Source organism: Nerophis ophidion, linkage group LG22 (genome assembly GCF_033978795.1).
Source record: "Nerophis ophidion isolate RoL-2023_Sa linkage group LG22, RoL_Noph_v1.0, whole genome shotgun sequence".
NCBI lineage: Eukaryota > Metazoa > Chordata > Actinopteri > Syngnathiformes > Syngnathidae > Nerophis > Nerophis ophidion.
This window is the reverse complement of record NC_084632.1, coordinates 20,973,581-21,117,759: the sequence shown is the minus strand read 5'-3', so window position 1 is coordinate 21,117,759 and position 144,179 is coordinate 20,973,581. Positions and strand designations below refer to the sequence as shown.

Here is a 144,179-nt window from a genome sequence, read left to right as displayed (position 1 = left end):
GTACTTATTAGGGACCAAAAGTTGCGAACGTTATTGTCGATGTTCTCTACTATATCTTTCAGCAAAAATATGGCAATATCTCTAAATGATCAAGTATGACACATAGAATGGACCTGCTATCCCCGTTTGAATAAGAAAATCTCATTTCAGTAGGCCTTTAAAGTTAAAGTACCAATGATTGTCACACACACACAAGGTGTGGCGAAATTTGTCCTCTGCATTTGACCCATCCCCTTGATCGCCCCCTGGGAAGTGAGGGGAGCAGTGAGCAGCAGCGGTGCCACGCCGGGGAATCATTTATGGTGATTTAACTCCCAATTCCAACCCTGTGCAGGCTGGAGGTCATCTGTGTGTTCCATGCTGCTGACTGACGGGAAAAAAAAAGTGACAGCAATTGTGGAGCAGGAAGCCACTTTTTCATTTGCTTCTTTCAGCTTCCCTTTAGCCCTCAGCGAGGAGCTAATGGAGCAGCAGTGTGAAAATGTGTTGTTGTTCTTTTTCATGTTTTCCTCTTGCTCTGTCGGGCCCGGGGCTTGACTATATTTGACTGCCGCCAATCTTAAACATGCTTTTTGTTCTTTACATTGACACGCGGTTCATCGGAGTTCACGTGTCGGATAAATAGCATGCTCTTCAGGAACTCTTGGTAGAAAAGTGTGAAAAGCGAGTTGTTGGAAAGTGTCGAAACGGAACCGGGGGGGGGTCGACAGAGACAAATTGATGAGGGGCTCCCTGTGGAACTTCCTTTTTCGGACAGGCGGTGCCACGGCTGTTACCGAGATCATAGTGTTTTGTGGGTCATGTGACCTGCGTCTGCTCACCTTGCTTTAATAAACACCTCGCTGCACACAGAGAGGCCCTGCTTCCCCAAATCAACAGCCTGGTGTGTGTGTGTGTGTGTGTGTGTGTGCGTGCGTGTGTGCGTGTGTGCGTGCGTGCGTGCGTGCGTGCGTGCGTGCGTGCGTGCGTGCGTGCGTGCGTGCGTGCGTGCGTGCGTGCGTGCGTGCGTGCGTGCGTGCCCGCGCGTGCCGTTCACAGGTGCATCTCCGCTCTGTCGGCCCGCTGTGGTTGGCTGCCATGTTAGACCGGCCCCAGATTTACTGCCCCGACACAGGAATCCATTAAATGCTGTTTAGGGATCCCAGGCCTGAGCCCCTCTCAAATCTCTTTCATTATAGCTCCAAGCTACCATGGAAGGCCGGCAAGTTGGCCAATCAACTGTGCCCCCACATGTGTTCCTGCTTAGACCCAAGACTTAGAGGCTAAAGTGACTAATGCGCACATTTTAACGTGTGTGTGTTTGTGTGTGTGTGTGTGCCCCAAATGAGGCCATGCCAGGCACACGTTGCATTCCGCCTGTCTGGCTGGCACTCTTTACGCTCATGAAGACTTGATGCACGGATCTGATAGTGACCTTTGACACCCATTGGTTCCTCCCCTCCCCCATAATCCCTATGTAGGACCATTTCCTTATTCTGAATTACAGTTGGTGTTCATAATCTGTCCAAAAAAAATATGAATTGTACAAAAACCGAAGCAATAAATCATGTGAATTCAATCGCTCCGTGGTCGGTAGTAGTGGGTTTCAGTAGGCCTTTAAGGCTTCAAAATGTCTTTCTTTCCTGCGATGTTTCTTGCTTTGTGTGGTTTACAGAAGAGTACATGGGGGGCAAAAGGTGAAATAAAGATGAATATGTGCAGGAACACCCGCTGCATATGTTTTGTTGTGTGACGAACCAAAAGCACAGAGGGCCAGTTTCAACAACAGCAACAAAAAATATGACCGCCATGTGAGAAGAATGTCAATTAGAAGGTGAGACATGGTAGATGTGTAGTGGCGGTCAGAGAGGAGAGGAACATGTGCGTGGCGGTGGAGGCCATGTTAATAAGTGGCCCGCAGCAGATGGGAAGCGCCCCCGCGTTGCTTTGTAAAGCCGCTGTGTCTTCTTCAACCCGCACATGAAACATGTTACACAGGTGGCGTATTAAACCTGCCGTGTCACTAAACGCATACTGATCACTCAGCACTTTGCAGATTGTCAATGCACTTCCTGGCCTGCTCACTTTTAAACACTCGTAAAAGATTCTCATCCCCCAGACACCATTTGACTCATTTTCTTTGGGTCGAGGTTCAATAAAACAAGCTTCGTCCTTCCAGAACTGAGCATCTTTTTCTAATCACTTTATTTTTGTTGTTGTTGTGATTCTCGTTAATACAGCAGAACTTCAGAAAGTCTCCCATGAGCACGGGCCCTCAAGATCTCAGCTACGGGCTTGACGATGACGAGCTGGACAACGCAAGCAAGTGAGTGCTCGGCTTTTATTTCACACTGCCTGTGATAGATCACCAAAGACATGCACATTGTTGTCTAATGCAGTGGTTCTCAAATGGGGGTACTTGAAGGTATGCCAAGGGGTACATGAGATTTTTTTTACATATTCTAAAAATAGCAACGATTCGAAAATCCTTTATAAATATATTTATTGAATAATACTTCAACAAAATATGAATGTAAGTTCATAAACTGTGAAGAGAAATGCAACAATGCAATATTTAGTGTTGACAGCTAGATTTTTTGTGGACATGTTCCATAAATATTGATGTTAAAGATTAATTTTTTTGTGAAGAAATGTTTAGAATTAAGTTCATGAATCCAGATGGATCTCTATTACAATCCCCAAAGAGGGCACTTTAAGTTGATGATTACCATATTTTCCGGACTATAAGTCGCAGTATTATTTATAATTGAATCACTTGTTTATTTTTCAACAAGTTTTTAGTTATTTTTATATCTTTTTTTACCAAATACCGTATTTCCTTGAATTGCCGCCGGGGCGCTAATTAATTTAAAACCTCTTCTCACTCCTGCGCTTACCAAAGGCATGCAGTAAAAGTAAGCATGCGCTAATTATTTTAAAACCTCTTCTCACTCCGGCACTTACCAAAGGCATGCAGTAAAAATTGGAGTGTGATGTTAGCTTGGACCTTAAATCCTACTGAATAGCTCTTAATCCTCTTCCCTTTATGCGATTTCAAAATACCGGTATTGAAATCAGCCTCCTCCATTTTGAAAATGATGACAGGAGAAGTGTCACTCGTGACGTCACGAGTTTGACCAGGCGGTAATGCTAAGCATGCGCTAATTATTTTGCGAAGCGAGTTTGACCCGGCAGTAATTCAAGGCAGGCGCATCTATATGCCCTGCGGCAATTCAAGGAAATACGGTAGTTTAAGAAAGACCACTACAAATGAGCAATATTTTGCACTGTTATACAATTTAATAAATCAGAAACTGATGACATAGTGCTGTATTTTACTTCTTTATCTCTTTTTTTTCAACCAAAAATGCTTTGCTCTGATTAGGGGGTACTTGAATTAAAAAAATGTTCTCAGGGGATACATCACTGAAAAAAGGTTGAGAACCACTGGTCTAACGTATAGATTCATGTGATAGACAAAACATGTTAAAAGGGAAAATATACTTATTTTTAACTCATGGCAATACTGCCCCCAAGTGACCATTACTCATAAAAACACTTCTATTCTTTTATTTTATTTTTATTTTTTTTTTTACAAAAATTACACAGAATGTGAATCCATCCATACATTAATAAATAATAATAATAATGGATTAAAGTTTATATCGTGCTTTTTCTATTATTAAATACTCAAAGTGCTCACAGAGAAGTGGGAACACATCATTCATTCAGACCTGGTGGTGGTAAGCTACATCAGTAGCCACAGCTGCCCTTGAGTGGACTGACGGAAGCGAGGCTGCCAGTTTGCTTCTACGGCCCCTCCGACCAACACCTATCATTCATTCACCAGTGTGAGCGGCACCGGGGGAAAAGGTGAAGTGTCCTGCCCCAGGACACAACGGCAGCGATTTGAATGTCAAGAGACGGGGAGTGAACCTGCAACCTTCAGGTTTCTGGCACGGGCGCTCTAACCACTACGCCATACCATTTCCTACCGCTGGTCCCTTTTGGAGTCGCGGCGGGGGGCTGGATAAGGGTGTAACGGTATTTGTATTGAACCGTTTCGGTACGGGGGTTTCGGTTCAGTTTGGAGGTGTACTGAACGAGTACACATGCTAGCAGCGACCGGGATAGGACAACATGTAAAAGCCAGAGCTGGAAGACCCTCCAACCGAACGAGTTCCCACACGGGCATGTTAAGTAGCGTACGGCACGTTGTGTAAACATTATACACAGAGGCACAACACACAACATGCTAGCAGCATCCGGGCTATGATAGACTGACTACACCTCCTCTTTTCACCGGACATGTCCTCTTTTGCTGGGCTGTCCGGGTGGAGTTTCTTAAATGCCTCAAATGTCCGGCATTTTAAGTTAGGGTTGCGTGTATTTTCAGTGTACGTTCAGGGTTAAGAAGGGGTTAAAAACAAGAGAACTTGTGCACGCAGCAACATTCGTGAGGGAGGGGCAGAGACAGAGAGAGCGAGAGAGTTATAATAAACGCGCTTGCGTGTCCGGGCTCTGCTTTTTATCCATTGATTTATCAGATTTTATTTTTTATTGTCTATAGCAGGGGTGTCAAAAGTGTGCCCCGGAAGCCATTTGCGGCCCACAGCTAATGTTTTAAAGGCTAAAAATACTATTAAAATCAACAAAAACATAAACAAAAGTGAAATAAAAAAGCATAAAGGCTAAATATAATTTAGAAAAAGTTGCAATGCTGTCTAATAAAAAAAGGTTTTTTTTTTTCTTTCAAACTGTCATTGCTCAAAACATAATATTGAATCAAAATCAATGTTATTATGAATTATTCACCTATCCATGGTTCCGATTACTTCACATCAAATATTCCACTAAGAAAAATATTTTTGGTGGAAGAGTTTGCAAATTTGGTAAGTAAATAACCCAAAAAATTATATTTTGTTGTTTTCTTACTGTACCGAAAATCAACCGAAGGCGGTGTACACCCTGGACAAGTGGCCACCTCATCGCAGAGAATGTGAATCATATTGGTAAAAAATTAACTACACTGGGAAAAAAGGAGAAATATAATCTTAGAGGAAAATCTAATTTAAAACATGTGTATGCTTGCACAACACTTTACAAAACCTTTAACATACCTGTATGTGGAAATAAATTATGGAATGGATTAAGATTTAGACTTCCTTTTTATTGTCATTCAAATTTGAACTTTACAGTACAGATAAGAACAAAATTTCATTGCATTAGCTCGTTGTAGTGCAGGATAAATAAGCAATAAGGTGCAGATATAAATAAATAGATTACTGTACAGATAAATATATTTCACTTTTGCATATGCATCCACGTTTATGGATGTATATTATATTGTCTTTATATGTCAGGGAAATTGAGGGGATTATTATTATTATGATGAGAGAAGAAGCTGTTACAGAACCTGGAGGTTCTGCTACAGAGGCTGCGGAACCTCTTTCAAGGGTCCAGCAGTGAAAACAGTCCTTAACCAATGAAATCAAACAAAGCACCAATATGATTCAGTTTAAGAGACTGTTCAAAATACAAGTGTTCACAAAGTATACAGAACAAGAATGATGATGAACATCTTGAACCCTTTTTTTTTCTTGGTTTTTTATTGAGACAACAATTATTTATGTATTTAATGATTGTTTGCTTACTATGGTATATATTATTTATTCATTTGTTCACTGCTCTGTTACAGAGAACAAGGATATTGGATGAACTTGCTATGGTATGAAAAGTGGTTGGATTAAATAAGCTCTGCTTCTTCCTACTCCTATTCGGACCTGCTGTAATGAAACAACTGGAATTGTGTGATGCATTACATATGCATGTTCCAAATAAACTGAAACTGAACTGAACTGAAAAGGCCACTGTTGAAAAAATTATAAGTTATTTTTGACAAATCTGTCAATGGAACATTAAAAAATTGTCTTAAGATTTCTTGAAATAAGACATATTTAAGCTAAAAAAATGCAAAAGGGATCTTGAAATTAGCAATCAAAAATTATCATTAGCTATTTTCATGAATGTTGTGATGTTTTGTGTCTGAAAACTGTTACGACTTGGAGATAATGAGAGGACCCAGATGCAGAGAGGAAGTTCCAAAATTACAACTTTTTATTTTGAAATAACTTTTTTTTTTTACCTCCAGTGCAAAAAGTGTCTCACAATAATACAAACAACGTACTGAAAATAATTCCGAGAATAAACACGTAACTCAAAAATCACTCCAAAAAATGAGGAATACTACTTCGAAGAAAAAACTAACAAAAATAGAATCGCAATTAGAGTTAACCAAAAGTGCTCCAACAGGAGGAAAAAACTCTGATGATCTATACAAATACACTATCTATGAATAAACAAAAAATCACTCAAATCAATGAGGCAATCAAACGAAATTTGGAACAACAAAAACTCATCAATTAGGTCGACGAAGGAAAACTAAGGGCGCTCGAAGGAGGAAAAAGTAAACTCAAAATTACAGCAAAAAACTGCTCTGACAAAAAAAAGGAGAACCAGGAAAACAGGAGCAAGGCAAGGAGGGAATCAAGAACATGGACTTGGACTTGGACATGGACGCTAGAAGGCACGATAAACGAGACGATCTGGCAAAGGACAAACGGGGAAGTGAGCTTAAATAGGATGTGGGAATGATGGGACAGAGGTGGAAACAATCAGGAATCAGGGATGACGTCAGACTGGTGACACAAGAGGAAGGACCCGTGATCTGAAACAAGAGGGATGCTTTTCAAAATAAAACACGTACATCACAAGACAGAAAAACAAACAAGACTTCCCTCACCGCGGTGTGACAAAAACAAGTTCTTATGTCTCACGGAAAAAAATACTAGTTAGGGTATTGTGACTTGTTTTAAGTTTGTTGAGATATTTTAACCAGAAATTAGAAATATACTATATTGCCAGGGCTTCACGGTGGCAGAGGGGTTAGTGCGTCTGCCTCACATTACGAAGGTCCTGCAGTCCTGGGTTCAAATCCAGGCTCGGGATCTTTCTGTGTGGAGTTTGCATGTTCTCCCCGTGAATGCGTGGGTTCCCTCCGGGTACTCCGGCTTCCTCCCACTTCCAAAGACATGCACCTGGGGATAGGTTGATTGGCAACACTAAAAAATTGGCCGTAGTGTGTGAATGTGAGTGTGAATGTTGTCTATCTTTCTGTGTTGGCCCTGCGAGGAGGTGGCGACTTGTCCATGGTGTACCCCGCCTTCCGCCCGATTGTAACTGAGATAGGCACCAGCGTCCCCCGCGACCCCAAAAGGAAATAAGCGGTAGAAAATGGATGGATGGACTATATTGCCAAAAGTATTTGGCCATCCATCCAAATGATCAGAATCAGGTGTCCTAATCACTTGGCCCGGCCACAGGTGTATAAAATCAAGCACTTAGGCATGGAGACTGTTTCTACAAACATTTGTGAAAGAATCAACTTTATTTATAAACCACATTTAAAATTTACCACCGGGGTAGCCAAAGTGCTGTACAATGGACAGGTTAAAAGATAATACGAAGACCGAGCAAACAACACAACACAAACAGAACATGATAAAAAATAAATAAATAAAACATAAAAACAGCTTCACAGCAGGTGTATAATGGGGCGCCATTGCAGGATGGATATCACTTAGTGTTAAAATCCAAGGAATAAAAGTATGTTTTTAAGAGAGATTTAAAAACAGGGAGAGAGGAGGCTTGTCTAACACTCAGAGGTCGGTCGTTCCAGAACTTGGGAGCAGCAGCAGCGAAAGCTCTGTCACCTCTAAGCTTCAACCTTGTGTCAGGGACCGTCAGTAGCAGCTGATGGGCTGATCTTAGGGATCGAGTGGGGCAGTAAGGCTGAAGGAGGTCGGAGAGATATGGGCCGCTCTCAGTGATTTCCAGCGTGGAAATGTCATAGGATGCCACCTGTGCAACAAATCCAGTCGTGAAATTTCCTCGCTCCTTTATTATAAGAAAATGTAAGAGTTTGGGAACAACAGAAACTCAGCCACGAAGTGGTAGGCCTTATAAACTGACAGAGAGGGGTCAGCGGAGCAATTATGGTGTGGGGTTGTTTTTTATGAGTTGGCTTGGCCCCTTAGTTCCAGTGAAAGGAACTTTGAATGCTCCAGGATACCAAAACATTTTGGACAATTCCATGCTCCCAACTATGTGGGAACAGTTTGGAGCGGGCCCCTTCCTCTTCCTACATGATTGTTCACCAGTGCACAAAGTAAGGTCCATAAAGACATGGATGACAGAGTCTGGTGTGGATGAACTTGACCGGCCTGCACAGAATCCTGACCTGAACCCGATAGAACACCTTTGGGATGAATTAGAATGGAGACTGAGACCAACATCAGTGTGTGACCTCACCAATGCGCTTTTGGAAGAATTTTGTACGATTCCTATAAACACACTCCACAACCTTGTGGACAGCCTTCCCAGAAGATTTGAAGCTGAAATAGCTGCAAAAGGTGGATCGACATATTGAACCCTATGGGTTAGGAATGGGATGGCACTTCAAGTTCATATGTGAGTCAAGGCAGGTGGCCAAATACTTTTGGCAATATAGTGTATATACTTGGGGAGAGTGTGAGTTTTCCCAGTGTAGAAAAAACCCCAACTCCAATGCGATTTTAGCTTTACAGTTCTTAGGACAGGTATAATTAACTAAATTAATTGGGGGCCCCATACCCAAAAAGCTAAGGACCGGGGTGTTGGACTTCTCCCTTCACTTCACTCGTTTTACTTTGTATATTTTGAAGATGTTTGGTTGAGTTATTTTGTCAGAAATACAGGAGTGTTCTGCTCCTGTTAAAATGACCTTCCACACAAAAGATAGTCAAATGAAGATGAAAAGGAGAGGACTTAACATGGAACCTAGAGGAACACCACAACAGGTTGAACAAATGACTACTGACTGCATCTGAAGTAAACAAGCTACAGACTTAGACATCCTTTTATTGTCATTCAAATTTGAACCTTAAAGTACAGATAAGAACAAAATTATGAAAAAAATGTGGCTGCCTAAAAGGAGAGGACTTAAAGGGGGGCCTTGAGGAACACCACAGTTATGTAAATCACATGTTTGGACCCCAGTGTTTGATGTAATGTCAATGCAAGTCTCCTTTTTTTTGTGTTCCAAACAAAGGATCTCGTCAGAGGACAGCGGAGACGTCCCGTCATACACCGAGGACGTCCCGTCATACACCGAAGACAGCGATGACTCGTACTCTCTGGATCTGGATATGGACTCCTCCCACTCGGGCAAGATGAACCTGCTGGAGGAGATCCTGGACTCTCTGAGCACCACCACCTTGGAGCAAGGAAAGCTCAGTGCTGCCAAGAGCCTGGACTTCTTCAGGTCCATTGAGGATCTGGACTATCAGGCTTCGGTATGAAAGATCACTATAAATTATATGAGACACACAAGATCAATTTTGCTGACTACAGCAAAAATAAAGACTTTTCAGGTGGTGGCTCAAAAAAAACATACGATTATTGATAAATGATGTAAAACATTTATTTGATGAAAAACAATAAATTAAATACATACACATTCTCCAGGGCTGACGCGTATTCGAAACTATCCAGTAACAAACGTGTCCATTTAACCTGCTGCATCACTGCTTTAATTTAATGAATTATTGACCACTTGGTGTCGCCAAAGAAATCGCCATTTTTTTTTATAATAAGAGAAAAAGAGATTTGTTTTATTTTCACCTTTTAGAAAATACATATACAGTATGTTTGTTTATAATTTATTATGTTGTATTTTCCCTAATATATTTAATAACTTATTGATGTATGTTTATAAATGCTACATTTTTGAAATGTTACATTTTAAATGCAACTTTTCACATTTTAACTCAAAAAATTATTCTTATATGTTGAGATATTTTTCTAATTTTCAACTTAGTAACTAAAAATAAATAAATCATTAATCATGTACATGTGCGTTTATTCATGAAATAGTATCGCACTAAATCCATTTTCTTTAATGATAACCAATTATAACTCATCAAGGTTACTGTGTCAGTTAGGTTGATGTGGTTAAAATATTACATTTGAAATATTTGTAAGTTGCAAATATCAACCCCAGAATTTATAAAAAATAAAAGATGAATACAATATGATATATATTTCTATTTTCACGTTTAAAACACATGTTTACTGTTTGCTGATTTATAAAATACATTATTGTTTTTTCCCAAAGTAATTTAATAATAACTGATATCATTTATTACTTCACTGTATCTTAGATATTCATGATTTAAATATTACATTTAAAATGCAACATTTTACGTATTAACTCATGAAATTATTCTGGTACATTAGGATTTTTTTATTTATTTTGACCTTAGTAACTAAAGTAAAAGCTTTTTTTTTTTTTTTACAAATATGTTTATTTATTAGATAATATGGCTTCCCAATGTAATCCAAGTGTTGTAATTGGGGGTTAAATCACCAAAATTATTCCCGAGTGCAGCCATCGCTGCTGCTCACTGCTTCCCTCACTTCCCAGGGGGTGGAACAAGGGGATGAGTCAAATGCAGAGGGTGATTTCACCACACCTAGTGTGTAGAGGAGGGGTCTCAAACTTAATTTACCTGGGGACCACTGGATGCAGAAACTGGGTGACGCTGGGCCACAAGAAACGATTTCTTAAAAAAAATCTAACAAGCACTTTTTAGTGAATTCACCTTCTTTGAATGGCTTTCCCGCCCTAGCAACATACTTGCCAGCTCTCGTGATCTTTCCGGGAAACACCAGAATATCAGGGGGTGGGGTTGGGGGGATGGGGGGGGGGTGTATATTGTAGCCCGGGATTCTGGGATTGCATGGGATTCTGGGTATTTGTTCTGTTGTGTTACGGTGCGGATGTTCTCCCAAAATGTGTTTGTCACTCTTGTTGGGTGTGGGTTCACAGTGTGGCACATATTTGTAACAGTGTTAAAGTTGTTTATACGGCCACCCTCAGTTTGACCTGTGTGGCTGTTGATTAATTATGTCTTGCAGTCGCTGACTGCGTTTGTAGAATCCAAATACAACATGTGGCTGTGCTGGCCCACTGTTTATACACTTTGTAGAGGACACTAAAGGCAGTGCCTCCATGGTGTCCCCTTGATATTGTTGCGAGGGTGAAATTTGGGAGAATGTTTGCCCATGGAGGGGCTCTGAAAATTGGAAGTTTCCCGGAAAAGTTGAGAATGTACAAGTATGACGCTGTAGAGCGCCATTCACATAATACTCGCGGGCCGCACCAACATTAAATTTTCACATTGTGGTGTGGGCCGCAAAATAACGTCTCGCGGGCCGCGTGTTTGAGACCCCTGGTGTAGAGGGACTATCAGTGGTACGTTAACTTTAACTTTATTTAATTATAGCCAACTATCATTCACCACAATTTTACTGTGAAAAGTCCAAATTGTTTGATGTACTATATTTGAAATATTTATTTCGTACTTAAAGAAATTTGCTTTTACCTTGTTTTTTAGTAAAACTAATATTTATTTGTATATTTATGTTTATTTACAAAACAATACATGCATTTGATCTTAAAGGTTACCATGTATGGATATTATGCAACATTCATCAGCATGTGATGTGTATTTTAAGTTATCATAAGGGGTTCCTTGCGTAATGAAAGTATTAAATGGTATTTTATTTTTATGTAACTTGTTGAACCAACATGTTTTATCCTTTGTTCTGGTTCTTTCCCAGGGTAAACCAAAGTTGTCTGGCGCCTGTCAAGCCTCCAGCGATGCTGGTGGTGTTGTAGGCGGGGAGCAGGGGGGCTGGAACATGGGTCAGGACGACAGTGCAGTTCATGGGAAACACCTTCCACCATCGCCACGGAGACAAGCCAACAAGAGCAGTCTGAAGGTGTCCAAGAAGCCCCGCAAGGACGGAGCAGGCGAGCAGATCAGCCAGCATGCTCTACCTCCACAGAGACCACCAGGAGACCGCCTCTCCTATTTTCCCTCCACGTCTCCGAATCCCTCCGACTACTCTCCACGTGTGCGGACCGTTTCAGAGCCCCAAACCGTCAGCGAGCCTCTTCAGGCCCAGAACCCGCCGCCCTCCACCGGCATCCTGAGGAGGAAGGTGCTCTCCAAGGAGACGGTGAGGACCTACAAGCAGAAGTCTGTCCTGAGGCAGGCCAGCAAAGAGAGCCATGTCAGGAATTCTGTTCAGGTACCTTGGGAGAAGGACTACGTGCAGGGGGTTCAAGGTCACGGTAAAGCCCTAGGGGCCGCGACACAGGATCGAGGCCTCCTGGAGGAGATCGAATCCATGTGCTGCGTGGGGCCAGTCCTGCATGGCGGCCTGCAGCTGTCACAGGTTCACTGCAACAACCACAGCAAGGCCACAGAGCAGTCCTAAGCTGGTAGCACTAGGACCCTGCGTCTATTTGGACTAGTTCTATGTCACACCTGGACGAAACGTGATGCTTTCAAGGAAAACAGGAAAGACTTGTGGCGTTCAACAAAGTCATCCTCTTTTCCTGAAAGAAGGCAATGGGTGGACAAAAGTATTGGGACACACTTGCATCCACATTAAGTGTGCTCCATCTTTGTGCGAGTTCATCCCATGAGGTCGGGGTCAGGTCAGGACAGAGCAAACAAAATACAGATGCAGACCTGCCAACATGTGCGTGTTTTTACGCGCCGCACGCATTTTTTGCCTCGAATACGCTTCCCCGCTCTCCAGGTGCGCAATTTGCCAGTCTCAGTTTAAAACTGAGTGGTCTGATCACTCCTGTGGGGGGGGGGCACCAATGTAAGCTAAACCGGCTCGCTCCCCCTCCTTGAGTAGCGTGACATCCGCCTACCAAAAAAAAAATCTATTTTCTCCCCGAATACCTCCTACGATTTTGAATCATTTGTCCATAAAAATGACTGTTGTAACACGCTGATTAGTTCCAGCTGCAGGAACACCCACCTCCCTTTTCGCTTTAAACACCATTGGCTTGCATTGAAGGACATTTACACAGAAAGGTGTAAATATGCCCTAAAATCAGCATCAACGGTTGGAATTGGGAGTTAAATCACCAAAAAGTATTCCCGGGCGCGGCCACCGCTGCTGCTCACTGCTCCCCTCACATCCCAGTGGGTGATCAAGGGTGATGGGTCAAATGCAGAGAATCATTTTGCCACACCTAGTGTGTGTGTGACAATCTTTGGTACTTTTACTTTAATTTAACTGACTACTTTAAATGACTGTTACAATGCGCTGATTAGTTTCAGCTGCAATAAAACCCCCTTTTTCTCATTGTGTGTGCGCGACAAAGGATGCAAACAAGCTCAAAATGACTGTCGAACGCATTAATTCGTTCCAGCCACAATTGCACTCCACCTCTCTCTTTAATTACCATCACCTGCTCGGGATGAAGGATGCTGACAAGCTAAAGGCTGAAACAGGCTTTAAATGACGGTTGTAATGTGCAGATTAATTCCAACTGCAATAACACTCCCCTTCTTTCTTCCATTACCGCAGTTTGCTCGCTACGAAAAATTAAAACAGGTTAAAGGCGTAAATATGCTCTCGCGTCAAGTAGCTTGCATCCCCTTTGACGCCGTCTTGATTCATTTATATATTAATTTTATTGATTTAATTCATAGCTCTTTCCTTATACATATGTATGTATTTATAAATACATATATATATATATGTACACATATGTTTGTATATGTATGTACAGATATGTTTGTATATATATATATGTACACATATATATATATATATATATATATGTATATATATATATATATATATATATATAAATAAACACACACATATGCACACACACACACTGTGTATATATGTATATATATATATATATATGTACACATATGTTTGTATATATATATGTACACATATATATATATATATATATATAAACATACATATGCACACACACACACTGTTTATATATGTATATGTATATATATATATATATATATACACACGTGTATATATATATATATACACATGTGTATATATATATATACACATATATTTAGAATATACAGTGGGGCAAAAGAGTGTTTAGTCAGTAAACAATTGTGCAAGTTTGCCCACTTAAAAAGTTGAGAGGCCTGTAATTTTGATCATAGGTACACTTCAACTATGAGAGACAAAATGAGAAAAAAAATCCAGAAAATCAAATTTTTCAAGAATTTATTTGCAAATTATGGTGGAAAATACGTATTTAGTCAATAACAAAAGTTAATTTCAATACTTTTTTGTACCCTTTGTTTGGCAATGTCAGAGGTCAAACATTTTCTGTAAATCTTCACAAGGTTTTCACACACTGTTGCTGGTATTTTGGCCCATTCTTACACAGCAGGGATGTTTTGGGGCTGTCGCTGGACAACTAAGACTTTCAACTCCCTCCAATGATTTTCTAAAGGGTTGAGATCTGGAGACTGGCTCAGCCACTCCAGGACCTTGAAATGCTTTTTGCATAGCCACTCCGTTGCCCGGGCCGTGTGTTTTGGATCATTGTCATGCTCAAAGACCCAGTCATGTTTCATCTTCAATGTCCTTGTTGATAGGAGGTTTTCACTCAAAATCTCACAATACATGGCCTCATTCATTCTTTCCTTTACACAGATCAGTCGTCCTAGTCCCTTTCCAGAAAAACATGTTTCCGCCCCCATGCTTCACAGTAGGTATGGTGTTCTTTGGATGCAACTGAGCATTCCTTCTCTTCCAAACATGACAAGTTGAGTTTTGACCAAAAAGTTTGATTTTGGTTTCACTTGACCATATGACATTCTCCCAAAACTTTTCTAAATCATCCAAATGGTCTGTTAGCAAACTTCAGGCAGGCCTGGTCATAAACTGGCGTTGGCAGGGGGACACGTCTGCCACTGCAGGATTTGAGTCCCTGGTGGCGTAGTGTGTAAATTACTTACTTTGGTGCCAGCTCTCTGCAGGTCAGGTCCTCATGTGATTCTGGGATTTTTGCTCGCCGTTCTTGTGATCATTTGGACCCCACGGGGAGAGATCTTTCATGGAGCTCCAGATCGAAGGAGATTATCAGTGGTCTTGGATGTCTTCTATATTCTAATAATTGCTCCCACAGTTGATTTCTTCACACCAAGCTGCTTACCCATTGCAGATTCAGTTTTCCCAGCCTGCTGCAGGTCTACAATTTGATTTTTGGTGTCCTTTGACAGCTCTTTGGTCGTGGCCATAGTAGAGTTTGGAGTGTGACTGTTTTGAGGTTGTAGACGGGTGTCTTTTATACTGATAACGAGGTCAAACAGTTGCCATTATTACAGGTAATGAGTGGAGCCTCTTAAAGAAGAAGTTACAGTTCTGTGAAAGCCAGAAATCTAGCTTGTTTGTAGGTCACCAAAAACTTATTTTACAGAGTGTGCCAATTTATTAATTAGAAATCCTACAATGTGATTTCCTGTATTATTTTCCGTCTCTCCAAGTTGAAGTGTACCTATGAGGAAAATTACAGGCCTCTGTCATCTTTTTAAGTGGGAGAACTTGCGCAAATATATTCATCATTTATATATATTCATAATATATATATATATATATATATATATATATATATATATATATATATATATATATTTATTATATATGTCTTGATTGGATTATCCAGAGAATAGTGCTAGATACCGTGGTAGAGCGCAATATGTAGGTGTGGGAAAAATCACAAGACTACTTCATCTCTACAGAACTGTTTCATGAGGTGTTCCCTCAATCATCAGGAGATTTTCATCAGGAGATTTTCATCAGGAAAAACATTTATATACGCTTAATTCTTTAACTTTTCACAAAATCTAGGAAAAAACGGTATAAAATGATCAGGGTACTGATATTAAGAAGAATAAAAATAATAATTACGATAATGACAAATAATCCCAGAATATCCAAAGTTGGCATGTCTGCAAATGCCCCAAAAATCTGACTGGTTGTTAAGTTATTTTTTGCGAATGTGTGTCCCAAGACTTTTGTCCAAATACACTGCTGACTGGAAGATCTTTCACAGAGCAAACATTCCATTTCTCATCTCAGAAGCGTCGATTCCCTGGCAGGCAACGTTGTTGCGTCATCACGTCAAAGTCGTCACATTTCACTGGAGGAAATTTGCACTTTTAGATCAACAAAAAAATATTTCCCCTTTTGATCTGGACGATTGTTTCACTGTGTAAAAGAACTGGATGCCTTAACTGTCGGTACTCTCGCTCGCAGGTACTCGTGTCGTCCAATCAGAGGTACTTCCTGTTAAGCGCTTTAAGCTGCGTTCCAACCTCCCGTCGAAGATCCTCGATGATGTTTTACTCCTTTGTGTTTGTTTTCCAGCGACCAGTCCGCACACTGATGATAGCTTGTATGATTGTAACGCAGCTGTGTCATGTGACACGTACATAAGAGAAAGCGCAGCATGTGAAGGTTTGAAGTCCACCACAAAAGCTGTCTTTATGTTTTGGATGGGTGTTCTTCTTCCCCACACACACCTGAACAGCCGCCATGTCTCTGACTGCCGCTGCCCATTAACGCTTGTGCTCACACAGTGGCTGGCGAGCACGGAAAAGAACAGAACCAACCGGTCCGAAAATAGAACAACACCCGACCCGACCGTGCGAACCAGTCCGAAATAGAACAACTCCCGACCCGACTGTGCGGCGGTTACCACGCATGAGAACTGGTCACCTGACTATGCAAACCAGTCAGAAGGTAAAGTTTGTACTACTTGAAAAACCTTTGATGGGAATAAGCCAACATTCAGGTGTGCTGTTGTGTGTATTCGCCAGTGTGTGCCTTATAAGCTGAGTATCACCTGGTACAGTATTACTAAAAGTATTGCCCCTTTTCCACCAAATGCACAGGAACAATTCCCATCAGAACTGCAATCTATTTGTGTCTGGCTAATGTCTCATAATTTACCAAAAAAGTGAACAAAAAAACATGCAAAGCAAAACAAAAATATGTTTTAGAAGCTTTCTTCCGGCCTTTTTTTTTTTTTGGTGACGAGCATGACCAGGCCTGGGCAATTATTTTGACTTGGGGTCCACATTTAGAGAAGAAAATGTGTCTATTTCTATGAACAACTAATACAAAACCTCACAATAATGTCTGATTGAATGCTAAAAACGTTATGACAGATCACCTTAAAAAACATGATGGAATTTTACATTTTTCTATGAAGGATAAAACACTTAATATTAACAAAATAAGAACATCACACCCCCTTTCGATCGACACATTTTACAATCAAGTGAAAGGCGAAAAAAATGCAACAAACAGTGAAATATGAACACGAAGGGTACAAAATAAACCCACCTACAATCTGATATATCAGATACATCACTAAGCTTTAGAACAGTGGTTCTTAACCTTCGTGGAGGTACTGAACCCCGCCACTTTCATATGCGCATCCACCGAAACCTTCTTTAGTGAAAAATAAAATGTTTTTCAAATTCAAGACAAAGTCATATGATCTGTTACTGGTGCACAACCGTGCATGAACATCACCTGGTTCAAAGAACAAAACCAACACTGTGCATGAACTCGTAACAAATTACACACCTGCAAATCAGTTTGGGTTCTGCTGTTGCCGTATCCCTAATATGCCGATAGGGAGAAGTTTTTATGTACACGATGAGTCGGGTGTGGCTTGAGTGGAGACTCCACCGAACCCCTGAGGCCGACTCACCGAACCCCTAGGGTTCGATCAAACCCTGGTTAAGAACCACAGCTTTAGAACTTTGTTGTGAAAATCTCCTTCCGCGTCTGTGGAAACGCTACCCGCCCACACTGCTTGGTGCCTCGTCTGAGCTACTCTGACTTACATTACCATAGTAACGAATTAGATGACCATAGTAACTAAATAGGTTACCATAGTAACTAATTAGATTACCACAGTAACTGATATATCATCCAAAAGCGCAGATTCCAACCATTGAAAGACTTGGTATAGTTGAAGACTGACGGTCGTTAGAAAACATCACTGCACATCATAATGGCAGCTACACTTTCCATCTTAAAGATCGAAAAAAAATATTTGGGAATGTCCGGCGGGCCAGATGGAAAAGCAAGTGGCCCCCGGGCCTTAATTTGCCCAGGTCTGAGCAAGACGGTGCCAGCTGATCTACTATTTCTGCCAGTGGGTGCTCGGTGTGTGTGTGTATTTAAAAAAAAAACTAGACGTTTAGCGAAGTTAATATCCCATATGATTTGTGGCTTAATTATTTTGTAAAACGGACCAAACTGGCTAACCTGACTCTCGCCAGATCCTTGTAGTTCGCTGAGCTCCACACAAGGATCTGGGATCGAGGGCAATGCAATCTCCTTCAAGATAGCAAAAAATAATAATGAACCAATCAGAATCGCCGGGTGGGATTTCATAGATGTGACGTAGTGCCGAAGCAACTTTTTTGATTCAAACAACAACAACGGCGACTTGATTCTGCTATTGCAACTGTTTTGTCAAATCTATTGAATATGAATTCTTTAAAAAGATGAACTGAGAACGGTTTTGAAGGCATTTATTGGCGGCAAGGATATTTTGGCTCTTCTTCCGACTTGATTTACCAAATCGCTCCATTGGCGGTGAAGGAAAGGGGACGAGTGCAGAACCCAGTGGTTATAGAGCAGTGTTTTTCAACCACTGTGCCGCGGCACACTAGTGTGCCGTGATATACGATCTGGTGTGGCGTGGAAGATGATCTAATTTCACCTATTTGGGGTAAAAAATGTTTTTTGCAAACCAGTAATTATAGTCTGCAAATGATGTGTTGTTGTTCAGTGTCGGTGTTGTCTGGAGTAACCGTGTAATACTCTCCCATATCTGTAGGTGGCAGCCAGTAGCTAATTGCTTTGTAGATATTGGAAACAGCAGGAGGCAGGGTGCAGGTAAAAAAAGTATTTAATGCTTAAACAAGAAAATAAACAAAAGGTGAGTGCCCCTAAGAAAGGGCATTGAAGCTTAGGGAAGGCTATGCAGAACAAAACTACAACTGAACTACAAATTAAACAAAACCAGAATGCTGGACGACAGCAAAGACTTACTGCGGAGCAAAGACGGCGTCCACAAAGTACATCCGTACATGACAATCAACAATGTCCCCACAAAGATAATCCATCCATTTTCTACCGGGATCACAGGGGTCGCTGTAGCCTATCAGCTACAATCGGGTGGAAGGCGGGGTACAACCTGGACAAGTCGCCACCTCATCACAGGGTAAAAACAACTGAAATATTCTTGATTGCTAAAACAAAGTAGATGCGGGAAATATCGCTCAAAGGAAGACATGAAACTGCAACAGGAAATTACCCCCAAAAAAAGAAACGCAAGACAAGAAGTAAAACACTACACACAGGAAAACCGCAAAAAATACAAAATAAGTTAGTGCGTGATGTGACAGGTGGTGACAGTACACCTACTTTGAGACAAGAGCTATAGTTATGCATGCTTGGTTATGCTTTAAAGTCATATCCAACAATTGCGGCGACGACTTTTTACTGTCAACTGAGTTTAGTTTTTTAGTGACTTCTGCTGGTGGTGTGCCTCTGGGTTTTTCCAACGCAAAAAGTGTGCCTCGGCTCAAAAAAGGTTGAAAAACACTGTTATAGAGGATCAGATCTGTGAGGCTGGATTATTGGGGCTAACCAAATCCTCCGAGGACTTTGCCTTCTCGTATTCGGTAGTCTCGAGTCGTAGCTCAGCGACAAAAGGCGAACCGTGCTTACATCCGTGGCGTACCAGAACAACCTGGTGGGAATCATTGTCGAGGAGGTTCACGTCACGGATAAATGCTAAGCTAAAAAGCCTACAGTTATTTTCTTTGTACAAACCACATCGATGGTCTCCTGACATTGCTGTCTAGTTTCAGGAAAAATTATCTCACTTTTCGCTCTGTTGTTATCTAATATGACACGACCCGCTCATCGGCAGTGCACCTTATAATCCGTTGGTCCGTAAAATACGGCATGCTTGGTAGAAAACTCTCAAACGTGAAGTAAGGCTCCACTCCTCCTAAATGTGTTAGCTTAATGCTATATTACGTTCGATTTGCCACAGACAGGCTACCACACGATTTAGCCATTTTACATTGCGATTTTAACACTTTAGAGTTTGGTAGTTAAAACCGCAACTGAAATGGATGTGACAATTAAACAGGTTGTATGCGATAAGCACAATACTTACAGTATAAACACTTTGTTGGCCGCAACATAACACATGCAGCTTCCCGGGAAAAGCGACATCATGGATATCCTGTGTTGCATGCGAATGGGAGTCAAATAAAACAAGATAAAACAACTTAACGCTACCAGGCATCACGGTGTAAGAGGGGTTAGTGTATGTGCCTCACAATACAAAGGTCCTGAGTTCATTTCCGGGCTCAGGATTGCGTGGGTTCCCTCCGGGTCCTCCGGTTTCTTCCAACCTCCAAAGACATGCACCTGGGGATAGGTTGATTGGCAACACTAAATTGGCCCTAGTGTGTGAATGTGAGTGTGAATGTTGTCTGTCTATCTGTGTTGGCCCTGTGATGAGGTGGCGACTTGTCTAGGGTGTACACCGCCTTCCGCCCGAATGCAGCTGAGATAGGCTTCAGCACCCCTTTTGCCCCCCAAAAGGGACAAGCGTTAGAAAAGATGGATGGATGGGTTTTGGAAATCACGTGAAGCCCCAATTTTTTTACAATGCCCCGCCTTCTGAAATACATCTCCTATTGAGAAGTCCCAGATCCTTGAGTGGAGCTCAGCGAACTGCAAGGATCTGGATAGAGTCAGGTTACAAACTTGCCACAAAATAAACAACAAGATTGAGACGAGCAACACGTGGGTTTTTACAATCTCAAATAGTAGATCTGTGACGAGATAGCAGGGCTGCAGAGAAACTGTATTCTATACCCGATTCTAAACCTACATACATAAAAAAAATATTATTTTAAGAATCAATTTTAATATGTTTTTTTAGGGCTTACTCACTGAACAGTTTTTAGTATAATTTTTTATACCCAAAAATATATTGTGGGCATTGGTTGGAATCAAGAATCAATGTTGAATGGAACTAAATCGTAACTTGTTGTAAGATTCCCATAGACTATGAAGAGTCTCGCTAAGTGGGCAACACTGACTCCTCCTGCTTGTCTTCTTATTCTCTGGAAGATCAGGTGAATACGATGTCATCAGGGTTATAACGACAAGCTGCATTTACAGACAGTCCCATCATAATTTGTATTCATATGTCAGAGTAAAACGGGTAGCTTATTGTGACGGTCCGCCACAAATAAATGCGTGTATGGGAAACATGAGTACCGGGAACTACAACGTTCCTTCCTGTGAGCTTTTGTTTTTTTGGGGTGTGTACACAACTCAGAGTAGTCCTGAAGTAGAATATAACTGTTAACTTAACAAGTACTACCAATATGATCCAAATTTACACCGTTCCTGCAGGTGGAAAAGGGGCGAAAGAGTATGCAATATTAAAACCCAACAGTCCTGGGAATGTTTGTATGTCTGTGACCAAATGACCTGAAATTAACTCAGGCATTTTTTTATTATTATTTTTTTCTCCCAGACAGAAGCCACTTTCTGTCGCTTATTTTCCGTTCGGTAGTCGCTTGTCTTATTTCATGACGTTATTACTTCCTTTCATTTCCTTTTTTTTTTATATATCACTTAAGTCAAAAGGCATTTCAAAAAGTGTCCTCAGAGGACTTCCTCAAATTAATTTCATTATTTAAATTTAATATTTTCAATGTTTTTTGTCTTGACTATATTTGACATAATATATAATTGGTGTTGTATGTTGTAAAGGACACCTCATTTGAATGTTTTAGACGTTATTTTTGAAAGACTATATATAAATATATATATAAAAAGAATTAATGCCCGTATGTTCCTCCCACTTCCAAAGACATGCACCTGGGGATAGGTTGATTGGCAACACTAAATTGGCCCTAGTGTGTGAATGTGAGTGTGAATGTTGTCTGTCTGTCTGTGTTGGCCCTGCGATGAGGTGGCGACTTGTCCAGGGTGTACCCCGCCTTCCGCCCGATTGTAGCTGAGATAGGCGCCAGCGCCCCCCGCGACCCCGAAAGGGAATAAGCGGTAGAAAATGGATGGATGGATGGATGTTCAGCGCTTTATTCCGCTTCTACTCACCATTCATGAATAAAAAGCATGAATTTCAGTATTTAACAACAGAAAATCATTATTCTGCCTTGTATTGTATTGACATCATATGCCTTGTTTTTACATTTAGTAGCATCTTGCTGTAAATAAGTAAACCATAGAAAAGAAATATACGAGCGGAGAACTACTGCTGTGAGTGAAATATACAAATAAAGAAATCTTGGTTTCTGTTTACATGAATAAAACTATTAAACGGTCACATTTCAAAATGGCAGAAGAAGGTGTAGCCAACAGTGCTAATGTAGCGTTGATGTTCATCAAAACATTCTAAATAATATTGTCACAAAGTTATTTTGCTACCTTCTGAGTCTGTGCACACTTTGCATGTTGAGGCTGCGGCCAAAACAACAGTTGAAAGGTACAAGTGCACGAGTTGTACGCACTGTGAAGTGGAAATAAAAAATACTCTTTCTTGCAACAAGCCGACTCAATTTTATCCACAATTGTGTGTCTTATGAAAAAAATGCACATTTATCCTGGTTAGTCTTTGGTGAGCTGGAGCCTATCCCAGCTGTCGTAGTTTACTCAGTCTTTGTAAAGTGAACAACATTTTTGCAGCTCAGTCTTCCCATTTTAAAAAAAATAATAGTTTTTTTTCATAAGTCTGTGCCAAAATGTTCTGTTTTCTTTGACCTTTGTTGTACATGTCCATTGATTCTGACTTTTTTTTTTTTTACTATAATCCTGCCAACTAACCCACTTCATTGCTGAACTACTGCAGTCCTGCATGGCACAAATAACACATTTCTTCTTACAGCAGGTTAAATTATAAAGTTAAAGTGCCGATTGTCACACACACACTAGGTGTGGCAAAATTATTCTCTGAATTTGACCCATCACCCTTGATCAACCCCTGGAAGGTGAGGGGAGCAGTGAGCAGCAGCGGTGGCAGGGAATCATTTTGGTGATTCAATTATGAGCAATATTTAATTGTTTTCTTAAATTTTTTCCGCCTTTTCCCTCTTCCTCTTCCTTTTCCGGACTGTTCCTTCCCCCCCAAAAAAATAAAAGTAAGATTAACTATCCAAAGTCAATATAAAAAATGCCTATTTTATACATATTTTTCCTCACTGTTTTACTAACTGAAGTGCTATTTTTTTAGGGAACATTTCATTCAAACCAGATATTTGTACTTACAAAAAGTGAAAACATTTTTTTTTTTTAAGATTAACTATTTAAAATCATTATTAAAAAAATGCCTTTCTTTTTATTGACATATTTTTTCTTACTATGTTTTTATCGATTGACTTATCTGAAGTAACATTTTCTCAAACTTTCATTTTATTACGGAAAATTTCATCTGAACAATAATTTTTATATATAATAATAATAATATATATTTTATTTTTTTATTTTTACCCCTGGGAACATGCTTTATCAGTATCATGCAGTATCATACTTCAAACCCTGGTCAAAAAGCTGCACACTAAAAACTCTTGGCTTCCTCATTTAAATTTTAAAAAATCATCACAAATTGTTTTATTGTGTTTTTTTGTATATGTTGTGCTTCTGAATTTTTGTTGCTGATCAATTTGAATTTATTATTGATTGAGTTTATTTCATTGTATTTCTCAGTATCAAATTGTTCAACTCCGTCAAAAAAATGTTATAGCTTTAATAAGGATTACATTTTAATTTTAATTTTAGACAAAGTTATGTAATTTAAATATTTTCTGTTACAGACTTGAAAGAATGTTTTCCCGACTTTTTTTATTTAAAAAAAAAAAGAAAGTAAGATTAACTATCCAAAGACAATATCAAAAATGCTTATATTACACATGTTTTAATATTTTTTTCTCACTATTGTTCTAACTGAAGTGCTATTTTCTTTCTTTCTACCAACATGTGTTTTCTTACCATGTTTTTATCGATTGACTTATATGAAGTAATATTTTCTCAAACTTTATTTTATTAGAGAAAATTTAATCCAAACCAGATATTTTTACTTACAAAAACTGCAAAAAAAAAAAAAAAGTTTCAAATTAAAAATTAAAAACTAAAGTCTGTATTTAAAAAAATGCCTTTCTTTTAACCAACATATTTTTTCTTACTGTTTTTATCCATTGACTTATCTGAAGTAATATTTTCTCAAACTTGAATTTTATTACGGAAAATTTAATCTGAACAATAAATGTTATATAATAACAATAAAAATGTACAGTTTTTTATTTTTACTCCTGGGAACATGCTTTATCAGTATCACGCAGTATCATACTTCAAACCTTGGTCAAAAAGCTGCACACTAAAAACTCTTGGCTTCCTCATTTTAATTGAAAAAAAAATCATCACAAATTGTTTTGTTTTTTTGTATATGTTGTGCTCCTGAATTCATGTTGCTGATCAACTTGAATGTATTATTGATTGAAATTATTTAATTGTAATGCTCAGTATCAAATGGTTCAAGTCGGTCAAAAAATGTTTATAGTTTTAATAAGGATTACATATTTTTAAATTTTAGACAAAGTTATGCAATTTAAACATTTTCGGTTTCAGACTAAAAACAATGTTTTCCTGATTTTTTTTTTTTTTAAAGAAAGTAAGATTAACTATCTAAAGACAATATCAAAAATGCTTATTTTATACATATTTCAATATTTTTTCTCATTATTGTTCTAACCGAAGTGCTATTTTCTTTCTTTCTACCAACATGTGTTTTCTTACTGTTTTAATCGATTGGCTTATATGAAGTAATATTTTCTCAAACTTTACTTTATTAGGGAAAATTTCATCCAAACCATCCATCTTCTTCCGCTTATCCGAGGTCGGGTCGCGGGGGCAACAACCTAAGCAGGGAAACCCAGACTTCCCTCTCCCCAGCCACTTCGTCCAGCTCTTCCCGGGGGATCCCGAGGCGTTCCCAGGCCAGCCGGGAGACATAGTCTTCCCAACGTGTCCTGGGTCTTCCCCGTGGCCTCCTACCGGTTGGACGTGCCGTAAACACCTCCCTAGGGAGGTGTTAGGGTGGCATCCTGACCAGATACCCGAAACCACCTCATCTGGCTCCTCTCGATGTGAAGGAGCAGCGGCTTTACTTTGATTTCCTCCCGGATGGCAGAGCTTCTCACCCTATCTCTAAGGGAGAGCCCCGCCACACGGCGGAGGAAACTCCTCCAAACTAGATATTTTTATTTACCAAAAGTGCAACAACAACAAAATTCAAGATTAACAACTACAGTCAATATAAAAAAAATGCCTTTCTTTTTACCAACATATTTTTTCTTGCTGTGTTTTTATCAAATGACTTATCTGAAGTACTATTTTTCTCAATTTTTAATTTTTATTAGGGAACATTTTTCATCTGAAAAATAATTTGTATATATAATAACAATAATAATGCATAGTTTTTTTATTTTTACTCCTGGGAACTTGCTTTATCAGTATCATGCAGTATCATACTTCAAACCCTGGTTAAAAAACTGCAGACTAAAAACTCTCATTTTAATTGAAAAAAATCATCACAAATTGTTTTATTGTTTTACATATATATATATATATATATATATATATATATATATATATATATAATGTATATATATGTATATGTGTATATATGTATATATAATATATGTATGTATATATGTATATATAATATATGTATGTATATATGTATATATATATATATAAATATGTATATATATATATATATATATATATATTGTGCTCCTGAATTAATGTTGTGGATCAATTTAAATGTATTATTGATTGAGTTTATTTCATTGTGTTTTTCAGTATCAAATAGTTCAAGTCCGTCAAAAATATTTTATTATTTTAATAAGGATACTTTTTTTATTATTTCAGACGAAGTTATGCTATTTAAATATTTTCTGTTACGGACTAAAAACAATGTTTTTCCGACTTTTTTTGTATTAAAAAAAAAAATCGTAGTCATCCAAAGTCAATATCAAAAGTGCTTATTTTATACATATTCTAATATTTTCCTCACAATTTTTCAAACTGAAGTACAATTTTTTTCCAATTTTAATTTTATTAGGGAACATTTCATCCAAAAGTGCAAAAATATTTTTGTTAAAGATTAACTATTTAAAAGTATTAAAAAAAAACAGTTTTTCTTACTATTTTTTTTATCGATTGACTTATCTGAAGTAATATTTTCTCAAACTTTAAGTTTAGTTGGGAAAATTTCATCTGAACAATAATTTTTATATATGATAATAATAACAATATATGTTTTTTTATTTTTACCCCTGGGAACATGCTTTATCAGTATCATGCACTAAAAACTCTTGGCTTCATTTTAATTGAAAAAAATCATCACAAATTGTTTTTATTTTTTTATTTTGTTGTGCTCCTGAAGTCATGTTGCTGATCAATTTGAATTTATTTTTGATTGAGTTTATTTAATTGTATTACTCAGTATCAAATGGTTCAAGTCAGTCAAAAAATGTTTATAGTTTTAAGAAGGATTACTTTTCTTTTTTTTTTCCAGACAAATTAATGCTATTTAAATATTTTCTGTTACGGACTTAGTTATTTTTGGTAGTAAGTTATTTCTATTTTTCTTTCTTGTTGTTTCCTTTAATGCTGCTAAGGATTAAATATCAAGCAGAGGTGTACTTATAACAAATCCATGGATAAATGATACCATTTATAGTTGAGGTGAGAGTGGGGGGTAATGCAGAAAATAATTGAGAAGCGTAGAGAGAGAAAGAGAGAACATTGTAGAGGGTTTTAGCTCGTGGGCGAGGGACAAGATTACCGTATTTCCTTGAATTGCAGACGGTGCGCTAATTAATTTAAAACCTCTTTTCACTCTTGCGCTTACCAAAGGCATGCGGTAAAAGTAAGCATGCGCTAATTATTTTAAAACCTCTTCTCACTCCGGCACTTACCAAAGGCATGCAGTAAACATTTGAGTGCGATGGACCTTAAATCCTACTGAATAGCTCTTAATCTTCTTCCCTTTATGCGATTTCAAATTATCGGTATTGAAATCAGCTTCCTCCATTTTGAAAATGATGACTATATGCCCTGCGGAAATTCAAGGAAATACGGTATGTGCTGAAATAACATCAGAAAAGCTTAAATGTGTGCAGTTTGCTTTCTGTAAATGAAAATGTTTTATTCTCAAGATACAAATCAAGTCTATGTTTGGACTAATAAGAAATAAAAGAACTGGTACTAATTGAATGTATGTAGGACAGCCAGTACAAATACAAAGAGTACACACAAGAACAGTAGACTACACATCTTTCTGAAGACACACTAAAAGTCACAGATGTCGTGGAACCAGACCACGTTCTTGATAGCAAAACCAATATTTCAATATTTTGCAAGCTGGGACCTTTTTGTCCATTAGTAACTTTACAACATACTTGCCAACCTTGAGACCCCCGATTTCGGAAGGTGGGGGGTGGGGCGGGGGGCGTGGTTAAGGGGGGAGGAGTATATTTGCAGCCTAGAATAATGCAGATTGGATTTCAACCTATTTAAAACATGACGTCAAAAATATATATTTATTGTGAGAAATTGAGATGATCAGTGTTTCCACAAAGATAAATATAATTTATTATGAATAACATACAGTTAAAGGTAAATTGAGCATATTGGCTATTTCTGGCAATTTATTGAAGTATGTATCAAACTGGTAGCCCTTCGCATTAATCAGTACCCAAGAAGTAGCTCTTGCTTTCAAAAAGGTTGGTGACCCCTGCCGTAGATGTTATTGTCACATATGGATGTACAGTAGATGGCAGTATTGTCCTGTTTAAGAGTGTCGAAACATTGCTGTTTACAGCAGACGAACTGCTTTACGGTAGACAAAAACGTGACAGACAGCTGTTGTTGTGTGTTGTTTAACCGCGCTGGGAGGACGTTAATGAGACTGCCTAACAATAAACCCACATAAGAAACCAAGAACTCGCCCTCGATCATTCAACAGTTATAACGTCATTGGACAGGCACGCTGTTTATATTGTGGGAAAGCGGACTTGAAAACAGGCTGTCGACACGTCACTCAGGTCCGCATGGAGCTGGAGGGGGCGTGGCCTCCAGCTATGCCTGAGATTTTGTGAGAAAATTTGTCCCGGGAGGTTTTCGGGAGAGGCGCTGAATTTCGGGAGTAAAATCTGGGAGGGTTGGTAGGTATGGTTTACAAACAAAAAAGGTATGTCGTAGTTCTTACTCATTTTATGATCTTCGTGTAGAAGGCAGCATGAATATCCGAATCATTCTAAGGCAAACTGTTGAAAAATGGACTGTAGTACCTGGCCGTGACCTGTAGAGGCGCTGTCAACTTTGGGCAATATTAAAACTTTCCTGATACACTACTGATATTGGAGCCTTGTGTATCAGCCGATACAATTTTATTATGATACGATATCACCACGAATCATACGTACATGTATTATTTTGTAGTGTGGAATGATCGAAAGGTTTGATGAAGTGAAATGAGCCAGACTACCATTCTATGAAAACACTAACCTTGTGACGGATTTTGTAGAGGAGGGTAATTGGACTATTGGTCACAATAATTGATTAAACTCATGACACAGTAAATTGAATGATGCGGATACGTTTGTTACTGGATACTTTTGATGCACTTCTGCCTTGGAGACTTCGTAAATGTTGTAACATGCAACTATAATTATTTGATACTTGTTTATGTTGACAAATAACATGTTTTACAACACTTGTTTATGTCTAGCTAGTGTGCTTTGCTGTTGTGTAGTTGCCGCTTGTGTGCTTATTAGAGACCATTTACATGTTGATTGTCCGATATCATCTAGTATTTATTTTCTTTTTTCCTGATATCGAAGTGATATTAATGTCTGATGGGTACACTCCTAATTATTACTTTAAAGCTGTTACTTATGACTGCTGAATAGAGATGTCCGATAATGGCTTTTTTGCCGATATTCCATTATAGTCCAACTCCAAATTACCGATACCGATATCAACCGATACTGATACATACAGTAGTGGAATTAACACATTATTATGCCTAAATTTGTTTTGATGCCCCACTGGATGCATTGAACAATGTAACAAGGTTTTCCAAAATAAATCAACTCAAGTTATGGAAAAAAAATGCCAACATGACACTGCCATATTTATTATTGAAGTCACAAAGTGCATTATTTGTTTTTAACATGCCTCAAAACAGCAGCTTGGAATTTGGGACATGCTCTCTCATGAGAGCATGTCAGTTTGGGGGGGGGGTTTGTAGCATCCCGGAATAGTTATTGCTGCAAGGGATTCTGGGTATTTGTTCTGTTGTGTTTATGTTGTGTTACAGTGCGGATGTTCTCCCGCAATGTGTTTGTCATTCTTGTTTGGTGTGGGTTCACAGTGTGGCGCATATTTGTAACAGTGTTAAAGTTGTTTATATGGCCACCCTCAGTGTGACCTGTATGGCTGTTGACCAAGTATGTCTTGTATTCTCTTGTGTGTGTAAAAAGCCATATATATGTGATTGGGCCGGCATGCAAAGACAGTGCCTTTAAGGTTTATGGCGCTCTGTACTTCTCCCTATGTCCGTGTACCACTCCGTACAGTCATAAATTTTACTTTTTGAAACCAATTTAGATAATTTCCGATATTACATTTTAAAGCATTTATTGGCCGATAATATCCGCAGTCCGATATCATCTGACATCTTTACTGCTAAAGTATATACGGTAGATCCCTGCTCGTTGTTACCTTTCGGTCAGTGGAATTAGCAAAAAGACGGACTAATAAAAAAAAACCTTAAACTACTTTTGATGCTCTTATGCAGCAGCGTCAAACTCATTTTCATCGCAGTTACATAAGCTTCATGATATTTTTGTTGTGATCGCACCAATTCATGTACATTATACTAACCATCATAATTATGCAACTTTACTAATTACCCGCACATTTTGGCCAATCATCGAAATTTTCCTCCATTTCAATTTGTTATAGCAGCAATCAAATGTCTCCCTGCATCACCATTGGGTAGATTTTGTGGTAACTCTTTGAAAATGTTGCAAGTAAATTAGACTTTTTAGGACATATCTAACGCAGAAAAAGCTTACAAAATTTTGGAGGGACTTGTTAATATTATTATTATTATTATTAGGGCTGGCAAAAATAGAGTTAACTCAGAGTTGTCCTAAGTGCGGCCTGGGAGAACATTTCAAAATAACTATTTAAAAAAACACCACAGAAAAGTAAAATAAAAGCCATGCAGGCTGTTTTCTCTTCTTTCTTTTTGTTTTACTCAAAAAGTAATAATGAATGAAAATCAATGTTATGAATTATTGACCTATTTACGACTCCAAATAAATCACATCAAATATTTCCCTTACAAATGTTTTGGGGGGGGGGGGGGAAATATTGCATAACGAAGGGGTTGCCATATTAAAACTAAGTTTTTTCCTTTGAAAAAGAAGGACATAAAATAAAGAAACAAAACATTTTTTATAAAAAATAATGAACTGATAAACCTTAAATTGATCCAGAAACTTAAGCGTTAAAATTGTTTAAAATATGAGATCCCACGAGGGACAAGCAGTAGGAAAATGGATGGATGGATACAAATATATGTGTATTTATATTTATACAGTATATATGTATACACACACTCATATATATATATATATATATATATATATATGTATATGTGTGTGTGTATACATATATATGTATACACATATAATAAGACATGTATTTATTTGTTTACAATATATTGACAGATAGACCTGAAGTTGATCCCGACAATTATTGTGATATTTCAATGATAAAAAGAAAATGCAAATAATATATCAAATGTTTATGACTGAGACAATTTTTGGTCCCCGGGACAAAAGAAGAGGGGAGCCCTAAATTAAAAAAAATTTAAAAAAATCTATATTATTGTATTGGTTTAGAAAAGGTAAAATATCAAAAGGGCTCCCACATGCTTTATTTTTTTCAGTGTGCGGCCCTCGGTGGAAAAAATTTGGACACCCCCGAGTTAACTCATGTGATTAACTCGGGCGTGTAATAATCTCACAAGCGGGGATGGTTTCTTGAAAAGTAGGAGTTGTTTTACGCTGGATGAACGACTCGCTCGCTCGAATTGCACTCCAAAATAAACCCAGATGGGACTTTACATAAAACTGTTTGAGCAAATAAAATGACATAACACATTTAAAAAATGTTCCTGTGTGACATCCTGGTGGTAAAATTGCATTTTTGTCCAAATATTGTTAGTTTAAATCATGCACATGAGTAATAACTTGTGATTAATCCAATTTTAAAAGTGTGATTAATCTTATTAAAAGGTTAATAATTTGGCAGAATTTTCAGTATTATTACACAATTGCACCTCAATTTGATTATTATCAATGTTCAATAATACATTTGCTTTGGAATATTTGACTTCAGTTAGTGTAAAATTTTCTTTTAAAAGGAAAAAAAACAACAACAATGAATTGTCGGTTGTTTCAAATAATATAAAGTAAATAACTGCTTATAACTACATCATTAAAACTATATTTTCTCTCAAACTTGAAATACATTAATCAAGAAAGAGGACATGCTTTATTGACGGGCTTTTGCAGGCCACAATAAATGAGGTGGCCCCCGCAGCTTGAGTTTCAAACTCTGTAATATTCGTATTTTCACTTATCGAGTTTTACACCTTAAGAAATAATATTTACACGTGGTCACGTCTTTCGGTGCTGGAAAATGAGGAGTGAACTGTTTTGTGTCACGACGCCACCTACTGGTGTCACAGCTGCAGCACACTTGTTTCCCCTGCAGATAGCGCCATCCAACCACTAACTGCTCAAGTTACCAGGAGAACGATGTTTACCATTTAAGGCAAAGAAAATACATCTACAAAGTTTGAATGGCGCTCCGTGCAAGACCCCCTCTTGGTTTAGTCTTTCAAAATAAAATAAACGTAGAAGGCGAGCACAACGAAGCGTGCAAACAAGTTCAGCATCATGTGCATTTAGTGAGCGATCGAGCATACGTGCACCATCAGATGAGTCTCTCCACAGGCGGCGTCTGCGTGATGCTCCACATCTCCACCCGGGATCCGTCCTTCTCCTGCCGGCTCGGACTGTAAGTGCCGCGTGTGGCCCGCCGGTTCAACGTGATCACCAGTGCGGCCGAAGTCAGGATGAGAACCAGGAGAAGGACCACGGACACCAGAGTGACGGCCAGGAGCAGCTCAGAGGGGGCGTCTTCAGCGGTCAGCTGGAAAAAGATGCGCGCTAGTTAGCATGTTGCTTCGTCGTGAAAGCTAAGTGCTATCTTTCCATTTGTGTGCTTCTAAAGGCTTCATTGCCTAAGTTAGCCGCAATCCGAGGCACCCCGCTCTAAAGACATCAAGAACTGGACTGGGTGAAGGGAAAAAAATGTTAGTATGGATTCATGTTCTTCAAAAATTGAGCAGGGGAAAGCTTTGTAACTTTAGATGATGTGGACACGATTGCTAGCGTTAGCTTTAGTCTGCTAACTAGAACAGTCTGTAGCTTTCAAACTAGGGTGAGCCAGTTATGACGCATAACAGGTATAGCCTGTTAGCTAGTCCCACACTGCAGTTTACCGGACACCACACCTTAATTATAGGGGACACCATCACCCGGAACATACAGCTTCGTAAACCCACCATAATTAAGTGTATTCCCGGGGCTCAAGCACCCGACATTGAAGTTAGTCTGACTCGCAAGAGACCTAAACATGTACGACAGGCTAATAGCTCCACTAGAGGCTCAAACATAGTTGTACACCACGGCTCCAATGACACTAGGATGAGACAATCGGAGATTACAAAGAGGAACATAGCTAGGATTTGTAATCTCGCCAGAAAGATGGCTCGGCATCAAGTACTTGTCTCAGGCCCCCTGTCTGCGAGAGGCAATGATGAGAGGTATAGCGGATTAGTCTCGTTTGAAGTTAAAAAGTAAAATACCACTGATAGTCACACACAAACTAGGTGTGGTGAAATTACTCTCTGCGTTTGACCCATGTTCCACCCCCTGGGAGGTGAGGGGAGCAGTGAGCGAAAGTGTGATTTAACCCCCAAGTCCAACCCTTGATGCTGCGTGCCAAGCAGGGAGGTAATAGGTCCCATTTTTATAGTCTTCGGTATGACTCGGCCGGGGTTTGAACTCGCAACCTACCGATCTCAGGACGGACGCTCTAACCACAAGGCCACTGAGCAGGTGGTTGGCCTACTTTTGCAAAGAAGGAGGATATAATTTTAGCAATAATTGGACCTCCTTCTGGGGCAATGCGTGCCTGCTGAGGATGGACGGTCTTCACCTTAACCGGGACGGCGCCATCCCTTTTTACTAGAAACATAGATCACTGTTTGAGCCGCACTTGACTAACTATACTAGAGCAGGCTCGGACACAGGTGACGAGAGTGCCTGTTAGCACGGGTGAGAAGTCAGTTAAGTTAAAACTAAGCAGCACCAGGCTGGAAAATTCCTGCACCCATGGCATTTCTGATAGAATAATAAATAATCAACAACAATGTTTTTTTTTTCTCTAGTGGCTGTGTCAGAGGTGGACGTGCATTGTACTGAGGTGGCAATTTATAAAATGACAAATCAATCGCAGCACCGAGCAAGCCATCTCCAGATTCCCACCATATCAATTCCTAGAAGTAATTTTGAGACACGCTGCTCAAGAGAAGTCTTCTCATTAATATTACTACTTCGGACACCATTTATGAAAATGCCTCCAAACAGCCTATTCTCTATAAAGTTGGTGTTTTAAACGAGGTCATTGTGACCTAAAGCGTTGTTCATTAATAAGGTCGTTAGACACAACAATCTTAATGCCATTGGTCTCAGTTAGTACGTTTTCATGCACTGAATTAGTCCGACTTCTCGAATAGTTCGGCTCTAAATAAGTCTCCTACAACCCACAGAAACACCTTAATTAGATTGTATTTAGTTTTTGATTGTGCAATTGGAAACCAGATCTCTCGAGGGGGTGTGTGCAGCCATTCAATAAAAACTGAGGCAAAAATTGTACTGAAGAGGACACAAATTAAAAGAACAGAATATTTTTAAGTGCATCGATGGTAGAAATAAAGAAAGACTGCCAAGGGTGTCGTTGTGGCTTGTGCAGCCCTTTGAGACACTTGTGATTAGGGGCTAAATAAATAAACTTTGATTGATTCATTGATTGATTGAGATGTATTTAAGAAGGTAGTGAAGGAAATGGAAAATGTCGTCTTAGTTCAGACTCCCGAATGAAATAGGAATGAAATAGAAAAGAATGAAGTAGGTGTATTAAAGGCGAATAATAATATGTAATATAATAAGAAAGCGTAAACAAACCTCTGCACGCTGCATTTGTGCACTCCAAGTGGAAAAATTTTCCACACAACTGGCAAGAAAGTCCTGAACAATAGCAAACTTCATCTGGAACAGTACCAGTCTGGGATGAACAGTCTTTTCCTTCAGATTTAAAACTCGGGACGTTCAAAAATTTTGTTTCCATGATTTTTGTCTGAAAATTCCTTCCAAAAATCTCTCCTGCTAGTGTTCTAGGGATCTCGGTCTTTCTTTGTATCAGACCTGCATCCGCTCCAATACATTCTTGGTAGAAGCACAATGTTTGTAGCGCAATCTAATTTCTTGATGCTATCTGCTATTATCAACCGAGATAGCCATTACAGATGTAAAACTTCTAATTTGTGCCAAAGACATCACTTAAAACAAATTGTAAGGAACCGCAGATGGCTACTGTGACGTCATTGGTCAACCAGAAAAGGAATTTGTATAACCGCGCTAAAATGAAATAAGCGTCCCCCAGTGTACAGGAGGCACATGGCGTTTGACCAATAGTTGCATTAGAAAAAAGGGCATGGACACTTGAACTTCACACGTGTGAAAATACAAAAACGCAAAATGTTTGAGAAATCTGACTAATTTTGTGCATGGAAATGTAGTAATTGTAGTGAACCAGATGATTTTTTTCTGCTTAATGAAGGATCTCCCAACTATACAAGCTCACATGTAGCTCGTCCCCTTTAAAGAGATGGAGGGTCGCACTAACCTTAGCCCCAGCATCCATCCATCCATCCATTTTCTACCGCTTATTCCCTTTTGGGGTCGCGGGGGGCGCTGGCGCCTATCTCAGCTACAATCGGGCGGAAGGCGGGGTACACCCTGGACAAGTCGCCACCTCCTCACAGGGCCAACACAGATAGACAGACAACATTCACACTCACATTCACACACTAAGGCCAATTTAGTGTTTCCAATCAACCTATCCCCAGGTGCATGTCTTTGGAAGTGGGAGGAAGCCGGAGTACCCGGAGAGAACCCACGCATTCAGCATAAGAAATAAATTTAAATCATTTGAGATTTTTACTGTAACAGTTGCACCTTTACCGCTCCACCTGGCTGTTATCTCTGGTTTCACTGGGCCTAATTCAGACTTAATCAGCAAATTCTCAGAGTTTGTTGCTGACCAAACAATCTAACAATCTTTGTGAACTCTTTCATTCGAGTTTTAGGGCAAATCACTCCACGGAGACAGCCCTCACAAGAGCGACTACTGATCTATTGCTAACTTTGGTCATTCTTGTTGCTGCTACTTGATCTCAGCGCTGCTTTCGATACCGTCGATAATAACATTTTATTACCACGTATCAAAACATGTATTGGTATGTCAGACTTACCCTTTTCTTAGTTTAACTCCTATTTTATTGACAGGATGCAGTGTGTCTCCCATAACAACGTCACCTCGGAGTATGTTTAGGTAACGTGCAGAGTTCCACAGGGTTCGGTTCTTGGCCCTGCACTTTTCAGCATCTACATGCTGCCTCTAGGTGACATCTTACGTAAATACGATGTCAGCTTTCACTGTTATGCTGATGACACACAACACTACATGCCCCTAAAATTGACCAACACACCGGACTGTAGTCAGCTGGAGGCGTGTGTACATAAAATTAAACTACGGCAGTCCAATAACTTTTTGCAGCTTAACGCTAAGAAAACGGAAATGTTGATTATTGGTCCTGCTAGACACCAACACCTATTTAATAAAACCACCTTAACATTTGACAACAAAACAATTACACAAAGTGACCCGGTAAGGAATCTGGGTATTATCTTTGACCCAACTCTCTCATTTGAGTCACACATCAAGAATGTTACTAAAACGGCCTTCTTTCATCTCTGTAATATTGCTAAAATGCGTCCAATTTTGTCAACCACAGACGCTAAGATCATTATTTATGTATTCGTAACGTCTTGTCTCAACTGTAACATATTTTTTTCGGGCCTCCCTATGTCTAGCATTAAAATATTACAGTTGGTACAAAATGCTAGGTCTAGCATTAAAAGATTACAGTTGGTACAAAATACGGCTGCTAGACTTTTGACCAGAACAAGAAAGTTTGATCATATTACGCCTATACTGGCTCACCTGCACTGGCTTCCTGTGCACCTAAAAAGCAACTTCAAGGTTTTACTACGTACGTACAAAATACTAAACGCTCTAGCTGATGGATTGTACTATTTGTTACGTCCAGAAATCTGCGTTCCAAGAACCCAAACTTATTAGCTATTCCCACAGCCCAAAACAAGTCTGCGGGCTATTAAGCATTTTTCTATTCGGGCTCCAGTATTCTGGAATGACCTACCGGTAGTAGTTAGAGATGCGACCTCAGAAGGAGCATTTAAGTCCCACCTTAAAATTCATTCAGAACTCCCAGGCGCACCCCACTTCTGACTACCAGGCACAAGAAAAATAGTCTCCAGTATGCCAAAAATCATCTGGACAAACCCCAAAGGTTTTGGGAAACTGTTCTATGGAGTGATTAGACATTTATACACCCCAGCCTTTAAATAGACCCCTGTTTAGACCAGTTGACCTGCCACTTCTCTTTTCTGCTGTGCCGCCTCTCCGACATGGAGAGGTTACCAGGTGGCCACGGATAATCTCTAGAGAGGTACCATTCTCGAGGAGGTCCTCGCTGTTCAAAGTCAAGACCCGGGGGGCGATGGAGGGATGGGACATGGGAGAAGACCTCCTAGGACCCTCTGCCAGCTTCCCGATGGACTGGATTGTCACATTATCATGAATGTAATAATTGAATACCTGTACCCACTTGGTCTCCACTGCAGGGGGTTACCCAGGAGGGGAGTTCCCACATTCTTTACAAGGTTTCTTCTTTGTCCCATTTTGGGCTTTTGGAGTTTTTCCTTGCCCGGATGTGGGTTCAGGTCAGAGGATGTTGTTGTGGATTGTGAAGCCTTTTGAGGCACCAGTGATTAAGGGCTACACACATACACTTTGATATATTGATTGATTGATTGATTGATGAGCAGGATTGCAAATCAATGTGTTGTGTATTGTTTTCCACTCACTAGCTATAGGACACACACACACACACACACCTCCACCCTCCTTTTGGCTACACCAGGCGCTCCACACGTGCCGCCAAAGTGCTGATGGACAACTCGACGGGTGGGCTGCAACCCACAGAAGCCTCGAGTCGCCTTGGACTCAAACTTCCCCCCGTCTGCCGCCTCTCTCGCAGTCTGGCCAACGTCGCAGCCCCAGCGAGCGTCAACGCTATCGCCAGGCCAACCAGACATGGCACCAGCACGGCCGCCACACGTGAGCCGTATGGAGCACGCGTTATCTGTGAGGAATCACACACACGCACACAGACACACAAACGCAGTCATGAAGCTACCAGATGAATCAATCAGTGTTCGATCTTCAAATTAAAAAAACAAAGAATCAGTACAATTAGCCTAAACTAAGTGGTGTTGTACATTTTTGATTGCATTTATATTTATTTTTGTTTTATTTATTTGTATTTTTAATCTTTATGTTATTCATTTGTATTTTTGCTTTTTGTATTTTCCTTTTTTGTATTTTATTTGGAGTTTAACTTTATGAATTTATTTTAATTCAGCATTTTTTACATTACCTATTGGAAGTGTCATTGTTACTTAATGTATTTGCGTTTTTATTTTATTCATCTGTATTTCTATTCAATTAATTTGTTGTCTGTTTTATTTTTTAGATGTATTTTTATTTTCATTTAATTTTTTTTATACAATCTATCTACTTTCATTGTTATTTATTTGTCATTTTAATTTCAATTTAATTTATTTGTATTTAATTTTATTTTTGGTTTTTGTTTTATGTGTTTGTATTTTCATGTGTATATATATCTTTTTTATAAATGTATTTACTGTACATTTTTTTTTTTATGTAATTATTTGGATTTTTATTTAGAATGCGGAATACAATTGGATTTGTTGAAACTGGTGTAAAATTGCAAACTATTTTACAACTTTTATTTTTAATTTTTATGTTATTTGTTTGCATTTAGTATTTTTTTCATCGGCATTTTAATTTGTATATAATTGTTTTTCTCATTTGTATTTGAATTTTTTTGAACTGAATTGTATTTTTATTTTTATTCATTTCTATGTATTTTATTTGTTTGCATTGTAATTTTTTGTTTTTTTTTACTTTGTATTTGTATTAATTGATTAATTTGTATTTTTATTTTTTTTTATTTTTTTTATTTTGGATTTGTATTTATTTGAGAATTTGTTACATTTTTTAAAATAATATTTAGGTTTTGAAATGAAGTGTTCGTAAGTGCAGGTATTATTAGTATTAGAAATGAAGAAGAATAAATAAATAAACAATGCAAACATGCAGTAACCTTCAAACACTCCAAATTTAGAAAAGATCCCAAAGCAAAAGCACACACACACCGAAAAGTTGACAGAAATGACAAATTAAACAGGACAAAACAAAACTCAGTTAGTTAAAAAAATTGACGGAAGGAACATTTTTCATTTTTGTTAAACATTTGTTGCTCTATAACTATTTATTACTGTAATGCTGCTCTCGAATACTGTAAAATATAACCATTTAAGTCTTTAAAGACATATTACATCCCTCAGGAAGCCTGGTTAACTTTCACATTGCTCTGTGAACTTGCAGAATATCATTCAAGCATTTGTTTCTGATCTTTTTTACTGTCATTTTCAGCATTTTCCTGTTGTTTGTTCTATGGTGTTTGTGTGTTACGGATCATTTCTGCCTTTGGACTTTGCTGCGATTGTCCCTGCTGGCCATCGCTGGTACTTCACTCATAGCAGGTTGGGAACGCCTGCTTGACTGTACCGAAGCATGACCATTAAACACAGAGATGTGATTTTGGCGTACCATTCCAGTCCAAGTTCAAATTATATTAATGTTTTTGATTTTTTTTAAACTGCTCTTCATCAAGTAGGGATGGGTACCAGAGTTGGTACTTTAATAATGTGCACAGTAGTGAAATTACTGCCAAAACCCTACATACACACAAAAATGTTTTTACTCATGCCCAACAAAAAATACTTTCTTCAATTAAAAAAACAATTAAAAAGTTACGATTAATTTCTGCAAGTAGAAAAATATTGTGTAACAAGCTCAACCTGAATGTTAACTTTCTGTCCACCATTTTACTCGCCACACTGCCTCTTCTTTTTTATTTTTGGCGGATGGCACCATGCGGAAATACCAGTAGCTTTGACAGCCTGAAATTGACTGAGCAGCACCACCTGTCATTGTATAGTGCCAGTGTCTGGATCACGCAGCGTGGAATAATAATGCCAAAAGGAAAATTGTTTTTGTACCTGGAGTAACTTGTTTTTATACTTCATATCGTTTTTAATAGCAGAAATGTGTTTTTATATTTGCAAATAGTTTTACTTAAAAAAAAATTATATATATATATATATATGTATATTCTCCAAATCTTTGTTTTACTTGCAGAAACTTGTTTTTATAGTTGCAAATCTTTTTTTACTTGCAAAAAATAGTTTTTATATTTGCAAATCTTTTTTTTTACTTGAAGAAAGTTGTTTTTATACTTGCAAAAACATTTTTACTTTCAGATAATTGTTTTTATACTTTTTTTTTACTTCAAAATAGTTTTTATACATCAAATCTTTGTTTTACTTGCAGAAAATTGTTTTTATACTTGCAAAAACATTTTTACTTTCAGATAATTGTTTTTATACTTTTTTTTTTACTTCAAAATAGTTTTTATACATCAAATCTTTGTTTTACTTGCAGAAAATTGTTTTTATACTTGCAAAAACATTTTTACTTTCAGATAATTGTTTTTATACTTTTTTTTTAACTTCAAAATAGTTTTTATACATCAAATCTTTGTTTTACTTGCAGAAAATTGTTTTTATACTTGCGAATATTTTTTTATCTGCAGAAAATAGTTTTCATGGTTGCAAAACGTTTTTTTACTTGCAGGGGGAAAAAAATCGTTTCTTCACTTGCAGAAATTATTTTTATACCTGCAAATCTTTTTTTTACTTGCAGAAAATGGTTTTAATACTTGCAAGTCGTTTTTTTGCTTGCAGAAATAAATGTTATGCTTGCAAATCATTTTTTAATTAAAGAAAATTGTTTTGTTTTTTACTTCAGAATTGTTTGTTTTTTTACTTGCACAAAAGTGTTGTTATATTTGCAAATCGTTTTTTTTTTTCATTCAAGAAATGTGTTTTTTTTACATACTTATGAATAGTTTTTATACCTGCGGAATATTATTTTTACCTGTGAATAATTTTTTTTATTTGCAGAAAAAAAAAGTTAGTTAAAAATGATGTTTTTTTTAAAATTTGTGAATCATTGGGTGTGGGTAGAAATATTTCTGTGTGTTTATGGAGTTTTAGCAGTCATTTTACTCGTCGGTACTACTGGATACTGATTCACGTTAAAGCAAACTGCCATATTTCGATACCTTCGTTGCGTGTGACGTCACGTTGCAGACTTGTATTCATAGCGGACTGCTTCTAGTTAATGTGATCATTTTCCATGCCAACAAAACAAGAATGCTTTACTGAAAGAGCTCAAAAGTAAAGCTCCACTTTACAGAATGCGCTAGCTGGAGGATATGGATATGGATATGCCATATACAGTGGGGCAAAAAAGTATTTAGTCAGCCACCGATTGTGCAAGTTCTCCCACTTAAAATGATGACAGAGGTCTGTAATTTTCATCATAGGTACACTTCAACTGTGAGAGACAGAATGTGAAAAAAAATCCAGGAATTCACATTGTAGGAATTTTAAAGAATTTATTTGTAAATTATGGTGGAAAATAAGTATTTGGTTAACCATTCAAAGCTCTCACTGATGGAAGGAGTTTTTGGCTCAAAATCTCACGATACATGGGCCCATTCATTCTTTCCTTAACACGGATCAGTCGTCCTGTCCCCTTAGCAGAAAAACAGCCCCAAAGCATGATGTTTCCACCCCCATGCTTCACAATAGGTATGGTGTTCTTGGGATGCAACTCAGTATTCTTCTTCCTCCAAACACGACGAGTTGAGTTTATACCAAAATGGTTACATGGATGATACAGCAGAGGATTGGGAGAATGTCATGTGGTCAGATGAAACCAAAATAGAACTTTTTGGTATAAACTCAACTCATCATGTTTGGAGGAAGAAGAATACTGAGTTGCATCTCAAGAACACCAGACAGACTGTGAAGCATGGGGGTGGAAACATCATGCTTTGGGGCTGTTTTTCTTTTAAGGGGACAGGACGATTGATCCGTGTTAAGGAAAGAATGAATGGGGCCATGTATCGTGAGATTTTGAGCCAAAACCTCCTTCCATCAGTGAGAGCTTTGAATGGTTGACCAAATACTTATTTTCCATCATAATTTACAAATAAATTCTTTAAAATTCCTACAATGTGAATTCCTGGATGTTTTTTTCACATTCTGTCTCTCACAGTTAAAGTGTATCTATGATGAAAATTACAGACATCTGTCATCATTTTAAGTGGGAGAACTTACACAATCGGTGGCTGACTAAATACTTTTTTGCCCCACTGTACATGTTACTGATTATTAGCATGAGCAAGTTTATATTCTGATTTCAACACCTTCAAATTTGGTATTGAAAACTACAACTAAGATGCACGTTACAATCAAAACAGCTGGTGTGTAATAAGTACAATACCTACAGCGTAAACACTTTGTAGGGTTCAACAAAAGACAAGACATTCATCGTAATGGCAAAGACTACTTTCTGAAAAAGTTAAAGTTCCAATTATTGTCACACACACACTAATTGTGGTGATGCTGGCACACTTAAATGAAAGCATACTTGCAAATGAGACTCGGAAGTGTAAGAAAAAAAGATGTAACAACTGGACAACAGTTATCATCTCAGCTCACGGTTAAGAACAACAATTGCTACGATATCAATTTCCAAGCACCGGCAATTGATACGGTATCGGTCCAAATCTGAAAGGTACCCATCCCAAATATTAAGTGTCAAATTTGAGTAATCCATTTTGCATTCAGCACACATCAACACCCGAACAGCGTAAAACGCTTCCCTTGCATGCAAACGGCAATCAAGTTGGAACCCCAGCATGCAGTTCAGCAGGAGTGTGATTGTTGACCTTCGTCACAGGACATGAAGAACACTCACATTGCTCGTCACAGTCGGTGCGATAGTTGTAACGCTCTGAGCCGCAGCTGTGACATTCTCTTAAGAACCAAAGCGACTTAGTCAACAGTCCTCGTTGCCATTGGAAAAAGTGTACGTAACGAGGCGATATTTATCTGGTGCACTCTGCAGCCATGACACTCCTTCCTCCTCGCCACAGCCTCTCTGGGAAAGTGCTTACCTGTCACTGCAGTACAGTTTGCTGTCAGGGCGAGTGTGAAACAAGCAAGCAGCAGCCGGCATCCAGGACCCGCCATCAGTCACCCACTGCCACACACACACACACACACACACACACACACACACACACACACACACACACACACACACACACACACACACACACACACACACACACACACACACACACCACAGAGATGTCTAACTAACCAGTCTCTGAGGTACGCAGTAAGGCCACCCTGAAGCTTCCAAGCAGCGACAGCAGCAATGCTTCCCCGCTGTCAGCACTATAAACCTGCTGTGTGTGTGCGTGTGTGTGTGTGTGTGTGCGTGTGTGTGTGTGTGTGCCAGATAAGCTGCCCTCATATGTTTCCGTGCAGCAGACCAAACTTCTGTGAAAGCCACCAGCTCTCTGCTGAAGCTGCATTTCAGCACCAGATGCTGCTTTTTCGCAGGCAAAGCACATTTCTCCTTCCTCTCAAAGGATGGCCACATCAGTGCACACACACTTCTTCTCCCCTCCCTATTACCTGTCTGCAGAAGACACACACACACACACACACTAACACACTAACACACACACACACACACACTCACACACACACACACACCAGACAAGAAGGCACGATGAAAGAGATGAGGTAAAAGTGCAAAACCGACTTGGCCACCAGAATGTTATATAGTCTTCCTTTTTGTTTTCTCTAGTGTTGTCCTCATTAGTCTCTGCCGGAGCCGACCCCAGCTCTCCCTGTTCTGGTTGCCACACCCATACAGTTGTTTGTGGCGCCTCACCACAACTACATATGGACCACCATGAAAAGATTTGGCGCTACCTGTTCGCCCTAAACTCATGATGATGGGACTGTCATGAAGAGGACTTTGCACTACGGGAAAACAAATCACGCCAAAGTTAGCTTATTGGCTAACGCGAATATACAAACATTATCAACTTTCCCATTACAAACATACCCCAATAAACATTTAAACTTAAACTTTAAAAGTAAGTTTTCTTTGTTCATGCCATAGTTTGCGAGTTTTCTTTTATGTCCATAGTTTTGCCTTTGTGGTAGTTTTGTTTTCTTAGCCAAATCTTGAACCTCTGCTGAGAGCGCCTTTTGTTTGTTCCTTTTTTTTCGAGTTAAGATTAAAATCATGTTTTTTACCTTCACGCCATGTCCGATCCAGTCGCTTTGCACTACGGGAAAACAAATCACGCCAAAGTGACTGGATCGGACATGGCGTGAAGGTAAAAACATGATTTTAATCTTAACTCGGAAAAAAAAGCAACAAACGAAAGGCGCTCTCATCAGAGGTTCAAAATTTGGCTAAGAAAACAAAACTACCACAAAGGGAAAACTATGGACATAAAACAAAACTCGCAAACTATGGCATGAATAAAGAAAACTTACTTGGAATGAGAAAAGAGCAGCATGGATCATCAGCATGAATAACAAGGGTGTGTAGAGGGTGATGTTGCCAGGCTGACTGCCTGGCAACTACAGGCTTAAGATGGAGGTGACGTGATTAACAACAGGTGCGCGAGTCCAAATGAATCAGGTGCGTGACATGAGGACAGGTGAAAACTAATTGGTTGTCATGGAAACAAAGCAGGGAGTGAAAAAAAACAAGAACTGACAGAGTGCAAAAACCAAACAGAACATAGCCAAAATAAACATGATTAGCAGAACATCACAGGGACTGCCTGCGAATGTAGCTTGTTGTCACAACTCCAAACTGGAAGTGGCGGTATGGATCGCCATGCTGCTTTTTAACACATCCCTTGGGTCTGCCAGAGAATAAGAAGGCGTAGAAGGAGGGATCAGTGTTGCTACAATAGCACAAGCATACACACAAAATAGCAGCTTTGGGATGTCTTCAGCTTGGAGTCAAATCTGATTCGTTAGATTTTGCCCATAGTCGACAATCGGTGGAATATATTGCGTCTTTTTTTTTTTGGAATGAGGATGAATCGCCACAGATACTGTTGGTTGTGATTAGGGATATCAATTATTAAATTATTCAAATTCATGATAAACCCCAGTAAAACTCCTGAGAGTTAGTGCAGTATTGGATTCATATTAAAATGATCGTAAAACCGTGATTGATAACTACAATTCGATACACTCACGGACTGGTAGCACTGCTTTTTTTAGGAAACAAAGCTAGTGTGTTAACTTGCCGCCAGCAGCGAGCACAGCTAATTACTAGCTACCAGCTGGCACCGTTAATTGCTAACTAATAGCTTGTGACGCTAATCACTAGCTAGCAGCTAGCACCGTTAATCGATAAGTAGCGCTGTTAGCTGATAGCTAACAGCTAGCAGTGCTAATTGTTAGCTGCTAATGGTCGCTAAACACTAGCTAGCTTATTGGCTAACTCGAATATACAAACATTAACAACTTTCCCATTACAAACATCATACCCCAATAAACATTTAAACTGTGGGAGCCACTAAGCGAAACAATTGTGCACAATGGGCCCCATTCAGTAATAAGTTTCCAACTTTTCCTCTAAGAGGAGTCCATTCAAATTCATGACGTGTTCTTAAATGGCCACATTGTTCTCACCTGCTGTTCTTAAGATGCTTAATGCCAAATGGTTAGTGCGTGCGTGTCTTTTATATTTTGCATATAAACACGCCCTTCTTTTCATCATATAAATATGTAAACACCCTTAATTCCATAATTTGCATAAGTAAATGCCCTTAATTCCCCATATAAGGGCACAATTACGGCGGAAAAAGCCGACCATAAACCACACGGAGAAAACACAAACAGATTCCAGAAGAGAAATTCCTATTATCCCGCGGGGGAAATACATAATGTCAAGACGGAAGTTTAGGAAAGGGGGGACTGCTGAGGATAATCCAAAGCCTTCAAATAAATATTCGTCACTTCGGGCAAATAGGTCTATATGGTTGTGGAATATCTGCTCCGTCCCAAGGCACGATCTGCGGCATCTTGCAATAGCAGCAAGATGTTGGTCTTTTAAAGAGTCACCAATCACTAAATCAATGCCCCGGTATTGTGTGTGTGTGTGTGAATGTGTGTGTGTTTGTGTGTTTGTGTGCATGCGTGCATGCACACAAACACACAAACACACACACAATACGGGTCGCCACCTTGTCGTGGTGGAGAGCCTTGTGTGTTCCAATGAACCTAAGAGCGATGCCGTCGGGAGCCTCGGCTCCTGGTAGGTTCAACCATGGCGGTAAGGTCGAGGGGGAGGTTCCAGACGAAGCGCGATCCAAAAACCTCAACGGCGGAACTGGCGGATAATGACGCGCCGCCTCCGGCAGTAAAGGCGGATGAAGGTTAAGGGTGCCTCACTGCCTACTGAGTGCACCGTGTGTGTTTGGCTACGGGAGTAAACCCCTAACGACAAATCTGTTGGGAAGACCCGCATCAGGCAGCCATCAACAGACCGGTGTGCTGGCAGTCTTCTGCAACTCCTTCCTGTAGAAGGTCGTCATGAGCTTTTTATGCCACTGGAAGACGTAGGGGGGAGCCAAGGTAGTGAGGGTAGTGACTGCGCACCACTTCCTTCACTCTAATCTACTCCTTGCGCAGGCCTGCTCCAAACACCCTCACCCCCTTTTCCACCCCATCCCCTCCCCTTCAAGTCCTGCGGCGATGGAGAAGGGTGGCAGATACAGGTCTGGATGTGACTGGGAGTATCTAGCCCAACTCTGCACGCAGGCGGTGTGGGATAGACGGTCGCTGAGGAACGGGATGGAACAGCGTGTCTCTTCGGCAGCTCCCCACGTGACTGAGCAGCCCCACCCTGCTCACCCTGAGATGGGAAGGGCCTAGAAAATGTGGCCTAAAAATGGTCTGTTCCTCCACTCCCGGGCAGCCTACCGCAGCTGCCGGGTCATCCCCCCATGCGGTCGAAAACACAAGAATAAAACCCGACTGACACTCACACTAGCGACTTGGAACGTCCGTACGCTTTTGGATGTGCGTGATGATTCATCTCGTGCCCGCAGAAGAACAGCGTTGGTGGCGCACGAACTGAAGAGGTATAACATCGACATTGCGGCCCTCGGCGAGACCCGCTTCCATGGGGAGGACTCCATAGCCGAGGTGGGAGAAGGATACACTTTCTTCTGGAAAGGGCTTCCGGAAGGCTTCCGTCGCCTCCATGGTGTAGGCTTCGCTGTGCGGACCTCCCTACTTCAGAAGCTTCCCGAATCTCCAGTTGGCATTAGTGAAAGGTTGATGACCTGGAGGATTCCCCTCACAAATAACCGTTACTGCACCCTCATCAGCGCCTATGCCCCAACACTGATTGCCGACCCTCAATGTAAGGAAGAGTTCTATGCCTCCCTGCACTCCGTCATCAGCAAAACAACACTCACTGACAAGCTCATCCTTCTAGGGGATTTTAACGCAAGAGTGGGCTCGGACAGTGTACTGTGGAGGGAAGTGATGGGTCGGCACGGTGTTGGCAAGCTCAACAGCAATGGTCTCCGTCTTCTCACTCTATGTTCTGAGCATCAACTGGTCATCACAAACACCTTGTTCCAACTGAAAAACAAGTACAAAACATCCTGGCAACACCCTCGCTCTAAACACTGGCATCTCCTAGATTACATCATCACCCGCCACGCGGACAGGAAAGAGGTGCGCATCACTAGGGCCATGCGTAGAGCTGACTGTTGGACTGACCACCGCCTGATCAGAACAAAGATTGACTTAGAAATACGTCCTCAACAGAGAAAAACACCACCTTCCAAGAGGCTCAACTGCGATGCACTGAAGTCCACGCACTGCGTCAACCAGCTCAGGAAAAATGTAGCAGATCAGCTGTTCAAGATTCCTGAAGTGCCACCAGAGCTGGACACTGGAACTACCTGGAGCACCCTACGCGCTGCCCTCCACCAGGCGGCCGTGGAGTCTATAGGGTACACCACAAGGCGACATCAAGACTGGTTTGACAATAGTGCGCCAGGAATCTATGACCTGCTTCAGGCAAAGCACAAGGCCCTTGCAGCTCACATATCAAACCCTCAATCCACCGTCCTGAAGGCTCAGCTCATCCGCCTCAGAAGTGAAACCCAGCGCACCCTCAGAGCCATGGAGAATGACTGGTGGACACAGAAGGCCCGCGAAATACAACATCACGCAGACACCAACAACTCTCATGCCTTCTACAACTCCATCAAGTCCATCTATGGCCCACAGAGGAAGAACATCACCCCAGTTAGATCAGCTGACGGAACCACTCTCTATAAGGACAAACAACAGATCCTGGACAGATGGGCTGAGCACTTCAGGGTACTGCTGAACACCACAAACCCTGTACAGACAGACATACTCTCTGACCTCCCATGCCTGCCCGCTGTAGACTCGCTAGACTCCTCTCCAAGCTTCTCAGAGGTACTCAAGGCCATCAAGGGTCTAAAAAACAACAAGAGCCCAGGCCTTGACAAGATCCCGGGAGAAATCTTGAAGCACGGTGGATATCTCCTGCACCGCAGAATGCACCAGCTGATCACTGCCATCTGGTCGTCTGAAGTCATCCCGCAAGATTGGAAGGATGCTAACATCATAACAATCTATAAGCGCAAAGGCGACAAAGCAGACTGCGGCAACAGCAGAGGTATCTCCCTACTATCCGCAGCCGGGAAGGTGCTAGCAAGGATCATGTTACATCGAGTAGCAACTCATGTAACCGAAAACATCCTGCCCGAATCTCAATGCGGCTTTAGACGTGATCGGAGCACCGCAGACATGATCTTTGTGGCCAGACAGGTACAGGAAAAATGCAGAGAACACCGCAAAGACTTGTACATGGCATTCATTGACCTGTCAAAGGCCTTCGATACAGTAAACCGGGACTTGCTGTGGGAAGTACTTGGAAAATTAGGTGTACCAGCAAAGTTCTGCAACCTACTGCGACAGCTACATGATGGCATGCAGGCCTGTGTGAGCAACGGCGGCCAACAATCCCCATTTTTCAGTGTGGATGTGGGGGTCAAGCAAGGGTGTGTCCTTGCCCCAACCATATTCAACATGTTTATTTCCACTGTCACCCTCCTGTCCCATAAACACCTGGACCCCACAGATGGGATTCAGATACAATACCGGCTGGATGGTAACCTTTTTAACATCCGTCGCCTCCAAGCCAGCACTAAACTCACCTCCCAGCATATTCTGGAACTACAGTATGCAGATGACTGCGCTGTACTTGCAGACTCACCAGAGTCTCTCCAGCGCGCACTGAATGTGGTAGCCTCCATCTACAGTGCCATTGGTCTTCAGATAAACACCAAGAAAACACAAATACTGGTGCAGGAGTTTACTCCCCAGCCAAACACGCCAATCTTCACCCTTGACAGGCACCCATTAGCCACCGTGCCCCACTTCACCTACCTCGGAAGCACCCTGTCGCCAACCTGCACCATTGACGATGACGTCCAGGCCCGTATTGGCCTGGCCTCTGCTGCCTTTGGAAGGCTACGGTCCAGGGTTTTCCTGAACAGGAATCTAACCATCTCCACCAAGACAGTCGTGTATAAGGCAGTCTGCCTCTCCACGCTGCTCTATAGTTCCGAAACCTGGACACCCTACCAGAGGCACATCCAGAGTCTCAAGGCCTTCCACATCCGCTGCCTCCAAAGGATCCTGGGTCTGACCTGGGAAGACAGGGTGCCCTACACTGAAATTTATGACCGGACCAACACACCCAGCATCACAGCACTCCTTGGCCAAAAACACCTAAGATGGGTCGGACATGTGATTCGAATGCCAGCCCACCGCCTACCCCGTCAAATATTGTATGGCCAGCTTTCAGTCGGTCAAAGGTCTGCCGGGGGCCAGAAAAAACGGTACAAGGACCACATTAAAGCTCTCCTGAAAAAGTGTGACATCAAACCACCAGCACTGGAGTCCCTGGCTGCTGACCGCCAGACTTGGAGCTCTACTTGCCACCAGGGAATCACTCATCTTCAGGAGAAGTTCACAGAGCGGAGAGCACAGCGGCGTGCACAAAGACACCAACGTGCCACAGCACCAGCGACCATCATTGCTGCCTTCCCCTGCCCCTCCTGTGACAAAGTCTGTGGATCACGCATAGGCCTGAGCAGCCACCTGGCTATGCACAGGCGAAAAGCACAACAATAACCAATCCAATACTTCGTTTGGAGCAACGTCATCATCGACATCGATGGACTGCCATAAGCGTAAGTAAGCATGCAGACATGGTATTTTGAAATGTCTATATATTGCTCATTTTGGTATGTGTCTGTCTGTCTGTTTTATCTATCAATCTATCCATCTATGATATTAATTTAACATAAGACAATAGAAGTAAGGGAACTTGTCGCACTTAAGAACAAATAGGCCACCCTAGAGTGCTCTGGAGCTCTCTTAGATTTTGTTCTTACCTACGAACATATCCCAGCTAAGAAAACATTGGTGAATACAAAAATATCCTACAAATTTTGTAAGTGGGCCTTAGAACACAATTTGTTCTTAAGGACGGTTGCTGAATGGGGCAGCACGGTGGAACAGGGGTTAGTGCGTGTGTCTCACAATACAAAGGTCTTGTGTTCGATCCTGGGCTCGAGATCTTTCTGTGTGGATTTCGCATGTTCTCCCCCGTAACTGCGTGGGTTCCCTCCGGGTACTCCGGCTTCCTCCCACCTCCAAAAACATGCACCTGGGGATAAGTTGATTGGTAACCCTAAGTTGGTGAATTTGAATGTGAATGTTGTCTGTCTGTGTTGGCCCTGTGATGAGGTGGTGAGTTGTCCAGGGTGTACCCCGCCATCCACCCGAATGCAGCTGGGATAGGCCCCAGCACCCCTTGCCACCCTGAACGGGACAAGCGGTAAGAATTGGATGGATGGATGGATAGATGGATGGATGGAACCTACAATAGGGAAGGGAAGGGAAGGGTGGACCTCATGTGAGAAGAAGAGGGGGGGTAATCATTTTGCAATGCAGTCTGCTGTAAATGATGGAAAGTGCCACTCTCTATAGCAACTGACATTGTGGTCAAAGTTGGAGTTACCATAAAACACATTTTAAGATAGTCAACGGTCTACTGGCGTTTGTTGGCTAAAGTGGATAGTGCACCCCCACAATTTGTCACGTTTCATGTGTCAGGTACACCACAATGAATGGTGCCATATAATGTCTATTGTACATCGAATACATCACCACAGTGCGTTGATGAAAGTGTGACATGTCATGGTTGCTGTTTCTGGCTTAGACAAAATGTGCACAGCAGTTGATGAATACCTTTTTATGTAAACATACATTTGTTTAAATAACACCTGGTAAATACGGTGTTAGCTTTCACTGTTATGCTGATGACACCCAACTCTACATGCCCCTAAAGCTGACCAACACGCCGGATTGTAGTCAGCTGGAGGCGTGTCTTAATGAAATTAAACAATGGATGTCCGCTAACTTTTTGCAACTCAACGCCAAAAAAACGGAAATGCTGATTATCGGTCCTGCTAGACACCGAACTCTATTTCATAATACAACTCTAACATTTGACAACCAAACAATTAAACAAGGCGACACGGTAAAGAATCTGGGTATTATCTTCGACCCAACTCTCTCCTTTGAGGCACACATTAAAAGCGTTACTAAAACGGCCTTCTTTCATCTCCGTAACATCGCTAAAATTCGCTCCATTCTGTCCACTAAAGACGCTGAGATCATTATCCATGCATTTGTTACGTCTCGCCTCGACTACTGTAACGTATTATTTTCGGGTCTCCCCATGTCTAGCATTAAAAGATTACAGTTGGTACAAAATGCGGCTGCTAGACTTTTGACAAGAACAAGAAAGTTTGATCACATTACGCCTGTACTGGCTCACCTGCACTGGCTTCCTGTGCACTTAAGATGTGACTTTAAGGTTTTACTACTTACGTATAAAATACTACACGGTCTAGCTCCATCCTATCTTGCCGATTGTATTGTACCATATGTCCCGGCAAGAAATCTGCGTTCAAAGGACTCCCGCTTGTTAGTGATTCCCAAAGCCCAAAAAAAGTCTGCGGGCTATAGAGCGTTTTCCGTTCGGGCTCCAATACTCTGGAATGCCCTCCCGGTAACAGTTCGAGATGCCACCTCAGTAGAAGCATTTAAGTCTCACCTTAAAACTCATTTGTATACTCTAGCCTTTAAATAGACTCCCTTTTTAGACCAGTTGATCTGCCGTTTCTTTTCTTTTTCTTCTATGTCCCACTCTCCCTTGTGGAGGGGGTCCGGTCCGATCCGGTGGCCATGTACTGCTCGCCTGTGTATCGGCTGGGGACATCTCTGCGCTGCTGATCCGCCTCCGCTTGGGATGGTTTCCTGCTGGCTCCGCTGTGAACGGGACTCTCGCTGCTGTGTTGGATCCGCTTTGGACTGGACTCTCGCGACTGTGTTGGATCCATTGTGGATTGAACTTTCACAGTATCATGTTAGACCCGCCCGACATCCATTGCTTTCCTCCTCTCTAAGGTTCTCATAGTCATTATTGTCACCGACGTCCCACTGGGTGTGAGTTTTCCTTGCCCTTATGTGGGCCTACCGAGGATGTCGTGGTGGTTTGTGCAGCCCTTTGAGACACTAGTGATTTAGGGCTATATAAGTAAACATTGATTGATTGATTGATTGATACTTCAACTTCTTTTTTTTTTTACACTTGGTGTGGAAGAAATGTTAATTTTTGGAAATGTACCCGTTTCTCTCTTTTTGATGAAATAACGTCAAAAGAACTGATCCCAGGTCAGATGTGGACATGCCCACAAGAACTGATCCCAGGTCATATGTGCACTTGCTCAAAAGAACTGATCTTAGGTCAGATGTGGACATGCCCACAAGAACTGATTTCAGGTCAGATGTGGACATGCCCACAAAAACTGATCCCAGGTCATATGTGCACCTGCCCACAATAACTGATCCCAGGTCAGATGTGCACCTGCCCATAATAACTGATCCCAGGTCATATGTGGACTTTGCCTACAAGAACTGATCCCAGTTCAGATGTGCACCTGCCCACAAGAACTGATCCCAGGTCAGATGTGCACCTGCCCACAAGAACTGGTCTCAGGTCAGCTGTTCTCCTGCCAACAAGAACTGATCCCAGGTCAGTGCAACTGCCCATAATAACTTATTCCAGGTCAGCTGTTCTCCTGCCCACAAGAACTAATCCCGGGTCAGCCGTGCACCTGCCCATAATAACTGATCCCAGGTCATATGTGGACATGGGCCACAAGAACTGATCCCAGGTGAGCTGTTCTCCTGTCCAAAATAACTGATCCCAGGTCAGATGTGCAACTGCCCATAATAACTGATCCCAGGTCAGCTGTTCTCCTGCCCACAACAACTAATCCCGGGTCAGATGTGCACCTGCCCATAATAACTGATCCCAGGTCATATGTGGACATGGGCCACACGAACTGATCCCAGGACAGCTGTTCTCCTGCCCAAAAGAACTGATCCCAGGTCAGATGTGCACATGCCCATAATAACTGATCCCAGGTCATACGTGGACATGGGCCACAAGAACTGATCCCAAGTCAGCTGTTCTCCTGCCTCAAAATAACTGATCCCAGGTCAGATGTGTAACTGCCCATGATAACTGATCCCAGGACAGCTGTTCTCCTGCCCACAAGAACTGATCCCAGGTTAGATGTGCACCTGCCTATACTAACTGATCTCAGGTCAGATGTACACCTGCCAATAATAACTGATCCCAGTTCAGATATATATAGAGTATATTTAAACTGTGTATCTACAGGAGGAACTGCTCCACTTCCCCGAACTTCTGGAACTGACCAGAGGAGAGGGAGATCATCAGTGCCATTTGGAATTCTTGGAAAAACTCATTGCAAATTTCAAGACTCGCTTTGATGGCTTCATTTTGGGAAAACAAGTTCATTGAAAACCCATTCCTGATCAGAAATGTGAGTGCGTTCTCTGCAGAAGCAAAACAAGTCTTCCCATGGGTCAGATCTGCTTCACTGCAGACTGAACTCATTGACCTCCAAGAAAGTGTCGCACTGAAATAGGCTCAGTGTGACGTCATCCCCTTCTGGTCAAAACTGGTCATTCCTTCCAAGTTCCTTCTGCTGCATAAGATGGCCTGTCACATCCTCACAATGTTTGGCTCAACATAAAGCTGTGAGTCTGCCTTCTCTACAATAAACATTGTGAAGAACAAGTACCGCAGCAGACTGACCAATGAACACCTGGATCAGTGTCTCCGCCTGGCCATCACACCTTTTGTGCCAAAGTTCAAAGTCTTGGCTTCAACCCCAAGAGCCCAATTCTCCCATTGAGCAGCTGTTTTACACAATGAGGATGTACTGTACCATAGTTATATTTGCACATGAATGAGATCTGTTGAGGTCATTTGTTTACCAGGGATAGGAGGGTTGTGTTTGAAAGTATTTATTTTTTGTTATAACTGAAAGTTGTATTTAAGTTTTTATTTATTATTGTTTCAATGAAAATCTTTCATATATTTTATTGGATATTTATTTTATTTTTGTTAATTTTAAGAAAATGTTAAAGTACTACCTACCTCCTGCTACTATATAAGCTTGACCAATAACAAACGGACCCAGCCTCTTTCAAAATAACATTTGTGGACCTTCAAGATTTGTACTTGAGGACCCCTGCTCTAGCCTTTAAATAGACCCCCTTTTTAGACTAGTTGATCTGCCGTTTCATTTCTTTTTCTCCTCTGCCCCCCTCTCCCTTTTGGAGGGGGTGCGGGGGGACACAGGTCCAATGGCCATGGATGAAGTGCTGGCTGTCCAGAGTCGAGACCCGAGATGGACCGCTCGCCTGTGCATCGGTTGGGGACATCTCTGCGCTGCTGGTCCGCCTCCGCTTGGGATGGTTTCCTGCTGGCTCCACTATGGACGGGACTCTCGCTACTATATTGGATCCACTTTGGACTGGACTCTCACCGTTATGTTGGATCCACTGTGGATTGGACTTTCACAATATCATGTTAGACCCGCTCGACATCCATTGCTTTCGGTCCCCTTGGGGGGGGGGGGGGGGGTGGTTTACACACATGTGCGGTCCTCTCCAAGGTTTCTCATAGTCATCATTGTCACTGTCACCGACGTCCCACTGGGTGTGAGTTTTTCCTTGCTCTTATGTGGGCTCTGTACCGAGGATGTTGTTGTGGTTTGTGCAGCCCTTTGAGACACTTGTGATTTAGGGCTATATAAATAAACATTGATTGATTGATTGATTGATTGATTATGTTCGTTCGTACCTGCTTGAAACGTTCAATTTCCCGACAAGTGTGAGAGTCCGTAAATGTGTCCTGACTGCTGATTGGACAAGTGCGGGGAAGACAAAGGAAAGGGAAAATGAGCGTAAGCTGTGTCGTCGTTGATTCGGCCTGTTTGTTGATTTTCTTAGGGGGATTGTTGATGGACAACATCCTCGTCAACTTTATAATATGTCATGTACACAACAAAAACATCAGACTCCGGTAGATTTGTGACTGAAGTGGAGGCGGGAGGAGGGCGTTCAATGTCCGATGTGTCGCCTGCCAGGCTGATTGTCCAACCAGACTCCTCTGAATGAAATTGTTGATTTATCTAAAACACAGAGCAAGGCATGCTGGGTAACCCGTGGTACTTCCTAACAAGCTACAATATATTTAGCAAGCATTCAGACTAAAACAGGGCGATACATCCGAGAACAGTTTAATATCAATAGTTATTGGTATTTTTTACGATCAACCGAAAGTAGGGACCAGGGGAAAAATATATTAATTGTAATCCATCCATCCATCCATCTTCCTCCGCGTAGCTGAGGTCGGGTTGCGGGGGCAGCAACCTAAGCAGAGAATCCCAGACTTCCCTCTCCCCAGCCACTTTGTCCAGCTCTTCCCAAGGAATCCCGAGGCGTCCCCAGGCCAGCCAGGAGACATAGTCTTCCCAATGTGTCCTGGGTCTTCCCCGTGGCCTCCTGCCGGTCGATTGTGCCCTATACACCTCCCTAGGGAGGCGTTCGGGCTGCATCCTGACCAGATGCCCGAACCACCTCATCTGGCTCCTCTCCATGTGAAAAAGCAGCAGCTTTACTTTGAGCTCCCCCCGGATGGCAGAGCTTCTCACCCTCTCTCTAAGGGAGAACCCCGCCACCTTGCGGAGGAAATTTCTCCATTTCAGCCGCTTGTACCCGTGATCTTGTCCTTTCAGTCATAACCCAAAGCTCATGACCATAGGTGAGGATGGGAACGTAGATCAACCGGTAAATTGAGAGCTTTGCCTTCCGGCTCAGCTCCTTCTTCACCACAACGGATCGATACAGCGTCCACCTTACTGAAGACGCCGCACCGATCCGATTCTTGTAAAACTTTTTATATAAAATTTAACCTTCCTCTAAAGCAGGGGTGTCAAACTCAAATACAGAGTGGGCCAACATTTTAAATTTAAAAAAAAACCGCGGGCCTAGGTTGAACAAATTAACCTTTTAATATGGACCCAAACAAGTTTTGCATTGAAAATTTAACAAGCAAGGCTTATATAACTTTATAGTGACATGCAAAATTGTGTTTCAAATAATAATTAAAAAATATCAAATTAAATTTAAATACAAATTTAATGCCTCTTTTTTATTTGTATATTGTAGCGTCCCAGAAGAGTTAGTGCTGCAAGGGGTTCTGGGTATTTGTTCTGTTGTGTTTATGTTGAGTTACGGTGCAGATATTCTCCCGAAATGTGTTTGTCATTCTTGTTTGGTGTGGGTTCACAGTGTGGCACATATTAGTAACAGTGCAAAGTTGTTTATACAGTAAGGCCACCCTCAGTGTGACCTGTATAGCTGTTGACCAAGTATGCCTTGCATTCACTTATGTGCGTGTGTGTAAAAGCTGCATATATTATGTGACTTGACCGGTACGCTGTTTGTATGGCGGAAAAGCGGACGTGACGACAGATTGTAGGGGACGCTAAAGGCAGTGCCTTCAAGAAGCGCCCCAAATATTGTTGGCCGGGTGGAAATCGGGAGAAATTCGGAAGAATGGCTTCGCCGGGAGATTTTCGGGAGGGGCACTGAATTTCGGGAGTCTCCCGGGAAAATCGGGATGATTGGCAAGAATGAGTATTAGCGGTGATTGCGGTGTTACATAATACCAGCGGGCCAGCTATAATCCTAATTTGATATTGCCTCAAGGGCCAAATGAAATTCCACGGCGGCCCAGAGTTTGACACCCATGCTCTAAAGGCAGAAAGGAAATAACATCAGCGTCAAATCTTTTTGAATACGTTGTCACAAACTTAGCACACCTGTCTTTGGGCAGTTTCGCCCATTCCTGTTTGCAGCACCTCTCAACCTCCATCAGGTTGGATGGCAAGCTGTCACATTTCTGTTTTTCTTCTTTGAGCTTTTCCAGGCCACACTACTCCTGCTCTGTTCTCTCTCTCTCTCCGGTTGTCATGGCAACCCGGGAAGACTTGAGCACACCTGGCTCTAGTCACCACACCTTACTTATAGTTATTGCACACACCTGTCCTATGATGCCTTCCTTCAGTTCCTCCAGTATTTGCTGTTTCATTTGTTACTTTGTTTTTGTACGCAGCCTTTTTGCCTGCCTTCCTACGGCCACTTTTATTTTGTACATTTTTTACCTTAGTTTTTTCGTGGCACTGGTTCCTCCACCCAGTGCGCTTGGTTTTGTTCCTGCCCTTACTTAGAAGCGGTATGGCGTAGAGCAGGGGTCACCAACACGGTGCCCGCGGGCACCAGGTATAACGTAAGGAGTAGATGAGTAGCCCGCTGGCCTGTTCTAAAAATACCTCAAATAGCACCACTTACCAGTGAGCTGCCTCTATTTTTTAAATTTTATTTATTTTCTAGCAAGCTAGTCTCGCTTTGCTCGAGATTTTTGATTCTAAGAGAGACAAAACTCAAATAGAATTGGAAAATCCAAGAAAATATTTTAAAGATTTGGTTTTCACTTGTTTAAATAAATTTGTTTATTTTTTTTTTTACTTTGCTTCTTATAACTTTCAGAAAGTAACATTTTAGAGAAAAAATACAACCTTAAAAATGATTCTAGGATTTTTAAACACATATACCTTTTTAGCTTTTAAATTCCTTCCTCCTTTTTCTTGACAATTTAAATCAATGTTCTAGTAATTTTTTTTTATTATTATTGTAAAGAATAATAAATTCATTTTAATTTAATTCTTCATTTTAGCTTCTGTTTTTTTGACAAAGAATATTTGTGAAATATTTGTTCAAACGTATTATCATTAAAATTCCCCAAAAATATTCTGGCAAATCTAGAAAAACTTTAGAACCAAATTTAAATCTTATTTCAAAGTCTTTTGAATTTCTTTTAAAATTTTTGTTCTGGAAAATCTAGAAGACGTAATTATCTGTATTTGTTAGAAATATAGCTTGGTCCAATTTGTTATATATTCTAATAAAGTGCAGATTGGATTTTAATCTATTTAAAACATGTCATCAAAATTCCAAAATTAATCTTAATCAGGAAAAATTACTAATGATGTTCCATAAATTATTTTTTTTATTTGTTCAAAAAAATCAAATTAGCTAGTTTTTCTCTTCTTTTTTGCGGTTGAATTTTGAATTTTAAAGAGTCGAAATCGAAGATTAACTATGTTTCAAAATTTAATTTTCTTTTTTTTTTCCTGTTTTCTCCTCTTGTGAACCGTTCAATTAAGTGTTTTTTTTTCATCATTTATTCTCTAAAAAAACCTTCCGTAAAAGAAAAAAAATGTACAACTGAATGACGGACAGAAATACAAATTTTTTAAATATATATATATATATATATATATAAATATATATATATATATGTGTGTGTATTTATTGAAGGTAAATTGAGCAAATTGGCTATTTCTGGCAATTTTTTAAAGTGTGTATCAAACTGGTAGCCCTTTGCATTAATCAGTACCCAAGAAGTAGCTCTTGCTTTCAAAAAGGTTGGTGACCCCTGGCGTAGTGGGTAGAGCGGCTGTGCTATAGAAACCTGAAGGTTGCAGGTTTGCTCCCCGCCTCTTGACATCCAAATCGCTGCCGTTGTGTCCTTGGGCAGGACACTTCACCCTTGCCCCCGGTGCCGCTCACAGTGATGAATGAATGATGAATGAATGATTGGTGGTGGTCGGAGGGGCCATAGGCGCAAACTGGCAGCCTCGCTTCCGTCTACTCCAGGGCAGCTGTGGCTACAAATGTAGCTTACCACCACCAGGTGTGAATGAATGATGGGTTCCCACTTCTCTGTGAGCGCTTTGAGTATCTAATGATAGAAAAGCGTGACTCCGGCTTATTAGTTATTCCCAGAGCCAAAAAACGGTCTGCGGGCTATAGAGCGTTTTCCGTTCGGGCTCCAGTACTCTGGAATGCCCTCCTGGTAACAGTTTGAGATGCTACCTCAGTAGAAGCATTTAAGTCTCATCTTAAAACTCATTTGCATACTCTAGCCTTGAAATAAACCCCCTTTTTAGACCAGTTGATCTGTCGTTCCTTTTCTTTTTCTCCTATGCCCCCCCTCCCTTGTGGAGGGGGGTCCGATCCCGTGGCCATGGATGAAGTACTGGCTGTCCAGAGTCGGGACCCGGGATGGACCGCTTGCCTGTGCAACGGTTAGGGACATCTCTGAGCTGCTGATCCGCCTCCGCTTGGGATGGTTTCCTGCTGGCTCCACTTTGGACGGGACTCTCACTACTATATTGGATCCACTTTGGTCTGGATTCTCACGGTTTTGTTAGATCCTCTATGGATTGGACTTTCACAATATCATGTTAGATCCGCTCGACATCCATTGCTTTCGGACCCCTGGGGGGGTGGGGGGGGGGGGGGTTACACACATGTGCGGTCCTCTCCAAGGTTTCTCATAGTCGTCATTGTCGACGTCCCACTGGGGTGAGTTTTTCCTTCCCCTTATGTGGGCTATACCGAGGATGTTGTTGTGGTTTGTGCAGCCCTTTGAGACACTTGTGATTTTGGGCAATATAAGTAAACATTGATTGATATAAAATCTAATTCATTATTATTATTATTATTATTATTATTATTATTAATTGGATGATTAAATATGTTTTTGAACTGTTACGTCTTCCTGTCTGTCTGGGATCTAAACTTTGCTGAGCGTGACAGCAAGCGTTGGTTGTCATCCAGGATGTCTCTGTACAACGCTGCATTCATCTTTCCTTCTATCCTGTGTCATAAATCATTCTATTATTTTGTCAAAATTATGAGCAGTAGTTGTTCATTTACTGCTAATATCTGGTTATTTTGTTCCATCTACACTTCTTGTTAAAATGTAAGACGCCCTTTTTTCTTCTACTGTTTGGATACTTTACATTAGTTTTGGATAATACCATAAATTTTGGTATCTATCCGATACCAAGTAGTTAGAGGGTCATGAATTAGTCAGAGTTAAAGGAGTCATGTGTCCAGGAACATATTTCCTGAGTTTATAAACATAATATAAATAAAATGGTGTAAAAATTTTACGTACAAATATCTTTTTTGCCATTTTGAAATAAGGCTGTACCACAACACAGTGTGGGGGGAAAGTGAAGCGCTGTGAATACTTTCCGGATACACTGTTTGAGTTTGACTGTACCTACAGTAATGATGTGCTCGATAAGGGAAGTGTCTACATGTGTGATTGCAAACCTGAATTATTTTGGGAAACATTCGCACCGCATCTTGTTAAAAGAGATTAGGGGGGAATTTATGTTGTCTCTCTGATTACAACACACACACACACACACACACACACACACACACACACACACACACACACACACACACACACACACACAGACACACACACACACACACACACACACTCACTCACACACTAACAGCTGATCTTGAGGTGAGAATGGAAAATAGAATGATTAAAAGAGGACAGACAACAAATCAAAATAATAAGAAAGATGTTGTTGTTGTTTTATTAGACAAGACAAACAGATGAAAGGACAGTTTGTGATGGAAGTGACAGACAAAGAAAACACAAGCTTGATGGCTAGTGATGATGATGTATTTATATTCTCAAATTAACCACAACGACCCAGTCAGTGTTAAGTGTATTCCCTCTGAGCAAAGATGTGAATTGTACATACTGTACATAAAAACCAAACACATGCAGCTGTCTGTCAATCACTCACTGATGCGACACTTGATGACAAAGTGAGACATTGCGTCGTCTTCTCACCCCTCGCACTATCTTTGCAACTAAAACACGGTCTTAACACATGCATCGGCTCCCACCTCCCCCAAATGCAAGTGACAGCACAAAACATTTTAAGAGGTTATGATGTCATCATGGTGGATCATAACCAGGGACATTTTGGAAATATTCAAAGTTGGAAAAGGTTTGGAATTTATGACAATTTATGAGAATTACATGTATTTTTTTTCTTCATAAAAAAATATCAATGAACTAATATCAAACATGTTTACTAATTATGGATGTTTTTATGTTAATATTAATCAATTGAATGATCTTTAGTTAAATACTATAGGTCAGGGATCCCCAAACTACGGCCCGTGTGCAGGATTCGGCCCGCCAGCGTCCCGCGGGAAGTCCCAAGTTAAAAAGAAAAAAAATACATTTTTAATTCTAATTATTATATTTGAAATCTGTCCTTTCTAATCCATTTACCACCACCTTGTTACTCTCGGTGTCTCCTAGCCGCTCAGGCATACCATATTGTCTAAAAATGCATTTTCTCATCGATAATGTAACATCATTGCGCTCACGCCGCAGTGTCGGGCGAGCAGCATGTATGCACTCTTTCAGTCAATTAGTGCGCGAGGAATATATATATATATATATATATATATATATATGTATATATATATATATATATATATATATATAAACTGCGGCGTGAGCGCAATGATGTTACATTATCGATGAGAAAATGCAATTTTAGACAATATGATATGCCTGAGCGGATATATATATATATATATATATATATACAGTATATATCCATCATCCATCCATTTTCTACCGCTTATTCCTCTTTGGGGTCGCGGTGGGCGCTGGTGCCTATCTCAGCTACAATCGTGCGGAAGCCGGCGTACACCCTGGACAAGTCGCCACCTCATCACAGGGCCAACACAGATAGACAACATTCACAGTCACGTTCACACACTAGGGCCAATTTAGTGTTGCCAATCAACCTATCCCCAGGTGCATGTCTTTGGAAGTGGGAGGAGGCCGGAGTACCCGCAGGGAACCCACGCAGTCACAGGGAGAACAAGCAAACTCCACACAGACAGATCCCGAGCCTGGGATTGAACCCTGACTACTCAGTACCTTGGTATGTTTATCACTGTCAATTGGTTCTGGACATGAATTATTTTCCACAAAGTAGGAAACATTAATTTTAAATTGAATAATTACAACCTTCTAAATCAGAGGTGTCCAAACGTTTTCCACAAAGGGCCACATAACAAAAGGTCAAAGTGTGCGGGGGCGATTTTGATTTTTTTTTTTCATTTTGTTGACAGAAATTGCTGAAAACAGACATTAAATAGGTTTAAAAACAAAATGTAGTGTCAGCTTTGCAAAATTGGCGACAAAGTGTACAATCATTAGTTTTTCATGGGTGTCCAAAGTAAAGCCAGGGGGACAAAAAAACAACAGTAAAAATGTAAGAAAAAAGACATAATTTAACGAGAAAAAGACGAAATGTTGATACTAATAATAATAATACCAGTTGTCATTTACAAAGTTTAAATGTACAACGTCTGTTTACTTTAGACCTTTCAAATTTTTTATCAAATTTTCATCTTTTTTCTCATTACATTGTCTTTTTGCCTTTTTATCTTATATTTTTACCGTTTTGTTTTTTTTCCCCCAACAAATGGCCCCCGGGCCTCACCTGTTCTAAATCCATTTTTAAAAATGATGAAAGTCATAAGCATAAAATAACACCCTAATCGAATATAGTAATGCTGCCTCAGGCTGACCCAATCAGTGCTCACAATACTGAACAGTGTGTTCTGATTGGCTTGGCCTCCTATAGTGGCCAATACTAGTTTAGTATTGATATTTTTAGTTAACTAATCCATATTTATGCTTGAAAATGCTTATTTTGGGACAAACATTTCCTGAAATATGCTTTAAAAAATTAAAAATCTGCGACGTGGTGAATCCTGCAATTTTTGCAGTGCGAAGTCATAAAAATGTACTTGACTGGATGTAGTACACTTCATCAAATAAAGTAGTGGAGCCTCAACAATACTACTTTTTGTGTGCAACATAGTGTGAATGTGAGTGTGAATGTTGTCTGTCTATCTGTGTTGGCCCTGCGATGAGGTGGCGACTTGTCCAGGGTGTACACCGCCTTCTGCCCGAATGCAGCTGAGATAGGCTCTGGCACAGTGGTTCTTAACCTTGTTGGAGGTACCGAACCCCACCAATTTCATATGCATATTCACTGAACCCTTCTTTAGTAAAAAATAAAATGTTAATTTTTTTTCAAATTCAAGACAAAGTTATATGTTTTTGTTAACACTTTAGTATGGAGAACATATTTTAAGTAACACAGACTTAATTTAGAGTTATTTGGACACTAGGGGAACATATTCTAAGTAATAAAGACTTAATTTAGAGTTATTTGTTTAGGGTCATTGTTAGAGGGTTCAGGGTTATAAAAGGGCCATGCCGAATAAGGCATTAATAATTACTTAATAATGACTAGTTAAGAGCCAATATGTTACTAATTTGCATTTTAATAAGCAACTAATTAATGGTGAATATATTCCCCATACTAAAGTGTTGCCATGTTTTTTTTCACTGGTGCACAAAATCACTGTGCATGAACATCATCTTGTTCAAAGGAGAAAGCCAACACAGTGTCTAAACTCACAGCAAATTACACACCTGCAAATCAGTGTGACTTCTTCTGTTGCCGTATCCGTAGTACGCTGATAGGGAGGAGTTTTTATTTACACGGTTAATCGGGTGTGTTTTGACCTCCACCGAACCCCTAGGGTTCCATCGAACCCAGGTTAAGAACCACTGCTCTAGCACCCTTGGACCCCGAAAGGGACAAGCGGTAGAAAATCAATGGATGGATGGTGTGCAACGTTGTGCAAAAAAGTAATATTGTTTGTGCAGTAATCGGAACCTTGAATTGGTATCTTTGTCTAACTTAAACTCTGAAAATCCAATACCATTTTAAATCATTCATATTTGATTTAGCTGCTTTAAACACATTTTGGAACAATTTTGCAGTCTTCTGGTTCTTTCATGTCAGTTGTGTCAAAACATAGATTTGCTGATTAATTGCAATTCTTATTTGTAACACATATTATTCGACAATAAAATCGATTTAAATTTTTCTTTTTTAATCTGTCCTGTCCAGCCACTCAGGCAAATCATATAGTTGATGTAGATGCACATATCTGCTGCACAGATTTACTTTAGAAAAGAGAAATATTGGACATTTCTCTTGTGGCCTTATTTGTATTTAACTTTATTAAATGTTTGGCTAGATTTTTATTAAACAAAACCAGTTTTCTTTTAAGTAATAGAGAAATGTATCAGAGCTGCTTATTTATTGTATGGCAGAATGTAGTTACCGTATTTCCTTGAATTGCCGCCGGTGCGCTAATTAATTCAAAACCTCTTCTCACTCCTGCGCTTACCAAAGGCATGCGGTAAAAATAAGCATGCGCTAATTATTTTAAAACCTCTTCTCACTCCGGCACTTACCAAAGGCATGCAGTAAAAATTTGAGTGTGATGTAAGCTTGGACCTTAAATCCTACTGAATAGCTCTTAATCTTCTTCCCTTTATGCAATTTCAAATTACCGGTATTGAAATCAGCCTCCTCCAATCTGAAAATGATGACATCACAAGTTTGACTAGGCGGTAATACTAAGCATGCGCTAATTATTTTGTGAAGCGAGTTAGACCCGACAGTATTTCAAGGCAGGCGCATACTATATGCCACCAATTTTATTTGATTTTGAATCGAGAGTCATTTTAAATCTAGAATAGATTCTGAATCAAATCAGTATCCCCAAGAATCAAATTAAATCATAATCAACAAGTGCCCAAAGACTGTTTTTTTTTTTTACTTTTACCATCATATTTGTACATATCGCATTTGCTGATGTTGCTCTATTGTTGTTGTTGTTGATGTTATTGTTGTGTTTTCTGTTGTTGTTTTTGTCTCTCTGTCTAATCCTCCTCTTATCCCCACAATTTCCCCCTCTGTCTTCTTTTTTCCCCTCTTTCTATCCCCTCCTGCTCCGGCCCGGCTGCACCAAATGATAATATAAATACAGTTAATAAAGTCAAATACAAATAAGGCAACAAGAGAAGTATTCCACACTTCTCTTTTGTAAAGTAAACTTGTACAGGTGATATGTGCATCTATGTGGGGCGGCATAGCTCGGTTGGCAGAGCGGCCGTGCCAGCGATTTGAGGGTTGCAAGTTCGATTCCCGCTTCCGCCATCCTAGCCACTGCCGTTGTGTCCTTGGGCAAGACACTTTACCCACCTGCTCCCAGTGCCACCCACACTGGTCTAAATGGAACTTAGATACTGGGTTTCACTATGTAAAGCGCTTTGAGTCACTAGAGAAAAGCGCTATATAAATAATTCACTTCACTACATCAACTATATGATTTGCCTGAGAAGCTGGACAGGACAAAAATATATATATAAATAAAAATTAAAAAAACAGGTGCTCAAAGATTCATAACCCAAGTAAATAATGGATTATTGTTCATTAACAAGGTAACATTTCCACTTTTGAATATTTCCAGAATGTTGCAACCCCAATAGCTCATCAGTTCTGGTTGTGCACAATCTTGTAAATAGCGAGCCGGATCAAAAACGGGGTGGCCTTACCGTATGTTAAGATCAGTGCTTTCAAACTGCATTATGACATTTTGGCAGTGTCCCCATTAAGAACACACCCACTTACAATCACCGGGGCTCTGGCAGCATGTTAGGGTTCACTGTATCTATTTTGTGGACTAAACCTTAGTTTATTTCAAGAAATACCGCAGACTTGTGGAACTGTGGCGGTTCTAGCTTAAATGGCACCCAGTGGGAGACCCCGACTGTGTGTTTGTGGTGATAGCACTGTGAGTGAGATAGAGATAGTGGTTGGAGTTGATGACCCTCTGTTCTTTTGTGTTTGTGTGGGTGCATTGGCCATATTGCTATTTGCAAAAAAAAAAAAATAAAATAAAAAAGAGGCCTTACAGCAAGCAAGTTCGCCTCTAAACAGTTCCGGTGTGATTACCGTATTTTCCAGGCTATAAAGCGCATACTTAGACCGCACCCACCACATTTTTTAATTTTTTAAATTTTTTACATACAGTATTATAAGCTGAACCAAACCATAAGATACAGATATATACCGGTGCGAAATAATCTGTAAATTAAAGTTAAAAAAATTAAAGTACTAATGATTGTCACACACGCACTAGGTGTGGTGAAATTTGTCCTCTGCATTAGACCCATCCCCTTGATCACACCCTGGGAAGTGAGGGGAGCAGTGGGCAGCAGCGGTGCCGCGCCCGGGAATCATTTATGGTGATTTAACCCCCAATTCCAACCCTTGATGCTGAGTGCCAAGCAGGGAGGCAATGGCTCCCATTTTTTTATAGTCTTTGGTATGACTCGGTTTGAACTCCCGACCTACCGATCTCATACTTTAATTGTTTCCGAAAAGTGTATGTGACACGGCTGATCAATTAAAACAGATGTCATCGTCATTGATACACTCGCTGCGGAAGCCTGCTCTCCAATCGGTTAAACAGACGTGACGTTTTGTTGGATTTACGAAGCTGAAACAATACTAAAAAAGGCCATTGTAAGTTAATAATACTAACACAGACCCTTCTATATGTTAGCATATTCACTAATTGTAATGACGCTACCTTTCATTGCATTAGGATAGCGCGTGCAAATATACATGAAAGACATGGGACCGTTAATTAGGTATTAATTATTCTATTAATATTGTTTAAATAATATGAATAAAATACATATTAAATATTTGAATATATATTATGAAAATAAATACGTTTTAATTTATTTAATTTATTTGTTTTAGTTATATTGTAAAACTTACAAACATTGCTCGGAGTGATGAATGAAGAATCCTTTCAAGCAGAAACCCTATGGACGGTAATACTTCCAGTTCAAGGCACAAAACAGGAAGTACGTTTTCAACCCGCAGCACCTGCTGCACTGAGCAAACACGTCCGAAAGATTTCAACATAGCACACGCATTAGCACACCTTTTCAGTGTCTCTGTCGGTGTTCAATGAGAACTAGTTATGTTATACAGAACACTAGGCTGTAAGTGAAGAAAATTCCATTAATTAGCCCCAAAGTTAGTTTTATAGATGGCAGGTTTAAAAAAAAAGAAAAAAAAAGTAGTGGCTTATAGCCCGGGAAATACGGTAATCATTTTTCCCCCTCATCCTTAAGGCGCTCCCTACCAATCGAATGCCCCTGTGGCCAATATAGCTAAATGTTGCACTGTTCTGTTACATTACCTTGGTAATAAATAGCGACAGTAATTGCTACAATAAATAAGGTGCTTGATGTGAAGGCACAGAAACATATGCAAGAGAAAGAAGCAGACATTATTAATATTATGTCGCCCACGCCCACCCTCAATAGTTGTCCCCCCATTCCACCTCTGGCTCGTCATCCAGCCTGAGGATGAGGTATGAGAGCAGCTGAAAGAGGTTCTGCCACAGCAGCACGGCCACATAAAAGTAAATGTCGCTTACATCCGTCTGGCATATGTCGCCGGCGTAGCTCATGTCGCACACGCACAGGAACTTGTTGACCAGGTTGCGGCAGTAGCCTCCGTTCAGACAAGGGTTGGACTTGCACTCGTCCACCTCCTGTTCACACCTGCACACACACACACACACGCCCACACACACACACACACATTGGTTATCATTTGCAATGGGGACCACCCTTTCTGCAGGTAGTGGAGCATACTTGCCAACCCTCCCTGATTTTCCGGGAGACTCCCGAAATTCAGCGCCTCTCCCGAAAACCTCCCAGAAGAAATTTTCTACCGAAAATCTCCTGAAATTCAGCGGCCCTGGAGGCCACGCCCCCTCGAGCTCCATGCGGACCTGAGTGGGGACAGCCTGTTTTCACGCCCCCTTTCCAACTATATAAACCGCTTGCCTGCCCAATCACGTTACAACATCAACGGATTTTAATAAAAAACTGCACACACAAGGAGATGAAGCAGAAGAACGAGGAAGTTACAGTCATGGCGACGCCGTCTGTAATAGAGTGATTCTATGTTGTCTGTTGCCATCTCCTGGTGAATGTTGGCTATAGCGTTATGGGGTTGGTTTTTGATTGGCCAACGATTTATGTGGTGTTGCGCACCTGAAGGCAAGTGACTCTCGCCAGTACGCAAATGGCAGAACAAAGGTTACTCAAATAGTGAAAGGTAAGTGTTGTTGGTTTTATTTTTAGTAACCAGCAAGCACGGTACGGTTAGTAGAACAACTGTGTTTTTATTACTGTGTATTTGATAGGTGCCGTCTGAAATTCAACTATTTCTTTATTATATATATATATATATATATATATATATATATATATATATATATATATATATATATATATATATATATATATATATATATATAATAAAATAAATATATAGCTAGAATTCACTGAGAGTCAAGTATTTCATATATATATATATATATATATATATATATATATATATATATATATATATATATATACATATATATATATATGTATGAAATACTCGAGTTGGTGAATTATACTTCCCTCTTAACGACGCCCCCGCCCCAACCACGCCCCCAACCACGCCTCCGCCCCAACACCGATCACGCCCCCCACCTCCCGAAATCCGAGGTCTCAAGGTTGGCAAGTATGTTGTGGAGGCATAAAAAAATTTGGTAAAATGGCCACTGCCCAGTTAGCTCATTTACGTCTTTAAATCTCTGGATTGATGAAGTAATGTGCTGATCATACTTACTGGGGACCCTGGGGAAAAAGAGTTAATATGGTTGATGGGGACCAAATTTAAATAATTTTGCATAATTCACACAAATTTGTACGTGACTACTGAGGACCATTAAAATAAAATAAAAAGTTCAAATTTGCTCCACAGTAAGTCTTTGCTGTCGTCCAGCATTCTGTTTTTGTTTACTTTGCTACCAGTTCAGTTTTAGGTTTGATCTGCATAGCCTTCCCTAAGTCTCAATGCCTTTTCATAGCGGCACTCGCCTTTTTTTTTTTAAGCATTAGATACCTTTTTACCTTCCCACTGCCTCCCACCGAAAGGGACAGGCGGTAGAAAAATGGATGGATAGATGGATTAAATATGACATGATCCTCAGAATACAGCACTACAGCTGTCCTCTTATAGGAAGTTACAGTTACCAGCTACAGCCCGATGAGGGGGCTGCTGTGCAAATGTCTCACACTCAAACTAACCAGTAAACATGTTTTATGGGCCAAAGCATAAAAATCACTTAGGCATTTCCAGAATGGATCAGACTATCATTTAAAAAGGTTTCCCTTCAGGGGACCTGTTTTTTTTGTCCCCATACCGTCTGAGGTCCCCTAAAGGTGACTGTGTAAACAGAGCGATGTTCCCATTAAGTTAGCATTGTCCGAACACACACACGCACACACACAGACCGAATACAAATGTAATGCTTTAAAACCCTTTGAATACTATTTTTGGCATTTTAGGATTTGTCTGTGTCAGGCTTGTCCCAGATAGTTTGGTTATGTTTTAGTTTTTCCTCCGTGTTTGTCTTTATTTCCTGTCAGCGCTTTTATTTTGGTTGTTTCCTGCTTGTCTCCCTGAGCACTGTTTCCCCTCAACTGCGGCTGATTGGCACCTGGCCACACCTGGTGTCAATTAGCACGCTGCTATTTAAACCTGCCTTGCCATCCAGTCTGTGCTGGAGAATTGTCATTACGACTTGTCATTGTCAGTACTACCTGTCGTTACTACCTGTCGTTACTACTTGTCCTTGTCGCTGTCGTCATAGCGGTAAGCTGTTCCTGACTGCTATTTGTAGTTTGCTGTCTCCTAGCTTTGTCTTTTCCTGTTAGCCAGATCCTTTTAGCCGTTAGCTATTTCCAGTTTTTCTGTTTGCTGGTTCCTGTTTTCAGTTTGGCTATTACAAGTTCCTGGTTTGTGTTTTACATTTATTTTGAACATTAAATCAAGTTTTCCTGGACAAAGCCTGCCATCTTTATAGTCTTTGGTATGACTTGCCCGGGGTTTGAACTCACAACCTACCGACCATGTTTGTTTCCGTCATACCTGTGTCCAGTAAAGCCAGGCGGGCAGTCACATGACAGCTCACGCTCCGTGCAGTTCCCTCCGTTGAAGCAGGTGTAGTTCTTCACATCATCTCCACATATAGACACAGGAAGCTTGGGCCGCCTGGGCGAGAACAAGCAGATCAACTGTGAACTGAAGTGAATTATATTTATTTAGCGATTTTCTCTAGTCACTCAAAGCGCTTTACATGGTCAAACCCAATATCTAAGTTACATTTAAAGGCCTACTGAAATGAGATTTTCTAATTTAAACGGGGATAGCAGGTCCATTCTATGTGTCATACTTGATCATTTCGATATATTGCCATATTTTTGCTGAAAGGATTTAGTAGAGAATATCCACGATAAAGTTTGCAGCTTTTGGTCGCTAATAAAAAAGCCTTGCAGATGTAGCAGAAGGACGTAGCAGACAATGTGCGCGTGACATCACTGGTTGTAGGGCTCCTCACATCCTCACACTGTTTATAATCTGAGCCTCCAGCAGCAAGAGCTATTCGGACCGAGAAAGCAACAATTTCCCCATTAATTTGAGCGAGGATGAAAGATTTGTGGATGAGGAAATTTAGAGTGACGGACTAGAAAAAAAAAAAGCCGATTGCAGTGGGAGCAATTCAGATTTTTTAGACACATTTACTAGGATAATTCTGGGAAATCCCTTATCTTTCTATTGTGTTGCTAGTGTTTTAGTGAGGGAAATAGTAACTGATAGTCGGAGGGGTGTGGCCACGGGTGTGTTGACGCCAGTCTCTGAGGGAAGTCACGGCAGCTGCAGCACGACAGAAGCTCCACTGATCTCCGGTAATAGGCGACTTATTTCCACAATTTTCTCACCGAAAACTGCCGGTCGACCATGTTCGCTTGAACAAGGAAACACCGTGTGTTTGTGTGGCTAAAGGCTAAAAGCTTTCCACCTCCACCTTTCTATTTTGACTTCTCCATTAATAACTGAACAGAACAAATTGCAAAAGATTCAGAAACACAGATGTCCAAAATACTGTGTAATTATGCGATGAAAGAGACGACTTTTAGCTGTGTGTGGTGCTGGGCTAATATGTCCTCTCCAACCAATAATGTCACAAACACGCGTCATTATACGCGTCATCATTCCGTGACGTTTTCAACAGGAAACTCTGCGGGAAATTTAAAATTGTAATTTAGTAAACTAAAAAGGCCGTATTGACATGTGTTGCAATGTTAAGATTTCATCATTGATTTATAAACTATCAGACTGCGTGGTGGGTAGTAGTTGGTTTCAGTAGGCCTTTAAACCAGTGTGGGTGGCACTGGGAGCAAGTGGGTAAAGTGTCTTGCCCAAGGACACACCGGCAGTGACTAGGATGGCTGAAGCGGGGATCGTACCTGGATCCCTCAAGTTGCTGGCACGGCCGCTCTACCAACTGAGCTATACCGCCCCAAAACTGCGTGTTTTGTTTTATTCCATGAAAGAAGCTTACAAGTAATCAGATTACTTGATAACTAGCAGGCAACTTATTCACCTGCTGGGCATAAGTCCCATGGCTTTCATTATTTTGCTTAGAGCAGTGTTGCAAAATATCTGTTTGTCACCGGGAATTCATCCCTAAATAGTTACAAAATACAAGCTTTTTTCCCCCCTTCCTTCTTTTGACAAATGTACAACTTTGGGACAACAAAGAATATTTTTTGAAGCACAGCTGTCACTCATGTTGACTTTGGGGGTGTGTTTTTTAAACAAACACCCGCACATGCAGCAGTAATATTAGCTTTGCTTGGCATTTTGTCGCAAACTAAAAAACAACAACAACAACAAAAACATTGTGCATGACATTTTTGAGACAAAGCAGGAAACAAACAGGAAGCACCTGAGAAAATGTGGAATGAAAAAAAAAAAAGACTTACACTTTTCTGACAACAATGTACCAAGGAATTTCTTCAACCCGTTCACTGGAGAGGAAGACAGGGAGAGACGGGGGAAGGAGGTAGAAAGAGACACAAACAAAACAAAGTCAGTTTGATGAAAACTTTACAGCGTGCATGTTCCCAGTGAAGGGAGATGTGCGGCTTGTCTGCAAAGGTGCGAGTGCACGCAAAAAAAAAAAAAAAAGTCCAAATGCAAGGAGCTGCGTGTTTATGGGATAAATGGTTGGCGGCGTTCCCCTGCCTCTTCTCCGAGGCAAACAGGAGATGAGAGGGAAAGAAAGTGCCGCTGAACCAGCGAGACACCGCAGCAGACGGAGGCCTTTTCTGGATGACACTAGAATAGAAATTCATCTTCAGACGAGCCTGCTGCAGGCGTAGACAGATATGGAGGAACATAGGCGTGTAGCGTAGCATTTTGTCTGTCATTGAGTGGTCCCTCGTCTCAGCAATTTAGCATCATTTATTTGTCTTTACTAACTAATATGGGTGTGGGGGAAAATTGATTTGAATACGAATCGAATCGAATACGCTGTGCGATTCAGAATCGAGTCTCCTTTTTAGAAAAATCTATTTTTATTTATTTATTTTTTTAATGTATTAATTTTTTTAATGAATGCAACAAACCACTACACAGCAATACCATAACAATGCAATCCAATTCCAAAACCAAACCTGACCCAGCAACACTCAGAACTGCAATAAACAGAGCAATTGAGAGAAGACACAAACACGACACAGAACAAACCAAAAGTACTGAAACAAAAATGAATATTATCAACAACAGTATCAATCCATCCATCATCTTCCGCTTATCCGAGGTCGGGTCGCGGGGGCAGCAGCCTAAGCAGGGAAGCCCAGACTTCCCTCTCCCCAGCCACTTCGTCTAGCTCTTCCCGGGGGATCCCGAGGCGTTCCCAGGCCAGCCGGGAGACATAATCTTCCCAACGTGTCCTGGGTCTTCCCCGTGGCCTCCTACCGGTTGGACGTGCCCTAAACATATCCCTAGGGAGGCGTTCGGGTGGCATCCTGACCAGATGCCCAAGCCACCTAATCTAGCTCCTTTCGGTGTGGAGGAGCAGCGGCTTTACTTTGAGTTCCTCCCGGATGGCAGGGCTTCTCACCCTATCACTAAGGGAGAGCCCCGCCACCCGGCGGAGGAAACTCATTTCGGCCGCTTGTACCCGTGATCTTATCCTTTCGGTCATGACCCAAAGCTCATGACCATAGGTGAGGATGGGAACGTAGATCGACCGGTAAATTGAGAGCTTTGCCTTCCGGTTTAGCTCCTTCTTCACCACAACGGATCGAAACAACATCCGCATTACTGAAGACGCAGCACCGATCCGCCTGTCGACCTCACAATCCACTCTTCCCTCACTCGTGAACAAGACTCCTAGCTACTTGAACTCCTCCACTTGGGGCAGGGTCTCCTCCCCAACCCGGAAATGGCACGCCATCCTTTTGGGGGCGAGAACCATGGACTCGGACTTGGAGGTGCTGATTCTCATTCCGGTCGCTTCACACTCGGCTGCGAGCCGATACAGTGAGAGCTGAAGATCCCGGCCAGATGAAGCCATCAGGACCACATTGTCTGCAAAAAGCAGAGACCTAATCCCGCGGCCACCAAACCGGAACCCCTCAACGCCTTGACTGCGCCTAGAAATTCTGTCCATAAAAGTTATGAACAGAATCGGTGACAGTATCAATATTAGTTATAATTTCAGCATAGCAGTGTTTATAAAAAAAAAATAAAAAAAAAATAACAATAGTGTCACAGTGGCTTACACTTGCATCTCATAAGCTTGACAACACACTGTGTCCAATGTTTTCACAAAGATAAAATAAGTCATATTTTTGGATCGTTTAATAGTTAAAACAAATTTACATTATTGCAATCAGTCGATAAAACATTGTCCTTTACAATTATAAAAGCTTTTTTTTTTTTAAATCTACTACTCTGCTTGCATGTCAGCAGACTGGGGTAGATCCTGCTGAAATCCTATGTATTGAATGAATACAGAATCGTTTTGAATCGGAAAAATATCGTTTTTGAATCGAGAATCCAAACGAATTGAAAAAATCGATATATTATTGAATAGTGACCCTAAGAATCGATATTGAATCGAATCGTGGGACACCCAAAGATTCGCAGCCCTACTAACTAGCATGCAGTTGCTCCTAAAACTGTTTAGCAGCGACAAAAGTCATCATAACAGTATTACATATTTCCTCTCCTATTACACAATGTATTGACATTTCATAGGCCTCTCATGATGTAGTAATCAAAATATTACATATACACATCTCCGTGTAATCTGGTTTTACATGAGTGTACATTGTAATCACAATAATAAACAATTGTAAGTATCAGTGTTTCTTAAAATAACACATCTGTTTCTCAACTATTGGTCACTTGGGTACTTGGTTGTAATACACATTTCCACCACTTGTGGCAGTAATGACTATGTCAAACAAACAGAAAAAGTCCTAAACTAAAGTCATAGAGAAGCTTCACAAGCGCAAAAAGTATGACTGAAGTGGTGAAGCTGTATTTTCCCTTGCACTTTAATTTTATTGAGAGTGTATTTAGGAAACATATCCATCCATCCATCCATTTTCTACCCTTTTGGGGTCGTGGCTGTCGCTGGCGCCTATCTCAGCTACAATCTGGCGGAAGGCGGAGTACACCCTGGACAAGTCGCCACCTCATCGCAGGGCCAACACAGATAGACAGACAACATTCACACTCACATTCACAGACTAGGGCCAATTTAGTGTTGCCAATCAACCTATCCCTTAGGAAACATAATCATTACTTATTTATTTTAGTACAACATAATTGCATGTTAATTTTATTGTTTGTCAGTTATTTTAGTCCCTTTTTATGCAGTATTTTTGTTTTGTACTAGAGATGTCGATAAATGCTTTAAAATGTAAAATCGGAAGTTACCGGAATCGGTTTCAAAAAGTACAGAGCAAAAATAAACCTTCAAGGCACTGCCTTTGCGTGCCGGCCCAGTCACATAATATATGCGGCTTTTACAAACACACAAGGTAATGGAAGGTATACTTGGTCAACAGCGATACAGGTCACACTGGGGGTGTGACCTGTATCGTTTGTAACAGTTTAACACTGTTACAAATATGCGCCACACTGTGAACCCACACCAAACAAGAATGACAAACACATTTCTTGAGAACCACACCGTAACACAACATAAACCCAACAGACAATGACCCAGAATCCCTTGCAGCACTAACTCTTCCAGGACGCTACAATATACACCCCCGCTATCACCAAACCCCGCCCACCTCAACCCCATTACCACCTCAAGCCCCCACCCTTTTCCTGAATTCTGAGCTCTCAAGGTTGGCAAGTATGCCGTATAAACAACTTTAACACTGTTACAAATATGCACCACACTGTGAACCCACACCAAACAAGTACGTCCGCAACATAAACACAAAAGAACAAACACCCAGTAACCCTTGCAGCACTAACTCTTCCGGGACGCTACAATAAACACCCCCGCTACCACCAAACCGCGCACCTCCCCCCCAACCCCGCCCACCTCAACACCGCCCCCCATCTCCAGAATTCGAAGGTCTCAAGGTTGTAATGGGTATCAGGATTATCTCAGGGATTGCATGTCCCAAATTCCAAGCTGTTTTGAGGCATGTCAAAAAAAAAAAGCACTTTGTGACTTCAATAGGGCAGCACGGTGACAGAGGGGTTAGTGCGTCTGCCTCACAATACGAAGGTCCTGAGTAGTCCTGGGTTCAATCCCGGGCTCAGGATTTTTCTGTGTGGAGTTTGCATGTTCTCCCTGTGACTGCGTGGGTTCCCTCCGGATACTCCAGCTTCCTCCCACTTCCAAAGACATGCACCTGGGGATAGGTTGATTGGCAGCACTAAATTGGCCTTAGTGTGTGAATGTGAGTGTGAATGTTGTCTGTCTGTGTTGGCCCTATGATGAGGTGGCGACTTGTCCAGGGTGTACCCCGCCTTCCGCCCGATTGTAGCTGAGATAGGCTCCAGCACCCCCCGCGAGCCCAAAAAAGGGACAAGCGATAGAAAATGGATGGATGGATGGATGGATGGAATATTCACCTCTAAGTGTTAAAGCACATCCCTGTGACGTTACGGCTACTACATACATACTACTTTTCATTTTCCTGAGGGAACTCTCCTGAAGGAATCAATAAAGTACTATCCATCCATCTATATCATCACTTATATATTCCTAAAAAAAAACAACTGTCATGTCTGATCAGGACTTTGCATGGCCATACTACACTGAGCATCCCCGATCTCGTTAGTTCTCGAAGCTAAGTAGTGTCTGGCCTTGTTAGTACTTGGATGGGAGACTGCCTAGGAATACCAGGTGCTGTTTGACCTTTGGACTCTTTAAGTTCCTGTTTTTTTTCACTCCCTTGTTTTGTTTCCATGGTTACCCATTGGTTTCACCTGTTGCTCATTTGGACACACGCACCTGTGTAATCATGTCACTGCTACTTAAGCGTGTCTTTTTCTGTTGGTCAGCCTGGCATCATTGTGACCTTTTCTTGCTCTGTGCTGACTTTATTCCTGCCTTGCCATAGTTTCCTGCTGCATGCCATGCCAAGTAAATTTTGTTTGATTTATGTTCATAGTCTGTTTATGCCTTAGTTTTGTTCCTTAGCCCAAGTTGTGCCTCCGCTTTGAGCGCTTTTTGTTTGTATCTTTTTGTAGTTAAAATTAAATCATGTTTTTACAAAGACGCCATGTCCCGAGTAGTCCGTCTGCCTTCCTGGGAGAACGACCCCGCAGTAATCCCAATCCTCTGCTGTATCATCCATGTATCCATTTTGGTATAGACTCAACTCGTTGTGTTTACTGAGTTGCATCCCAAGAACACCTTAACTACTGTGAAGCATGGGGGTAGAAACATCATGCTTTGGGGCTGTTTTTCTGCTAACGGGACAGGTCGATTGATTTGTGTTAAGGAAAGAATGATTTGGGCCATGTATCGTGAGATTTTGAGCCACAACCTCCTTCCATCAGTGAGAGCTTTGAATGGTTGACCAAATACTTATTTTCTCCCATAATTTACAAAAAAAAATCATTAAAATTCCTACAATGTGAATTCCTGGATTTTTTTTTTCACATTCTGTCTCTCACAGTTGAAGTGTACCTATGATGAAAATTACAGACCTCTGTCATCATTTTAAGTAGGAGAACTTGCACAATCGTTGGTGACTAAATACTTTTTTGCCCCACTGTAAATTGGCCCTAGTGTGTGAATGTCAGTGTGAATGTTGTCCGCCTATCTGTGTTGGCCCTGTGATGAGGTGGCGACTTGTCCAGGGTGTACCTCGCCTTCCGCCCGAATGCAGCAGAGATAGGCTCCAGCGCTCCCCGCGACTCCAAAAAAGGGACAAGCGGTAGAACATGGATGGATGGCATTTCTATTCCCTTTTGCTATGATTTTTGTTTTTGGAACGGATTAGAATGTGCAAACACATTGTCTTCTTTATTTTGCCTGTACTTACTTGCAGAGAGGTCCGGTGTAGTTCTCCGGGCACAGACAGGCATACCCGTCAGGTCCGTGCAGGCAGGTCCCCCCGTTTTCACACAAGTGGTTTTCACAGATGTCGACCTCCTGCTCGCAGTCCACTCCTGTGTACCCCAGCTCGCAGGTGCACTGGTAGGTATGCCCATTGACGCTGCAGTTGCCGTGCACACAAGGACCGGAGGCGCACGTGTCAGTGAAGAAGCCGCAGTGCCTCCCTGCCCAGCCCTCAGCACAGCTGCAGTTGAACATGTTGAACAAGTCCTGGCACTGCCCTTCGTTAAGACACGGGTTGGGAGTACACACGGGCGCCCCGCTGCAGCCCACCAGCGCAGGCCTGAGTGATGTCTGGATGAACTGGTGCTCCTGCAAGCGTGGTAGGTTCACCTGAGAGGAGCTGTAATAAGGCAGGGCAATGCCGCCCAGCTCCACTGTCCCCAGGCACCCAGCTAGTGACCACCCTGTGTCAGGAGCCAAACCTCCCAGGAAGATGTCCACTCCGTGCCTGAGGAAGTCCAGGTTACCCCCTAGACCTGTGGAGGTGCTGGCTTCATCTACTTCATCATCCAGCACCAAGGACCACTGAGACACGTGAGCCCACGGTGCTGTCATGAACAAGTGGACACTGTGCCATTCGCCATCACTGACAGTCCTCACGCTGCTGAGACTCACTGTGGTCGCTCCGGTCTTGTCATCATCCTCCTCTTCTTTGCTATCTCTGGTGGCGCTCTGAAGCTCCATGAGGAGGAAACCGTCCTGCACGGAGAGGGTGACAAAGGCAGAGTCCTTCTCCGCATGGAGGATCGCGGCGTTGCGTTTCCGCGTGCGCAGGTTCACAGAGAGGTTAGAAATGTTCCGGGAAATGTCACCATTTCCTCGATAGACCAGGATTGTGCTGTCATTCAGGAAAGAGGCATTGGAGTAACCTAGGACAGGAAACAGAAACATGTTAGCTCCTTTTTAAAACTTTGAATTTACACCGAAGAACTATATTTGGTAACGCAAGTCGTGTTCAAAATGGACCCCAATTGACACATTATCGTTGACGCAAGACAACCGTTAAACTCTAGCCTTCAAATAGACTCCCTTTTTGGACCAGTTGATCTGCCGTTTCTTTTCTTTTTCTCCTATGTCCCACTCTCCCTTTTGGAGGGGGTCCGGTCCGATGTCCATGGATGAAGTTCTGGCTGTCCAGAGTCGGGACCTAGGATGGACCACTCGTCTGGAGTCGGGACCCAGGATGGACCGCTCGCCTGTGTATCGGCTGGGGACATCTCTGCGCTGCTGATCCGCCTCTGCTTGGGATGGTTTCCTGCTGGCTCCGCTGTGGACGGGACTCTCGCTGCTGTGTTGGATCCACTATGGACTGAACTTTTCACAATATCATGTTAGACACGCTCGAAATCCATTGCTTTCGGTCCACTGGAGGGGGGATCCTCTCCAAGGTTCTCATAGTCCTCATTGTCACCGACGTCCCACTGGGTGTGAGTTTTCCTTGCCCTTATGTGGGTCTACCGAGGATGTCGTAGTGGTGTGTGTTGTGGTTTGTGCAACCCTTTGAGACACTAGTGATTTAGGGCTGTATAAATGAACATTGATTGATTGATTGATAAACTAATAACGATATATCAAATGCAAGATACATAACATGCAATGTACAAACCCCGTTTCCATATTTGTTGGTAAATTGTGTTAGATGTAAATATAAACGGAATACAATGATTTGCAAATCATTCACAACCCATATTTAGGTGAATGTGCTACAAAGACAACATATTTGATGTTCAAACTGATAAAGGATAGGGATAGGTCTTTATTGTCATTGCACAAGTACAACAAAACTTCGTTTTCAGCACAAACCTGTTCAAGATTAGACAAACAGTGTAAACATTTTTTCTTTTTTGGCAAATAACCTTTAATTTAGAATTTGATGCCAGCAACACGTGACAAAGAAGTTGGGAGAGGTGGCAATAAATACTGATAAAGTTGAGGAATGCTCATCAAACACTTATTTGGAACATCGCACAGGTGTGCAGGCTAATTGGGAACTGGTGGGTGCCATGATTGGGTATAAAAACAGCTTTCCAAAAAATGCTCAGTCTTTCACAAGAAAGGATGGGGCGAGGTACACCCCTTTGTCCACAACTGCGTGAGCAAATAGTCAAACAGTTTAAGAACAACGTTTCTCAAAGTGCAATTGCAAGAAATTTAGGGATTTCAACATCTACGGCCCATAACATCATCAAAAGGTTCAGAGAATCTGGAGAAATCACTCCACGTAAGCGGCACTTTGGCACGTGTTGGAGCCATGAAATTCTAAGTTAATTATCATTCTTAAAAAAACATCAAATATCTTGTTTTTGTAGTGCATTCAACTGAATATGGGTTGAAAAGGATTTGCAAATCATTGTATTCCGTTTATGTTTACATCTAACACAATTTCCCAACTCATATGGAAACTGGGTTTGTACCTTAACTGCACCAATATTGCACCACCTTTAGATGTGCTGCTCTAGCCATGCCATAATGACCGTGACAACTACCACAATGTCAATAGAGCAAACCTCACAAAAGTAAAATACAGTCAAAAGTTTACATACACTTGTGAAGAACATAATGTCATGGCTGTCTTGATTTTCCAATCATTTGTACAACTCTTATTTTTTTGTGAGAGTGATTGGAGCACATACCTGTTTGTCACAAAGACATTCATGAAGTTTGGTTCTTTTATGAATTTATTATGGGTCGACTGAAAATGTGACCAAATCTGCTGGGTCAAAAGTATACATACAGCAATGTTAATATTAAGGTTACATGTCCCTTGGCAAGTTTCACTGCAATAAGGCACTTTTGGTAGCCATCCACAAGCTTTTGGTGTCATGATTTGTGGTCCGGATCATGTTTTCTGTTTGTGTTGGACTCCTTTAGTTCCTGTTTGTGCACCTCCTGAGTTTAGTCACCATGGTTACTTATGATTTTCACCTACCTTTGTTGTTCGATTTTGTCGAGACAAGATTTGTTCGAGACAAGTTTTGCTTGTCTCCTAGCCCAGTGGTTCTCAAATGGGGGTACGCGTACCCCTGGGGGTACTTGAAGGTATGCCAAGGGGTACCCGAGATTTTTTTTTAATTTTCTAAAAATAACAACAATTCAAAAATCCTTCATAAATATATTTATTGAATAATACTTCAACAAAATATGAATGTAACTTCATAAACTGTGAAAAAAATACAAGAATGCAATATTCAGTGTTGACAGCTAGATTTTTTTTATGGACATGTTCCATAAGTATTGATATTAAATATTATTTTTTTGTGAAGAAATGTTTGGAATTCAGTTCATGAATCCAGATGGATCTCTATTACAATCCCCAAAGAGAGCACTTTAAGTTGATGATTACTTCTATGTGTAGAAATCTTTATTTATAATTGAATCACTTGTTTATTTTTCAACAAGTTTTGAGTTATTTTTATGTCTTTTTTTACAAATATTTCAAGAATGGCCACTACAAATGAGCAATTTTTCGCACTGTTATACAATTTAATAAATCAAAAACTGATGACATAGTGCTGTATTTTACTTCGTTATCTCTTTTTTTCAACCAAAAATGCTTTGCTCTGATTAGGGGGTACTGGAATTTAAAAAATGCTCACAGGGGGTACATCACTGAAAAAAGTTTGAGAACCACTGTCCTAGCCTGTGCTACGTCTTAGCTTCCCGTGTGTTAGGCACGGTTGCCTTTTTGTTGTTTTGCCTGTATTTTGGTGGTGAAATAAATCAAGTCCTACCTTTACGCTTTCGTCCGGAGTTGTCCGTTTTGCATCCCGGGTGAACGAAACACGCAGTAAGCCGCAACCAAACCGTGACATCTGGCAAGCTTTTGTTGAATTCTTGACCACTCCTCTTGACAAAATTGGTGCAGTTCAGCTAAATGTGTTGGTTTTGAGGTAATCCTCCTTTTTCATTGTCCCGTTTACTCTCTGTAGAGCACCAGTTTCATTGGCAGCAAAAGAGGCCCAGAGCACGGTAGCTATGGTGTTCCTGGGATTAAAGGCTTCACCTTTTCTCTTCCAAACATATTGCTGGGTATTGTGGCCTAACAGCTCAATTTTTGTTTCATGTGACTGCAGAACTTTCCTCCAGAAGGTCTTATCTTTGTCCATGTGATCAGCAGCAAACTTTAGACAAGCCTTAAGGTGTTGCTTCTGGAGCAAGGGCTTCCTTCTTGCATGGTAGCCTCTCAGTCCAGGGCGATGCAAAACACACACGACTGTGGACACTGACACCTGTATTCCAGCAGCTTCCAATTCATTGCAGACCTGCTTTTTGGTCGTTCTTGGTTGAATCTTGATCATCCTGACCAATTTTCTCATCAGCAGGTGATGGCTTGCATTTTCTTCCTGATCGTGGCAGTGACAAAAGCAGTTGTCTGCACAGTTGCACTTGGGTCCTTAAACTGCTTTTGAAATGGCTCCAAGCAAATTTACTGACTTGTTTAAGTCAATGATTCGTTTTTTCAGATCTGTGCCGAGTTACTTTTGACTTTCCCATTGTCGCATTTGTAACCGAGTCTAATAACTGCATCACCATCCATCCATCCATTTTCTACCGCTTATTCCCTTTCGGGGTCACGGGGGGCGCTGGCGCCTATCTCAGCTACAATCGGGCGGAACTGCATCACATGAGCCCTATTTAAATGGGCTCAGAGAAGTCAACAGGTGTCGTCAATCATGATCACAAGGTGCTTCTACAGTCCAGTTTTTTTTTCTATATGTCGAGGTTGGTGGGGGTCGGTAGAGGGTGTATCCAGACTCTTTCTAAACTTGAGCTGGTAGAGGCTGGGATACTGTCAAACAAGTATGAGCGGATTGACCATCGGGAGTACCAGGAGTTTTCCCAGTTGCCGATTTCTTGGTGGGCATTTTTGTTTTTTTCCAAAACATGTGTCAATATAAATTCAGTTCAGGAAAAAATCTGAGCTTTCTCGGGATGCAGTGGGCCAGTCTACAAAAAAATTTCCAGAACCACATTTTGATCCCCATCCGCCCCTGGTGATACTTTAACAACATTATTAATATTAGCCGTGTCGTTTGTAGTGGTGTGGAACTAGACTGCATCACATGGATAGGTGGTTCTAATCCATGCATGTCAAGGCACATGTTTTCCCCTGAAAACTCCTGTATTTCAACCTTTTTCCCCCAGCATCATCCCTTTTTATTGTTTGAAGTACCAGTTGAGTGGAAAAACAAGTTGACTTTATACGCTTATTTGTTTTTCATTGTATCCATTAAACCAGGCCTGGGCAAATATTTTGACTCGGGGGCCACATTTAGAGAAAAAATGTGTCTGGGGGCCGGTATAACTATCTATGTATGTATGTATGTATGTATGTATGTATGTATGTATGTATATATTTATTTATTTATTTATTTATTTATTTATTTATTTATTCATTTTTATGTATGTATGTATAATCTGCTGTACAATACAGTATGTGTGTTTGGGTCCTATTTTTAGGAACACTAATACAAAACCTCACAATGTCTGATTGAATGCTAAAAACGATATGTCAGACCACCTTAGGAATATTCAGTAAAACATTATTTCAGTAGAATGAGACACCCAGAATGTACATGAATATAAATAATGTGGGATTTACAATATTAACTATGAAGGATATAACACCGAATATTGACAACATATGAACGTCACACCTCCTCTCCATCCACATTATTTACAGACAAGCGAAACACAACAAAAATGCAACAAACACGCTGAAATATGAATGTGAAGGGGGAAAAAAAAAAAACACCTACAATCTGATATAATATCACCTTTTTGTAGAACTTTCTTGTAAAAAATCTACTTCCGCGTCTGTCCCTGACACCCACATTTCAGGCCGCTCTGGAAACACTGTGGAAAAGCTCCCCACCCACACCGCTTGGTCCCTCGTCTGAGCTGCAGTGACTTACATTACCATAGTAACTCATCAAATTACCATAGTAACTAATTAGTTTACCATAGTAACTAGTATATCATTCAAAAGAGCAGATTCCAACCATTAAAATACTTTGTATGGTTCAAGACTTACGGTCATGATAAAACATCACTGCACATCATAATGGCAGCAACAATTTGCATCTTAAAGATCTAAAAAAATGATTTGGGAATGTCCGACGGGCCGCATGTGGCCCCCGGGCCTTAATTTGCCCAGGTCTGCATTAAACCATATCCAATTGTATTTATAATCCGCAAGGTATGTGAAAACACCGTCCAAACATCACAAAATGCCACAAATTCAGTCAGTCATTTTGAATATTGCGCTCTGAAAACCTTCGCCTTTTTTCGGAGATTAACAGTAATGCTTCTGCACTCTGACCATGTTGTCAGATCAGTCATACTGGAAATACGCAAACATTATAAATAAATAAATGGGTTGTACTTGTATAGCACTTTTCTACCTTCAAGGTACGCAAAGCGCTTTGACACTACTTCCACATTTACCCATTCACACACTGATGGAGGGAGCTGCCATGCAAGGCGCTAACCAGCACCCATCAGGAGCCAGGGTGAAGTGTCTTGCTCAGGACACAACGGACGTGACGAGGTTGGTACAAGGTGGGGATTGAACCATGGACCCTCGGGTTGCGCACAGCCACTCTACCAATTTATCATTCACAATCTTTATGTAAGACAAGAATACTTATGGTTGGCTTTTTTTATGCATTCTAAATCCTAAATTAATAGCCAACAATTGAGTCAACCATCGTATGTGTCATGCCTGTAAGATTATGTTTTTTTTTTTTGCCATGTTTGGTCAGGTTATGTTTAGTTTTTTGGACATTTAGTTCTGTCTTTGCATTTTGGTTTGTCTTCATCTCCATGCCAACCCATTAGTTTCACCTGGTCTCCTAGTCACGTCCCTGTCCTCAGCCTCACACCTGTTTACACTAATCATCACAGCTGCTGTTTAAGTCATTCTTTTTCTGTCTTCATCCTGGCATCTTCACTTACCCATGCTGTTCCTACCTTCATATCCTCGTTCACAGTTCCATGTCATGGAAGTTTTTGTTTATAGCTCATAGTTAATTGCCTTTGTGCTAAGTCTTTTGTTTATGCCATAGTGCAAGTGTTTGTTTCCATAGCCAAGTTTTGTACCTCCACTGTGGGTGCTTTTTGTTTGTCTTTTGTTAGTCATAGTGTTAAAATAAAAAGATATACTCACATTCACGTCATGCTCCTGCCAAATTCCCTCTGCGTCGAGGAAACAACCTTAATCCAAATACCAGACTGACAGTATGTTGCGCTCATTATACTCTCTCTAAAAACATTCAGAAACCGCCAACAATACTCCATTTACATGAAGTAACCTGAAAATGAACCAAATATGAGTGATATTGTTATCATAAGCGCCAATGAAGACAGACTATTTTATTGCCGCATTGATAGCAGTGAGCTAATGCTAGTTTACGCTGCTAATGTTGACATACTAAGCCGACGGCTGCTTCTGCTTCGTCTCAAACTTGCTAAAAGTAAATTCTAGATTATAATTCATGCATCTCTCACCTGGCAGTAGACAAATGTGGCCTTGGACCGACAGGCTGGTCGACTTTGACATCCCCGCAAGATGAAGAAAAAGACCCCAAAACAGACCAGGGCAATTATTTTGGCTTGGGGGGCCACGTTCATTGAAAAAAATGTGTCTGGGGGGCCGGGATATCTATTTTTATGAACACTAATACAAAACCTCACAATAATGTCGGATTGAACGCTAAAAACATTATGACAGATCACCTTAAAAAACATAATGGAATTTTAAATTTTTCTATGAAGGGTAAAATACTGAATATTGACAAAATATGAACGTCACGCCCCCTTTCGATCGACATATTTTACAATAAAGTGAAACGCAACAAAAATGCAACAAACTATGAAATATGAACGTGAAGGGTACAAAATAAACCCACTTACAATCTGATATATCTGATACATCACCAAGCTCTAGACCTTTGTTGTGAAAATCTACTTCCGTGTCTGTGGAAACGCTCTCCACCCACATTGTTTGGTGCCTCGTCTCAACTGCTGTGACTTATATTACTATAGTAACTAATTAGATGACCATAGTAACTAATTAGGTTACCATAGTAACTAATTAGATTACCATAGTAACTGGTATATCATACATAAACGCAGATTCCAACCATTGAAATACTTTGTATAGTTCAAGACTTACGGTCGTTAGAAAACATCTCTGCACATCATAATGGCAGCAACACTTTCCATCTTAAAGATCTAAAAAAATATTTTGGGAATTTCAGGCGGGCCAGATTGAAAAGCTCAACGGGCCGCATGTGGCCCCCGGGCCTAAATTTGCCCAGGTCTGCCCCAAAAGATGATTTCTGTGGGATTTTTTTTTAACCCTTTTGTGAGGATTGTGATTTAATGTTCATCTAAACAGGATTATGTGAGTGTCCCGTCGGTCGGCATCCCAGCGAGAGTGGTAATATTACAGTGTTTGTTTTATAATGTTTAGTTTGTATGTTTAACACCAAGCAATGCTGCGGATGATAGTGTTTCAATAAAGCTGTATCTGCTGGGTAATAGTCGGCTTCTAAAACTTATTGTTCATCTTCTTTGTGTTCGGGCTCAAAAATGTAAGGATCTGGATTATGATTTTTCCCAAAGTGATCGTTGTTGGCTCTCACAAAGTCTGCTTGATTAGCACTGTTGTAGATGGGGAAGGGATCTGTGGTTCCGAACGCTACGTCATGGTTTGCGTGACTGGTTTGCTCATTGTCTCTCAAAATGACTCGGGAATCTTTGTGAGTTTAATACTATTTTGATCATGTCTATTAATTTGCAAACTTTAGAAGTCTTTTGGCGTCATAAATCAAATATATATAATAATAGCTTCAATATAGTGGCAACTTGTTTTTCCACTCCATTGGTACTTTAATGTATTTTCACCCTCATTAAAAAGAAATCTGCACAGCCTCTGGTATGCTTGACAATGTTGGGTTAACACATCCTTTCCAGGGGCCCCCCACCTTTTTTGCACCAGGAACACATTTAATGTAGATATTATTTTCACGGACTGGCCCTCGGTGTGTGGCAGCAAAATACAGCAAAAATAAGTGCAATAAAAAATACAACTCACCATTAAGATGAATTAGTGGGAACCCTGGGCAGTTAAGTTTGTATCTTTGCAATGAGGTTGATGGTGAATAAACCTTTTATTTATTTATATATATATATATATATATATATATATATATATATATATATATATATATATATATATATATATATATATATATATATGATGACCCCAAAAGGGACAAGCGGTAGAAAATGGGTGGATGGATGGGTCTATACTATATACTATCAACCTGCCGGGGACTACGGATGAGAATTATCCGTTGGCATGTGCAGTACAGCGTACAATAGCGTGTGCAATATAGCGTCTAATAGCATGTGCAATAGAGCGTCTAATAGCGTGTGCAATAAAGCGTATTCAGCATGTGCAAAAGACCGTCCAATAGCGTGTGCAAAATAACGTCCAATAGCGTGTGCAAAATAACGTCCAATAGCGTGTGAAAAATAGCGTCCAATAGTGTGTGTAATATAGCGCCCAATAGCGTGAGCAAAATAACCTCCAATAGCATGTACAATACAGCATCTAATAGCGTGTGCAAAGTAGTGTCTAACAGCGTGTGCAATATAGTGTCCAACAGTACGTGCAATACAATATAGCGTCAAATACCATGTGCAATATAGCGTCAAATAGCATGTGCAATATAACGTCTAATAGTGTGTGCAATAAAGCGTCAAACAGTGTGTGCAAAAGATTGTCCAATAGCGTGTGCAAAAGACCGTCCAATAGCGCGTGTAATATAGTGTCCAATATCGTGTGCAAAATAGCATCCAAAGGCATGTGCAATATAGCATCTAATAGTGTGTGCAAAGCAGTGTCTAACAGCGTGTGCAATATAGCGTCTAATGGAGTGTGCAATGTAGCGTCTAACAGCATGTGCAATACAGCGTGTGCAGTATAGCATCAAACAGCGTGTGCAACATAGCTTCAAATAGCTTGTGCAATATAGCGTCTAAAAGGTGTCACCAAAAATTATGATTTATTCAGCTCATCTTTTTCCTCTCGTCACCCCAAATTCAAGCAATAATGCCATTTTTTCTAGTGCCCGCCTCTGTCATGTGACACATACTACCGTTCTGTAAAGACACACCCACAAACACACTGCATGACCTTATAGGCACATTTGTGCCTTCTACAGCTACGATGTGGCACATTCCCATTTTATATCGTCATTAATGTGCATTGTCCAATTTAACAAAGATGTAACACATGGCGACTTCCTGTCAGGAGTTTTCTTATACATCTACGGACTAGACATTGATGTGTCTCTACTGGGAACTGGCAAAAATTGATTTGAAAAAAAGTGGTTGTTCCTGGCAGCAAATGTGTCATGGGTAGCGCCCAGTAGCGTGTGCAAAATAGCGTGTGGAAAATAGCATCTAATGGCGTGTGCAAAGCAGTGTCTAACAGCGTGTGCAATACATGTCTAACAGTATGTGCAATATAGCATCTAACAGCGTGTGCAATACAGCATGTGCAATATAGCATCAAATAGCATGTGCAATATAGCATCAAATAGCATCTGCAATATAGCGTCTAACAGCGTGTGCAGTATAGCGTCAAATAGCATGTGCAATATAGCGTCTAACAGCGTGTGTAGTGTAACATCTAACAGCATGTGCAAAATAGCGTCAAATAGCTTGTGCAATATAGCGTCTAACAGCATGTGCAGTGTAACATCTAACAGCGTGTGCAATATAGCATCAAATAGCATGTGCAATATAGCGTCTAACAGCGTGTGTAGTGTAACATCTAACAGCATGTGCAATATAGCGTCAAATAGCTTGTGCAATATAATGTCTAACAGCGTGTGCAGTGTAACATCTAAGCGTGTGCAATATATGTCTAACAGTATGTGCAATATAGCGTCTAATGGAGTGTGCAATGTATCGTCTAACAGCGTGTGCAATACAGCATGTGCAATATAGCGTCTAACAGCGTGTGCAGTGTAAGATCTAACAGCGTGTGCAATATAGCAACAAATAGCATGTGTAATATAGCGTCTAACAGCGTGTGTAGTGTAACATCTAACAGCATGTGCAATATAGCGTCAAATAGCTTGTGCAATATAATGTCTAACAGCGTGTGCAATATATGTCTAACAGTATGTGCAATATAGCGTCTAATGGAGTGTGCAATGTATCGTCTAACAGCGTGTGCAATACAGCATGTGCAATATAGCGTCTAACAGCGTGTGCAGTGTAAGATCTAACAGCGTGTGCAATATAGCAACAAATAGCATGTGTAATATAGCGTCTAACAGCGTGTGTAGTGTAACATCTAACAGCATGTGCAATATAGCGTCAAATAGCTTGTGCAATATAATGTCTAACAGCGTGTGCAGTGTAACATCTAAGCGTGTGCAATATATGTCTAACAGTATGTGCAATATAGCGTCTAATGGAGTGTGCAATGTATCGTCTAACAGCGTGTGCAATACAGCATGTGCAATATAGCGTCTAACAGCATGTGCAGTGTAAGATCTAACAGCGTGTGCAATATAGCAACAAATAGCATGTGTAATATAGCGTCTAACAGCGTGTGTAGTGTAACATCTAACAGCATGTGTAATATAGCATCTAACAGCGTGTGCAGTGTAACATCTAACAGCGTGTGCAATATACCGCCAAATAACTTGTGCAATATAACGTCTAACAGCGTGTGCAGTGTAACATCTAAGTTTTTGCAATATATGTCCAACAGTATGTGCAATATAGCGTCTAATGGAGTGTGCAATGTATCGTGTAACAGCGTGTGCAATACAGCATGTGCAATATAGCGTCTAACAGCGTGTGCAGTGTAAGATCTAACAGCGTGTGCAATATAGCATCAAATAGCTTGTGCAATATAGCGTCTAACAGCGTGTGTAGTGTAACATCTAACAGCATGTGTAATATATCCATCCATCCATTTTCTAGCATCAAATAATATGTGCAATATAGCATCTAACAGCGTGTGCAGTGTAACATCTAACAGCGTGTGCAATATGGTGTCAAATAGCATGTGCAATATAGCGTCTAACAGCGTGTGCAGTGTAACATCTAACAGCGTGTGCAATACAGCGTCTAACGGCGTGGGTAGTGTAACATCTAACAGTGTGTGCAATATAGCGTCAAATAGCATGTGCATTATAGCGTCTAACAGTGTGTGTAGTGTAACATCTAAGCGTGTGCAATATATGTCTAACAGTATGTGCAATATAGCGTCTAATGGAGTGTGCAATGTATCATCTAACAGCGTGTGCAATACAGCATGTGCAATACAGCATGTGCAATATAGCGTCTAACAGCATGTGCAGTGTAAGATCTAACAGCATGTGCAATATAGCAACAAATAGCATGTGCAATATAGCCATTTGTTTGTGTACTATAATACACCGCATGGTGCAACCTGGACACATCATCAGTGATTCTCCCGGGGTCATAGGGTGTTTCGGGTCTTAATCAGAAACCCTCACCCGGGCGACCCAGCCGAGGATGATCAGTCCCTCGACTTGTGTCCAGGTAGCGCACTACGCCACGCGTCCCCCCTCCTCAACCAGAGCCAACGTGAAGCCTTTTCAGACACTTCCAAGATGTTTTTTATGGCTCTTCGCCTGTGCAGTCCACAAATCCCAAGGAGCCCCAGGACACGGTGTAAGGACTTGCCTGCAAAACCCCTGCAGCCCACCTCAATAGGCTCGCAGCGGGCCTTCCACCCGTTCCTCCGGCAGTCAGCCACAAGATCTGCATATTTCACCCTCTTCCTTTCCTGAGCTTCCTCCATTCTGTCCTCCCAGGGGACAGTTAGCTCAAGGATCACCACCTGCTTGCTGGTTCCAAACATCAATACTATGTCTGGCCGTAGTGTTGTAGTTGCAATGATGTCTGGGAATCGCAACTGCCTTCCTAAATCAACCAAGAGCTGCCAGTCCCTTGCTGTTGTTAGCAGGCCACCCTGGGTCTTCTCGGAGGGTTGAGGTTTCTCTCCTGCTCGGACAAAGGCAATTGTGCTCTTAGTTGGGTGTTGCCGCTTACTGGTGTTGATGCCAGTGCAGATAGTGTCTGCTATTGCCCGCAGGACCTGGTCGTGGCGCCACCGGTACCTGCCATCTCCCAATGCCTTTGAGCAACAGCTGGGGATGTGTTGTAATGATCCTCTTTTCTGACAGAGCTGGCACACAGGTGTGTCTATCAGGCCCCAGGTGAATAAGTTAGCAGGGCTTGGGAGGACATCATAAACTGACTGGACCAAGAACTTAAACTGGTGTGGCTCCGCTTTCCAGAGTTCGGTCCAGGTGATCTTGCGACCAGCTGTGTGCTCCCACTTGGTCCAGGCCTCCTGCTTGCTCATTCCCACCACTCTGCTGAAGCGAGCCTGTTCCACCTCGGCGCGAACCTCCTCTTGGACCAACTTTCTCCTTTCCTTTCCTCTGGCTCTGCTGTAGCTTGGTTTGGTGTTACTACCCAGCCCAGCCCGACCATTAGCTACGGTTCCCACCACGGTGCTGTGCCACAACCTCGCCTCTGCCCGCTCCTGGGCACGCCACTTCCTTCCTGTTCTGACCTCCACACCTGCTGACGATACTTTCCCATCAGCAGAATCTCTGTAGAGCAGGACTTCTCTGGCCCTGGAAACCTTGAACTCCTCTGCCAGACTACTGAAAGGAAGCTGCAGCTTGGTGTTGTGCCCAAACAAAGCAATGCTGCTTAGTCTCCGTGGCAGACCCAGCCACCTGCGCAGGGACGAGCTGATCTTCCTCTCGAATCCCTCCACGATGGTCATAGGGAATTCGTACATCAGCAACGGCCAGAGGATACGAGGCAGGACGCCATGCTGATATATCAAGGCTTTGAACTTCCCTGGAAGTCCCGACTTGTCCACCGCTGAGAACCACATGTTGAGGTTATCGCTGGTAGCTTGACGTGCAGCGGAATCCTTCAGATCACCAGTGAAGAGCTTGCCCAGGCTCTTCACTGGCTTTTCTGACACAGATGGAATTTGGATGTCTGCCAGACTGAAGCGAAAGTGTTCGGATACTTTACCCTTCCTCAAGACCAAGGACCTGGACTTAGAGGGCTTGAAACTCATTCTTGCCCAACTAATGAGTCGATCAAGGCCTTGAAGGAGCCATCTGCATCCAGACACTGATGTTGTCGTTACCGTGAGATCATCCATGAATGCTCTAATCGGAGGTTGCCGGGTGCTGGATTTGGACAAAGGACCTCTGCACTCTACTTCCGCAGACTTCACGAGCATATTCATGGCCAGTGCAAACAGGGACACAGAGATTGTACAGCCTGTGATGATGCTTTTCTCCAGACGATGCCAATCTGATGTTGAAGTGCCAGAGGACACCCTCAGACTAAAGTTGTTGTAATAGTCGAGAATGAGATTGCGGATCTTCTCTGGAACATGGTATCTGCTCAGAGACAATTCCACCAACTTGTGTGGAATTGACCCATAAGCATTGGCGAGGTCCAGCCACAATACTGTCAAATCGCCTCTGTTCTCTCGCGCCTCACAGATAAGCTGTGTTACCACAACAGTGTGTTCGATGCACCCTGGAACTCCTGGGACTCCTCCCTTCTGCACCGAGGTGTCAATATAGGTGTTCTTGAGGAGAAATCCCATGAGGCGATTGGAAACGATCTTGAAGAAAGTCTTGCACTCAACACTGAGGAGGGAGATTGTCCTGAACTGCCGATGTTCCTTGCGTTTTCCTCCTTGGGAATCCATACTCCCTCTGCGTACGTCCGCTGCTGAGGTACTTTCCCTCTTTTCCAGATCACTCGGAAGATCTTCCAAAGACGCTCCAACAGGCGGGGACACTGTTTGAAGACCTTGTACGGAACTCCACTTGGGCCTGGTGCTGATGCTGTTCTGGCAGATTTGATTACCTCTTTAACTTCTTTCAGAGTTGGTTCACTGATGTCAAACAGGCTGCAGGGTTCTGGTGGGCATATGAGGGCTGCACAGTGGCCGAGGTCTTGCTCTCTCATGCCGTCGCTGTAGGTGTTCTTGATGTGGAGGTTGATTTCCTCCTCAGGACATGAGAGTTGACCACTGCGTTTTTCTCCCAGCAGCTTCTTTGTGAATCCAAATGGATTTGCAATGAAGGCACTGCGCTTGCGGGCCCTTTCCTTGCCTCTCTTCCTGTGCCACACGCAGGGTGAGTAGTTTATCCCTTACCACACCGCTCAGTTCTGCCAAGGCTGCCTTCTCATTGTCGCTTGCCTTCCTGTACTGGCTCCTGAGTACTCTCAGTTCTTGTCTGAGTTGGGAAATCTTGGTTTCTCGCCGGTTTGGAATTGGTGCTGCAGTTGTAGTCTTGGTAGCGCGTTGTTTCTTGATGCCAAACCTGTCTGATGCAATGCTAATTATGAACATACTCATTGTCTTGAGCCTCTGGTCCACATTACCCTTGGCTGTTGCTTCCAGGGCTGTAGTAATATCTTCATCAAACTGTTTCCACTCTGACTCCTTGTTGGCAGCGGGCCACAATATCCGACGATGTTCTGACGGTCTGCTTTGGGGATGCGCCGGTGGTGCTTGGAGGTTCTGGGCACTGTGGGTAGTGTCCGGGCCTGGATCCTCCTCCATCTCATCAGGTGCCGTACAGGGTACTGGCACTGTGCGTTGCACCACGGGTTTCCTTAGGCAGCCCATCTTGGTCTGATGTATCTTTAGACCAGTCGGGTTTTTGCAGACCTTGCCACATTTGCAGACTGCACTCGTAGTCAATTTTTCATTCGCAGGGGTCGTTACAAGAAAATCCGTCCATTCGGGGCGCTCATTCTCCCCCCCTCTCGGGCGCCCCTGGGGGTATATCTCAGCGTGGGTAGTGTAACATCTAACAGCGTGTGCAATATAGCGTCAAATAGCATGTGCAATATAGCGTCTAACAGCGTGTGTAGTGTAACATCTAACAGCATGTGCAATGTAGCATCAAATAGCTTGTGCAATATAACGTCTAACAGCGTGTGCAGTGTAACATCTAAGCGTGTGCAATATATGTCTAACAGTATGTGCAATATAGCGTCTAATGGAGTGTGCAATATATCGTCTAACAGCGTGTGCAATACAGCATGTGCAATATAGCGTCTAACAGCGTGTGCAGTGTAAGATCTAACAGCGTGTGCAATATAGCATCAAATAGCATGTGCAATATAGCGTCTAACAGCGTGTGTAGTGTAACATCTAACAGCATGTGTAATATAGCGTCTAACAGCGTGTGCAGTGTAACATCTAACAGCGTGTGCAATATAGCATCAAAATTTATGTGCAATATAGCATCTAACAGTGTCTGCAGTGTAACATCTAACAGTGTGTGCAAAATGGTGTAAAAATAGCATGTGCAATATAGCGTCTAACAGCGTGTGCAGTATAACATCTAACAGCGTGTGCAATATAGCGTCTAACAGCGTGGGTAGTGTAACATCTAACAGCATGTGCAATATAGCATCAAATAGCATGTGCAATATAGCATCTAACAGCGTGTGTAGTGTAACATCTAACAGCATGTGCAATATAGCGTCAAATAGCTTGTGCAATATAACGTCTAACAGCGTGTGCAGTGTAAAATCTAAGCGTGTGCAATATATGTCTAACAGTATGTGCAATATAGCGTCTAATGGAGTGTGCAATGTATCGTCTAACAGCGTGTGCAATACAGCATGTGCAATATAGCGTCTAACAGCGTGTGCAGTGTAAGATCTAACAGCGTGTGCAATATAGCATCAAATAGCATGTGCAGTATAGCGTCTAACAGCGTGTGTAGTGTAACATCTAACAGCATGTGTAATATAGCATCAAACAGCGTGTGCAGTGTAACATCCAACAGCGTGTGCAATATAGCGTCTAACAGCGTGTGTAAATAATAATAAATGGGTTGTACTTGTATAGCGCTTTTCTACCTTCAAGGTACTCAAAGCGCTTTGACACTACTTCCACATTTACCCATTCACACACACATTCACACACTGATGGAGGGAGCTGCCATGCAAGGAGCCAACCAGCACCCATCAGGAGCAAGGGTGAAGTGTCTTGCTCAGGACACAACGGACGTGATGAGGTTGGTACTAGGTGGGATTTGAACCAGGGACCCTCGGGTTGCGCACGGCCACTCTTCCACTGCGCCACGCCGTCCCCGCTGTGTAGTGTAACGTCTAACAGCATGTGCAATATAGCGTCAATTAGCTTGTGCGTTATAGCATCTAACAGCGTGTGCAGTGTAACATGTAACAGCGTGTGCAATATACCGTCAAATAACTTGTGCGTTATAGCATCTAACAGCGTGTGCAGTGTAACATGTAACAGCGTGTGCAATATACCGTCAAATAACTTGTGCGATATAGCATCTAACAGCATGTGCAGTGTAACATTTAACAGTGTGTGCAATATAGCGTCAAATAGCTTTTGCAATATAGCATCTAACAGCATGTGCAGAGTAACATCTAACAGCGTGCGCAATATACGTCAAATAACTTGTGCAATATAGCGTCTAACAGTGTGTGCAGTGTAACATCTAACAGCGTGTGCAATATAGCGTCAAATAGCTTGTGCAATTTAGCGTCTAACAGGGGTCACCAAAAATTCTGATTGTTCAGCTTACTAGCTGGTAAAATCAGGCCTTCACAATAAAAGCAGGCAAATTAAATTACATGGTTATACAATCTGAATACCTGAATTTTTTAAATGTTCCATTTTTTTCAGAAAATCTCCCATCGTTTTTCATTCTAGGGTTGACAGGAATATTTTGATCACATGATGTTTTGGATTGCATCGAGCTAAATCACATTTGAAGTGTAAAACGTGTTTTGTCTCACATTCATATCCTTGGTTCAGCATCTTGCACTCAGCCGATGTCGGGCATGGAGACAAGTCGCACCACCTGACCTCTTCACAGCGCCGCCCTGCTGTGCTGGGTGGGCAGGTGCAGTTGAAGTCGTCCCACAGGGAGTAACACATCCCTCCGTTTAAACAAGGGTTCATCTGAAGACGTGACATTAATAAAAGTAGTTTACAACCAAGTTATTTTGATCCTGTATTCATTATGAGTTCATCAGGGGTGTCCAAAGTACGGCCTGGGGTCCATATGCAGTCCACGGCTTTTGTTTAGAGACTCGTGGAATGTTATAAAATTAAATTAGATATTAATGAGATACTATATTGTGGGGTTCTACAGTATACCGGTATTAGTATAGTATCGCGATACTAATGAATCATTTTCGGTACGATACCGTCTCTGAGTTGTGAGATTGCTGGTTTTACGACCAGACGAGTGTGTTTGGTTGCACACTATCACGGAGTATTAACAAGCAGACAAAGTGTGTGGACAGAAAAGGGACAACGGATATTTTTGAATTAAAAACTAATGATAAAAGTGAAGGTATAACACGGAAACGCCCTCAGGAAGAGGTGCTTTAAGACAGTGGTTCTCAAATGGGGGTACGCGTACCCCTGGGGGTACTTGAAGGTATGCCAAGGGGTACGTCAGGTTTTTTTTTTTATATTCTAAAAATAGCAACAACTCAAAAATCCTTTATAAATATATTCATTGAATAGTACTTCAACAAAATATGAATGCAAGTTCATAAAATGTGAAAAGAAATGCAACAATGCAATATTCAACAATGCAATAAAGTACTACTATCTATTCAGTGTGGACAGCTAGATTTTTTGTGGACATGTTCCATAAATAATGATGTTGAAGATTTCTTTTTTTGTGAAGAAATGTTTAGAATTAAGTTCATAAATCCAGCTGGATCTCTATTACAATCCCCAAAAAGGGCACTTGAAATTGATGATTACTTCTATGTGTAAAAATATTTATTTATAATTGAATCACTTGTTTATTTTTCAATAGGTTTTTAGTTATTTTTATATCTTTTTTTTCCAAATAGTTCAAGAAAGAATACTACAAATGAGCAATATTTTTGCACTGTTATACAATTTAATAAATCAGAAACTGATGACATAGTGCTGTATATTACGTCTTTATCTCTTTTTTTCAACCAAAAATGCTTTGCTCTGATTAGTTGGTACTTGAATTAAAAAAATGTTAACAGGGGGTACATCACTGAAAAAAGGTTGAGAACCACTGCTTTAAGACATGGGAGCGAGTTAGTGGCTAATGTCCATCCGCCGTCGGCAGTGTTTTAGCGACTTCTAAATCACTAATCTTGGTCTCCATGGCGACAAATGAAATACGTTTCTCACAAGTATCATCCCTGCAGGACGAGGAATAGCTAAACATGCTTCACTACACACTGTAGCTCACCGGCAACAAAATGTAAACATACACCATTGGTGGATCTACACCTAGCATCCACTGTAATGATATCAAGTACAGGCACGTATCTAGTCGATACTACTGTGATTATGTCGCATCATCATTCCGCGACGTTTTCAACAAGAAACTCGCGGGAAATTTAAAATTGCAATTTTGTAAACTAAACCGGCCGTATTGGCATGTGTTGCAATGTGAATATTTCATCATTGATATATAAACTATCAGACTGCGTGGTGGGTAGTAGTGGGTTTCAGTAGGCCTTTAAATTCATGCAACTCTTGTAAAAGGTTTGGATACCCCAGAAGTAGCTCTAACTGTTAACCATTGTCCACTTACACTGCAGGTATTGTCCCCTGTGCAGCCAGCAGTCACATTCTCCATATGTTGCAAAGGGAATGTTCTCACCGATGTATCCAAACCAAAAAACTGCAACCTCCTGTCGTTTATCCTCAGGTCTTGGATGCAGCCTTTAAAATATCCACCAAACTCTGCTGTAGCATCGCTCTCCAGCAGACCTCCCACATAGACAGTGTCTCCCGCCTGAACGCCGACCGTACTGACCCCCGTCTCAGCTTGTCGGTCAGCCGCCACGTGCAACGTCATTCGCCCTATCGCCACCTCGACGTTCACGTAGTGGACTTCCCCGTCATTGACCGCGCTCTCTCCTTTCAGGCTCTGGAAGTCACCGAGCTGAGCTGTGACCACGCCGTCCTCCAGCCACACGTGCAGGTACTGGCCGTTGCTGCTGTTGGCCAAGGCCACCAGGAGGCCGTTGGGCCTCCGTGTGCGCAGGAAGAGAGAGATTGAGAGGTTGTGACCCGGGTCATCCGTGACGGTGAAGGCGGCATAACTGAGAGAGTCCTCATTCCCAAAACGTGCGGTCACATGTTCTGAAGGTGAGGTACAAAACAAAGGAAATGGTAAATTGGCTTTGCTTGAATAGTGCTTTTACATCATCCATACATATAAAGCTACAGAACAGGGGCGTCTAACTTATTTTCATCGTTGGCCACATTGCATTTATGGAAGCCCCCAAAGGGCTGTTTCATGAGGATTTCATGAATTTAACCAATCCCAGCAAATTATACCCAGCCTCGCAACTTTGTCCAATTCCACCACACATTTTCAAATCTAATTTACCCAATTAGCAATGAAATGCAACACAACTGTGTAACCCAGGGGTGTCAAACTCATTTTAGATGGGGGGGCCACATGGAGAAAAATCTACTCCCGGTGGGCCGGACTGGTAAAATCACGGCACAGTAAGTTAAAAATAAAGACGTTTGAGAACCACAGGGTAAATGTTTCAAATAATATTGAGTTAATAACTGTGTTTGCATGCAACAACTTTTTTCTGACAAATTTCTGATACATTTATCAAGAAATATGAAATGCCTTATTGACATACATTATTTCTAAGCTTTCATGGGCCAAATTAAATGATATAGCAGGCCAGATGTGGCCCCCAGGCCATGATTTTGATACATGTGTTATATAAGAAATATTATCCATTCCAACATTGAGGTTTGAGCATCAAGAGCAGGGGCCAATTGCGGCCCGCGAGACGTTATTCTGCGGCCCCAATATTAATATGAAAGTTTAATGTTAGTGCGGCCCGCAAGTTTTATAAGAATGGCGCATGACAACATTGTGTGCAGAGCTGAAGGAATCTACCAATCACGGTGTGGTATATGGCTCTCGAGGGCTGAACATTGACGTCACTTGCGTGATGCAAGCAGAGAAACGTTTTGCCGCTTTTCCACTAGACCCGCACGCGCTCTTCCTCCCTTGCTCGCTCGCCCGCCTGCTCGTTCTCTCTGTCACTGTGTGTGTCTCTCTCCCGCTCCCTCCCCCCGCGCCGCTTTAACAGTCCGGGCCGGGGAGACGAGCGGCCCGGTAGCTCCCGAAGGACTCCGCCGAGGGACAATGCAATACTGTGGTGCAGTGGACCCCAGCACTGATACTCCGACAGAGAGTCTGTTGGATTGGCTTTGGACTGGACTCTCGCGGCTGTGTTGGATCCATTATGGATTGAACTTTCACAGTATCATGTTAGACCCGCTCGACATCCATTGTTTTGGTCCTCTCCAAGGTTCTCATAGTCTTTATTGTCACCGACGTCCCATTGGGTCATCATTGTCACTGACGTCCCACTGGGTGTGAGTTTTCCTTGCCCTTAAGTGGGCCTACCGAGGATGTCGTAGTGGTTTGTGTTGTGGTTTGTGCAGCCCTTTGAGACACTAGTGATTTAGGGATATATAAATAAACATTGATTGATCTGTGTTGGCCCTGCGATGAGGTGGCGACTTGTCCAGGGTGTACCCCGCCTTCCGCCCGATTGTAGCTGAGATAGGCGCCAGCGCCCCCCGCGACCCCGAAAGGGAATAAGCGGTAGAAAATGGATGGATGGATGATTGATTGAGAGTCGCTGGGCGAATCGGACGCGTAACCCATTAGTCGTGATGTTAGCCCGTTCGAGGCTAATTGTGGTACTGTAACTGTAAAATCCATAGCGTGTTCATAACCACATTTTAGCTGACGACATGGCGACATACAACCTTCACCTGGGCTACCGCGCATGCTCGTCACTACTGTTGCATGCTGAGTAGTGTAGTTCTTATATTCCCTAGCTCATAACATCACAGTAAGTATGGATACATCAAATTATTATTGTTATTACCTATGACTGATTTATTTACTTAATTCTCATTTGGTTCATTTATATTTATATTTTCTTTTGTCCATCCATCCATTCTCTACCGCTTATTCCCTTTGGGGTCGCAGGGGGCGCTGGTGCCTATCTCAGCTTCAATCGGGCGGAAGGCAGTGTAGACGCTGGACAAGTCGCCACCTCATCGCATGATTTTGTTTTGTGTTGAAAATAAAAGTAAAGACATTTAAAAAAAAATGTTTTAAGAAATATTTTCTTGTGGCCCAGTCTCACCCAGACTCTGCATCCCGTGGCCCCCAGGTAAATTGTTAGAGACCCCTGATCAAGAGCAATAAGAGTTTAGTGTCTTTCTCAACAGTGTAGTAGGGAAATGCGGGGGTGGACTTTTGGTTACATACAAAGGACACAAAGGATCACCTGATGCAATGAAGTACAACCACTTTGTCAAATGAATATATCTCTGACAGCGTTAAACAAATATGAGCAGTGATAGAGCTCTTGTAATGGATGTCGTTAGATTGGGAAATGAGATTGGCTTGCAATGCAACCTTGATCACTAAAGAAGCAAATCTGAAAAGTGATGCTGTTTCACAGTAAAAAATCTGAATCAGGAAAGAGGAAACCTGCCCGCCACCAGCCTGCATGCATGAAATGTGTACGACGTCAGCACTTTCCGATACAGGTTGCTCACCTCAAGTTAGGACATACTGTATGTGTACAACGCATGACACGAGACGAGCCACACACACAGTGCGTTTCCGACATGCACGTGAGTGGGCGGCCTCGTCATAGAGTGTGATCACTAATCTGCTTTACAAGACTTAAAAGGCTATACATAACCAACGAGGAAGAACTCGACTATTCAAACATTTACATGTAAGAACAACAACAGTTAAATATTCAGACTTACCAATCATTAGTTCTTTGTGAGACGACAGCTCTTTCTTTTCAACAGTGGGATGTGTCATTAGTGATGTTACAATATGAACATTTTGATATACTTTCTTGGAAGAAATTTTTTTTCTGGTTTCTTAAGAGCCATGGGATTTTAATTTCAATGTTTATCTTCTATATGTGTTTGGATTGGGCTATGTAAAGATGTCAAAATCTCTTGCATTCATGTTAGCATTTAAGCTAATTAGCCAGCCATTAGCACGCAAGCTTGCCTTTCTTGTCAATGAGCTATATCACAGGTCTGTGTGTTTATGAAAAGTGTTATCAGCATACTTGCCAACCTTGAGACCTCCGACTTCAGGAGATGGAGGGGCTGGTGGTAGCGGGTGTGTATATTGTAGTGTCCCGGTAGAGTTAGTGCTGCAAGGGATCATGGGTATTTGTTCTGTTGTGTTTCTGTTCTGCTACAGTGCGGATGTTCTCCCGAAATGTGTTTGTCATTGTTTGGTGGGGCTTCACAGTGTGGCACATATTTAAAGTTCATTAAAGTAGTTTATACGGCCACCCTCAGTGTGACCTGTATGGCTGTTGATCAAGTATGCTTGCATTCACCTATACGTGTGTAGAAGTTGCATATATTATGTGACTGGGCCGGCACGCTGTTTGTATGGAGGAAAAGAAGAGGTGACGACGGGTTATAGAGAATGCTAAGGAAGGCACGCCTCCATCATTGTTGTCCGGCTGCAAATCGGGAGAAATTCGGGAGAATTTTCGGGAGGGGCACTGAAATTTGGAAGTCTCCCGGGAAAATCGGGAGGGTTGGCAAGTATAGTTGTCAGTCTTAGTTTTACGATAGTTTTAATTAGAACGACAATACTAACAGTTTGTGGCTACATACCCCATTTGCATAATGACCATACCTCTGAAATGAAATCATTTTTAATCCAAAGGTTCAGATGAGAAAACCTCTTCACCCAGCCTTTACTTTGGCGTTTGATTGTCCCAGGCTTTACTCACCTTTTTGCCATTTAACAATGCAACCCTCAACTCACTTGGTCCCAAATATTTACTAACAACATTGGAATATCATTGCAACAACAACGAATTAAACAAATCCTGCACAATCCGTTCTAATAATAATAGATCTCTTTTGGTTGATAACTTTACAAAGGGATTTGTGCTTTTTGTCATCAGATTAATTACGTGGTTGCTTTAGATTAGATAAATCACAATTAAATCTCCTTTATTTTCAATCTATATTGATTGTGTTTCATTTTGCATGTGCAAAAAAATTCAAAAATTATCAAAAAGTTTTGCCTGTTTTAAAACATGTCCAAACTTTATGGCACATCAAACTGAGCTACTAAACATGTGCGCAGAAGTTTGCGTCTATTAATTGAGCTAAACAGAAGGTCCAATCTATTTAACCTGTCTGTCTTTCATGCATATGCAGAATATATGCAAACTATCAGAACAGCCTACTGGGACGAGATGCAAATGTAATAGATTAGCTCTCCCAATGTGATTTATCAAGCCTACAACTGTTCTGTGGGCGCTGTTTTGCAACTTGAAGGTACATGAAAACTGGCAGTTATGCACAAATGGCTGTGAGAAAAGAGGCGATTTCCATGCAAAGACAGAAAATGGAGAGAGAATACTCTATCTCTCTGTGTGTCAACACACTCGGATTGCTCAAAATAAAAAATATTAGACATTTGGTCCATTCAGCCATCCATCCATCTATCCATTACCTACCGCTTATCCCATTCGGGGTTGCATGGGGTGCTGGAGCCTATCTCAGCTGCATTCAGGCGGAAGGCAGAGTACACCCTGGACAAGTCGCCACCTCATCGCAGGGCCAACACAGCCATATAATTTTATTATTTTAGAGCTGCTGTAAGACTTGAAGGGCTGATAAAAAAAACAGATTTGTTTTGCTGCCTGCCTGCATTTTTTTTAATGGCAAACACACCTTGGGCGTGCTAAATATATGTTCTGCTGTCCAGATCTATTTTACCCAAAGAAGTGGTTCGTATTACATCAGTGTGCTGCATATTCTATAACATAATGAAACAACCCAGGTTGGAGCATTGGAGCATATGATGTCATGTATGTGGAGAGTCTCCATTGGCACAGTAGTACACTATATAATAAAGTGTACTACAACACGCCGAAACCTCATTTAAATAGGGCGGACTGCACCACTTTTGCACTTGTTATCAATTGCGGACGCAGGCTTAGGAGATCACCCGAAATCCGCCCACTAATAGTACTTACAATTTTTTTACTTTGCGCCCGCTATTTATATCTTAGTAGATCAGGGCCAATGTGTTTATCAAACACCTTTAAGTCATGTTTATGGTAACAATGTTTCGTTTTTTCTCAAAAGCGGTGGAGCTGGTACTTATTTTGTGTTATGAATGGGGTATTTTAAGGTGGATGTGTTTCAGTGAAAAGAAAACTCATACCGGCAAAATGTGAATATTTCTTTATGTTGGTCGACTATTCCAGTGGTTCTCAAATTTTTTTCAGTGATGTACCCCCTGTGAAAATGTTTTTAACTCAAGTACCCCCTAATCAGAGCAAAGCATTTTTGATTGAAAAAAGGAGATAAAGAACTAACATACAGCACTATGTCATCAGTTTCTGATTTATTAAATTGTATAATAGTGCAAAAAATATTGCTCATTTGTAGTGGTATTTCTTGAACTATTTGGAAAAAAATATATAAAAATAACTAAAAACTTGTTGAAAAATAAACAAGTGATTCAATTATAAACAAAGATTTCTACACATAGAAGTAATCATCAACTTAAAGTGCCCTCTTTGGGGATTGTAATAGAGATCCATCTGGATTCATGAACTTAATTCTAAACATTTCTTCACAAAGAAAGAAATCTTTAACATCAATATTTATGGAACATGTCCACAAAAAAATCTAGCTATAAATGTTGTAAGCACAATACCAATGGACTGCATTTTGCAAATTTACTATCAAATCAAATTAAATGTTTATTGGATTCATCACTATAAAGTGTACATCCTCGACATAACTACTGACTAAACTACTACCACAACTTCCATCCATCCATTTTCTACCGCTTATTCCCTTTTGAGGTTGCGCCTATCTCAACTACAATCGGGCGGAAGGCGGTGTACACCCTGGACAAGTCGCCACCTCATCGCAGGGCCAACACAGATAGACAGACAACATTCACACTCACATTCACACACTAGGGCCAATTTAGTGTTGCCAATCAACCTACCAGAACTTGGTTTACTATTTATAAAATATAATAATGTAGGTTATCTGGAACTTGAAATAGGCCACCCGGCCTGAATCCACACTTGGTAATAGTTTAGTCAGTAGTTTAGTCGTGGATGTACACTGTATAGTGATGAATCCAAACTAACATTTGATTTGATTTGATTTGATTTGATTTGACATTAAATTTTGCAAATTGCGCGCCATTGTTATTGTGCTTACAACAACAACACAGAATATTGCATTGTTGCATTTCTTTTTACAGTTTATGAACTTACATTCATATTTTGTTGAAGTATTATTCAATAAATATATTAATAAAGGATTTTTGAATTTTTGCTATTTTTAAATATTTTTTAAAAATCTCACGTACCCCTTGGCATACCTTCAAGTACCCCCAGGGGTATGTGTACCCCCATTTGAGAACCACTGGACTATTCCATTTATTTTGTTTTACTCTAATTTCTCATTGAAAGGGCCAACGTGCTGCTTAGCGTCTTCCATATTGGCTTGTTTGGTTCTGCAGCTAGTAAATCAACTAGCCATTTGCAAATGTGCAACAGTGACATTGCTTGTACAAAGGCGTTTCCATAGCCATTTCAGGGATTTTCATTCTGCAGGTAGGTTTATTGTATTAAAAAACAATGTTTTTTAGATTAATAATGATGATAATTAGTCACCGCATTCATTTTGACAGCCCGAGCATTCATTTAACAATGATGTCTTGTAGAACAAATTGCAGTGGTGGACAACTGTATAGACTCATACCTTAAGAAGTTCAAACCATATGCTTGACATACTATACCAGTATAAAGTATATGAAGTGAATAGTAAACCAAGTAAAATATGATGTGTTTTTCAATGAAATTATGATTTGCTCTTGTTTGAATTAAACCAAAAAAGGGAAGGACATGGACAAAAAAAGTGTACCATGTCAAAAAATGTTTCAAATAGTGCATTGATACTTCCAAACCTACCCTCTTCACAGTCCTGCCCCTCGTAAGGCCTTGGACACTGGCACTGGTAGCTCTGCCACAAGTTGACACACTGCCCTTTGTTTTGGCAAGGCACATCCAAGCATCGGTCCCGATGGCTGCAACCAGGGGACACATTCACAGCAGAGTCACTCAGCCACTCCTCGGGGACAATCAGTTGCCAGTCCACAAAAACATCCCGCATGCAGCCAATGAATGCTGGAAGTGTGGAGTCCTCGACGGTGCTCTGTGACTCCTTGAGTACTCCTCCAATGAAGGTGCTCTGAGGAGGTGACACCAGGCCAGCCATTGTGCTCTGGACTGGGGCTGCCTTGTAGCATGGCTGGCTCTCACATTTTGCAACGTCCTCCAAAAGTCTGAGACTCAGTACCCAGTTTGTGAGTACTGCCTCAACAGTGTGCCACTTCCCGTCTGTGACTCTGTGTGGGAGCTCCAAAGCCCCGATTCGACTTTCTGCTTGGACCCCATCAGAAGCTTCCTTCCTCAGGATGAGATGAAGCCTCTCCTCTTGCAGCTCCAGACTTAGCAGCATCCCCCTGATGCCCTGATGGAACAACATTGCACTGGACAGAGCCGTCTTGAAGCTGAGGGTGATGTTGGATGAGACCTCTGTATCCACAAGGGGGCTCTGTAGCAGCAGATAGCCACTGCGTTCAAAGGAGAATGTGGTTGGGTTCTTGCACAGGGGTCCAGTGTATCCAGGTGAGCAAGAACAGGTATAGCCGTGAGTCTCATCCAATAGGAAGGGCGAGCAGGAGCCCTGGTTCTGGCACTCATGGCCGTTACAGCCCACCAACCTCACATCACAGTTTGCACCGCCATAAAGGTAACCGTCACTAAGTTTTTTGACGCAGTGACAGATATAGCCCCCATCATGCCGCTCACACCTCCCCCAATTGTGACAGGGGCTGGGATCACAGTGGTCTATGACCTCTTGGCAGAGGGAACCTATGAAAAAATGAAAGCACAGAAACATAGTAGTTAAAGTCTACAAAACATCTGTAGTGCAATCGTTAGTTACAGTAAAGGCTCTATTTTGTCTGTGCAACATTCTCCTGCATCAGTACCAGTAGAGTGGAAAAACAAGTTGACTTTGTATGCTTAATTGTGTTTCATTGTATCCATTAAACCATATCTAATCATATTTACAATCCGCAAGGTATGTAAAAACAGTTTAAACATCACAAAATGCCACAAATTCAGTCAGCCATTTTGAATATTCTGTTCTGAATATCTATTTCCGTAGATTGATGTCACTGGAGTAACGCTTCTGCATTCCATCCATCCATTTTCTGCCGCTTATTCCCGTTCGGGGTCGCGGGGGGCGCTGGCGCCTATCTCAGCTACAATCGGGCGGAAGGCGGGGTACACCCTGGACAAGTCGCCACCTCATCGCAGGGCCAACACAGATAGACAGACAACATTCACACTCACATTCACACACTAGGGCCAATTTAGTGTTGCCAATCAACCTATCCCCAGGTGCATGTCTTTGGAAGTGGGAGGAAGCCGGAGTACCCGGAGGGAACCCACGCATTCACGGGGAGAACATGCAAACTCCACAGAGAAAGATCCCGGGCCTGGATTTGAACCCAGGACTGCAGGACCTTCGTATTGTGAGGCAGACGCACTAACCCCTCTGCCACCGTGAAGCATTCTATAGGCAATATTATCAGATTAGTTATACTGGAAATATGCAAACATTAGATAGATGTGCTGTCCCCTATGTAGGACATATTTTTCTTTTTTTCATGCATTCTAAGTTGTACATAAATAAATACATTAAAAGTAGTAATTGGGGGCTCTCTATTTTGCTCACAAAACCCTCTAAATTGTCATCCAAAACCTGTAAACAATACTGTTTATACATATCCTAACCTGAATGACAACAAAATATTATCGATGTTGTCATTATAAGCACTAACGCAGACAAATTATTTTTAGCGCCACAATGATACAGACAGCTAAGTAGCCATTTGCTGCTTTTACTCCCACCTCATCGCGTCTCGGCTTGTCAAAGTTATTCTAGACTATAAATCATGCCTCTCATCTGGATAATAGCAGGGTTTATCTATGAATCCCGAGGTTGTTCATTAATGACATTCAATGTGTACATAGGGTGACAAACACAACAACGATGGTGTCTGCAGGGAGACTTTTCCTTGTAACCCTTTGGATCAAGACAAATTATTTATCGAAACGGGAAAATATGAATGTCATATCAGTTGTCATCAAAGTGAGAGCAGACATTGTACAGTAAGATATTGTTTTATTATGTTTGTAGTTTGTATTTCTTGTTTAGCACTTGGCAATACTGCTACATGATGCTATAGTGTTTCAATAAAGCTGGATTTGTTTAGCAGACCTTCTAAAATTTGTAGCTCTGATTGATTCATTCATTCATTGATTGAAACTTTTTTTAGTAGATTGCACAGTACAGTACATATTCCGTACAATTGACCATTAAATGGTAACACCCCAATAAGTTTTTCAACTTGTTTAAGTCGGGGTCCACGTTAATCAATTCATGGTAAGCTTACCCTCCTTATATTCAGGATCAACCATATGAGGTTCTGGATCATAATTTTTCCCAAAGTAATTGTTGTCGGCTCTCACAAAATCCAAATTATTTGCATTGTTTTTAGTGGGGGAAGGCATCTGTGGTTCCCACATCTATGTCATGTGACCACGTGACTGGCTTTCCTCATTGTCTCTCAAAATTATTTGAGGTTTATACTATTTTTTATGATATCTATTTACTGGCAAACTTTGTAAGTGTTTCGATGTCTTAAATCAGATATATATGATAACTTCAATATAGAGGTAATTTGTTTTTCCACTCTACTGGTACTTTCAGTCTGTCGCACACTCTGGGTGAAACGACACTTAAATGTGGGCATTGCCTTTTAAATCTGACCTTTCACGTATTCTCCCATCAACCCAAGTAATTTTCATCTTGAGATTGGAAAAAGTTCAGCACCCCAAAAAGTTAATTGAAGTTTGGATGCAGTATACACTACACTTAATAAAATGACAAAAGAAACTTCAAATCTATTCGCATCGCTTTAACTGACACACCTGGAAACATCCATTGAGATGAGGATAAAAAGACCATAATGTCACTCTGAATTAACGATCAAAAATCAAAACACACATCGTTGTCTGGTGTCAAATACAGCAAATAAGGGCGGTGTTTGAACATCCTGGTAGTAACGGACATGAGAACGATTTAATCCGAATGGAGATCATTGAATTATGTGAGTATTTAATCAAAAATACATATTTAATGTAACATCTATCAATTGATTCCATTTTTTTTTTTGTTCACACTCCCCTTGCAAAGAGCTGCAAACACACAAACAGCTTTCAAGCTCTCTGACACGTCACAGTTTCACAAACAAATGACTAAACATCACAAATAATAACATCAGGGTGATTATAATAAGTCAAATTTTAATTTACGGAAGTAGCTGTTGCAGCGTGCATAAGTTCACGTGACAAGCACTGCCTGGATGGAAACAAATGTTTAAAATTTAAAGTGTTATCTTTTCCATGGATGTCAACAACATCCACAAATGTTAGCAAGACTCCATACGCCAGTTTTCAAGGAAAAAAGACATCAGGGCAAAGTGCGCCTCATTAGTAATGAGCCTGCCATCATCGACACTTCAGCACTTTTGCCTAATTTACGTGGGGAGGGCATGTTCGCTGGCTGGATGGGAGAATACGAAAAAGAGAAGTGGGTGACTTCAAGCGTGTAAAAAAAACACTTCAGCGCAAAAGGGGAGAATAGGGCTCTAAGTGAGCACTAAAGACAAATGTATTCAGTCGTAGTTATTGATACATTAACTAATCAGCCATGAGTTATGTGCACAAAAACACGACCGTACTTGAAAAGTTGAGACTCACTCGACAAGAGTCGAAAATTAAGTAATTTGGGTAACACTTTAGTATGGGGAACATATTCACCATTATTTAGTTGCTTATTAACATGCAAATTAGTAACATATTGGCTCTTAATTAGTCATTATTAGGTACTTATAATGCCTTATTCTGCATGGCCTTATTATAAAACCAACCACAACCCAAACACTCCAACCCAGACCTGAACAAATTGAGGCCCGGGGGCCACACGCGGCATGTTAAGATTTTCAATCTGGCCCGCCGGACATTCCCAAATATATTTTTTAGATTTTTAAGATGGATATTGTTGCTGCCATGATGATGTGTAGTGATGTTTTCTAATGACCGTAAGTCTTCAATTATACAAGCATTTCAATGGTTGGAATCTGCGCTAATGGATGATACACCAGTTACTATTGTAATCTAATGAGTTACTATGGTCGTCTACGTCATAAGCAGCTCAGACGAGACACCAAGCAGTTTGGGCGGGAAGCGTTTCCACATACGCGGAAGGAGCTTTTCACAACAACGTTCTAAAGCTTAGTGATATATCAGATATATCTGTCATGATCCACTACTTAGATCATGTCATATTCTGTTTTAGTTCTGTTTGTATATCACATCCTGTTTGTCATTTGACGTCCTTAGTTCCTGGTGGCACTTCCTGTTTTGTTACGCATTTAGTGTCGCCTGCTTGTTGTTTTTCGTCGCGCACCTGCCTCCTGATTTCTGCCTGTATTTAAGCCTGCCTTTGTTTGCCATTCGGCTCGCAGTGTAAACTTGCCTTCGATGCAACAGGTGACGTCCCTATCCCGCATTGTAGTAAAAGACTCCTTGTATTTGTTAGCTTCTACACTATTCATTTGTTTGTACCTAGCTCACATGCTAACACTTTCAGTTTTTTCTAGCTCCCATGCTAGTTCTGTTTGTTTTTGTCTATAGTGGCTTCGTGCAAGTGTTTCTGTTCTTAGTTTGTTTTTGTAGTGTTAAATAAATCATCATTCCTTACCTTCACGCTGTGTTCCATTCCGCTGCATCCACAAGAGAACGCAACTTCACCACGATGCCAGCAAAGCGTCACAGTATCAAATTGTAGGTGGGTTTATTTTGTACCCTTCGTTCATATTTCACTGCTTGTTGAATTTTTGTTGCATTTCACTTGATTGTAAAATATGTCAATCGAAAGGGGGTGTGACATTCATATTTTGTCAATATTCAGTGTTTTATCCTTGATAGAAAAATGCAAAATTCCATTACGTTTTTTTAAGGCGGTCTGTCATAACGTATTTTTTAATTTAATCAGACATTATTGTGAAGTTTTGAATTGGTGTCCCTAAAAATAGATATACCGGCCCCCAGACACATTTTTTTCTCTAAATGTGTCCCCCGAGTCAAAATAATTGCCCAGGCCTGCTGTAACCTTAACGAAATAAGTCTAAATTAAGTCCTTGTTACTTAGAATATGTTCCCCTAGTGTCCAAATAACTCTAAATCAAGTCTTTGTTACTTAGAATATGTTCCACATACTAAAGTGCAGAGGTGGGTAGAGTAGCCAGAAATTGTACTCAAGTAAGTGTACTGTTACTTTAGAGATGTATTAGTCAAGTAAAAGTAAGGAGTAGTCATCCAAATATTTACTTGAGTAAAAGTAAAAAATATGTTGTGAAAAAACTACTAAAGTACTGAGTAACTGATGAGTAACCTGTTCGTTTAATAATAACGGCAACAGATAATGCACAAAAACATAAAAATAGCAATGAGCAAATTCATAGCCAGGAATATCTCTTAAGCAACTAAAACAATAATATATATTAAATATTAATACATTAAAATAAAAAAATTAAGGCAAATTGAGCCACAATAACTTAACTTAAGTTCCTCTTTTCTGTCTAATACCACATGAAAGTCGTTGGTTTTTGGCATCTTATTTGTCCAGCTTCCATATTCGTTTTCATACACTTTACAAGAAATACATTGGCGGCAAACTCCGTAGCTTGCTCGCTTGTTTGCGCTGGCTTTGGGAGACTATTATTTTGTTAGCGCAGGCGCAATGGAGCGGCTCTTTTATTGTGAAGACAGGAACTGTGCGATCAGTCTTTAGGCTTGTGACGGGAAGTATGGTTGAAATAAAAAGTGTCTTTTTTCCTTTACACTTTTGATTGATTGATTGATTGAAACTTGTATTAGTAGATTGCACAGTACAGTACATATTCTGCACAATTGACCACTAAATGGTAACACCCCAATAAGTTTTTCAACTTTTTTAGGTCGGATTCGACGTGTGACGGTCACGTGACCGCCTGGTTTTGTTTGATTGGTCCAACGTCACCAGTGACTGCATTTGATTGGTGAAACGCAGGCATGCGTAGTTCCTGCCTTGAATGCGAGTCTGACAAAATCAAAACAAACAAAACGTGCATTAACAGATCGATAAAAAAAAAAGTAGCGAGTAACGAGCTGATTGTAGATAAATGGAGCGGAGTAAAAGTAACGTTTCTTCTCTATAAATATACTCAAGTAAAAGTAAAAGTATGTTGCATAAAAACTACTCTTAGAAGTACAATTTATCCCAAAAGTGACTCAAGTAGATGTAACGTAGTAAACATAGCGCGTTACTGCCCACCTCTGCTAAAGTGTTACCATAATTTGTGTACCCACTACATAACAGAAGAAAAATATTCCTCTATATATGGTTGAACAGTGCATTGTGTATTTCTTGTATCTAATAACTAGTACTTCTTGTATCTAATAACTAGTACAAATTAGCTAGGTCAGCAAGCCTTTATAGCAGGGGTCGGCAACTTAAAATGTTGAAAGATCCATATTGGACCAAAAATACAAAAAGAAAAATATGTCTGCAGCCGCAAAAAAAAGCCATTTTACATACAGATAGTGTGTCATGAGATATAACTTGAATCAAGAGGACTTAAAAGAAAACAAATAAGCTCAAATATAGCTACAAATGAGGCATAATGATGCAATATGTACATATAGCTAGCCTAAATAGTAGGGCTGCGAATCTTTGGGTGTCCCACGATTTGAATCAATATTGATTCTTGGGGGTCGCGATTCGATAATATATCGATTTTTTTCGATTCAACGCGATTCTCGATTCAAAAACGATATTTTTCCGATTCAAAACGATTCTGTATTCATTCAATACATAGGACTTCAGCAGGATCTACCCCGGTCTAATGACATGCTGGCAGAGTAGTAGATTTTTTTTTAAAAGCTTTTATAATTGTAAAGGACAATATTTCATCAACTGATTGCAATAATGTAAATTTGTTTTAACTATTAAACAAACCAAAAATATGACTTATTTTATCTTTGTGAAACGTTGGACACAGTGTGTTGTCAAGCTTATGAGATGCAATGCAAGTGTAAGCCACTGTGACACTATTGTTCTTTTTTAAAAACATTTATAAATGTCTAATGATAATGTCAATGAGGGATTTTTAATCACTGCTATGCTGAAATTATAACCAATATTGATACTGTTGTTGATAATATTCATTTTTGTTTCACTACTTTTGGTTTGTTCCGTGTCGTGTTTGTGTCTTCTCTCAATTGCTCTGTTTATTGCAGTTCTAAGTGTTGCTGGGTCAGGTTTGGTTTTGGAATTGGATTGCATTGTTATGGTATTGCTGTGTAGTGGTTTGTTGGATTGATTAAAAAAAAATGTTAAAAAAAATAGATTAAAAAAAAAAAAGAATCAATTCTGAATCGCACAACGTATTCGATTCGATTGGTATTGGAATCGATTTTTTTCCCACACCCCTACCAAACAGCATGTTAGCATTGATTAGCTTGCAGTCATGCAGTGACCAAATATGTCTGATTATCACTCCACCCAATTAAGTCAATAATGTCAACAAAACTCACCTTTGTGCATTCATGCACAACGTTGAGTTTGGCGGACAAAATGAGACGGAAAAAGAAGTGGCATAAAACACGTCTTAGAAAGTCGGAGAAAGTTATACATGTAAACAAACTACGGAGAGTTCAAGGACTGCCAAAATTAGTAGGACAAAACAGCGCTCGCCAAATACTCGAATCAGTGAAGCATTTGTAATACAAACAGTGTGTTTTATAATAATTAGGGAGGTTTGTGTCATGGTTGTCCTCCTACAGAAACCATATGAAAACAAAAAATATATATTTTATATTTTTTTCCTTCATGTTTTTACATTTTTCTTACATTTTTGAAAAACCTCCAGAGAGCCACTAGGGCGGGTTGCCGACCCACGCTCTATAGAAACAGTGAACAGTCCCCTTCTTTCTAGTTATACTCTTAGACTGAATGTTACCAGATTCTATTAGCTTACACGAAACAATACCAAGCAAGTATTTCCACAATAGTCAGAATAGTCACTTGACTAGTCCACGTGGTTACTTGCTTAACTCACCCTCATTCTGTACAGTATTATCCGCTTACCATTGCTTATCGTGTTTGTACACAGTTCAAAAGTATATTTACAAAACTAGTAAAATAACAAGTATCCCCCTTATGATAAGCAGACATCAGACTTGCTTTACACATTTAAGAAAAAACAGCAATTACTAAAAAGAAGTAATTACCTGCTCCAAGCAACAGAATCGCCCATACCCATGGTGTGTGCTTCCGCATCATCTTGTCACTCTTTCCCCCAGAGATGCCTCCCAAACTTGTTTAAGTGCACCATATCAGTGTGAGCATGAACAGGCCGTCCCAGAGGAGGTCTGCTCCTTGTCTGCTTCTCTGGACCCGCGCGGGGCTGAATAGTCGGGGACCGGCAAAGCCAGATCCTGAGGATTAAACTAATGCTATTTGGCCACCTTACTGAGTCACTGCCACAAGCAGGGAGTCCAATTTAGTACACAGCACCTTCAATAGCAGCTCACAGATTTACTTAAATTCATTGCAAAACCAAATCGTTTTGTGCAAGAGGCAATAACAACAATCAGCTTTTGTAATTCAGGCACATGACAGGAAATAAGCCTGAGCACTGGCAATATCCTGTAGGTATTTATCACAAGCACTATTGGCATAATTACCATTACCAATAATCTCAATTTCTAAATCATTTGATATTACATAAACCTATCTATGGAATTATAACATTTTGAATTTCTCATTTCTTTTCCCTATGCTCATGCTGTAATTTGGCATCCTGGCCTGCAGAAGGCTCAGGGACTTACCTACCACTGTGCAATGTCATCAATGGAACGCACAGAAGTAATTGCACTCTTCATCACAAAAGACTACCTGTTGTTCCTGGAGGACAGCTGCAGATGTAGCCTGCAGCGTGCCGCGGGTCATAGTGTTCAGGCAGCAGAGGGTCGCTTCCAAAAAGCACCTGCCATGACCTCTCAATGCAGCGGCCTCCGTTTGAACATGGGTTACTGCCACACTCGTTGATGTCTATTTCACACAGATGTCCTTCAAACCCTAATAAAAAACACATTGGCATTATTGATATTGTTTGTAGTGTCACTTTTTGGGGTGTATTTCTGTTGTTTTGGGTTTACTTCCTGTTTAGCGCTCTTATTTTGTTCCCACTTCCTGTTGTGTCCTGGTTAGCTCACAGTAACTTCACTCGTGCCTCGTGTTTTTTTCTTTTCACTTGGAGATGATTAGCAATGGTTTTTTTCACCTGCCACTAATGATCACCACGGGACTTTGGAAGACAGTCACACAGGTAGGCGAGGGTGTATATTGTAGCGTTCCGGAAGAGTTACTGCTGGAAGGGGTTCTGGGTATTTGTTCTGTTGTGTTACAGTGCGGATGTTCTCCCGAATTGTGTTTGTCATTATTGTTTGGTGTGGGTTCACAGTGTGCCGCATATTTGTAACAGTGTTAAAGTTGTTTATACAGCCACCCTCAGTTTGACCTGTATGGCTGTTGATCAGGGGTCTCAAACTCAATTCACCTGGGGGCCACTGGGTGCAGAGTCTGGGTGAAGCTGGGCCGCAAGAAAAGATGTCTTTAAAAAAATGTTATCTTATCCCCACAATTTCCACCTCTGTCTTCCTTTTTTTCTCTTTCTATCCCCTCCTGCTCCGCCCCGGCTGCACCAAATGATAATATAAATCCATTTAATAAAGTCAAATTCAAATAAGGCAACAAGAGAAGTATCCTACAGTTCTCTTTTGTAAAGTAAATCTGAACAGCCGATATGGGCATCTGCATCAACCATATGATTTGCCTAAGAAGCTGGACAGGACAAAAAAAAAAAAAAAAAAATGTTGCATACTCCTCTGCATGTCCATTTGTATAATGATGTTTCAACTCCCACTTTTCCTGGAATTGTCTTTGCTAATCACTCACCTTTCTCTTCACTGTAGGCTTTGAAAAAGACATGTTTGGGGTTGTAGAATATATTTGTATTTACTGACACACGGAGGATAATTTTTTTCCGCAATGTGTGTCGTTCCGCTTTTCCTCCCTACAGCAACACGGCGGTCGGCGGATAATAGCCGGGAAAGTACCGGGATAGCAAGCGCAAAAAAGTGACGGCTCACGGAGTGTTATCAGGCGTCATATAGAAATATATGTAGTGTTCATCGTGTGAGGCAATGCAAATTAATCAATAAAAAAACAAATAACGGTTTGAATTGGCCCAGGTTATTGGGGACTGTTATTACTGACGGACAGGTGTCCGTGGGGTCTGCAGTCAGGCATGTAAGAAAACCCTCGTCTCCATGGCAACGTCGCTGTCGCTTTCACTCATTTGCCGCTTTTCCACTAACGCAGAGGTAGGCAACCCAGAACGTTGAAAGCGCCATTTTGGACCCAAATAACCCAACGCTGTCAAGCGCCATTCATATAAAACTAGCGGGTCGCACTAACATTAAACTTTCATATTAAGGTGGGGGCCGCAAAATACCATTTCGCGGGCCGCGTGTCTGAGACCCCTGCTGTTGATCAAGTATGCATGCATTCACTTATGTGTGTCCGTAAAAGCCGCATATATTATGTGACTGGGCCGACACGCTGTTTGTACGGAGGAAAAGCGGATGTGACGACAGGTTGTAGAGGACGCTAAAGGCAGTGCCTTTAAGACACGCCCCCAATATTGTTGTCTGGTTGGAAATCGGGAGATTTTCGGGAGGGGCACTGAAATTCCGGAGTCTCCCGGAAAAATCGGGAGGGTTGGCAAGTATGGGGATTATTGTCGGAGTCATGGTAACACCATGCGTCCCGCTTTGCTATTCTTTTTGTAGTGATCTCTTTTTAAAGTTAAGCCCGATATGCACTACTATTGCTGTGCTTTTCTGTACGTTTACCTGCTGCACCCTACTTTGGTTTTGTACATTAAATACTCTTTACAACTTTAAAACTACCGCTACAAGAAGCAGAATGTAACACTTAGTTGAGGTAATAGTACTGCAATGGTCCAAAAGATGCTTTTGCCTTTTGAAGAAATAAATATTGGATTGATATAATAACATAATCGTCAAATTGTGGGTGAAAAACATGAAAAGCAAAACAAATGAGTTTAGAAATACAAAACACGTTTTTCCTTTTGCTTCTTTTCGTCATTTGTTTGACTGTCACAAACAAGATGCCAAAATTCACAGATGTAATTACCCGGACTGTCCTTACAGGTGGTGCTGTTTAAGCAGGGATCTGTGAGCGCATTTAGTTAGGGGAATGGCCCGTAGCAGCATTCCCTGCACCTTGAGAAGAGCGATAGATAAACTATATTGCCAAAAGTGTTTGGCTACCTGCCTTGTCTCACATATGAACTTGAAGTGCCATCCCATTCCTAACCCATAGGGTTCAATATGATGTGGGTCCACCTTTTGCAGCTAATCCAGCTTCAACTCTTCTGGGAAGGCTCTCCACAAGGTTGCGGTGTGTGTTTGTAGGAATTTTCAACCATTATTCCAAAATCACATTGGTGAGGTCTCACACTGATATTGGTCGAGAAAGCCTGGCTTTCAGACTCCGTTCTAATTCATCTCAAAGGTGTTCTCTCGGGTTCAGGTCAGGACTCTGTGCAGGCCAGTCAAGTTTATCCACACCAGACTCTGTCATCCATGTCTTTATGGACCTTGCTTTGTGCACTAGTGCACAGTCATGTTGGAAGAGGAAGAGGCCCGCTCCAAACTGTTCCCACAAGGTTGGGACCATGGAATTGTCCAAAATGTTTTGGTATCCTGGAGCATTCAAAGTTCCTTTCACTGAAACTAAGGGGCCAAGCCCAACTCCTGAAAAACAACACCACACCATAATTCATCCTGCAGCAAATTTCACACTCGGCACAATGCATTCAGAAATGTAGCGTTCTCCCGGCAACCACCAAACACGGACTCGTCCATCAGATTGCCAGATGGAAAAGTGTGATTCATCAGTCCAGAAAATGTGTCTCCATAGCTCTGGAGTCCAGTGGCAACGTACTTTACACCACTGCATCTGACGCTTTGCATCGGACTTGGTGACGTATGGCTTGGATACAGCTGCTCGGCCATGGAAACCCATTCCATGAAGCTCTCTGCGTACTGTACGTGGGCTAATTGGAGGGTCACATGAAGTTTGGAGCTCTGTAGCAACTGACTGTGCAGAAAGTGTTTGCACTTTGCGCTTAAGCATCCGCTGATCCCTCTCTGTCAGTTTACATGGCCTAGCACTTGGTGGCTGACTTGCTGTTGTTCCCAAACTCTTCACTTTTCTTATAACGAAGTTGACTTTGGAATATTTAGAAGCGAGGAAATTTCACGACTGGATTTGTTCCACAAGCAACATCCTATGACTGTTATATACGCTGGAAATCACTGAGAACAGCTCATTCTTTCACAAATATTTGTAGAAACAGTCTCCATGCCCAAGTTCTTGATTTTATACACCAGGCCCAGTGATTAGGACACCTGATTCTCAACATTAGGATAGATGTCCAAATACTTTTGGCAATATAGTGTATATCAGTCTATGATGTATCTTTGCTAAATGTGTCTCTTTTTGGAAAAAGAGTGTTTAAACGGATCTAAATACTCACTGAATGTAGTGAAAATGTTACCAAGCAGGCAACACTGATCCTTCCCGCTCTGTCTTTTTATACCCTGGCAGACCAGGTGCGACATAATGTGTTTAGGGCGAAAAAATAGCAGGACATTTTATTTGTGAATTGACTGGAAACACTAATAACATTCGGTTTTGATCAATATTGTTGGAGACTTTATAATTGTGGTTGCAGTTCATAGTGGTATATCAACCTGTGGTAGAGCTACATGTATCCCCTTTGACACAGGATTGTCACACACACACTAGGTGTGGTGAAATGTGTCCTCTGCATTTGACCCATCCCCTTGATCACCCCCTGGGAAGTGAGGGGAGCAGTGGGCACCAGCAGTGCCGCGCCCGGGAATCATTTATGGTGATTTAACCCCTAATTCCAATCCTTGATGCTGAGTGCCAAGCAGGGAGGTAATGGGTCTCATTTTTATAGTCTTTGGTATAACTCGGCCGGGGTTTGAACTCACAATCTACCGATCTCAGGGCAGACACTCTAACCCAGGGGTGTATAAACTTTTTCCACATAGGTCCGCACACGGAAAAATTTAAGCATGCGTGGGCCATTTTGATATTTTTCATTTTCAAACCATAACAAAATATATGGATTTTTTTTTTATCCTTAGGGCTCCTGGGGAGCATAGAGGGTCTCAATAACTAAAATGTTAAAAATAAGTCAGATTATTATTATTGTTTTTTATTTAATGCTTATAGTAAATCTCTATATCAACTTGAGGTTGATATAAAGTCAAACAAATAATGTTTTATGCCTTTTCTGTCAAAGACAACTTTGTTTTTTATAGTAAAACTGAAATATGCAGTATTTAGATGGATGGATCCTAATTTATTGATTCCTTCAGGAGAGTTCCTTTATTTAGCAATTAAAGCCCTCAAAGATCAATAATGCAGGACACCATTGATTTTAATTATTTAATATTTTTGAGTAATCACAGTGAAAAGTTAAATAAAATCCTACTAAATATATTTGAGATCCGAAAGCTTCCCCACTCATAAAGTGATGCATTTTTATTCGTTTTTTTTTTTACTTTTAACACTTAAACTTCAAGATCAACTTCAGATGTATCTGTCGATTTAAAGTTTGAACTATTATTTTGTTTGTTTTATGCTCTTTTGTCAAAATGTTAATGTTTTTATATGGCAACCACACAACATATACAATATGTTTTCCATAAAAAACATTTTAAAGTGATAATTTTAAAGTAATAATTCATTATAACATGGATTTTTTTTGTGCTTTTTTTTTGGAGCAATGGAGAAAAAAGGAAATAAAGACAAAAGGGGAAAAAAACTGCCTGCATGGCAGCTTTGTGTAAACATTGCCCATTTTTCTCAATAGATTTCACCTCATTCCACTTTTTTTAAATGTTTTTTTTAATTTTTGAGATACTATCAATTTTGCTATTTTTGCAGAATGTGTGGCGGGCCGGTAAACGATTAGCTAAGTGCGGGCCGCACTTTGGACACCTCTGCTCTAACCACTAGGCCACTGAGTAGCAGGCAAACAAAGTCAATATAAGTATATACCTTTTTAATCATATAATTCCAATATTTCAATATTTTACTGTATGTAATGGAAGTGTAATTTACCTGGCCAGCATTCACAGATGTAATTACCCTGACTGTCCTTACAGATGGCGCTGTTGAAGCAGGGTTCAGAGTCGCACTGTGGCTTTGGACCCTCGCAGTGTTTGCCAGTGAAGGCAGTGTGTGAGCAGTCACAGCTGTATCTGGGACACAATCGCATTACATCAACCCTAGTCTAACCAAATTGACTCCAATATGTCTTCTTAGGAACTTTGTAATAGGTTTGCAAAGCTTCCGCCCAGTCGAATTACCCGTCCACGCCGTCAATGCACAGAGCTCCATTTTGGCATGGCTCGTCCTGGCACTCATCTATGTTGATTTCACACTGGTGTCCTTGGTAACCGGGTGGACAGGTGCAAATGAAGCCACCAGCATCGCCGTGGCAACTGCCGGCATTGAGACACGGCTGTGATTGACACTCATCAATCGGGACCTCACAAGTGGCCCCTGAGAGAATGAAAGCAAGACAGATATCAGAGGAGAGAAAGGGAGGAGCTTTAATGTGGACTGGCTGTGATCATTCGTGCTTTTATACCACAGCAGCTGTGTGCTGGAACAAAAACACTATTGTTTACTATATCCCCTCACTTTATGCCCACAAGAATGGGTCCAAGTGCAGTTTGAGCAAGAAGAAAGCATATTTTTAAGCAACTTTCAGAACAATAATCTATTCTCCATTAGTGTCTTGTACTGTTAGACGGGATGGAGGTACTGCATAACTTTTAGTGTACAGATGAATGACAAAGGCTGGGTAAAGTCAACAAATTGATAAAGCAAACTTTCTAATAAATATTTCAGTTTCAGTTTATTTCGAACATGCGTACGATATAATGTAATGCATCACATATTTCCAGTTGTTTCATTACAGCTTGTCCGAAAAGGAGTAGGAAGAAGCAGAGCTTATTTAATTCTACCATATTTCATAATATAGCAATTTTATCCAGTTTCCTTGTCTGTAACAGAACATCCATCCATCCATTTTTTACCGCTTATTCCCTTTGGGATCGCGGGGGGCTCTGGTGCCTATCTCAGCTACAATCGGGCGGAAGGCAGGGTACACCCTGGACAAGTCGCCACCTCCTCACAGGGCTAACACAGATAGACAGACAACATTCACACTCACATTCACACACTAGGGCCAATTTAGTGTTGCCAATCAACCTTCCCCCAGGTGCATGTCTTTGGAAGTGGGAGGAAGCCGGAGTACCCAGAGGGAACCCACGCATTCACGGGGAGAACATGCAAACTCCACACAGAAAGATTCCGAGTCCGGGATTGAACCCCAGACTACACAGGACCTTCGTATTGTGAGGCAGACGCACTAACCCCTCTCCCACTGTGAAGCCCGTAACAGAACATTCAACAATAAATAATAAATAAATATTATACCATTGTAAGCAAACAAATATGAAAGACAAAAATAATCTTTGTCTCAAAAAAAAAAAGGTTCAAGATGTTCATCATAATTCTTGTTCTGTGTACTTTGTGAACACTTGTAGTTTGAACAGTCTATTAAAGGCCTACTGAAATTAGATTTTCTTATTCAAACGGGGATAGCAGGTCCATTCTATGTGTCATACTTGATCATTTCGCGATATTGCCATATTTTTGCTGAAAGGATTTAGTAGAGAACATCGACGATAAAGTTCGCAACTTTTGGTCGCTAATAAAAAAGCCTTGTCTTTACCGGAAATAGCAGATGTGACGTCACCGGTGTAAGGTCTCCTCACATCCTCACATTGTCTATAATCATAGCCTCAAGCAGCAAGAGCTATTTGGACCAAGAAAGCGACGATTTCCCTATTAATTTGAGCGAGGATGAAAGATTTGTGGATAAGGAAAGTACTAGTGAAGCACAAATAAAATAAGAAAAAGCGACGGCTCCGGGCGGCAGCAGTGTGAGCGTTTCAGATGTAATTAGATACATTTACTAGGATAGTTCTGGAAGATCACTTATCTGCTTATTGTTTTAATAGTGTTTTAGTGAGATTGTAAAGTCATACCTCAAAGTCGGATGGCTGCGGTGAACCACAGCTGCCTTTTTTGACAGCTGCTGCAGGAGGAGGTCGCATATTCCACTGATGTCTCCGGTAAGAGCCGATTTAATATCACAATTTTCCCATCCAAAACGTAGAGAAAAATGTTCGCTTGACCGCTCTGTGTTAAAGCTTCACAACAAACAAAGAAACACAGGCTGTGTCTCGGTGCTAAAGGCAGCTGCAATCCACCGCTTTCCACCAACAGCATTCTCTTTATAGTCTCCATTATTAATCTAACAAATTGCAAAAGATTCAGCAACACAGATGTCCAAATTACTGTGTAATTATGTGATAAGAGGCGACGACTTTTAGCCGCATAAAGATGTTTTAAATTAGATTTTCCTCTAAGGTTACATTTCTCCTCTTTTGTTGAGAAGAATTGTTGTACATTTTTGGGTAGCAGGATATAGTTGGTTTTGTAGAACAGCGCCAATGTTCCTTACTATTGTTATGAGCAGGATGCTATTGCTGAATTGCAGTAGTTTTGAAGAAAGGATAGAATTGTAAATATTTGCTACTTGTAGTATATTAAGTATGAAATGCTTGTGTCTATTTATCTGTTAGGGGCTTCAGCAACTAAAGTTCCCCTCAGCCAACATGTACGTCATTTTGTTTTGTATTTGATGAATGCTGACAAATCCAGCACTGTGTTTTCTTCACTCACCAGTGAACCCGGATGGACAAAGACAGGAGTAGCGGCCAACTCTGTCCACACAGGTGGCTCCGTTCACGCACGGCTGAGAAGCACATTCATTGACGTCAATCTGACAATGAGCACCTTGGAAGCCCGGCACGCAGAAGCACGCGTAGCCATCCCCACGGATTTGGCACAAGGCTTGGTTTTGGCACGGGTTCGGTGAGCAAAAATCCACAGCTGGAAGCGGCTCCAAAGCTGATGCACCTATAAACACACAGAATTACAGGTATTAACATACCTGAAACATACATATCAACTCTCCCATATCATTGTCATAGTTTACCATGTTTTTGGCCAATTGGTGAGAGGTGGAGCTACACTAAGGACCTGTTGCCAATCTTTTGCACAGCACAAAAAGACAAACAACCATTCACACCAATGGACAATTTAGAGCAAGGCTATTTAACTGGCGGCCCGGCGCCCCCCGAGTTCAATTGAAAACTTGGGACACAAACATTTTTGCAGCAAATTCCTAAAAACACTAGAGTGCTCCTGTATAGAGGAATTTAGACCACATTGGTGTCTTGATCTGTGGTCTGGATCATCCATTCATCCATCCATTTTTTACCGCTTATTCCCTTAGGGGTCGCGGGGAGCGCTGGTGCCTATCTCAGTTACAATCGGGCGGAAGGCGGGATACACCCTGGACAAGTCACTACCTCATCGCAGGGCCAACATAGATAGACAGACAACATTCACACCATCGATCCATCCATGTTCTACTGCTTATTCCCTTTGGGGTCGCGGGAGGCGCTGGTGCTTATCTCAGTTACAATCGGGCGGAAAGCGGCCTACACCCTGGACAAGTCACCATCTGATCGCAGGGCCAACACAGATAGACAGACAACATTCACACTCACATTCACACACTAGGGCCAATTTAGTGTTGCCAATCAACCTATCCTCAGGTGCATGTCTTTGGAGGTGGGAGGAAGCCGGAGTACCCGGAGGGAACCCACACAGTCACGGGGAAAACATGCAAACTCCACACAGAAAGATCCCGAGCCTGGGATTGAACCCAGGACTACTCAGGACCTTCGTATTGTAAGGCAGACGCATTAACCCCTCTGGAACCATGCTGCCCGGTCGGGAACATGTTTGTTATTTTCTGTTAGTTTTGGACTATTTTAGTTCCCGTTAACACTCTCTTGTTTAGTTACCATAACAACTCATTAGTTTCACCTGCCGCTGATGTTTGGACACGCACCTGCTCTAATTACGAGACTAATTTTTAATCCTGTTTTTGCCAGTTAGTCGCCCTTGCGACATTGCTCCTTTCATGCCACAGTTTTCATGCTTTGTTTCACGCTGCTCGTGTCATGTGATTGCTTGCATCATGCCAAGTAAGTTTTGTTTATTCATTCATCATTCAGTTTGCAAATTTTTGTTTAATGTCCATAGTTCAGGCTAAGTGCTAGCTTTGTTTCCTGCGCTAAGTCGTGCCTTCGCCCTGTGCGCCTTTTTGTTTTCACCTTTTTTTGAGAAGACTAAATCATGTTTTTACCTGCACGCCTTGTCCAGAGTAGTCCGTTTGCATCCCGGGAAAACAAACTTCGCAGCAATGCGTAAACCCCCGCCTCATGACAATTGGCAGATATTTGCATTGACATTTGAGCCTTGCTAGCAAACATAGAACGCTGGAGTCCAAACTTGTGATTAACATAACTGAGGCATTCCTCAAGGCACCCCTTTACGTCCTCTCCTTTTTGGCAGCACCCCCGCGACCTCGTAAGAGACAAGCGGTAGAAAATGGATGGAATGTGACTTATGTACCTAACATGTTGGTATAGCTTTTTTTTTCGTCAGAGGCAAGGCAAGTTTATTTGTACAACACATTTCAACACAAGGTCCTTCAAAGTGCTCCACATAAACAGTAAAAGCAACAAGACACAAATAAAAACACTAAAAAAAAGTTGATTAAAAGTGAAAACATAAAAAATCAATAAAATACTACAATAAAATAAAATATTAACAGAGTTACAGTGTAGTGAAGGGGGAGAAAAGGAAAGAGAAAAGAAACATGGAAATACTGTATGAAATCAGGAATAGTAAGCAAATAAAATAAAAATAAAAACAGATGCTGTCAGTGGTAATTTGTTCAACTTATTTAGTTATATTAGTAGTGTTCCTCAAGATTCCATTGCAGGTCCTCTCTGCTTAATCATGTGGGCTATTCAACTGGTGGGCTGCAAGTTCTGTCAGGACGTGGATCTTTCCTCAGCTTGCTGCGAGGATTGTTTTCCCGGGATGCAATCGGACTAAACCAGACATCGGTAGAAGGGAGGAGCATATTTTAATTTCTACTCAAAAAAGGACAAACAAAAGGCACTCACAACGGAGGCACAACTTGGCTAAGGAAACAAAAACTAACGCTTAGGCAGATTATGGACCAAAAAAGAAACCCAAAACACCTACTGTGTCGTGAAACGAGCAGCATAAACTATGGACAAGAAATGAACATCAGTAGAGCATAAACAATGTCATCAAGGACTATGGCATGGGCAGAGCAAAAACAGAATAATGTTGCCAGGCAGATTACCTGGCAACTACAGACTTAAATAGTGTCTTCCTGATTAAAGCCAGGTGCGTGTGTCCGAACACCAGCAGTAGTTGGAAATCATATGCAACCATGGCAACCAAAACAAACACTAGTGCACCAAAACACAGGAACTAATGGAGTTCAAAACCGAAAATGACAAAAAACAAGATCCAGACCATAGAACGTGACAAGTTCAGCTAAACAATTTTTAAAAACCCCAGAGTGTGTCATTGAGATGATCTTTGACTATTTTTTTTTTCAGAACTCCCTTAAAAACACAGAGCGCTCCTGTAACTCTGATAAAATAGACCAAAAACAAATGTCCACTGTAGTGGACATTGGTTCTCAGGAATATACAAAATCAGACTAATATTCAAGAGAGAAGTCCAGCCCACCAGTCTTAAGCTTTCTGGCCCCTTTCACAAATTTGTAGAATAAATCGGATTTAGGGTCTCAAGGTAACCGAACATGCATGTTTTTGGACTGTGAGAAGAAACTGGGTAAGCACTCCTGCTTTTCAGTTAAATCTTACAGAATCTGGCATGGTAATCGTGTAGCCTTTCCTCACACAAAAGCTTTTTGCAGCATTTTTGTCTGATAACAAGTTTGTTAACTGTAAGGGCCTCTGGATATAATCATGACTAGCTTCCATGGTAAACCCCTCAATTAATTTCCATGGTGATCACACCAGACGGAGCTTTGGGATCCACTTTTTTTTCTGTTTCTTTCATTTCCAAGAGATTAGTGTCAGTGTTTAAGTGTGTGTTTGGAGCTTTTCAATTATGTCAAATGTTGCTCTACATATTAAGTAGGGATTTGAATCTTTCAAGAATTCAGGGTTCAATTCGATTCTGATTCCTGGGTTCACGTTTCAATTGAAAATGTGTTTTCAATTAAAACTGATCCTGATAATATCTTAGAATGTATAACCATAGAAATATGTCATGAAAAATGCAAAAATGTTGTATATATAGATCGCCTAAGTCAAATATTGATACATTTGAGAACTGGATTCGGGCAACTTTTTACTGAAATCAGTCAAACAATGACGTTCTTATGTGGAAATCAAAACTGACCTCTTGAACCCTAAAAAAAAAAAAAGTCCATGGATTATTTTATAGACAATGCACAGCCTGGGTTCATATCCTAAAATCACAAGGCCATGCAAAATTTAAAAAGTCAAATAAATAAATTAAAAAAATATACAACATAATGTAGCAAGAAACACGTCAATAATGAATAAAGCAAAATATGTTCTGGACCAAAAATTAATACGTATTCTCTACTGCTCACTAGTGTTGTCTTATCTGAGTTATTGTGCAGAAATATGGGGAAACTACTACAAATTGTGCAATTCATTCACTAATGGTGTTACAAAAAAGATCAATTAGAATAGTACATAATGTTGGCCAGGGTGTACCCCGCCTTCCGCCTGATTGTATCTGAGATAGGCACCAGCGCCCCCCGCGACCCCAAAGGGAATAAGCGCTAGAAAATGGATGGATGGATGGCTATAGAGAACATACAAACCCTTTATTTACTTATTAAATCAATAATATGTATGTGACATTAAAATATGGAATGGATTAAACAAGTAAATCAAACAAAGCACCAATATGATTTAGTTTAAGAGACTGTTCAAACTACGTGTTCACAAAGTACAAAAAAGAACAATTATGATGAACATCTTGAACCTTTTTTTAATGAGATAATGATTATTTATGTATTTAATATTTGTTTACTTATCTATGGTATATTTATTATGTATGTATTATTTATTTAGTCACTGTTTTGCTACAAACAGAGAAAAAGAAAATGGGATAAAACTTAAAGATCTGCTTCTTCCAACTCCTTTTCGGACGAGCTGTAATGAAACAACTGGAAATACGTTTCACATTGCATTGTATTGTATGCATGTTTGAAAATAAACTGAAACTTAACTGAATTGAACTAAATGACGTCTTTTTGTTTGTTTTTAATGCATTTTAAAGTACTTTAGAGGCAGAATGGATTGTTCTTAGCGGTGGGAAAAAATCGATTCGAATACGTTGTGCGATTCAGAATCGATTGTCTTTTTTTTTTTTAAATCTATTTTTTTTTAAATTGTAATATATATATATATTTTTTAATCAATCCAACAAACCACTACACAGCAATACCATAACAATGCAATCCAATTCCAAAACCAAACCTGACCCAGCAACACTCAGAACTGCAATAAACAGAGCAATTGAGGATACACAAACACGAAACAGAACAAACCATAAGTAGAGAAATAAAAATTAATATTATCAACAACAGTATAAATATTAGTTAAAATTTAAGCATAGCAGTGATTTAAAAATCCCTCATTTACATTATTATTAGACAATTAAAAAAATATTTAAAAAAGAACAATAGTGTCAGAGTGGCTTACACTTGCATCGCATCTCATAAGCTTGACAACACACTGTGTCCAATATTTTCACAAAGATAAAATAAGTCATATTCTTGGTGTGTTTAATAGTTAAAACAATTTTACATTACTGCATTCAGTTGATAAAACATTGGCCCTTTTAATTATAAAAGCTTTTTTAAAAAAATCTACTACTCTGCAAGCATATCAGCAGACTTGGTAGATCCTTCTGAAATCCAATGTATTGAATGAATACAGAATCGTTTTGAATCGGAAAAATATCATTTTTGAATCGAGAATCGCGTTGAATCGAAAAAATCGATATATTATCGAATCGCGAATTGGGACACCCAAAGATTCGCAGCCTAAATTGTTCCCATTAGCTACATTCCTAACAACCTAGAACAAGTCAATTTTTACAAGTTAGAATGCAAAAAAAACCAAAAACCCTTGTCTTCTTGTCTCTCACAAGTACTGTGAAGGATAGGCAGACTTTATAGATTTTAGAACTTTTAAAGATAAACACGTTTACTGTTACGCAAGTCTGTCTACCGGTCATCAGTCATCAAAACAAGAATGGCGAATACCAGAAAAGAAGCGGATGAAGAGAAATGAACAGGCCATCATTGCAGTCCAGTGTGTGGAAACACTTTGGCTTTTGCAAAGACAGATACATCTTAATAGGTCGCTCACTGTTTGTAGGATATGTAAAATATCATAGCAACACAATAAATCTCCAGAACCACATACTAAAGAACCATCGGATTTCACACAATGCCGACCGCCCATCTCAAGCAAATGGTTTCTATCAAAGCATCACTAAATCCCCGTAATCCAGGCAGAACAAATTGGAAAGACCCAGAAGCACTGCTCTTTATGTTAGGCAGAGCTGCACAATCCGACGAGCCGAGCATTGCGCTTGTGAATGATAAACACTCCTCTTCACTCCAAGAATGATCTTGAAAGGAACAAAGTGGTTATTGCATGAATGTGAAGTGGGTTTTGCATGACAACTAAGCTAAAATTGCAACACAATGACGCTCTGGAGCACAAATATATCCGCAGCAAACCTCACCCCGAGGCTGTAATCAAGCCAAGTACTGATTTTAAAGATGGAAAAAGTGCAACGACACCCTACAGGAGGCACTTGTGCTTCCTGATTGGTGGAGGACAATCAGTCTCAAAGACAGCTTGCACTGTTCTACAAGAGCAGCCGCGTCCAGAGTGGACTCAGCACGACTGACTTATGTGGATGAGGGAAAAGGAAGATGTTTATTGCAGCAAAATTAAGCCATATGACTCGACCAGTTTTCATAAGTAATCTATGGAGAACAGGGGCACGGCCCAAGTAAGAACCTATTAAAATTCTAATGTGATTAGCCAACAGCTAGTTTTGAGTTCTGATAAGCGATGACCATTTGACTTGTTCCGTCATCAACCACAGGAAACAAATCAATAATATAATTTGAATGGCAGATTTTACTATGTTGGGTTTCTTTATTCCACAAATAATATATGTTTAAAACAAACAAATGTAAGGAATGGCATGGCTGATATCAGATTGCTCAACAAAATAGTTGTGGCTGAGATCGAGTAATATATAAACATATATGGACCTTGTCAATAAGCCCTGGCAAGTGTTTGTAGTTGTCATTTTGACTTATGGATGGATGTATGTGTGGATGTTCCTAGAATAGCTACAAAATGAGTCATTGAGTTGAGTGAAATTAGGGCGAAAACAATAACCCTAATATTAAATATAAACATTTATACTTGTTGTATACCATGTATGTGTCATGTCTGTGTGATCATGTTCTGTTTAGTTATGTACTGTTTTGTTTTTGACTCCATTAGTTCCTGTTTTTGCACACCCTGGTTTGTTTTTGTTTCCATGACAACCATTAGTTTCACCTGATTCATTTGAACTCACGCACCTGTTTTCAATCACCAGAGTATTATTTAAGCCACAGTTGCCAGGTAGTCAGCCTGGCGACATCACCTTCTACTCATCCTCCACACCCATGTATCCATGCCAAAGACCCATTTTCCTCCCTCGTTTAAAGTAAGTTTTTCGTTATTCATGCCATAGTGCAAGTTTTTGTTTTATGTCCATAGTTTTGCCTTAGTGCAAGTTTTTGTTTTCATAGTCAAATTTTGAACCTCCACTGAGTGTCCCTTTTCTTTGTTCCTGTTTATAGTATAATTAAAATGTGTCATTACCTTCACGTCGTGTCCGGTCCAATCGCTTTGCACCTCGGGAAAACAATCCACACCACAGACCACGTCTTGACAGTATGTTGCAACCCCTACTGCTATTAAAGTCCAAAATGTAACCCCAGAAGTCAGACTTACTTGAAATTTCAAGAATCCCCTCAAAATATAGTACACACCTTAATGGCACAGACAAACACATAAGTAGGGTTGTGCATCATTTGGATAATTGCGGTTCCTGGTTACGTCCCCGATTCCCAACGATTATTGATTTTTATTCGTTTAAGAGGCAGGGTCAAAAATGTACAACAAATTTCCCATGGGGATTTTTCAACCAATACATGAATATCAATATTTCTAACATGAACATACATGCAAGTTTCTTTCAACATGGGTACACTTTCACAACATTTTCACTTTGTTTTTAAAGCCTCATAAAAAGAAACAGTTACACATATCCTGTTGTCTATTTGTTGGGTAGGGATGTTCCGATCAGGGTTTTATGCTGCCTCTTTTGAAATCGCTTCAACACGGATAACATACATTAACAGTACATTTTCCAATGTATTTATGGTAAGTGCTATTAACAGTGTAACAATGTCAACTTAATACTTAAACAATTTACTTATTTTCTTTTATAACATACAATTGTTTGATCAAAACAAAGTCAATATAGTACACCAGTGGTTCTCAAATTGGGATACGCGTAACCCTGGGGGTACTTGAAGGTATGCCAAGGGGTACGTGAGATTTTTTTTAAATATTCTAAAAACAGCAACAATTCAAAAATCCTTTATAAATATATTTATTGAATAATACTTCAACAAAACATAAATTGTGAGAAAAAAAATACAACAATGCAATATTCAGTGTTGACAGCAAACATTTTTTGTGGACATGTTCCATAAATATTGATGTTAAAGATTTCTTTTTTTGTGAAGAAATGTTTAGAATTAAGTTCAAGAATTCAGATGGGCCCTTGTCCAGGGTGTACGCCGCCTTCTGCCCGATTGTAGCTGAGATAGGCTCCAGCACCCTACGCGACCCCAAAGGGAATACGCGGTAGAAAATGGATGGATGGATGGAATCCAGATGGATCTCTATTACAAATCCCCAAAGAGGGCACTTTAAGTTGATGATTACTTCTATGTGTAGAAATCTTTATTTATAATTGAATCACTTGTTTATTTTTCAACAAGTTTTTAGAGTATTTTTATACTTTTTTTCCAAATCGTTAAAGAAAGACCACTACAAATGAGCAACTGATGACATAGTGCTGTATTTTACTTCTTTATTTCTTTTTTCCAACCAAAATGCTTTGCTCTGTTTAGGGGGTTCTTGCATTAGAAAAATGTTCACAGGGGGTACATCACTGAAAAAAGGTTGAGAACCACTGTAGTACAAAATAACTACACAAAAGCAAAAACTACTATATATTACTTCTTTAAATCTTTCTGTTTTTGCCTTGGAAGTCCTCCAGTTTCCAGAGCCTTCCTTGTTACTTGAGTTTGTAAATACTAAAAAAAATCTACCTAATCGTTCTAGTATCAATGATATGGTGTTACTACCCGTGCTAGTATCAACACTACCAATTAATGGATCGAGTTGTCTTCCCTTTACCTAATACTAAGTAAATGTTTATTGTAATGTTACAGGCTAATTTAGGGGACGATATGGTGCTGTTGGGAGAGTGGCCATGCCAGCAACCTTAGGGTTCCTGGTTCGATCCCCACCTTCTACCAACCTCGTCATGTCTGTTGTGTCCTTGAGCAAGACACTTCACTCTTGCTCCTGATGGGTCGTGGTTAGGGCCTTGCTTGGCAGTTCCCGCCATCACTGTGTGTGAATGGGTAAATGTGGAAATAGTATCAAAGCGCTTTGAGTAGCTTGAAGGTAGAAAAGCGCTGTACGAGTATAACCCTTTTTTTGGGGGGCGGCTAGCTTAGCGATTAGCTTGCCTGCTTCTGCTTGCTCTTCCTCTGTGTCTAACACGTTTGGCCTTGTCCTCCAGTGATTATGATACGATATATGCCTTAACAGAGATTAGTTTAGGATTATTAATGGCGCACTTAACTTGAGGAGTTATAGTTAGCTTGTACTGTATTTGCATCTGGCTTCACGGTGACAGAGGGGTTAGTGCGTCTGCCTCACAATACGAAGTTCCTGCAGTCCTGGGTTCAAATCCAGTCTCGGGATCTTTCTGTGTGGAGTTTGCATGTTCTCCCCGTGAAAGCGTGGGTTCCCTCCGGGTACTCCGGCTTCCTCCCACTTCCAAAGACATGCACCTGGGGATAGGTTGATTGGCAACACTAAAAATTGGACCTAGTGTGTGAATGTGAGTGTGAATGTTGTCTGTCTATCTGTGTTGGCCCTGCGATGAGGTGGCGACTTGTCCAGGGTGTACCCCACCTTCCGCCCGATTGTAGCTGAGATAGGCGCCAGCGCCCCCCGCCACCCCGAAAGGGAATAAGCGGTAGAAAATGGATGGATGGGATGGATGTATTTGCATCTGTGACGTCTTTCTTTCGCATCAGTGGACTTCTCATGGAAAATAGGGATCAAAGTTTAAAAATTAGGCCCAACTCTACTGTAAGTCACTGACCATGTTTCTGATAACAACCTGTATAAATTATAAGATTACATGAGTCTCTCTATCTACCGTCTGTCCCCCTACCTGTGTTTGTCTGTCTTTTATTCGCAACCCAACAGAGCTTGATTTCTTCTCTGTGTTTTTTTTCCCTAGGAAGAGTTTTTTTTCCTGTCTCTATTGCCAAGTGCTTGCTCATCTAGTTTTCTGGTTGTTTTTTTTTTTTCGCTTTTTCACTTTGCATAGTAGAGTTTTAACTTGCACTTACAGATGTAGTGACGAAATGTAGTTACTGACAGTGGTTTTCTGAAGTGCTCCTGAGCTTACATGTTGATATCCTTTACACACTGATGTTGGTTTTTGATGCAATACCGCCTGAGGGACCGAAGGTCGGTAATATCATCGCTTACGTGCAGTGATTTCTCCAGATTCTCAGAACCTTTTGATGATATTACTGTAGATAGTGAAATAACTAAATTCCTAGCAATAGCTCGTTGAGAAATGTTGTTCTTAAACTGTTGGACAATTTGCTCACGCATTTTTTCACAAAGTAGTGAACGTCGCTCTATCCTTGTTTGGGATTGACTGAGCATTTCATGGAAGCCACTTTTATACCTAATCATGGCACCCACATATTCCCAATTAGCCTGTTCACTTGTGGGATGTTCCAAATAAGTTTTTGATGAGCATTCCTCAACTTTCTCAGTCTTTTTTGCCACTTGTGCCAGATTTTTGGAAACATGATGCAGGCATCAAACGCCAAATGAGCTAATGTTTGCATAAAATAACAGTTTTCCAGTTTGAACGTTAAGTATCTTGTCTTTGCACTCAATTCAACTGAATATAGGTTGAAAAGGATTTGCAAATCATTGTATTCTGTTTATTTACACAACGTGCCAACTTCACTGGTTTTGGGTTTTGTATTACATTATTAAAGGCCTAGATTTAACCCTCAAACACCATTAAAGAAATGCATTTCGGAGTAAAAATGAAGACACGTGGTTCTGCAATAGGCCAACTGGTCCTTCACTAGTCCACAAGCGCTCCAGCCAACCACACATCCCCTCCCAAAGCCTGTAGTCTTTTTAAATGTAAATTGCCTCTAAGGGTCTTTGTTTCACCCTATCTGGAGACCCTCTAATGGCACATGTGGGACACCTGACATCCCTTTCAGTCTGATGCATGTACACTGATGTATCTGGTCAGCCTGCGTGTGTTTCAGCAGTGATAACAACGTGTGGGGGCGGGGTTCCATATATAGTGTCTGCATTCTGTCCACTCCCCCCATTACCGTGCGCTGGGCCCCCACCATTGTCAGAGTCCTTTTTTGTCATATGCATTGCTTTTCTTACAGACATCAGCGCTGGCAATGATGTTACCACACAGAATTGTAATTGAAATTCTGATCATGCACTTGGGACATGCGAGTCAGATATCACAAAGAAGAGGCCAAATTGCTTATTTTGTAGGTTTTGTTATGCTTCTTCTGTTAAAGTGCTGTACATAAAATCCCTGTTTCCATATGAGTTGGGAAACTGTGTTAGATGCAAATATAAACGGAATACAATGATTTGCAAATCCTTTTCAACACATATTCAATTGAATGCACTACAAAGACAAGATATTTGATGTTCAAACTCATAAACTTTGTTATTTTTTTGCAAATAATAATGAACTTAGAATTTAATGGCTGCAACACGTGCCAAAGTAGTTGGGGAAGGGCATGTTCACCACTGTGTTACATCATATTTTCTTTTAACAACACTCAATAAACGTTTGGGAACTGAGGAAACTATTGTTGAAGCTTTGAAAGTGGAATTCTTTCCCTTTTTTGTTTTTTGTAGAGCTTTAGTCGTTCAACAGTCCCGGGTCTCCGCTGTCATATTTTACGCCACACATTTTCGATGGGAGACAGGTCTGGACTGGAGGCGGGCCAGGAAAGTACCCACACTCTTTTTTTTTACGAAGCCACGCTGTTGTAACACGTGCTCAATGTGGCTTGGCATTGTCATGCTGAAATAAGCAGGGGCGTCCATGAAAAAGACGGCGCTTAGACTGCAGCAAAAGGGGTGTACCTCGCCCCATCCTTTCTTGTGAAAGACTGAGCATTTTTTGGGAAGCTATTTTTATACCCAATCATGGCACCCACCTGTTCCCAATTAGCCTGCACACCTGTGGGATGTTCCAAATAAGTGTTTGATGAGCATTCCTCAAATTTATCAGTATTTATTGCCACCTTTCCCAACTTCTTTGTCACATGTTGCTGGCATCAAATTCTAAAGTTAATGATTTTTTGCACAAAAATAAAACAATTTTTTCATCAGTTTGAACATCAAATATGTTGTCTTTGTTGAATATTCAACTGAATAAGGGTTGAAAATGATTTGCAAATCATTGTATTTCGTTTATATTTGCATCTAACACAATTTCCCAACTCATATGGAAACAGGTTTTGTAGAAGTTTGCAGGCGTGAAGTGAGGCATAAAACAGACTAGTTTGGCATCACTGACACATTTCAGCCGAAAGTTAAGTCCATGTTGAGGATAAACAGCATTCAATTGCGCATGTTAGAGAGGAAAGAGGTCCCTTACCAAGCAGTGAGATGAGAACAGCCCAGGCAGGTGATTTTAATCGGCAAAAACGAATGACATCCATAATCGTGACAGGGAAACATCCTGCTTGACTTAAACCTCAACGTGTTATATTGAGATATCTGATGATTCTGCTGCTGCTGCCGCCTTTAGTGTCTCCTTGTGTTGACCAGAGCCACTTCTCACACACACACACACACACACACACACACACACACACACACACACACACACACACACACACACACACACACACACACACACACACACACACACACACACACACACACACACACACACACACACACACACTTGTCCTCTCCAGTGGAGCACCATCAGGAGCCTCAATCACATTCAAAATAAAGAGACAGGGGGAGGGGTTGAGACGAGCGGTAAAGTCCTATTAAGATATATAAATACACCATTATGATGATAATATTTAAAAATACACTATTTATAATACATTGGTGCCATTTCATACACTTGGATTAACACAGTTTTTAAAAAGGGTGCTGTATAGAGATGTCCGATAAGGGCTTTTTAGCCGATAACCGAAATTCCGATATTGTCCAACTCTTAATTACAGATTCCGATATCAACCAATACCGATATATACAGTCGTGGAATTAAACATTATCATGCCCAATTCTGTTGTGATGCCCCGCTGGATGCATTAAACAATGTAACAAGGTTTTAAGAAATAAAATATCTGAAGTGACATTTCATCACCGGGACAGCTGAGCGAGCTTTGGTGGTTGGCCGACATGGTCTCACAAGATGAATATCCTTCTTGAAAACGGCCTGGAAAATATATGTGTTGCCTTGTCTAATCATAAAAGATGCAGACGAGGTGTGCTGGGTGACTTCTTAAAAGCGTGCTGTCAATAACATCCAGCTGCCGGCATGTCTACATCCAACAGACTACACGGGGCTATCAATCAATCAATGTTTATTTATATTGCCCTAAATCACAAGTGTCTCAAAGGGCTGCACAAGCCACAACAACATCCTCATTCAGAGCCCACATAAGGGCAAGGAAAAAACTCACAACCCAGTGGGATGCCCCCCCCACACACCCACACAAACGCTAGGGGAGACCGGATGCAATGGATGTCGAGTGGGTCTAACATAATGTTGTGAAAGTCCAGTCCATAGTGGATCTAACATAATACTGAGAGTACAGTCCATAGTGGATCTAACATAACAGTGAGAGTCCAGTCCATAGTGGGGCCAGCAGTAGACCATCCCAAACGGAGACGGGTCAGCAGCGCAGAGATGTCCCCAACCGATGCGGTCCACCCTGGGTCCCGACTCTGGACAGCCAGCACTTGATCCATGGTCACCAGACCTGTGCCCCCCCCCCCAAAAGGGAGAGGGGTGCAGAGGAGAAAAGAAAAGAAATGGCAGATCAACTAGTCTAAAAAGGGTGTCTATTTAAAGGCTAGAGTATACAAATGAGTTTTAAGATGGGAGTTAAATGCTTCTACCGAGGTAGCATCTCTAACTGTTACCAGGAGGGTATTTCATTGTACTGCAGCCCGAATAGAAAACACTCTATAGCCCGCAGACTTTTTTTGGGCTCTGGGAATCACTAATAAGCCGGAGTTCTTTGAACGCAGATTTCTTGCCGGGACAAATGGTACAATATGTGGCATGCGGTTACTGTGGCATGCTGGGTAACGGAGTTCTTATGTTACCTAGCTCATAACATCACTATATATATCTGCCTTACTGACAACAACTCGTGAGCTGATCGGCTATCTTTTTTCCAAGATTTGTAATGGCTCTTAAAGGGGAACTGCACTTTTTTTTTATTTTAATTTTTTTTATTGTAGCTTAAATATTCGCCCACATTTCATGTTTTGTTTGTACACAGCCAGCTAGAGCCCTGCGATGAGGGGGCGACTTGTCCAGGGTGTACTCTGCCTTTCGCCGGATTGTAGCTGAGATAGGCTCCAGCGCCACCCACGACACCGAAGGGAATAAGCGGTAGAAAATGGATGGATGGTACTGCAAAAATCCTGATAAATATTATAATGAGTTATTCAATGGACAGTTGGGTGTTTGCTCCAGCTGGCCCAGGCCTTTTTTCCGGTTTATTTGGGTAAGCACTCCATTTATGTCAAAATAGCTTGACTCCAAGTTCCACATTTATACAGTCATCATTTTCACCCACTCTCTCGGTTTCCGTCTGCTTCAACGTCTCACCTTCCTTCATGCTCGCTTCTATTTTGAAGTTGTTTTAGAGGGCTTTAAAGGTTACCAGGCGACTCCCAGTAGCCGCATCTTTCAAACGTTTTTTTATCATTTTTAAAATCCTAAAAAAAAAAAGACGTGTATGTTCTTGTCTCTCATAATGATTGTGACCGTTAGGCAAAATTCCAAAAAATAAGCACAGTTCCTCTTCATTATTCGGCTCCCAGAGCCATAAATCCCATCACTAATTTGCGCATCCCCGGTTGAGAGAATGCGCTCAAATAGGCCTAACTTTCGGTGAGCAGTGTAAGAACAGATCACATTTAGTTGAACTCTGTATAACCTGTGGTCGCCAAAGAAATCGGGTTGTTGTTGATATTTTTGTCCAGCAGGGGGTGACAGTGAGCTATAAAACCCAGCCAGTAATACTGTTTGGCTCAGATGGAAATATGCAAAGAAAGTTTTGAGAGGTGAGCACTAAAATTAGATCATAATGCTCCTGTTTTTGTTTAGAACAGAGCCTGTTTTATTGTTTTGAGAGGGGAAGCCAGACTACCCAGAAAAACACACACGCACACGCACACACACACATACTGGAAGTTGCAATTTAAAGACATGACGGCGGATTTTTATTTGTTAAATAAAATATGAGATAGGCTCAAGCGACCCCCTGTGGTCCAGAAAGGGACAAGCGGTAGAAAATGGATGGATGGAAATATAAAATGAAGTTTAAGCATATTTTAAAAATATGGTTATTGCTTTTTATCACAAAAATAAACCTGCTTTGTTTTTAGGTCGGTTTTGTTTTCATACAGTCGTCCCCCGTTTATCGCTTTTAATTGGTTCCAGACATGGTTCCAAGCATGACCCAAGTCGAAATGAACAATTAAAGACAAAATATTTTCATAGGTAGAGCATAATACATGTTCATGACGTTCTAAATCAGTTTTTTTAACATTATGTGTTCTGCCCTCCATGCGCATTTTACGTATGCCTTTATTTTGACAAGCACTTTGACATTGTGCGGAAGGCATATGTGTACATACTGAACATGCTTTTATTTTGACATGACATCAAAGAACAAGGTGAGCATATTTGAAATTGACCTCAAAAAGCCTGGTAGGGAAGTTGGAAATCAATTTCACAGTCACAGCTAAGGTAAAAGCTGCATTTTTTTCAACTCCTTGCAAGCTTTTTGTTGTTTTGCGCCTTCTTAAACATCGTATGTAAGTATTTTTTTCTTGAAAGTTAAGACATGTATACTTAATGTTCTACTGCAGGGGTGTCAAACGTACGGCCCGCGGGAGGAGTTTGCTAGTATGAAAATGAGCCAAAATTTTTGAATGTAAAAAACTGCTGTTTTTTAAATGTGTCCACTAGATTTTGCAATAGCAGTTATTTTTGTATATTTGTAGATTATGCTACATATGTAAAAAAAAAAAAAAACAACTTTGTTAGTGTACCAGTCGAGGAAAATGAGCAAACCACATTAATAACATCCAGTAATTTGATTTTGTTATTTTTTATTTATCTCAAAGTAAAAAGGAACTCAAAGTAAAGCCGCTGCTCCTCCACGTCGAGAGGAGCCAGATGAGGTGGCTCGAGCATCTGGTCAGGATGCCACCCGAACGCCTCCCTAGGGAGGTGTTTAGGGCACGTCCAACCGGTAGGAGGCCACGGGGAAGACCCAGGACACGTTGGGAAGACTATGTCTCCCGACTGCCCTGGGAACGCCTCGGGATCCCCTGGGAAGAGCTAGACGAAGTGGCTGGGGATAGGGAAGTCTGGGCTTCCCTGCTTAGGCTGCTGCCCCCGCGACCCTACCTCGGATAAGCGGAAGACGATGGATGGATGGATATTATTTTGTAAGATTGAAAATTAACAACAATGTACTGACTGATGAACATTATCACATAATTTATTCAGAAGGTATAAATAACAACAAATAAAGGTAGAATACTATTAACCGCAACATGTAAGTGTAAAAAACAACAACATTAAGATTTGTAGATTTTCAGAATGTGCTTGTTCTATTTTTAAACAAAAAAAGAAACAATCTGAAGTTGTCTTTATTTTTTAGTTATCGTGCCGTGATTTTACCAGTCCGGCCCACTTGGGAGTAGATTTTTCTATATGTGGCCCCCGATCTAAAATTAGTTTGACACCCCTGTTCTATTGTCTTGTTCTCGAGTGAGGGAAGAGTGGATCGTGAGGTCGACAGGCGGATCGGTGCGGTGTCTTCAGTAATGCGGACACTGTATCGATCCGTTGTGGTGAAGAAGGAGCTGAGCCGCAAGGCAAAGCTATCAATTTACCGGTCGATCTACGTTCCCATCCTCACCTATGGTCATGAGGTTTGGGTTATGATCGAAAGGACAAGATCACGGGTACAAGCGGCCGAAATGAGTTTCCTCCGCCGGGTGGCGGGGCTCTCCCTTAGAGATAGGGTGAGAAGCTCTGTCATCAAGGAAGAGCTCAAAGCAAAGCCGCTGCTCCTCCACATGGAGAGGAGCCAGATGAGGTGGTTCGGGCATCTGTTTAGGATGCCACCCGAACGCCTCCCTAAGGAGGTGTTTAGGGCACGTCCGACCGGTAGGAATCCACGGGGAAGACCCAGGACAAGTTGAGAAGAATATGTGCTTTCGGTTAACCTAGAGGGGGGAGGTTGCCCACATATGCGGTCCTCTCCAAAGTTTCTCATAGTCATCATTGTCACCGACGTCCCACTGGGTGAGTCCCACTGGGTGTGAGTTTTCCTTGCCCTTATGTGGGCTCTACCGAGGATGTCGTGGTTTGTGTTGTGGTTTGTGTTGTGGTTTGTACAGCCCTTTGAGACACTAGTGATTAAGGGCTATATAAATAATCATTGATTGATTGATATGTCCCTCGGCTGGCCTGGGATTGCCTCGGGATCCCCTGGGAAGAGCTGGACGAAGTGGCAGGGGAGAGGAATGTCTGGGTTTCCTTGCTTAGGCTGCTGCCCCCACGACCCGACCTCAGATAAGCGGAAGAAGATGGATGGATGGATGGATGATGTGTTAAATTTATTTAAAATTGTGAAGTTCGTAAACTTTTATTTTCATCACAATTGCTTCATGTTTTGTGCCTTTGAGGAACCTCCAAATTATTTTCTGTTGTGTTTCACCTAAGGATGTTTACTGCGATGCAATCAGTTATTTATGTATATTTGTTTGTTTTCTTTCATTTCACTACGCTTTTTACTGGATTTGACATTACAGCACTTAGAGCTTGAATGCGACTTTCTGACTCCCATATTAATTTTGAATGGAGTTTGGCATGGAAGTTTGTGTTGAGTTGTGTCCACTTACACACAAAAGTGTTTCAATTTCTATTCATGAAACAAAAAATTAATGACGAAGATCCACTGACCTCCCTACATTTTTTTTTTCCGGGCATGATGCCGTCTGTGGACAATATTGTATTCAGTTGAGTTCAAGTACCTCAGAGTTTTGTTCAGGAGTGAGGGAAGAGTGCATCGTGAGATCGACAGGCGGATCGGTGCGGCGTCTTCAGTAATGCGGACGCTGTATCGATCCGTTGTGGTGAAGAAGGAGCTGAACCAGAAGGCATAGTTCACAATTTACCGGTCGATCTACGTTCCCATCCTCACCTTTGGTCATGGGCTTTGGGTTATGACCGAAAGGACAAGATCACGGGTACAAGCGGCCAAAATGATTTTCCTCCTCCGGGTGGCGGGGCTCTCCCTGAGAGATAGGGTGAGAAGCTCTGTCATCCGGGATGAGCTCAAAGTAAAGCCACTGCTCCTTCACATGGAGAGGAACCAGATGAGTTGGGTGGGGCATCTGGTCAGGATGCCAACCGAACACCTCCCTAAGGAGGTGTTTAGGGTACGTCCGACCAGTAGGAGGCCACGGGGAAGACCCAGGACACATTGGGAAGAATATGTCCCTCTGCTGGCCTGGGATTGCCTCGGGATCCCCCGGGAGGAGCTGGACAAAGTGGCTGGGGAAAGGGAAGTCTGGCCTTCCCTGCTTAGGCTGCTGCCCCCGTGACCTGACCTTTGATAAGCGGAAGAAGATTGATGGATGGAGGTCCAAGAAATTAAAGTAATCCAAATTAGACATGTAATACTGCATATAGTCTTGGAAGACTTCTTAGGTGTTTTTAATTTATGTGCAGGTTACTCACTCTGGCTTGTTGTTGTGTGTCCGTCTCGGCCTTCGCTGCCAGACGCTGCTGTAACTCCACTTGAAAGCTGAGCTCGTCTCTGACAGAAAATCAAACCCAAGCACAACACAGTCAGCAGAAGCATCAAAGTGCAGCGCAAATCTCAGCATGCGTTTGCTGACAGATCGAATGGTGTCAAAGTTCTAACTTGGGTTTCACTTTTATTTTGGTGTTCTTTTCGAATCAATTTTTCCTGATTACTTTTGACTTTTGTATGGAATAAGTTGATATGACCCAGTGGCACACCACAGGTTTACCTGCGACTTGCACAGCTACATTGCAATCATCTTGCTCAAGTGACAACCAAAAAAGTATAGAATCACTAGACTTAAAAGGCTGTTCTTTCAGATGTTTAATGTTGTAGAAAAAAACAGATAACAGACATGACACAAAACTATCATCACTTCATATTGCAACTTTGTAGCTTTTAGAAATACTTAGCGAAATCAAGAAAAATAAATTGGGATAGCCAGTAAAAGTGTAAATTTTTAGATCAAGCAGAGTGAAACAATTATGGAATCGCCCAGTAAATTTTCATTTGCAAAGCTAACACCTGCATCAGATTAAATTTGTTCATTAGTCTTCAGTTAAAAACGAGTGTTCACGCTTTGGAGAGCAGTTGCACCAGGTGAATTGACATGAATCAGGGCTGAGATGTCAATTGAAAGAAAGACAAGGATTGTCAAACTTATTCAAAAACGTAAATAATCCTGCTATCATATCAAAAATGATGCTGATTGATTGACAGACAATTTCAAGCACTATGTCAAATGAAGAACAAATTGGCAGAACCTGGAATCACCATCCGTGACAAAACGCTAAGAAAGCGCCCAACGGATATGGAATTTAAATACAGAAAAGCTAAACAAAAGCTGCCATTAACACAAAAACAGTTAAGAAAAGGTTACAATGGGCTAAAGAAAAGCTATTGTGGACTATCGACGACTGTAAGTCATACTCAGTGATGAATCTAAAATATTTTATAATGTGTTGATATTTTTATATTTTTTAAAAACGCTTGGAAGAGGGGGTTGGGGGGCAAAACCATTGATTTGAATGACAGCTAATTGTAGTTTTTGCCTTTGTTCACTTATTTTGCAATATTAACTTTAATTTGCCCAAACAAAAAAAGTAATATTGGTGTAATGTTGTTGATATTCTAATCTGCAAATGTACCACTTGCCAAGATTTGGGATAGGATAGGTCTTTATTGTCATTGCACAAATACAACACAATTTTGTTCAAAAAATGTTCTAGAAATTTCCCAAGTTTTAGGAGCTATTTACTTGTTGTTAGTCATTTACTTTACAAAATTACTTTAATTCAAATTTTAGCATGAATAATTATATTTTGTCTATTGTAGTTTAATAATGTTAAAACTGAGAAAACAACTATGATGAGGACGATATTTTTCACATCTTTTTTGTTGTATTTTATAGTGTTGATATTGTTATATTTCTATATTGTATAAAAACTCATAGAAGAGGGACTTGGGGGTGGGGGGGGCAAAGCCAATGATTTGAATGACAGCAAATGGTAGTTTACGCCTATGTTAACTTATTTTGCAATGTTAACTTTAATTTGCCCAAACAAAAAAAGTAATATTGGTGTAATGTTGTTGATATTCTAATCTGCAAATGTACCACTTGCCAAGATTTGGGATAGGATAGGTCTTTATTGTCATTGCACAAATACAACACAATTTTGTTCAAAAAATGTTCTAGAAATTTCCCAAGTTTTAGGAGCTATTTACTTGTTGTTAGTAATTTACTTTACATAATTACTTTAATTCAAATTCTAGCATGAATAATTATATTTTGTCTATTGTAGTTTAATAATGTTAAAACTGAGAAAACAACTATGATGAGGACGATATTTTTCACATCTTTTTTGTTGTATTTTATAGTGTTGATATTGTTATATTTCTATATTGTATAAAAACTCATAGAAGAGGGACTTGGGGGAGGGGGGGGGGCAAAGCCAATGATTTGAATGACAGCAAATGGTAGTTTACGCCTATGTTAACTTATTTTGCAATGTTAACTTTAATTTGCTTGAACAATAAAATTCCTATTTGTATAAATTTGTTGATATTGTAACCTTCAAATTTGCCACTTGCCAAGATTTTAAACAGTTTCTACAAATTTCCAAAGTTTTAGGAGCTATTCACTTATGTTTAGTCTTTGACTTTACATCACTATTCTAATTTTAGCATGAATAATTCGATTTTGTCAATTGTAGTTTAAAAATGTTAAAACTGAGAAAACAATTACGATGAGATCAATATTTTGTACATCTTATTTTGTTGTATTTTATAGTGTTGATATTGTTTGGTTGGCAAAATGGCTGTACCAGCAACTTGAGGGTTCCAGGTTCGATCCCCGCTTCGGACATCCTAGTCACTGCCGTTGTGTCCTTGGGCAAGACACTTTGCTCATCTGCTCCCAGTGCCACCCACACTGGTTTAAATGTAACTTAGATATTGTGTTTTCACTATGTAAAGCGCTTTGAGTCACTAGAGAAAAGCGCTATATAAAAATAATTCACTTCACTTATATTTCTATATTGTTTGAAAAATCATGGTAGAGGGGTTTGGGGGGAAAGTTAATGCTTCTAATGACAGCCAATGGTAGTGTTTGCCTTTGTTTACACTATTTTGCTATATTAACTTTAGTTTGCCAAAACAATGAAAGTAATATTTGTCTAATTTTGTTGATATTGTAACCTGCAAATTGCCACTTGCCAAGATGTAAAATATTTTCTAGAAATTTCCCAAGTTTTAGTAGCTATTTACTTATTTTTAGTCATTGACTTTACATCACAATTCTAATTTTAGCTTGAATTATCATATGTTGTCTATTGTAGTTTAAAAATGTTAAAATTGAGAAAACAACTATGATGAGGACAACATTTTTCACATCTTTTATTGTTGTATCTTTATAGTGTTGATGTTGTTATATTTCTATATTGTTTAAAACTCATGGAAGAGGGGCTTGGGGGTGAAGCCATTGATTTGAATGACAGTCAATGGTAGTTTTTGCCTTTGTTTACTTATTTTGCAATGTTAACTTTAATTTGCTTGAACAATAAAATTCATATTTGTATACATTTGTTGATATTGTAACCCGCAAATTTGCCACTTGCCAAGATTTTAAATCCATCCATCCATCCATCCATTTGCTACCGCTTATTCCCTTTCGGGGTCGCGGGGGGCGCTGGCGCCTATCTCAGCTACAATCGGGCGGAAGGCAGGGTACACCCTGGACAAGTCGCCACCTCATCGCAGGGCCAACACAGATAGACAGACAACATTCACACTCACATTCACACATTAGGGCCAATTTAGTGTTGCCAATCAACCTATCCCCAGGTGCATGTCTTTGGAAGTGGGAGGAAGC

The 144,179-nt window shown here is 40.9% G+C and overlaps 2 protein-coding genes across 3 annotated transcripts in view; one reads left to right on the top strand and one right to left on the bottom strand.

Moving 5' to 3' along the window:
* Positions 1–13,613, top strand: part of dennd1b (DENN/MADD domain containing 1B) — a 421,036-nt gene extending 407,423 nt beyond the window's left edge. For both annotated transcript variants that reach the window (XM_061883482.1, XM_061883480.1), the window contains 3 exons: positions 2,220–2,305; positions 9,128–9,371; positions 11,701–13,613. In XM_061883482.1, coding sequence (XP_061739466.1) covers positions 2,220–2,305; positions 9,128–9,371; positions 11,701–12,363 — 993 coding nt within the window. In that variant the 3' untranslated portion in view covers positions 12,364–13,613. The remainder of the gene's footprint in view (positions 1–2,219; positions 2,306–9,127; positions 9,372–11,700) is intronic.
* A 14,002-nt stretch (positions 13,614–27,615) lies between these two features.
* crb1 (crumbs cell polarity complex component 1) lies at positions 27,616–136,594 on the bottom strand. Its single transcript, XM_061884047.1, has 13 exons — positions 136,585–136,594; positions 122,020–122,256; positions 119,568–119,763; positions 119,320–119,459; positions 113,965–114,147; positions 104,796–105,761; positions 97,325–97,878; positions 95,523–95,688; positions 77,542–78,487; positions 71,989–72,033; positions 70,091–70,213; positions 67,533–67,659; positions 27,616–32,322 (listed from the first exon to the last, which is right to left on the bottom strand). Exons 1-13 carry the CDS (start codon positions 136,592–136,594, stop codon positions 32,104–32,106), a joined length of 3,912 nt encoding a protein of 1,303 aa, XP_061740031.1. The 3' UTR covers positions 27,616–32,103.
* Positions 136,595–144,179: the final 7,585 nt, after the last annotated feature.

What these genes read in the sequence shown, in the direction of transcription:
- crb1 (XM_061884047.1), bottom strand. An exon ending in TTGTCCATCCGGGTTCACTG is followed by an intron (nt 119,764 to 122,019) that starts GTGAGTGAAGAA and finishes TCATTCTCTCAG; the next exon opens with GGGCCACTTGTGAGGTCCCG. An exon ending in GCTGAACCAAGGATATGAAT is followed by an intron (nt 78,488 to 95,522) that starts GTGAGACAAAAC and finishes TTCCTGTCCTAG; the next exon opens with GTTACTCCAATGCCTCTTTC.